The following is a 144,179-nucleotide window of genomic DNA, read 5'->3' on the forward strand; positions in this document are numbered from 1 at the left end:
TTTTGAGTCCAACATCTAAATTAGGCTACCATGTAGGGAAAGTGAAATCTTACCAATTTGTTTTATATTCTTACTGGAGCTAATAAAAAGTGAAATAAGTCAAAACACATTTTGGATTGATCTGATTTAGTAGTCATAAACACATATGTTATTGGTCTCTGAGTTAACACATGACGGCCTTTAGCTAATCCCTGTTTGGACAGCACCACACCACACATTATGAGCCAACTGGCTTTCGGAGGGCTGCCAAATCAAACGCTTGCTCCTCACACACACACACACGTTTTACCATCCTTATGGGGACCATTAATTGATTCCCATTCAAAATCCTATTTTCCTTAACCCCTTACCCCAAAATAGCTTTCTTCCTTTTCCCCACTTGTCAGAGTGTTCCTTGTTTTACCAGAAGGTCCTCCTCACAAGGATAGTAAAACCAAACACAAACTAGGGAAAGGCATTTGAAATGATTTCACGACTTGAATATCATATTTTTTCAGATATCCGGATAATCAAAATACATGTGTTTTAAAGAAAATAATATGTATTTTTAAACTTCAATGGAGACTTGCTCACACGACTTGAGAGAAAGACACTGCTTGTTTCAACAGAGGGGTGGGGGAGGGGCAAGAGTGGAGCAGGCGCCAGTGTGTGTGACAGTCTATGTGATCCACAGAGAAAGAGAGAGAACATAGCCAAACCGACTCGCGCTAATTAGACAAACTTGTTACTGTCACAGTTTATCGTTCATACCATCTGGTAGTGCCGGTCTTGACTGCAATCGTTTTAAAGAAGCTAGCTAGCTACAGTAGCCAGCTACGTCTACAACAACAACTCCATTCATATGAAACAACAGCCTACAAGACAAGAATGTCCTCCCTCCCCCTCCTGTTTGCATTGGTAATTGAACCGACTGCAAAGACTTAGACAGGACCCAAACATGTCTAAGCTACCGGTGCGTCTTTCTTTAAATAGTATTTTTTATAAAACATTCAGTCTGGCTGAATGTATTTTTTTTTATTCTCAAAAATGAATACTCTCCCAAGAAATCGAATACTAACGTCTGTTAAGATGTTTGAATGACCGTGTCTATCCCCAACACAAACCTCCTAAACCCTCATTCTTCTGGAGGCAGAGCAGAGATATGAGAAAAGGAAGGTCTCTCTCTCGAAGTCCTGTCTTGAAGACATTTAAATACATTGGTGTTCATCCATATTTCTGTAGCTACAAGTCTCTCACCATTGCCTCTTGTTACAGACTCCCCTCAGCCCCCAGCTGTGCCTTGGACACCATATATACTGGGATATGCTTAACACCCCGGCCGTCCTACAATCTAAGCTAGATGCCCTCAATCTCACACAAATTATCAAGGAACCCATCAGGTACAACAATAAATGCGTAACCATGGGCACCCTCATAGATATAATCCTGACCAACTGGCCCTATAAATACACCTCTGCTGTCTTCAAATCAGGATCTCAGCGATCACTGCCTGCGTCTGTAATGGGTCTGCGGTCAAACGATCACCCCTCATTACTGTCAAACGCTCCCTAAAACACTTCAGCGAGCAGGCCTTTCTAATCGACCTGGCCCGGGTATCCTGGAAGGATATTGACCTCATCCCGTTAGTAGAGGATGCCTGGTTATTCTTCAAAAGTGCTTTCCTCACCATCTTAAATAAGCATGACACATTCAAAAACTGTGGAACTAAGAACAGATATAGCCCTTGGTTAGCCACAGACTTGACTGCCCTTGACCAGCACAAAACATCCTGTGGCGTACTGCACTAGCATCGAATAGTCCCCGCGATATGCAGCTTTTCAGGGAAGTCAGGAACCAATATGCACAGTCAGTTAGGAGAGCTAAGGCTAGCTTTTTCAAACAGAAACTTGCTTCCTGTAGGACAAATTCCACAAAGTTTTGGGACACTGAAAAGTCCATGGAGAATAAGACCACCTCCCCCCAGCTGCCCACTGCATTGAGGCTAGGAAACACTGTCACCATCGATAAGTCTCCGATAATCAATAATTTCAATAAGCTTTTTTCTACGGCTGGCCATGCTTTCCACTTGGCTACCCCGGCCAACAGCTCTGCAACCCCTGCAGCAACTTGCCCAAGCCCCCCCCCACACCGCTTCTCCTTCACCCAAATCCAGACAGCTGATGTTCTGAAAGAGCTGCAAGATCTGGATCCCTATAAATCAACTGGGCTAGACAATCTAGACCCTCTCTTTCTAAAATTAACCCATCAAAATTGTTTCAACCCCTACTACTAGCCTGTTCAACCTTTCTTTCGTATCGTCTGAGATCCCCAAAGGGGGAGACACTCTAGACCCAAACTGTTATAGACCTATATCCATCCTGCCCTTCCTCTCTAAAATCTTAGAAAGCCAGGTCAAAAAACACATCACAGACCGTTTTGAATCCCACCGTACCTTCTCTGCTATGCAATCTGGTTTCCGAGCTGATCATGGGTGCACCTCAGCCATGCTCAAGGTCCTAAACTAAATCATAACCGCCATTGATAAAAGACAGTACTGTGCAGCCGTCTTCATCGACCTGGCCAAGGCTTTCGACTCTGTCAATCACAGCATTCTTATCGGCAGACTCAATAGCCTTGGTTTTTCAAATGGACTGCCTCGCCTGATTCACCAACTACTTCTCAGATAGAGTTCAGTGTGTCAAATCGAAGGGCCTGTTGTCTGGACCTCTGGCAGTCTGTATGGGGGTGCCACAGGGTCCAATTCTCGGGCTGACTCTTTTCTATGTATATATCAATGATGTCGCTCTTGCTGCTGGTGATTCTCTGAACCACATCTATGCAGGCAACACCATTCTGTATACATCTGGCCCATCGTGTTAAACAACCCTCCAAACGAGCTTCAATGCCATACAACACTCCTTCCGTGGTCTCCAACTGCTTTTAAATGCTCGTAAAACTAAATGCATGCTCTTCAACCGATTGCTGCCAGCACCCGCCCGCCCAACTAGCATCACTACTCTGGATGGTTCTGGCTTAGAATATGTGGACAACTACCTAGGTGTCTGGTTAGACTGTAAACTCTTCTTCCAGACACACATTAAGCATCTCCAATTCAAAATTAAATCTAGAATCGGCTTCTTATTTCGCAACAAAGCATCCTTCACTCATGCTGTCAAACATACCCTCGTAAAACTGACTATCCTAACGATCCTTGACTTCGGCGATGTCATTTACAAAATAGCCTCCAACACTCTACTCAGCTATTTGGATGTAGTCTATCACAGTGCCATCCGTTTTGTCACCAAAGCCCCATATACTACCCAACACTGCGACCTGTATGCTCTCGTTGGCTGGCCCTCGATACATATTCGTCGCCAAATCCACTGGCTCCAGGTCATCTATAAGTCTTTGCTAGGTAAAGCCCCGCCTTATCTCAGCTCACTGGTCACCATAGCAACACCCACCGCGGAGCATGCGCTCCGGAAGGTATATTTCACTGGTCATCCCCAAAGCCAACACCTCATTTGTCCACCTTTCCTTGCAGTTCTCTGCTGCCAATGACTGGGATGAATTGCAAAAATCACTGAAGCTGGAGAGTTATATCTCCCTCACTAACTTTAAGCATCAGTTGTCAGAGCAGCTTACTGATCACTGTACATAGCCAATCTGTAAATAGCCCACCCAACTACCTCATCCCCATATGGTTACTTATCCTCTTGCTCTTTTGCACCCCATTATCTCTACTTGCACATCATCATCTGCACATCTATCGCTCCAGTGTTAATGCTAAATGGTCATTATTTAGCCTCTATGGCCTATTTATTGCTTCACCTCTTTAATCTTCTACATTTGCACACGCTGTATTTAGATTGTTTTTATAGTGTTATTGACTGTACATTTGTTTAATTCATGTGTAACTCTGTGTTGTTGTTTTGTCGCACTGCTTTTGTTTTATCTTGGCCAGGGCGCAGTTGTAAATGACAACTTGTTCTCAACTGGCCTACCTGGTTAAATAAATAAATAATACATAACAATTCTGTGGCTATATATATTTAACAGAATGACTGTATTCTCTATGGTACATTGTAGAGCGTCCTCATTCTCTCACACACACACACACACACACACACACACACACACACACACACACACACACACACACACACACACACACACACACACACACGGCCTGCATTCCGTATTATTTATGGAATGATTCCTAAAATTAAAATCTGTGTCCAATTTCGTTGCCGATTTCCTATTGACATGAGTGATTTCAAATAAAAGTCAGAGTTAGACGCAGACATATCCGTCCGTTGACAACAGCACCAGCCTAGTTGACAACTGCACCAGCCTAGTTGACAACTGCACCAGCCTAGTTGACAACAGCACCAGCCTAGTTGACAACAGCACCAGCCTAGTTGACAACAGCACCAGCCTAGTTGACAACTGCACCAGCCTAGTTGACAACTGCACCAGCCTAGTTGACAACAGCACCAGCCTAGTTGACAACAGCACCAGCCTAGTTGACAACAGCACCAGCCTAGTTGACAACAGCACCAGCCTAGTTGACAACAGCACCAGCCTAGTTGACAACAGCACCAGCCTAGTTGACAACAGCACCAGCCTAGTTGACAACAGCACCAGCCTAGTTGACAACAGCACCAGCCTAGTTGACAACAGCACCAGCCTAGTTGACAACAGCACCAGCCTAATTGACATTGAATAAGGCCCAACCAACGTTTTGTTGAACTAAAGGATGAAACAAGCACACACCCAAAATGCTCTCTATTTCTAATGACGTGATGACAATGGTGTGTTGATATTTAAATTCCTCCAGAAGTGATCATAGGCAGTGATTTTTAGTCTTCAAGTTTAGATAGAATAAGGCTCAGCTGGCTTTTGAAATACACATGCCCGCACGCACGCACACACATACACACAAGATACCCTCTACACGTAATGACACGTGCTTGAGAAAGGTGGGTTTATATTTACATTCTTACACATTACCTTGGCAGTCTTAACATAGATTTAACCATAGAACCATTTGCTCATTCATAGTGCTGTGGGGTGGCGTCATGTGATTAGGGCTGTTACGGTGACAGTATTACCGCCACACCGACGGTCACGAGTCATGGCCACAGTCAAATTCCACGTGACCATTTAGTTACGGTAATTAGGCTTCTCCAAGCTCTGATGCTGCTGATGGTCATTAGTAGCCTACCAAACTTGCTAACTGCCTGGTACTCAGCACTCTATTGTCCATCTAATCACTCTGACAACAATGCAAATGTAATCGAAAATCTAATCAAATACTTCATGATAGCCCATGAGCTCATGTTGTGCAACATTTCTATAGGCTATGCAATGCTTTAGAACAGAGTGATGGCTTCTATTAAAAAGAGGAGGTTCTCATAAGATTTCTATAGGCTAACAAATATCAACTTTCTTAATATTAATTTTGATTTTTTATTTATTTTTAATTTTACCTTTATTTAACCAGGCAAGTCAGTTAAGAACATATTCTTATTTTCAATGACGGCCTGGGAACAGTGGGTTAACTGCCTGTTCAGGGGCAGAACGACAGATTTGTACCTTGTCAGCTCGGGGGTTTGAACTCGCAACCTTCCGGTTACTAGTCCAACGCTCTAACCACTAGGCTACGCTGCCGCACATTGTTTGTTTATCTTTGTTTATCTTTACAACAAGAGTATAGTCTACCTGGCTGGCATGAAAATGAACCACGTGAAAAGCATTCTCCATTCGCTATTTAAGTGCATAAATGACATGTATTTTTTTCCACTGCCCCTATTCTGAGAACAGGGAATTAGAATGGACAGATAACAGTCTATTCTAATTCCAAACTAATTTCACACATATATTATTATCATTAACACAACATTTCATGACCGCTACAGCCCTAGTTGAGATGGTGTGTGTGTGTACTATTTACCTGCGAGCCTCGAAGTCAGCCTTGCCAGAAGCCTTCTCCTGGGCCAGCCTCCTCTGACATTCTCTCGTAAGGAAACACACCAGCCATTTATACACTGCCAACAGCACCGAGGTGGGAATATAGAGAAGAACATTTTTTAATCGGTGTTCTTAATGTTTTGTATACTCAGTGTATAGTGTGAATTAATGGAGGAAGTGAATTTGCCCTTTCTGCTTAAAAACAAATATTTCATCAGGGCTCACGAGTGGCACAGTGGGCTAAGGCACTGCGTCTCAGTGCTAGAGGCATCACTACAGACCCTGGTTCGATTCCAGGCTGTATCACAGCTGGTCGTGATTGGGAGTCCCATACGGCGGCGCACAATTGGCCCAGCGTCGTTAGGGTTTGGGGGGCCATCATTGTAAATAAGAATTTGTTCTTAACTGGCTTGCTTAGTTAAATAAAGGTTAAATATATACACTGCTCAAAAAAATAAAGGGAACACTTAAACAACATGTAACTCCAAGTCAATCACACTTCTGTGAAATCAAACTGTCCACTTAGGAAGCAACACTGATTGACAATAAATTTCACATGCTGTTGTGCAAATGGAATAGATAACAGGTGGAAATTATAGGCAATTAGCAAGACACCCCCAATAAAGGAGTGGTTTTGCAGGTGGTGACCACAGACCACTTCTCAGTTGCTATGCTTCCTGGCTGATGTTTTGGTCACTTTTGAATGCTGGCGGTGCTTTCACTCTAGTGTGGAGTCTACAACCCACACAAGTGGCTCAGGTAGTGCAGCTCATCCAGGATGGTACATCAATGCGAGCTGTGGCAAGAAGGTTTGCGGTGCCTGTCAGCGTAGTGTCCAGAGCATGGAGGCGCTACCAGGAGACAGGCCAGTACATCAGGAGACGTGGAGGAGGCCGTAGGAGGGCAACAACCCAGCAGCAGGACCGCTACCTCCGCCTTTGTGTAAGGAGGAGCACTGCCAGAGCCCTGCAAAATGACCTCCAGCAGGCCACAAATGTGCATGTGTCTGCTCAAACGGTCAGAAACAGACTCCATGAGGGTGGTAATGAGGGCCCGACGTCCACAGGTGGGGGTTGTGCTTACAGCCCAACACCGTGCACGACGTTTGGCATTTGCCAGAGAACACCAAGATTGGCAAATTCGCCACTGGCGCCCTGTGCTCTTCACAAATGAAAGCAGGTTCACACTGAGCACGTGACAGACGTGACAGACTCTGGAGACGCCGTGGAGAACGTTCTGCTGCCTGCAACATCCTCCAGCATGACGGGTTTGGCGGTGGGTCAGTCATGGTGTGGGGTGGCATTTCATTGGGGGGCCGCACAGCCCTCCATGTGCTCGCCAGAGGTATCCTGACTGCCATTAGGTACCGAGATGAGATCCTCAGACCCCTTGTGAGACCATATGCTGGTGCGGTTGGCCCTGGTTTCCTCCTAATGCAAGACAATGCTAGACCTCATGTGACTGGAGTGTGTCAGCAGTTCCTACAAGAGGAAGGCATTGATGCTATGGACTGGCCCGCCCGTTCCCCAGACTTGAATCCAATTGAGCACATCTGGGACATCATGTCTCGCTCCATCCACCAACTGTCCAGGAGTTGGCGGATGCTTTAGTCCAGGTCTGGGAGGAGATCCCTCAGGAGACCATCCGCCACCTCATTAGGAGCATGCCCAGGCGTTGTAGGGAGGTCATACAGGCACGTGGATGCCACACACACTACTGAGCCTAATTTTTACTTGTTTTAAGGACATTACATCAAAGTTGGATCAGCCTGTAGTGTGGTTTTCCACTTTAATTTTGAGTGTGACTCCAAATCCAGACCTCCATGGGTTGATACATTTGATTTCCATTGATAATTTGTGTGATATTGTTGTCAGCACATTCAACTATGTAAAGAAAAAAGTATTTAATAAGAATATTTCATTCATTCAGATCTAGCATGTGTTATTTTAGTGTTCCCTTTATTTTTTTGAGCAGTGTGTATAATATATATATTTATGTATTTTTACATCATGTTATAATTTACTATATGTACCTATTAAAAGGGGGAAATGAGTTTGGCTTCAGAGATTTCATAATGTTTTAAACTCAGCAAAAAAAGAAACAGCCATTTTTCAGGACCCTGTCTTTCAAAGATAATTCCTAAAAATCAAAATACCTTCACAGATCTTCATTGTAAAAGGGTTTAAACACTGTTTCCTATGCTTGTTCAATGAACCATAAACAATTAATGAACATGCACCTGTGGAACGGTCGTTAAGACACTAACAGCTTACAGACGGTAGGCAATTAAGCTCACAGTTATGGAAACTTAGAACACTAAAGAGGCCTTTCTACTGACTCTGAAAAACACCAAAAGCCAGATGCCCAGGGTCCCTGCACCAGACATCAGCGGCAACAACGTTGCGTATGATCACAAACCCACCGTCGCTGGACCAGACAGGACTTGCAAAAAGTGCTCTTCACTGGCGAGTCATGGTTTTGTCTCACCAGGGGTGATGGCCGGATTCACGTTCATCGTCAAACGAATTAGCGTTACAGCGAGGCCTATACTCTGGAGCGAGATCGATTTGGAGGTGGGGGGGGGTCCATCATGGTCTGGGGCGGTGTGTCACAGCATCATCGGACTGAGCTTGTTGTCATTGCAGGCAATCTCAATGCTGTGCGTAACAGGGAAGACATCCTCCTCCCTCATGTGGTACCCTTCCTGCAGGCTCATCCTGACATGACCCTCCAGCATGACAATGCCACCAGCCATACTGCTCATTCTGTGTGTGATTTCCTGCAAGACAGTAATGTCAGTGTTCTGCCATGGCCAGCGAAGAGCCCGGACCTCAATCCCATTGAGCATGTCTGGGACCTGTTGTATCGGAGGGTGAGGGGTAAGGCCATTACCCCCAGACATGTCTGGGAACTTGCAGGTGCCTTGGTGCAAGAGTAGGGTAACATCTCACAGCAAGAACTGGAAAATCTGGTGCAGTCCATGAGGACTTAATGCAGCTGGTGGCCACACCAGATACTGACTGTTACTTTTGATTTTGACCCCCCTTTGTTCATGGACACATTATACCATTTATTTTAGTCACGTGTCTGTGGAACTTGTTCAGTTTATGTCTCAATTGTTAAAATCTTATGTTCGTACAAATATTTACACATGTTAAGTTTGCTGAAAATAAACGCAGTTGATAGTGAGAGGATGTTTCTTTTTTTGCTGAGTTTATAGACACAATATGTACCTATTAAAAGGGAAATTAATTTAGCTTCAGAGATTTCATCCGGTTATATTTACAGTACAACTTAGGGAAGAGAATCAAGGAACGGTTCCAATGCGTACAGTATCATTAAGACTATTAATCCAGTTCATATTTTAGACACGGAAAAACGATGAGGCTCATTAGCATGCGAGCAGAAACTAATGATAGTAAGCATTGGCTTGTGAAACTACCTTTAACGTCCTTCATACTGGACACAGAGACATAAAAATGGTATCCACAACTTCATCTGACTCTGGGGAAGTATATACATATTGCCAAAATCCTGAAGTATCCCTTTAAAACAACGCTGTGGAAACCATGCTCCAGTTTGCGAGGAACCAAAGGTCACACAACTTCAAGAAAATGTTTAAAACAACATTCTCTTAGAAGCCTCCAATGATAAAGAATAAATTGTAAACTGGGTGGTTCGAGCCCTGAATGCTGATTGGGTGAACCCCCTTAGTGTATTTAAGCAATAAGGCACCTTCCTTTTTGTGATGGTATTTGTAGTATACTTATAGCATGGAAGAGGTCTTGGACAACACAGTCCCAGTCTGTCAAGGTCATACATCATCAAGCTCAAACACTCGGTCTGATAACAGTAAGAGAGAAGCCTTCAGTCAACCTGGAAGCATGTGGAAATCGGTGGTTCTGTGGTGGAAATCCCTGGCCGGGCCAAAGCCTCCTTGCGGGACATCAAACAGACAGGGAGGCTTTCACACAAAAGGAAGCCATAGAATGCACACACACACACACACACACACACACACACACACACACACACACACACACACACACACACACACACACACACACACACACACACACACACACACACACACACACACACACACACACACACACACACACACACACACACACACACACAGAGTATCAAATATTTTCCAGGGTAAATGATTCCCTCTCCAAAAGGGGCACACATATGTTAGAGGTAGTGAATGACTGAATGGATAGTGACTGAATGGATAGTGACTGAATGAATGGATAGTGAGTGAGTGACTGAATGGATAGTGAGTGAGTGACTGAATGGATAGTGAGTGACTGAATGGCATAGTGAGTGACTGAATGGCATAGTGAGTGACTGAATGGCATAGTGAGTGACTGAATGGAATAGTGAGTGACTGAATGGAATAGTGAGTGACTGAATGGAATAGTGAGTGACTGAATGGAATAGTGAGTGACTGAATGGAATAGTGAGTGACTGAATGGATAGTGAGTGACTGAATGGAATAGTGAGTGACTGAATGGAATAGTGAGTGACTGAATGGATAGTGAGTGACTGAATGGAATAGTGAGTGACTGAATGGATAGCTTCATGAGAAGTGGGGGTTGAGCGAGTGCAGGTGTCTGTGTGTGCTCATCTGTGTGTGTGTGCGTGTCTGCGTGTTTGAGTCTGTGTGTGTGTGTGTGTCTGCGTGTTTGAGTCTGTGTGTGTGTGTGTGTGTGCATGCGCGCCCATCTGTGTGCATCTGTTTTCACAGCTTCTAGGGCCAAGACATGCAGAGGAGTGTATAACATGATGATGAGGACAAACATATGATCTGGATCGATTATCAGGAGGATATGGTTGTAGGGTTTAGACACACAAACACCAACCAGAGACCATATGAACTTTGAAGGGTCAGATAGGGAAATATTTATAGCTTTAGAGTAGATTTAGTTTTTTGGACAATGTTAGTTACTAGGAAACCTTACAAACCACTTTAATAAAAATAAAGAGGAAAGAGAAATAACAAAAACAAAATCAAACCATTGCCATCTAAGCATTGAGAATGAGATACTCCTTTAGGGAGCATACCGGGATAATCGGTAATACCGGCACTGAACACAAGAGGAGCTATTTTCAAACCCCACTGAGCCTGTGTAATCCGAAAGGTTAGCAATTCTGTAAAATCCCATAATGAATGCTAGCTAAATGCTAATGAGCACATTGCAAAAATGTTAGTCTCTGACAAACTATTTGCAGGACAGACCTCCATAAAGTTATACAAGTAACTTAAAAATGCTACTTACAGTTTGCTGCACGCACAAAACAAATATTAGACAGCAAGGCTCTTGTTCCAGGAATCTCTGCGGTTACCAAGAGAAGTTTGATTTTGAAAGAAGCTAACCACTTAGCTAGATAACTAGCTTCAAAATTAGAAAACAAAATGCACAACTGCAGAGCATTTAGCACATTTTAGACATATAACTTAATAGTTACAAAATATTTAGCTGGCAAACACTTAATTGTGAATTCCATACTGCAACTAGATCACCTGGCGCATGACTGGGGACTACCGGTAAGCTTCACAATGAAAAACGATGTGCGAGGTGAAATGAAGAACGCAATCTATTTACTACAGGTATTTACTTAAAAAGTTGCTACAAATAGTCAAATGCATTAAAACACTTCCAAAAGGGTTATTTGGCTGTCCCCATAGAATAACCCTTTCTGGCTTCCATGTAAAATGCTCTGTGGAAAGGGTTCTACCTGGAACCAAAAAGGGTTAAATCAAATGGGTTATCCTATGGGGAAAATCGAAGAACTCATTTAGGTTCTAGATACAGTACCATCAAATTGTGCTATTGAAAAAAACATGTCATGGCTATTTCCAAATGCGGAAAGAGCCACTGTGTATACGCTATACTGCCCAAGCCTAACACAAGCACACACACACTTGAATTCTACTCCTCCACCTCCCACTCCCTCTTATGACACAGACACACGTGCTTGGCCTTTACTGTGACAACATAAACATTACAATGGTGACAGGCTGTGACCGATCCGGTACACAAAATGGGAGCCTTTATTTTTACCTTTTCTCATTCCAATCGAGCCAATTAGATGCCAGAGCTGACCTGTGTTGCTAGGTGACCCGCAGGCTGAGTCACCCTCTGTGGTATGATGTCAATAAACCGCCCAGATGTTTTGCAGATGGGGGAGAAAGGACTTGTGTGTGTGTGTGTGTGTGTGTGTGTGTGTGTGTGTGTGTGTGTGTGTGTGTGTAGCATATGAGGAAAGAGAGGCTCTAGCCAAGGTTCACATCATCTGTTCCCTCTCTGAGACATGGTGTCTGGATGGCTTTACCTCGGAAGGGCATTCATTCACTCACACAGCTGCATGCAGAACATAGCAGGAAAACACAGCCTGGAGCCGGTGTGTGTGTGCACGTTTTCGATTCAACACATTCTATTTGCATTTGTTTAGTTGCTTTTTAATTGACATCATTTTGTTCCAGCCCTCTACAATTGAACAGAGGTCTGGGGCCTAGCCAGTGTCTGGGGTCATTCGGCGGGTTGGCGTGGCTTTGCTTACCCTCTACCAGGTGTGGCAGCTGGAGTGTGGCTGTTACATCTGGCATCATGACAATAGCTTTCCAGTAAAGAGCTTTCCACCAGAACCAGAACAGTGGGCGGCTTATAGAACTGACTGCTCATAGGCACAGAGCTAAGGGTGTCACGTACAGGTTGGTGACACCTTAATGGGGGAGGACAGGCTCGTGTTAATGACTGGAGCGTAATCAGTGGAACGATATCAAATACATGAAACGCATGGTTTCCAGGTGTTCAATGCTATTCCATATGCTCCGTTACGGCTATTATTGTCGTGTGTGTGTGTGTGTGTGTGTGCGTACCTGTGGAGTCCATGCACTGCTCTGTGGATGTGGCAGTGAACCTAGTCTCCAAGAAGGAGGTCAAAGTCTTCCAGGGAGTTGACAGACTCCAGTGGAGACTCAAACCTCACTACATGGACAATGATCAGATACAGTTAAAGTCGGAAGTTTACATACACTTAGGTTGGAGTCATTAATAAACACTCGTTTTCCTACCACTCCAGAAATGTCTTGTTAACAAACTATAGTTTTGGCAAGTCAGTTAGGACATTAACTTTAAGCATGACACAAGTCCTTTTTCCAACAATTGTTTACAGACAGATTATTTCACTTATGATTCACTGTATCACAATTCCAGTGGATCAGAAGTTTACATAAACTAAGTTGACTGTGGCTTTAAACAGCTTGGAAAATTCCAGAAAATTATGTCATGGCTTTAGAAGCTTCTGATAAGCTAATTGACATCATTTGGAGGTGACGTCAATTGGAGGTGTACCTGTGGATGTATTTCGAGGCCTACTCTCAAACACAGTGCCTGTTTGCTTTACATCATGGGAAAATCAAAAGAAATCAGCCAAGACCTCAGAAAAATAATTCTGGTCCTCCACAAGTCTGGTTCATCCTTGGGAGCAATTTCCAAACGTCTGAAGGTACCACGTTCATCTGTACAAACAATAGTACGCAAGTATAAACATCATGGGACCACGCAGCCGTCATACCGCTTTGGAAGGAGACGTTCTCGTTCTCCTAGAGATGAACGTACTTTGGTGCGAAAAGTGCATATCAAAAAAGTGCATAACAGCAAAGGACCTTGTGAAGATGCTGGAGGAAACAGATACAAAGTATCTATATTCACAGTAAAACGAGTCCTATAGTGACATAACCTGAAAGGCCGCTCAGCAAGGAAGAAGCCACTGCTCCAAAACCGCCATGAAAAAGCCAGACTACAGTTTAAAACTGCACATGGGGAGAAAGATTGTACTTTTTGGAGAAATGTCCTCTGGGGGAGGCTTGCAAGTCGAAGAACACCATCCCAAAAGTGAAGCACGAGGGTGGCAGCATCATGTTGTGGGGCTGCTTTGCTGCAGAAGGGACTGGTGCACTTCACAAAATAGATGGCATTATGAGGGAGGAAAATTACGTGGATATATTGAAGCAACATCTCAAGACATCAGTCAGGAAGTTAAAGCTTGGTCACAAATGGGTCTTCCAAATGGACAATGACCCCAAGCATACTTCCAAAGTTGTGGCAAAATGGCTTAAGGACAACAAAGTCAAGTTATTGGAGTGGCCATCACAAAGCACTAACCTCAATCCTATAGAAAATTTGTGGGCAGAACTGAAAAGGGTGTGCGAGCAAGGAGGCCTACAAACCTGACTCAATTACACCAGCTCTGTCAGGAGGAACAGGCCAAAATTCACCCAACTTATTGTGGGAAACTTGTGGAAGGCTATCCGAAACATTTGACCCAAGTTAAACAATTTAAAGGAAATGCTAACAAATACTAATTGAGTGTATGTAAACTTCTGACCCACTGGGAATTTGATGATGAAATAAAAGCTCAAATAAATAATTCTCTACTATTTTGACATTTTACATTCTTAAAATAAAGTGGTGATCCCAACTATATATACTGCACACACACATCTACACCTCAAATGCATGCTCCTCACGTCCTCTCCTCTTCCCCTTCTGAAAACCCATTGGACAAGAAAGCCAGAGGTCTCGCCCCTCTGACCTTCTCCGCCAATGGGTTGAGGAGGAGGGGAGGAGAGAGGACCCATTTGTGTCTCTCTCTCCATCTCTCTTTCTCTCCCAAGTATTGGGATCACTGTCTAACCCTCTTTCCCTTCCTCAACTACCGTTCCTTTACTTTCTTCCTTGTCAGTTGGTCTGTCCTTCATCATCATACCGATCTGGAACTCCAAAAGGCCATGAAGATGGATTTACAGTGTCATAAGGTGAATGCACCAATTTGTAAGTCGCTCTGGATAAGAGCGTCTGCTAAATGACTTAAATGTAAATGTGCATTGCAAAGTAATTGGGGGCAAAAGAAATGTCTCTGGGAAAATATTAAATTGATTTGCATTGCTGGCTTTCCGAACCCTGCTATAACAACTAGTTTGTTATATATTGTTTATCATGTATTCTGATCCCTATTAGCTGACCCATTAGAGACCACTAGTCCTTCTCGGCTTCACAGAGGATTTATGTAACCTTCAGTGAAATGATAAAGGATTTATATCCCAAGGAATGTCTCCGGAAAAACTCCTGGCACTAGTTATGTCCACCAACAGTAACCAACTGGGATTTCTTGGTCGTCTTTGGGACCAACCTGACGACGGGTGGCCGAGAAGTGAATAGCTACCATCATGGCAAGCTTCAGGTTTATAACATCCATTCTGGAGATGGAGACTCAGCCCCTGGACAGGGCACCCAGGAAAACGCTTGTTAGGGGGTCATACAGAGAATGGCGGGAGAGAGGGTGAACGGACGGGAGGGAGAGAGAGTGGACGGGAGGGAGAGTGGACGGGAGGGAGGGAGAGTGGACGGGGGGAGGGAAAGAGGGTGGACGGGAGGGAGTGGACAGGAGGGAAGGAGAGAGGGTGGACAGACAGAGGGGAGAGTGGACAGGAAGGAGGGTGGATGGACGGATGGGAGGGAGGGTGGACGGACAGACGGGAGGGAGGGTGGACGGACGGATGGGAGGGAGGACGGACAGACGGGAGGGAGGGTGGACGGACAGACGGGAGGGAGGGTGGACGGACAGACGGGAGGGAGGGTGGACGGGAGGGTGGATGGGAGGTAGGGAGGGTGGACGGACGGATGGGAGGGAAGGTGGACGGACGTGAGGGAGGGTGGACGGACAGATGGGAGGGAGGGTGGACGGGAGGGTGGACGGGAGGGAGGGTGGACGGGAGGGAGGGAGGACGGACCAGTTTTCATATCTTTCAGAATTTATTTGTGGAGCCCTTGAATAAACCTTAAATAATGCAAGAGGGTAAAACTCTTCTCAAGAGTATCAGCATTCACTTGTTTTAAAAAAAAAACTAACTGATTGAAGAAGGAAATCCCACTTAATTACTATTAACTGATTAAGACAGTCCAGTTCTCAAAGTTTATGTACAAGTTTAACATCAACGTGAATCATTTTCTGTTGACTTTCACCAACATTTTCAGGTTTCAGGTTGTTTAGAGTAGTCATGTTAAGACTGACTCCTTTACATGTCTCAGGGGTACAGAGGAATTTTCCAAACATTTCTTCCTACTCTCCTCACCCCCTTTTTCCTCTAGGCTCCTTGTTACCCATTAAACTAGCAGTAAAAAAGTGCCAATTTTGACCGGGGTCGTATTCATTAGGCACCAAACAGAAGAACACGGGCTGAAACAAGTAGGGGACACACTGAACTTGTCCAATAAAACAAAACACTCATTTTCATTTTCCGTTGCAAAAGTTTTTACTGCATTTTGTTACGGTTTGCTGTAACGAATACAGGCATTTCTGGGGATCCAATCCTAACCGCAGAGCGATTAAGGGCTCCCTCCTCCCCTTGTCATTAGGTGTTTTCTCAGAAGCCTCTTAAGGCCAAGTTCCCATCATTCAGGACAACCCAGAGAGGCCCGCTTTTTTTCTTTTTACGTGTTTGAGCACATGCAGTGTCATCTCAGTGTGTGTCTGTCTGTGTGTTTGTGTGTGTGTGAGAGTGCATATCTGTGTGTGTGTGTGCAAACACAGACAGACATTTTTCTTTTCACGGGTCAAACCCATCCATGTTTGTTTGGAACAAAAACAGAGGAAAGATTCCTCCTGTGAGATCAGGCGTGGACGCCTGAAGACTTCAAACCAGATTGTTTGTTTATATGTTTTCATTTGACATCCCACCACGGATAAGTAGAGCCCAGCCAAGTCCTACAGAAGGTTGGTGTTGGAATCCTGGCTAAAACTTTACAATGACAAACTATTAGGTTCTGAGACACAATAGTAGATATTTGATCATAGTCGCGGACACGCAGTTAGTTGTAAAAAAATGTACTTCTACTTCCTCATCCTTTCCTTTTTCCAGAGAGGAAAAGTATTTGTGAAAGGAGTCTGTGTGTGTGAGTGTGAGTGTGAGTGTGTGTATGCATGCAGGTGGGTTTCCTCACCTTAAAAATGAATGACGGAGTATCCCTCAGGGTGACATCAGTGATCATATTGAGCATATTTCCAGAGGGACTTGGCCATTGTGAAACACTGCAAACCTGACCGGTGAAACTAAGAATATCTTAGGTAGTTGCCAATAACCATTGAGCCCATTTTAGGAATACTGTTTCTGTGACATAGTGACCAGGTCAATCAAGGTGAAAACTATGATCCCTTATTGATGTCACTTGTTAAATACACTTCAAATCAGCGTAGATGAAGGGGAGGAGACAGGTTAAAGAAGGATTTTTAAGCCTCGAGACAATTGAGACATGGATTTTGTATGTGATTATTGTGTAATAAGATTTAAGAGCCTTTGAACTGGGTGTGGTAGTAGGTGTCAAGAACTGCAACTTGCTGGGTTTTTCAAGCTCAACAGTTTCCAGTGTGTATCACCTAAAGGACATTCAACCAAATTGATACAACTGTGGGAAGCATTGGAATCCACATGGGCCAGTATCCCTGTGGAACACGTTCGACACCTCGTAGAGTCCATGCCCCGACAACAAGAGGCTGTTCTGAGAGTAAGGGGGGTATGCACACCCTGGGAGAGAATGTTATGCACACTCTGGGAGAGAATGTTATGCACACTCTGGGAGAGGACATTCTTATGGTTGAAAGTTCTGTTCAAAATAACATTGTGGACATTCTAAGTAATATAAAGTAGGATTCTACTGCCCTCTGGTGGTCTTGAATTGTCTAGAAGAAAAAGAAACACACACCTATTTAGGCGAGGTGCTGGCTAGCGGAGTAAATAAAAGAGAGCCGCACACTCTAGGAGCTCAGATGCAAAAATGTAATTACCAACGTTTCGACAGCCAAGCTGTCTTCATCAGGGTATAATCGCAAACTTGTTCATGTAGTGTCAAAAGACACAGGTGTCTGTAATCATGGCCAAGAGTGTCCTAATATCATTGGTTAATTATCAAATATTAAAATGTCATACAAAGAACAGCATACAAACAACAAATGGTTAGCATACGATCATAGATTAATTTGACTACACAAGTTTACAAACAATTACAATGGCAAAGTCACAATAATCACAAGAATGGCTTCAAATCAAAGTCTAAGTTGAGATGAAGGGCGCAAGGGTCTTTAAGTTAAAGATCCAGGCAGCCTCTCGTTTTAACAATAAAATATCAAGGTCACCCCCTCTCCTAGGGAGGGTGACATGTTCGATGCCAATATAACGCAGACGAAATCGAGTTGCCTGCCTCCAAGAAGTGGGCCGCAACTGGATAAGTAAAATGTTTACACCTAATGGTGCTACGATGCTCTGAGATACGTACTTTTAATTCACGCTTTGTTTTACCTACATATTTTTTTACCACAAGGACAAGTTATAAGATAAATAACTGCCTTGGTGGAGCAGGTAATAACACCTTTGATTGGGACCGATTTCCCTATTTGTGGGTGTTTGAAGGATCTACATTTATAAGTGCCATTGTATTGAGCACATCCATTACATTTGTAATTTCCATCCAGTAGGGGCGCAAATAGACGTTCACAATGAATGAGTGTTTAGTAATATAATAACACAAATGTTTCTCATTTAGACTGAATGCCAAAGAATAGGATGGTGTGATGAAAGGCATCATTTTATTTTCTATAAAAACAAATGGTATTGAACCTGTTCATTGTCCAGTCCGTTCTCACCCAGTTTTCCCCCCGTATCTCCTACCATCACTCCTGGCATCACCAGCAGTCTTGGGGTCTCTGACCTGTCAAAGACATAAGTCACAATCAATATAGGTTGGATAGATTTGATAAATAACATCACAAGCTAACACTGAAAGAGAGTGCCCCACATTCTTTTCAATGTTTCCATTGTAATTTTCAAAGATGTAGATGTTCATTACAAATAATTAAATGTGTTCTTTCCATATAGAGCAAAACGAGACATACAATACCTAAATAAAATAAATAAATACGTAAATAATATAGTTAGTAAGAGAACGGTAGTTGCAAAGGGGGGGGGGGGGCTATGACCTCCTTCCAAAACAGTACTAATAGTCACAGGATCAGTACCACACAAATGTACACTTTCACCTCCCCCCAAGAGGCCCCAGAAGAAGACAAAAAGGATCCAGCAAACAAACCTGGCGTGTCATCACAGTGGTCCCTTACCCGCAGTTCCAAAGGTCAGGTGGAACAGACCCAAACTGGCACCGTTTTCAAAGCCAAACCGAATGCCACCAAGAAAACAGAAAGGTGCCACAATGCACCTTTTTCCCCCCAGAAACATCTCTTCTGAATTCAAAAGTAATCGGAGAAGCAATCGTCTAGTTTTTTAAGTGTATCTGCAATCTGATCACAATAGCCCTGCTGGTCACGCAACCAATCACATCCACAATCCTTTTTTAATCAGAGTGCAGACCGTGACAGGATAGCTACTAGTGAATCCTCATTGACACTCAAGTCGTTTAACTCTATGAATCATGGCTGAGTTGCTGAAGAAAACCAAAAATGGTGCAAGGTTTAGTTTCCAATATATTTATGTTTTTATACAAGTCAGTGTATTTATTTTGATTACAAATACAAAATAACCAGTGTGTGTGTCCCATCCACCTGTGTCCTAGGATCGTACTTGGCTGTGGTCCTCATAGCTCTGGTATTGGAGGGAGACAACAACAGGTGCAGTTTACAGGACTTCGGACACCAGAAGTTGTATTGAACTGGCGTGTCATTGTATTTCAACAGTTTTGTGTCCCTGGATATATGTTTATTGAAGTAGAGAAATACATAGCCTGTAGTCATATTGTCTCCATACCTGTTTATCTATGGGCGATGTGCAATCTGTTTCTCTACTGTCAACCTTTTAGTTTTTTTTTTCTCTTTTTGTTTTTATGGAGAACATTTGTGTCAATGCCTAGTTGGTAGAGCATGGTGCTTGCAACTCCAGGGTTGTGGGTTCGATTACCACCGGGGACCAGTTTAGAAAAATGATGAAAAATGTATGCACTCCCTACTGTAAGTCACTCTGGATAAGTGTGTCTGCTTAAATTTAAAAGTGTGTGGTAACAACTAGAAGTTGTCTTTTAGGTACAGCATTCTAGCATAGTTAGCCACATCCAGGGCAAAGTGCATACATGCATAACACACTGAACAACAATAACCTGCCACTATGAAATCACTGTTTAGACGTGTTTACATGGCTTCCAATACATTTCAAAGGGAGAAGGTAGATATGAATGAATGTGTATGCTGATCGTTTGTCTACTGTCATGTCCTCCGTATCCTGCACATACTTGGCTATGTCTCTGGGATCCGGAGTTGGCCACTGTCCCACCAAACATCTGAAACAGAACAAAGCCATGCTTACACTGTAATAATCTCTTATATCATGTCTCCTGAGAAGATAAAGACATGCATTACTCCATATGATGCTTCTTCAAAATGATGTTATCATAGACTGTTCTCTCTGCTACCGCACAGCAAGCGGTACCAAGTCTAAACAGCTTCTATCCCCAAGCCATTAGATTCCTGAACATCTAATAAAATGTCTTCCCAGACTATTTGCATTGCCCCCCCCCCCCTCAACCTATTTTACACCGCTGCTACTCTCTGTTATTAATTATTCATAGTCACTTTAATAACTCTACCTATATGTACAGATCACCTCAATTACCTGGACTAACCAGTGCCCCCACACATTGACTCTGTACCGGTACCACATGTATATAGCCTCGCTATTGTTATTTTACTGCTGCTCTTTATTACTTGTTCCTTTGTCATCTTATTCTGTTTTTTTAAACTGCATTGTTGGTTAGGGGCTTGTAAGTAAGCATTTCACTGTAAGGTCTATTCGGCGCATGTGACTTAATACAATTTGATTTGATGATGTCTAACCAGTCTTTGAGACACTACTGTAACACGTTAAATGTTTTGACTGGTCCCTGCAGATCACATAAAGAAAACAAAATCCATCCATCCATTCTCCTCCCATCTGTCCAAACTCACCCATTTGTTGGTCCAGGAACTTTTCCCCCAGTGACCAGCTGTACATGCCCTGACAATTTTTCTATCCCCATCTCTCTCTCTCTTTCTCTCCTCTTAGCCCATCGATCCATCTAAACTCACCCATTTGTTAAGGATTCAAATACTTGGCACCCAGGGGCCAGTTATACATGACCAGACAGTCATTCAGCACCACTGTCCTCCACGACTGCCCCATGATATCATTGTGTGTCAGGAAGTCGTACTGGAACAGCTGTTTACAGCGTCTGAACGTGACCTCACACATCTACTCCGTGGACAGGTCTTAGCCGGGCTGCCAAGCATTGATGTGCTCCGGACGTTAAAGAACGAGCGTGTGTTGTTCTGGAATTGTGGGCAAAAATATTGTCACATGATTTGTGGTAGATACCTGAGACGGAAGAGCAAGCAAGATATTTTTCTGGTTTATACACAGTCAATGAACTAACTAGACCAGACTCAGCTGCTATTGCATTGGTGCGTATTGGAGAGCCACTCCTTAAGTAGACTGGAACTGTGACCTACCTTTTTTAATGGTAAACAGCCTTTATGGGATATCTTCATTTATCCACCATGGTAGATACTCCTCTAAGAATAAGTCTAACAGTCAGTCACCATTGTCAGTGTTTCTTTACATAACCTATTTACACATAAAAGGCTCTGATATAGGTTAGCCTAGTGGTTAGAGCGTTAGACTAGTAACAGGAAGGTTGCAAGTTCAAACCCCCGAGCTGACAAGGTACAAATCTGTCGTTCTGCCCCTGAACAGGCAGTTAACCCACTGTTCCTGGGCTGTCACTGAAAATAAGAATTTGTTCTTAACTGACTTGCCTAGTTAAATAAAGGTTAAATAAATACAAATACTGCTAAATTCTTATTGCATACCGTACTTTCAATGCTAGCAGTCCTCTCCCTCAAGGAACATGACCATGTCTTTCCAGTTGAAGGACGTTTTCCTCCTGTGTACATCCAGAGGAACTGCTTTTGTCCATCTTGCTCATACTTTCCTGTGTAGTTGGTGACACTGATTCTGTCTAAGGCACTTTATGCTTCCCTAGAAGAAAGAGTGGAAATAACAGGGGATGAGTGGAGAGTTGTATTGATGCCACCCAATCTCTTGATGTAGCCTACTCGAAAAGATTTTAGATAACATTCTTGAGAATGTGCAGAGTTGTGGCAGCCAGGGTGTGTAGTTCAAACGTATTTTTCAGAAAATCATCTATAGAGCAAGGGTCACATTTCAATATCTGAGAAAACCATGCATAACATCTATCAATTTGCTCTATCAACAAATAACAATTACCATCTTAACATGGATTATCACAAACCTAGACTAGATAAACGTGTCATTTTGTTGAAACTGACAGGCAAATAAACAAACACTTTCATAACACAGTACACTTCCAAAGCGCTCACAGCTGAATATAATTACACTACGTATAATTATTTTATGTTATGTCGCGCATTTACAGATTATATAAATTCAGAACCACAAATTCCTTCCCAAATTGATAAAAAGCTAAATTGTCGAGACGACAAAAAACATCTGATGTTCTTACCTGTACACTGCCCTGCTCTGCTCTGCTCGGATGTCACGTCAAGGCGCTAGGTCAAAAATGACGCATGTGCAGCGCGACCGATTTTGTGTTGTTAATCGGCAGGGTTGTTATTATAAAATCGTCTTGCTAAACTGCTACTGCTTTTTAACCCATTTTAAAACGTCCCAAATGTAATTTAAGTTATGTCCCTTATTATGCATAGTGCCGTATAACAGCAAGTCATCTGTTCTAAAAGTGATGTTTTTTCTTGAAACCGGAAGTCCTGAAAGGGATCAAAGTAACGGGGGTGACTGACGATTGCTTCAACTACACCTGTCTGCTTCATTGAATGAGGTTTACTAGAACATTTGTGTCCGTTTTGATCCCAAATATAGTTTAAAACACTGCGCAAACGCTTCATTGTATATAAGTCATATATTTGCACAAAACTGCAGTTTAACGGTGAGTACGGGTTAGCGTTATCTCTAACACATACGTTAGGCCGACCGGCTGTATTTTTTTTATTTTTATGTTGGCTAGTTAGCTTGCGTTAGCAGCGACATAACTAGCTAGTCTTGCTAACAGCACCGTTTTACACCTAATTTGTTATGTAGCTAACTTGCTATATCACGAATGTATTTGCTTCTACATTGTGTATGTAACCCAGTAAGGTGTAACATATACATATTTTGATGGTTAACGTAAAATTAGCTTAAGTAGGTCATGTCGAAACAACCTAAACATGTATCCATCTTTTCATTAGCTAGCTAACGTTAGCTAGTTAGCTTAGCAGCTAATGGCTAACAAACTAGCTGCATACGCCAGCAGTAGCCACCTTGCCAGCTGATGTTTTACTACCTAATGAGCAGTCCTGTAATGCAAATTTGTAAAGTATGTATTCTTTTGCGTCTTCAATAGGAGTGTAAACCACCACTGCCTAGCTAGCGCAATAATTACACATTCTGTTTCCTGTTCACAGCAATAATGATTAGTTACAGTAACGTCACGTATTGCTTTTTCACGGCCAAGGATGTAAATTAGTCGATGCAAATGTAACTTATATTATTGAGCTGTTGACAACTACCTATGTGACATGGACAGCTTATCTAGCTAACACACACATTTGGCCAAATAATGGCAGAAATAAAAAATATGGTTGCAGATTAAGCGTGCACATATGCGATGCACTTAATTTTTTATATATTTGCTTATTAGTACCAGAATACCTTTACCTACTGCAAAAAAAAAAAAAAAACACTAACCAGTCATGTGCCATTCTTCCGTTGTCTCTCCCCTCACTCGTTCCACAGGCGACGAGCTGGCGCAGGTCGTGGGTTGCCCGTGGACCATGAGGGACAGTGGTAGCAGCCTAGCACAGAACCGCTGGCAGGGAGAGCTGGGCCTAGCTGTGGGCCAGGAAGACAGTGGAGGTGGTGGTGTAGGGATCTCTGGAGGTCACCTGGGGATGGACCCCACCTCCACCCACCAGATGCCTAGCCCCATGCACCTGAAACTGGACCAGAAAGAAAGGGAGGCCTGGGATGCTGAGTACATGGAGGAGTTGGAGCGGGAGGAGATGGAGGAGGATGGGGATGAGGAAGAAGATGAGGAAGAAGTGGATTTTGAAGAAGGTGAAGGCTGGGATGAGGAGGAGCAGGAAGAAGAGGAGGAAGATGGAGAGGAGGCTGAGGTTGAATGGGAGGTCCCACACATGGTTCCCACCACATCCCTACAAGAGCAGAATCATCATCACCAGCTGCAAGCACCACTGGAGGATGATGACGACGACAATGACAACAACCAGGCCGAAAATAAAGCCAGGGACTTTCCCAGCAACCCTATCCAGTCCAGGCTCAATGTGCTCCGGCAGCGCAGGCTAAGGCGCTGGCGGAAGCTCCGCTCCCATTCCGGCCTTCGGTCCCGCCTTACTCAGCATTGGAAGACCTGGCGTCAGCGGGCCCTGTGGGTCGGCACCCTGGGGCACAGGAGGGCGAGGAAGTGGCCCCAGTACAGTCAGTACGCCAACCGGCACAGGAGGGGAGCAGACCCGGGCCTCAGCCCGCTGTCAGACGACGAGAGGCTCAGTGGGTCTGAACGAGGTGAGCTCCCTAGATGGGGAAGTTGTTTTTGAGAAACTGAAGGGTTGACATTTTCATTGATAAACAACACACTTAGATGTAGCAATACATAAAACATTCCATCTATTTTATACACATTAACAGGTACCATTAACTTAGTAGAGGAAAACAAGTGTATTGCTTAAAGCGTCTGACAATGAGTGCCTTGATTTTTACCAATCTTAAACGGTGTAATCTCCACGATAATTGCCGTAATGTTTTAACTATTCCTAAACTCATACTAACCAGGATGTAAGATGACAATCATCATAATGTTAGCAATTCTCTCTGTGTTGTTGGGAAGGGCCCGTAACTAAGCATTTCACTGTTCATCTACACCCGTTGTTTACCAAGCATATGATGAATAACATTTGATTTGAATTGACTAAAGTTGTCATCCCTGCAGACGACCGGTTGAATGGTTACTCAGGAGATTACCAGTCCAACCAGATGGGAGTTCTGGGGGAACCGGAGGCTTCCTACTCTATCGTCCGAGAGAAACCTGTGGAGGTTGCCCTCACTGAAGAACACATGAGCTGCGTGCATGGTAAACAAAAACATATATAATTGTTCTTCTGGAAAATTACCTTTTCTAGTTAAATTGATTATGTTATTAAATTACTGAAACACTCTTACAAACATGTTATGCAGACATTTCTGGCAAATATACTGTACATCAATTCATGTCATATTTTGTTAGAGTTGGAGAAATTAAGCTTGTTGGATGACATGGGCTGCTGTCCAAACACTTAAAATACACACCCTATCCACTCAGCCCTCAAATTAAGTGGACACTTGATGACGTCTGACAATTATACACTTGCAGGGCAAGGAAGGAATGATTTCTAAATGGACCACCCTAGGCTGGAAATTCACCATTCGTGCATCCCGCGATGATTTTGTGTTTTCAGCCACCGGTAGCTTGTGGGTGCTTTATATACGCTACAGTCAATTATGAGTGCATGTCAATTATATTAATTGTATAATCATTCATGTACGCCTACTGTATGATAGCTAGTAAATTAATTAGCTAACTAACGTTAGCCTGCCTAGCTGGAACTTATGAAGGACATTTTTTTTATTTCTAAAATTTCCAAATGATAACCAAACAAAAACGTATACTTTTTACAAGACATGTTTGTGCCGTCGTGTGCATTAGTAGCACAATTTCAAACTTATTTGTATTTGTTTTTACTTTTACACTTTTATGTTGACTAATCCATTGATGTTGTTTTTAAGTTTTCGCTGACTTTTCTTAGCGGATGTACAATCGTCGCAAATTAAATTATGGGGAGTTTCAGGCCCCGAGTGAACATTATTGCACACTCGCAAAGCCGACTAAAAACGAGGGCTGAGGGGCTTACGTCGCAAACTTCCCTTGCTTGGCTAATAATTTGGACCGCCCTCCAAGATGGCGACGGGGATTCCCGCAAGGGCACAAAGCGAGGTTAAGTGGACGAGGGTGTGTCTAAGTGTTTGGACCGCAGCCATGGTTTTACATACCAAACCCATGATGAAAATGTAAAAGGAAGGTCCAAGCTTTATTAGTCGTATGTACAGTATACACCGTCCAATGACAAGTTTACTTGAAGGTACCTTCTCCACAATGCATCAACAGTAAGAAATAATAAAAGATAAGAATATGAACATAAAGGTAACGGTTCAGTAGTATAGAATAAACATGTTAGCTGAAGGATAATACAGTAAGGCTCAATTTATAGTCCAATATTTACACTTGCTTTGGGGAAGGGGGAATTGGGGGGCGAGTGTATTTAGGTAGGGAGAGTCAGTGCAGGTGGTCAGTTCATTTCAAGGAAGTGTTGCATCAACTCCGGTGAAATCTACATCAGGTGTCAATTGATGCTCAGTTAAAGAGACATTAAGGTTCTTCTTTCCTATTGGTATAGTTTCTTTGCACACCTGCTACCAACAGGATATGATTATAGGACTGAGCTTGGCTGCTGAAGGTCATGTAGAATCCTCTACTGTCTGTGTGATTTCCCCCCCCCCCCCATAGTAGAATCCTCTACTGTCTGAGTTTCCCCCATAGTAGAATCCTCTACTGTCTGTTTGGTTTTTATAAAATCCCATCCCAGAGTAGAATCCTTTACTGTCTGTGTGATTTCTCCCCCATAGTAGAATCCTCTACTGTCTGTGTTTGGTTTTTAAAACAATCCCATCCCAGAGTAGAATCCTCTACTGTCTGTGATTTCTCCCCCCCCAATAGTAGAATCCTCTACTGTCTGTGTTTGTTTTTTAAAATCCCATCCCAGAGTAGAATCCTCTACTGTCTGTGTTTTTTTTTAAAAATCCCATCCCAGAGTAGAATCCTCTGTCTGTGTGTCTATTACTCTCCCAACATTCTGTTTTCCCATTCTCTCAGGGATCCTGGACGAGTCTCTCCAGAAGTATGGCAGTCTGATCCCCATCCACGCTGACGACGTGGTGGAGAAACTACAGGACATCTTCAATGACAACTTCTCACAGCCTCACAGGTCCGTCTGACCCACACACATGCAAACACACACAGATATGCAAAGCAATACACGCACACCTGCGCATGGTTCACACACGGTACACGTGTACAAACCCCAATGAAACATAATTTCCTGTACTGTGCAGGGACACATACACAGAGAGCGACACCAACCCAAAAAAGAAACACAATGTAGCCTAATATTTATCCTAACTGATGTCGACTTGGGATCGGTAAGGAGCCTTTTAAATGTTGGCCTTAAAAAGCCTGGTTCTGTTGGCCGAGGCCTGGTGGAATGTAAATAAATCTGTCCTTACAGAGAGTAGTCACGCATTCCTTCTACGCAGCACACATAGAATCTAATTCTATGATTTGACTCCAAAATATGGTATTTTTACCTCTTCTTATCTGTTAAGCTATTTGAACCAAAGGGAAAGGAAACCACCAACATGTTACCAGCATCACCCAAGTTCTCAGTATGTTGATGCAAGTTAGTCTTTTTGTTATGACAAGGCATTAATCTTATAAACTGAAGATGGTGACTTAAGCCATCTGTAATGCAACAGGTATTATAATTCTTTGTTGAGTGTTTAGTACAGGGTCCCGCCCACTTGGTCATTGAGCCAGTTCTATCCATTCATCATCACCAGGGTTTATGCACCAAACAGAAGAAAACGGAATGAAACTGAGGGAATATTTGTAGAAAAACGTCTTGCTACAGTGTGCACTATTGAATATGACCCAGCTGTTACCAAGTGTAAACTTTTAATATATACACACACAGTAGAATTCAGAAGTTTACCTACGCTTAGGTTGGAGTCATTAACTCGTTTTTCAACCACTCCACAAATTTCTTGTAAAACAAACTGTAGTTTTGGCAAGTCGGTTACGACATCTACTTTGTGCATGACACAAGTCATTTTTCCAATAATTGTTTAACCTTACACTGAATTTTATGTGAAATAATCTATCACAATTCCAGTGGTTCAGAACACTTAAGTTAACTGTGCCTTTAAACAGCTTGGAGAAAAAAAATGATGTCAAGGCTTTGGAAGCTTCAGATAGGCTAATTGACACAATTAGAGACAATTGGAAGTGGACTTGTGGATGTATTTCAAGGCCTACTTTCAAACTCACTGCTTCTTTGCTTGACATCATGTGAAAATCAAAAGAAATCAGCCAAGACTTCAGAAAAAAAGTTGTAGTCCTCCACAAGTTTGGTTCATCCTTGGGAACCATTTCCAAATGCCTGAAGGTACCACGTTCATCTGTACAAACAATAGTACGCAAGTATAAACACAATGGGACCACGCAGCCATCATACCGCTCAGGAAGGAGACCAGTTCTGTATCCTAAAGATGCAAACAGCAAAGGACCTTGTGAAGATGCTGGAGGAAACAGGTACAAAAGTATCTATATTCACAGTAAAACGAGTCCTATAGTGACAACTTGAAAGGCCGCTCAGCAAGGAAGAAGCCACTGCTCCAAAACCACCATGAAAATGCCAGGCTACAGTTTAAAACTGCAAATGGGCACAAAGATGGTAGTTTTTGGAGAAATGTCCTCTGGTCTGAATAAACAAAAATATAACTGTTTGGCCATAATGACCATTGTTATGTTTGGAGGGAAAAGGGGGAGGCTTGTAAGCCGAAGAACACCATCCCAAAAGTGATGCACGGGGGTGGCAGCACCATGTTGTGGGGGTGCTTTGCTGCAGGAGGGACTGGTGCACTTCACAAAATAGATGGCATCATGAGGGAGGAAAATTATGTGGATATATAATTTCAAGGTATTAGAGTGGCCATCACAAAGCCCTGACCTCAATCCTATAGAAATTTGTGGGCACAACTGAAAAAGCTTGTGCGAGCAAGGAGGCCTAGAAACCTGACTCAGTTACACCAGCTCTGTCAGGAGGAATGGTCCATAATTCAACCTATTGTGGGAAGCTTGTGGAAGGCTACCCAAAACGTTTGACCCAAGTTTAAAGGCATCTGACCAACTGGGAATGTGATGAAAGAAATACAAGCTGAAATAAATCATTCTCTCTACTATTATTCTGAGATGACACATTCTTAAAATAAAGTGACCTGAGACGGGGAATTTTTACTGGGATTAAATGTCAGGAATTGTGAAAAACTGAGTTTAAATGTATTTGGCTAAGATGTATGTAAACTTCTGACTTCATGTATGTGTGTAAAAAATGGTTCAAGTTGTTATCCTTTACTAATGTCATATTTCCAAAAAATACAAGAAGGCGGCCAGTATAATACAGAAAAGGTTTTGAACGTTTTATATTCCTCGTCTGTTTCCATGTCCAACAGGAAAGCGGTGGTGCAACACCTAATCCAGTCCTACCAGAGGTCGTCCGGCACGGCCATGGTGCGAGGGTTCCGCGTCAACTACAAGCGTCACGTCCTCACCATGGATGATCTCAGCACGCTGTACGGACAGAACTGGCTCAATGACCAGGTGGGTGGGACCCTGTACTAAACACTCTATAAAGCATTATCAGGCCTGTTGCATATATATAAGTCATAAAACAACTATATGCCCTAAGGTGGGACCCCCGACCAAATACAACAGACTGGATTCTAAACTTCACATTTGCACTTGAATTTTTGCATACATTTTGCGTACTTTGCAATGATGTCTTTGCATGACTTAAGCAAAATTTGTATTTGTTTGCATGTCAAGTTAGTATTGTGCCTTATTTGCAATAAGCTGTTATTTTTCAAGGTCCAATGCAACCATTTTTTATCTCGGTATCAAATCAGTTCTAGGTAACAATTTTAAGTACCTCGAATTGTATTTATCACATGCACCGAATACAACAGCTGTAGACCTTACAGTGAAATGCTTACTTACAAGCCCTTTACCAACAATGCAGTTTTAAGAAAAAAAATGTGGGAAAAAAAAATAATAATAATTAAAGAGCAGCAGTAAAATAGCAAAAGCGAGGCTATATACAGGGTACCGGTACAATGTGCAGGGGCAAAGGTTAGTCGAGGTAATTGAGGTAATATGTGCATGCATGTAGGTTAAAGTGACGGCATAGATTAATTGAGTGTTGCAGCAAATGTGGGGGTTGGGGGGCAGGCAATGCAAATAGTCTGGGTAGCCATTTGATTAGCTGTTTGGGAGTCTTATCGCTTTGGGGTAGAAGCTGTTTAGAAGCCTTGTGGACCAAGACTTGGCGCTCCGGTAGCAGAGAGCACACTCTATGAATCAAATTGTATTTGTCACATACAAATGGTTAGGAGATGTTAATGCGAGTGTAGCGAAATGCTTGCGCTTCTAGTTCCGACCATGCAGTAATATCTAACAAGTAAACTAACGATTTCACAACATCTACCTTATACACAAGTGTAAAGGAATTAATAAGAATATGTGCATAAAAATATATGGATGAGCGAAGGCCTACTGCTTCTTGCCTATGCTGTTCGATGGTATAGAGTACAATCTATACATATATTTACACACATACATTTTCCGCCAAGATAGAACTGCCAAAGGGGGCGGTGATAGCCTGCAGAGTTCTGTCAATTCGAGCTTCTACTTCTAAAAATTCACCTTTCCAGAAACAAGTCTCTCACCGTTGCCTCTTGCTATAGACCACCCTCTTTCCCCCAGCTGTGCCCTGGACACCATATGTGAATTGATTGCCCTCCATCTATCTTCTGAGTTTGTGCTGCTGGGTGACCTAAACTGGGACATGCTTAACACCCTGGCCATCCTACAATCTAAGCTTGATGCCCTCAATCACACACAAATTATCAATGAACCTACCGGACCTACCGAACCTACCCAAATCTGTAAACACGGGCACCCTCATAGATATCATCCTAACTAACTCGCCCTCCAAGTATGCCTCTGCTGTTTTCAACCAGTATCTCAGCGACCACTGCCTCATTGCCTGCATCTGTAATGGGTCTGCGGTCAAACAACCACCCCTCATCACTGTCAAACGCTCCCTAAAACGCTAACAGGCCTTTCTAATCGACCTGGCCGGGGTATCCTGGAATGACATTGGCCTCATCCCGTCAGTAGAGGATGCCTGGTTATTCTTTAAAAGTGCTTTCCTCACCATCTTAAATAAGCATGCTCCATTCAAAATATTTAGAACTAGGAATGGATATAGCCCTTGGTTCACTCCAGACCAGTCTGCCTTTGACCAGCACAAAAACGTCATGTGGCATTCTTCATTAGCATTGAATAGTCCCCGTGATATGGTGTGTGGAGAATAAGAGCACCTCCTCCCAGCTGCCCACTGCACTGAGGCTAGGAAACACTGTCACTACCGATAAATCCACAATAATTGAGAATATCAATAAGCGTTTTTCTACGGCTGGCTATGCCTTCCACCTGGCTACCCGGTCAACAGCCCTGTGCTCCCCACAGCAACTTGCCCAAACCTCCTCCACTTCTCTTTCACCCAAATCCAGATATCTGATGTTCTGAAAGAGCTACAGAATCTGGACCCCTACAAATCAGTCGGGCTAGACAATCTGGACCCTCTCTTTCTAAAATTATCTGCTGAAATTATTGCAACCCCTATTACTAGCCTGTTCAACCTCTCTTTCATATCGTCTGAGATTCCCATAGATTAGAAAGCTGCTACCTAGGTGTCTGGTTAGACTGTAAACTCTCCTTCCAGGCTTTCATTAAACATCTCCAATACAACATTTTATCTAGAATTGGCTTCCTATTTCACAACAAAGCCTCCTTCACTCATGCTGTCAAACATACCCTATTAAAACTGACTATCCTACCGATCCTCGACTTCGGCCATGTCATTTACAAAATAGCCTCCAACACTCTACTCAGCAAACTGGATGTAGTCTATCACAGTGCCATCTGTTTTGTCACCAAAGCCCCATATAATACCCACCACTGCGACCTGTATGCTCTCGTTGGCTGGCCCTCGATACATATTCGTCGCCAAACCCACTGGCTCCAGGTCATCGAAAAGTCTTTACTAGGTAAAGCCCCGCCTTATCTCAGCTCACTGGTCACCATAGCAACACCCACCTACCTCATTTATCCTACCTCATTTGCACATGCTGTATATAGATTTTTCTACTGTATTATTGATTGTATGTTTATTCCATGTGTAACTGTTGTTGTATGTGTCGACCTGCTTTGCTTTATCTTGGCCAGGTCGCAGTTGCAAATGAGAACTTATTCTCAACTAGCCCACCTGGTTAAATAAAGGTGTAATATATTATATAACATGGAATAGTTTAAAGTGGCTAGTGATACATTTATTACATCCAATTTTGTATTATTTTAGTGTCTAGAGATGAGTCAGTATGTTGGCAGCAGCCACTCAATGTTAGTGATGGCTGTTTAACAGTCTGATGGCCTTGAGATTGAAAAACGGCTTTTGTCTCTCGGTCCCAGCTTTGATGCACCTGTACTGACCTCGCCTTCTGGATGATAGCGGGGTGAACAGGCAGTGGCTCGGGTGGTTGTTGTCCTTGATGATCTTTTTGGCCTTCCTGTGACATCGGGTGGTGTAGGTGTCCTGGAGGGCAGGTAGTTTGCTCTCGGTGATGCGTTGTGCAGACTTCACTCCCCTCTGGAGAGACTTACGGTTGTCGGCGGACCAGTTGCCGTACCAGGCTGTGATACAGCCCGACAGGATGCGCTCAATTGTGCGTCCGTAAAAGTTTGAGTGTTTTTGGTGACGAGCCAAATTTCTTCAGCCTCCTGATGTTGAAGAAGCACTGCTGCGCCTTCTTCACCATGCTGTCTGTGTGGGTGGACCATTTTAGTGTGTCCGTGATGTGTACGCCGAGGAACGTAAAACTTTCCACCTTCTCCACTACTGTCCCATCTTTGTGGATATGGGGCTGCTCCCTCTGCTGTTTACTGAAGTCCACGATCATCTCCTTTGTTTTGTTGACATTGAGTGTGAGAATATTTTCCTGACACCACACACCGAGGGCCCTCACCTCCTCCCTGTAGGCCGTCTCGTCGTTGTTGGTAATCAAGCCTACCACTGTTGTGTCGTCTGCAAACTTGATGATTCTGTTGGTGTGCATGGCCGTGCAGTCGTGGGTGAACGGGGGAGTACAGGAGATGGCTGAGAACGCACCCTTGTGGGGCCCCAGTGTTGAGGATCAGCGGGGTGGAGATGTTGTTTCCTACCCTCACCACCTGAGTGGAAGTCCAGGACCCAGTTGTGCAGGGCGGGGTCGAGTCCCAGGGTCTCGAGCTTGATGACGAGTTTGGAGGGTTCTATGGTGTTAAATGCTGAGCTGTAGTCAATGAACAGCATTCGTGCATAGGTATTCCTCTTGTCCAGATGGGTTAGGGCAGTGTGATTGTAATTGCGTCGTCTGTGGACCTATTGGGGAGGTAAGCAGATTGGAGTGGGTCTAGGGTGTCAGGTACGGTGGAGGTGATGTGGTCCTTGACTAGTTTCTCAAAGCACTTCATGATGACGGAAGTGAGTGCTACGGGGCGGTAGTCATTTAGCTCAGTTACCTTAGCTTTCTTGGGAACAGGAACAATGCTGGCCCTCTTGAAGCATGTGGGAACAGCAGACTGGGATAAGGATTGATTGAATAGGTCTGTAAACACACCAGCCAGCTGGTCTGCACATGCTCTGAGGACTCGGCTAGTGATACCGTCTGGGCCGGAAGCCTTGCGAGAGTTAAAACGTTTAAATGTTTTAGTAACGTTGGCTGCAGTGAAAGAGAGCCTGCAGGTTTTGGTAGCGGGATGTGTTGGTGGCACTGTATTGTCCTCAAAGCGAGCAAAGAAGTTGTTTAGTTTGTCTGGGAGCAGGACATCGTGGTCAGCGACAGGGCTGGTTTTTCTTTTGTAGTCCATGATTGACTGTAGACTCTGCCACATACCTCTCGTGTCTGAGCTGTTGAATTGCGACTCGACTTTGTCTCTATACTGACACTTAGCTTAGTGGTACATCACCACCGATGCGCTTGCTAATGAACTCGCTCACCGAATCAGCGTATTCATCAATGTTATTGTGCGACGCTATGCGGAACATATCCCAGTCCACGTGATCGAAGCAATCTCGAAGCATGGAATCCGATTGGTCAGACCAGCGTTGAACAGACCTGAGCACGGGCATTTCCTGTTTTTAGTTTTAGTATGACTAGGGTGCCTGGAGTCTTTGACCGTATTTAGGGCCTTCCTCTGACACCGCCTGGTATTGAGGTCCTGGATGGCAGAAGCTTGGCCCCAGTGATGTACTGGTCTGTACGCACTACCCTCTGTAGTGCTTTGCGGTCGGAGGCCGAGCAGTTGAAATACCAGGCACTGATGCAACCAGCTCTCGGTGGTGCAGTTGTAGAACTTTTTGAGTATCTGTGGACCCATGCCAAATCTTTCCTGTCTCCTGAGGGGGAATAGGCTTTGTCGTGCCCTCTTCACGACTGTCTTGGTGTGTTTGGACCCTAAGGGGCTCCTGTGTTGAGGATCAGCGTCGCGGCTGTGTTGTTACCTACCCTCACCACCTGGGGGCGGCCCGTCAGGAAGTCCAGGATCCAGTTACAGAGGGAGGTGCTTCGTCCCAGGGTCCTTAGCTTAGTGATAAGCCTTGAGGGCACTATGGTGTTGAACGCTGGGCTGTTGTCATTGAATAGCATTCTCACATAGGTGTTCCTTTTGTCCAGGTGGGAGAGGGTGGTGTGGAGTGCAATAGAGAGAGCATTGTCTGTGGATCTGTTGGGGCGATATGCAAATTAGAGTGGGTCTTGGGTTTCTGGGATAATGGTGTTGTGAGCCATGACCCAGCCTTTCAAAGCACTTCATGGCTACAGATGTGAGTGCTACGGGTCGGTAGTCATGAGCACAGGGACTATGGTGGTCTGCTTGAAACATGTCGGTATTACAAGCTCTGTCAGAGATGGGTTGAAAATGTCACTGAAGACACTTGCCAGTTGGCCAGAGCATGCTTGGAGTACACATCCTGGTAATCCATCTGGCCTTGTGAATGTTGAACTGTTTAAAGGTCTTACATCGGTGTTATCACGCAGTCGTACAGTGCAGCTGATTCTCTCATGCATGTTTGTGTTGCTTGCCTCAAAGCGAGCATAGAAGTAATTTAGTTTGTCTGGTATTCTCGTGTCACTGGGCAGCTCGCGGCTGTGCTTCCCTTTGTAGTCTAATAATTTGCAAGCCATGCCACATCTGACGAGCGTTGGAGCCGGTGTAATGCGATTCAATCTTAGTCCGGTATTGCCTGTTTGACGGTTTGTTGGGTAATGTTGCTTCCGAGTTAGTCCCGCTCCTTGAAACGGGCAGCTCAACCCTTTAGCCCCATGCGGTTGTTGCCTATAATCCATGGCTTCTTGTTGGTGTATGTATTTACTGGTTAGGTTTCCATCCAATTGGCGTCATATTTTTATGCAGATTTGAGTATTCACATTAAGAAAATATGCAAATTTTCTTACAAGTGGTTCGTTTCCACCAAATTGACTTTTTATCCCCCCCAAAAATTGTAACGAATAATAATCTAAAGTTCGATGTGTTTCCATTGTATTTTCAAATCTACCTTAGTGTTAAATGGCAAATGTGCCTATTTTGGTCATGGCACATGCACTCTTACTAACAGCTCAGAATGCTGTGTGGGTAGACTTGTCTTCCCAAACTCGGTCCCTGGCATCCCCCTGGGTGCACATTTTTGTTTTTGCCCAAACACTACACAAAATAACCAACACATCAAGCTTTGATTATTTTAATCAGCTGTGTAGTGCTAGGTCAAATCCAAAACGTGCACCCAGGTGGGGCCCCAGGACCCAGTTTGGGAAAGCCCTGGTCTACATGAGATTATTATGGATAAGGGCAAGAATATTCTTTGGTCAAATGGCAGCCAAGCATTGATCCTTTTATTTTTTTGAAGAGCATCATGCTCACCACCCTGTGAAGTTCTTAATTTATTTAATCTGTATCTTAACAAAATGCATGGTTTTTCTAGTCGTAGTGCGAGGAAGGTCAGTGCTATTCGGAATTCTTGGGACATCCTGACTCTAAACCCTAACCTTCATCTCCACCCTAACCTTATCCCTTACCTTAAAGGGGTAGTTCAGGATTTTGGTAATGAGGCCCTTTTTCTACTTCCCCAGAGTCGGGTGAACTCGTGGATACCATTTTTGTATTTATGCTAACTAGGTCAATTGCTAAGTAATGTTAGCGCAATGACTGGTAGTCTAGGTTAACGCTAGTTATCATTGGTTCATGAAACTACCTCTCACTTCCTTCATACTGGACACCAAGACGAGTTCATCTGACTTTGGGGAAGTAGATAAAGGGCCTCAATGCCCAAATCCAAAAGTGTCCCTTTTACATTTTTTTATTTTTATTTCAACTTCAATGGGATAGGGACGTCCCAAGGATCCCAGATAACATGGACAGTGGGAGGACCACACACACCATATCATTGTGTGACTCCAAGTTTACTTCTATATGAAGGTTATTATAATCTATATTTGCCCATAAAGGCATTTACACTGGAATTTCTCGCATAATTAATTTTACTTCACAAAAGGATCCCACCACGTTGAACTAACAAATTATGTCTGCGTTTATAAAATTGTACTGAAACTACTTTTTATTTATACAGTATAACTTTACTTGCATAAAAACTGTGGATGGAATCTTGGTTACTGTGATTGTTTTTCGATTAAAATAGTCAAAAATAAACAAATAGCAGTGTCTCAAGCAAGAGTTTTTCTATGGGAGTGGTCTGAGTGGGGAGGGGAAAACGGAACACTAGATGTTGGCAGAGAGGTTTGGAACTCATTGATCTATTAATGAATTTACTGCCTGGTGATGTCACCAGGTAAGTGTCAACTCCATCCCACAAATGTTTTTGTTTTTTTCAAAACCGCTTTTACAACTAAAAGGGTAGTAACATTTTCACAATTTTACAGTATTATTCCAAACTGTAAGTGTGTGTGTGCAGATAGAGCACAGGAACATCATGTTTGACAGCACTGGGCCTTTAAACAGTTTAAAAGCAAGGCATTTGTACATTGTGGTGATAAAATGTTTCTTCAGGTCATGAACATGTATGGTGACCTTGTGATGGACTCGGTGCCCGAGAAGGTAGGAAAACATTTACAACATACTTCCACAAAATCCATGATGTTTTTCCCCTCCACAGAAAAACCATATACAGTGCCTCAAGTAAGTATTCATACCCCCTGACTTATTCAAATGTTCTTTTTACCCATCTACACACAATACTGCATAATGATAGTGAAAACATGTTTTTTGATAGTTCTATACTGCATTTTCAATATATTACCACATTTGCATGTATTAAGTAGAGGTTGACCGATTATGATTTTTCAACGCTGTTTAATCGGACGATTCCATTATTATTTTTTTATAAAATGTATTTATAATAATGACAATTACAACAATACTGAATGAACACCTATTTTAACTTAATATAATACATCAATAAAATCAATTAACCTCAAATAAATAATGAAACATGTTCAATTTGGTTTAAATAATGCAAAAACAAAGTGTTGGAGAAGAAAGTAAAAGTGCAATATGTGCCATGTAAAAAAAGCTAACGTTTAAGTTCCCTGCTCAGAACATGAGAACATATGAAAGCTGGTGGTTCCTTTTAACAGGAGTCTTCAATATTCCCAGGTAAGAAGTTTTAGGTTGTAGTTATTATAGGAATTATAGGACTATTTCTCTCTATACGATTTGTATTTCATATACCTTTTGACTATTGGATGTTCTTATAGGCACTGTAGTATTGCCAGTGTAACAGTATAGCTTCCGTCCCTCTCCTCGAACCAGGAGCACATAGACAACAGCCACCCTTAAAGCAGTGTTACCCATGCAAAGCAAGGGGAACAACCACTCCAAGTCTCAGAGCGAGTGATGTTTGAAACGCTATTAGCACGCACCCTGCTTACTAGCTAGCCATTTCACATCGGTTACACCAGCCTAATCTCGGGAGTTGATGGGCTTGAAGTCATAAACAGCTCAATGCTTGAAGAGCAGCTGGAAAAACGCACAAAAGTGCTTTTTGAATGAATGCGTACGAGCCTGCTAGTGCCTACCACCGCTCAGACTGCTCTATCAAATAGACTTAATTATAACATAATAACACACAGAAATATGAGCCTTAGGTCATATGGTTGAATCTATCATCTCGAAAACAAGATGTTTATTATTTCAGTGAAATACGGAACCGTTCCGTATTGTATCTAACGGGTGGCATCCCTAACTCTAAATATTCCTGTTACATTGCACAACCTTCAATGTTATGTCATAATTACGTAAAATTCTGGCAAATTAGACGGCCCAAACTGTTGCATATACACGGACTCTTCGTGCAATGAACGCAAGTGAAGGGACACAATTTCACCTGGTTAATATTGCCTGCTAACCTGGATTTCTTTTAGCTAAATATGCAGGTTTAAATATATATACTTTAGTGTATTGATTTTAAGAAAGGCATTGGTGTTTATGGATAGGTACACATTGGAGCAACGATACGCACCGCATCAATTATTTACAACGCAGGACACGCTAGATAAACTAGTAATATCATCAACCATGTGTAGTTAACTAGTGATTATGATTGATTGCTTGTTTTTAAAAGATTAGTTTAATGCTAGCTAGCAATTTACCTTTGCTCCTTACTGCAGTCTCCTCGTGGAGTGCAATGTAATCAGGTGGCTAGAGCGTTGGACTAGTTAACTGTACAGTTGCAAGATTGAATCCCCAAGCTGACAAGGTAAAAATCTGTCATTCTGCCCCTGAACAAGGCAGTTAACCTACAGCTAGGCCGTCATTGAAAATAGGTGTTCTTAACTGACTTGCCTAGTTAAATAAAGGATAAATAAAGGTGTTTTAAAAAATCGGCCTAATCTGTGTATAGAAATACCTAAATAATCGGCCATTCCGATTAATCGGTTGACCTCTAGGATTAACTTAGTAGAAGCTCCTTTGGCGGCGTTTACAACTGAGTCGTGTTGGATGTCTATCAGCTTTGCACATCTGGATTTGGGGATTTTTCTCCCATTCTTCCTTGCAGATTTTCTCAAGCTTTAAGTTAGATGGGGAGCGGCGGTGAATAACAATCTTCAACAGAGATTCAAGTCTGGGCCATTCAAGGACTTTCACATTCTTGTTCTGAAGCCATTCCAGTGTTGCTTTGGGTCAATGTCCTGTTGGAGTGTCAATCTTCGCCCCAGTCTGTCATTTGCACTCTGAAGCAGGTTCTCATGAAGGATTTGCCTGTATTTGACTCCATTCATTGTTCCCTCTATCCTTACCAGTCTCCCAGTCCCTGCAGCTCAAAAGCTACCCCATTGCATGATGCTGCCACCAATGTTCCCTCAATTTTATTCCAGCACTGAGCAAATTTCAGGTCTGCTGAGTGCAAAACTTCTGTGCAACTTCCAGCGTGTTTACTGTGAACAAAGGCTTTATCCGCTTTAAGTTACAGTTTCAGACAGTAGTCAAGTAGGCTACAATGGCTATTTGATCATAATGTAGGCCTACCAGAGTGGCCGACCATCATAAACAATGGCGAAAATGCATCCCATAAAATTTTTACATGGAAATGGCTGGTCTATCATAAACACATTGGCTGCTACTGTAGGCTAGTGTTCAATGTAGACCTACATTCCATGAGACTTTTGAAAAAGTCATGCAGTGCTTGACATTAACCTGCTCATCCACTTGTCCTTCAGACAAGGTGACTGAAAATTGTAGTTGATGCAAGAAACCACTTTACAAAATAAAATACATTATTATTCCCATACTGTTATTACTGGGAATCAGGCAAATTATGCTACCCTCTGCCCATAGGCTACTTATCTTATTCAAGCATGTCTCAAAATACAACACTGCCCCTTTAAGATTTAAAAAAAAAAGCTCTTCACCTGACTAGCTTTTCAAAGATGTCTAGAAATGTTGCTGACTACAAATGGTCTGACTGGGCTAATAACTCACTAACTAGCCAAGGATATGAACGGTGCACACACGGCTAAATGCAGCTTTCGCTTTGATCTCAAAACAAGCGCGTCTACTCACACCGCTCATGCTGTAAACACAGTCCAGTTCAAATAAATGGCACAGATCTATATATGGCAATGGTCTATTTCCATATAGGCATACCGCAGCTCTGAACGGTTATTCCGGAGCGGTCTGTGTAAAGTAGGTGCTGAGTCAATGCAATGGAATCCTACTTCGATGCATTCTGCCTATAACAAAATGTCTTGCATACTAAGTCTGATATTTCTTCTGTGTGGCAGCTTAGAGGGAACATTGGTCACCACCATGCTTCATGGGAGGGATGGTGTTAGATGGGTGATGAGTTGTGACTGGTTTTGCTCTGCATTTAGGCCAAAGAGTTCCACTTTTTTGTCTCCAGACCAGACTCTTTTGTCTTTCACATGCCTTTATGCAAACTCCAGGCTTGCTGTCATGTGGCTTTTTCTTAGGAGTGGCTTCAGTCTTGCCAGTCTCCCATAAATGCCAGATTGGTGAAGTGCTGTAGAGATGGTTTTCCTACTGGAAGGTTCTACCATCTGAGCCAAGGAACTCTAAAACTGTAGATCTAAAATCAGTGGTAATTTAGTTCTTGGTCACCAAGGTCATTCTTGCACGTTTGGTCGGATGGCCATCTTTAGTCTGGCTAGATCCATATTATTATGTTTTTTCTTTCCCAGTGATGGAGACCACTAATCTTGGAAACTTACAACACTCTAGAAATTGTTTTATACCCTTCCCCAATTGTATCCCGAAGATCTATGAACAGTTTGTTGAACTTCATGGTATAGTTTCTGCTCTGACATGCACTGTCAACTGTGGGACCTTACATAGACGGGTGTGTTTCTTTCTAAATAATGTCCAAAAAATTTGAATTGGCCACAGGTAGACTCTCAAGTTGTAGTGACATTGCGAGGATGATCAAAGGGAATTGGATGCCCCTGAGCTCAATTTGTAGTGTCATAGCAAAGGGGTGTGAATACTTACTGTACCAGTCAAAAGTTTGGTCACACCTACTCGTTCCAAGATTGTTCTTTATTTTTTACAATTTTCTACGTTGTAAAGACATCACAACCAAAAAAAAGTGTTAAACATATTTTTTTAAATTCAGGTTCTTCAAAGTAGCCACCCTTTGCCTTGATGACAGTTTTTCACACTTGCACTCAACCAGCTTCATGAGGTAGTCACCTGGAATGTATTTCAATTAACAGGTGTGCCTTGTGGAATTTCTTTCCTTCTTAATGCATTTGAGCTCATCGGTTGTGTTGTGACAAAGTAGGGGTGGTATACAGAAGAGAGCCATATTTGGTAAAAGACCAAGTCCATATTATGGCAAGAACAGCTCAAATAAGCAAAGAGAAACGACAGTCCATTACTTTAAGACATGATGGTCGGTCAATCCAGACATTTAAGAACTTTGAAAGTTTCTTCAAGTGCAGTCACAAAAACCATCAAGTGCTATGTTGAAACTGGCTCTCTTGAGGCCCGCCACAGGAAAGGAAGACCCAGAGTTAACTGTGCTGCAGAGGATGAGTTCATTAGAATTAACTGCACCTCGGATTGCAGCCCAAATAAATGCTTCACGGATTTCAAGTAACACACATCTCAACATCAACTGTTCAGAGGAGACTGCGTGAATCAGTCCTTCATGGTTGAATTGTTGCAAAGAAACCATTACTAAAGGACACCAATAAGAAGAGACTTGCTTGGGCCTAGAAACACAAGCAGTTGACATTAGACCAGTGAAAATCTGTCCTTTTGGTTTGAGTCCAAATTTGAGGTTTTTGGTTCCAATTAAGATGATTTGGGATGAGTTGGACCGCAGAGCAAAGGAAAGGCAGCCACCAAGTGCTCAGCATATGTGGGAACTCCTTCAAGACTGTTAAAAGCATTCCAGGTGAAGCTGGTTGAGAGAATGCCAAATGTGCAAAGTTGTCAAGGCAAAGGGTGGCTACTTTGAAGGATCTCAATTATAAAATATATTTTGATTTAACACTTTGGTTACTACATGATTCCATGTGTTATTTCCTAGTTTTGAGGGCTTCACTATTCTACAATGTAGAAAATAGTAACAATAAAGAAATCCTTGAATGAGTAGGGGTGTTCAAACTTTTGACTTGTACTTGTACTGTATGTAAATGAGCTCTGTGTTTAATTCTCAATACATTTGTGAAATTTTCAAAAACACTTTCACTTTGTCATTATGGAGTATTGTGTTAGATGGGTGAGAAAATAAATACAATGTTGATTTAAGTCAAGGGGTATTAATACTTTCTGAAGGCACTATATTCAGTGAATGAGAATACCTGTACCATCCGTCTTGCTCCCTCTCTCAGGTTCACTTCTTCAACAGTTTCTTTTACGACAAGTTGAGGACGAAAGGCTACGATGGAGTCAAACGATGGACAAAGAACGTAAGAAACCCTATTCATCCCATAAGTGTTTTCTTTTCCCCCTTACGCTGGCTTTTCATGATCCTTTGTCAATCCATTTTCCATTGAAATTGTAGCATACCTCATTGAACAAAAATGATAAATGCAACATTTTAAAGTGTTGGTCCCATGTTTCATGAGCTGAAATAAAAGATCCCATATGTTCAAAACACACAAAGCTTATTTCTCTTATTTTGTGCACAAATGTGTTTACATCCCTGTTAGTGTTTCTCCTTTGCCAAGATAATCATCCACCTGACAGGTGTGGCATATTAAGAAGCTGATTAAACCGCATGATCATTACACATGTGCACCTTGTGCTGGGGACATTAAAAGGCCACTCCTAAAATGTGTACTTCTGTCACAATGCGACAGATGTCTCCCAAGTTTTGAGGGAGCGTGCAATTGGCTTGCTGACTGTTGGAATGTCCACCAGAGCTGTTAATGTTAAGTTCTCTACCATAAGCCGCCTCCAATGTCGTTTTGGTGAATTTGGCAGTACGTCCAACCGGCCTCACAACTGAAGATCATGTGTATGTGTGGGTGAGCAGTTTGCAGATGTCAACATAATGAACAGAGTGCCCCATAGTGGGGTTATGGTATGGGCGGGCATAAGCTACGGAGAACACAGTTGACATTTTATCGAAGGCAATTTGAATGCATAGATATACTGTGAGGAGACCCTGAGGCCCATTGTTGTGCCATTCATCCGCAGCCATCCTCATGTTTCAGCATGATAATACACAACCCCATGTCGTAAGGATGTGTACACAAGTCCTGGAAGCTGAAAATGTCCCATTTCTTCCATGGCCTGCATACTCACCAGGCATGGCACCCATTAAGCATGTGTGGGATGCCCTGGATTGACGTGTACGACTGCGTGTTCCAGTTCCTGCCAATATCCAGCAACTTCACATAGTAATGGAAAAGTGGACAACATTCCACAGACCACAATCAACAGCCTGATCAACTCTAAGCGAAGGAGATGTTACGCTGCATGAGGGAAATGGTGGTCATTGGTTTTCTGATCCACACCCCTAAATTACCTTTTTAAGTATCTGTGACCAACTGATGCATATCTGTATTCCCAGTCATGTGAAATCCATAGATTAGTGCTGAATGAATTGATTTCAATTGACTGATTTCCTTATGAACTGTAACTTGCATACATTTCAAAGATTTTAGTATCTTGCGATTTATATACTTTTTCAGTGTACTTACCTGGCAGGTTTACCCAGGCGAAGCGATTGCATTCAGCTTTTGACGTCATTTTAGCTAACTCTAATGGTGCCTTTAGATGGTACAAGCTAGACAGCAAAACGGATTTCATTGTTTTCTATTAGAGCATGACGGTAAATGCCGTCAGCCGCCACGGTAGACGGGACTTGTCGTCAGAGTTAAAATAGTTCAACTTTTGCCGTCTGCTGTAGCGTTGTTTCCTACCGCACATTGGTTGTACTAGTGTGTAGTCATCTTTACAAATGTATTTCGTTAAAGTGCCGAACAGAAACCCAAGTCTTAACCCCCCCCCCCCTTCCCCAAGAGCAAACCAGGACAGACAACACTTTCACTTCAACCCTTTCTCTCTTTCCCCTCTCGGATGAAAATAGCACATGTTACGTGTTGTTATTCATCATAATGCTCTCTCTACTCTATCAGGTGGACATATTCCAGAAGGACCTGCTGTTGATCCCCATCCACCTGGAGGTCCACTGGTCCCTGGTCAGTGTGGACATCCCCCGTAGGGCCATCACCTACTTCGATTCCCAACGCACACTTAACCGACGCTGCCCAAAGGTGAGTGCCTGACTGCCACTCGTGACTGTCAGATTAGAACTAGTCCTAAAAATCACCTATATTGATTTAGTCTGTGTTTTGAAGTGAGATTGAAATAGTTGACAGTACTCATTTTGGGCATTAGGTATTTTATATTTAGGAGCCCGTATTAAAGCAGTTAAATGTGAAGTTGCGGACAGCATCAGCCCTCTTCAAGAACTGGTCTCTATAAATGATCTGCTCTTTTCCACCACCTCAGCATATTGCAAAGTACCTGCAGGCGGAGGCTGTCAAGAAAGACCAGAGAGATTTCCTCACAGGGTGGAAAGGCTATTTCAAAATGGTATGTCAAGATTTCTCAGGAATTAACAACCAGGTGATTGTTTGACTGTGTCGGGGAATATGTTTTTTTACCAAAACATTTCGATGCGTTTCAGAATGTTGGTCGCCAGAACAATGACAGTGACTGCGGAGCATTCGTTCTTCAGGTGGGTCCTAATTATAATCCTAGATGTTCATACTTGGATCTTGAGCCATGGTTCATAGTTGTCCATGTACGTCACACTCTTGTGCTGAATTCCAAATCAAGCCCAAAGACCTAGACACTCCTTTAAATCAGGATTGTATTAGGATCGCCATTAGCTTTTGCAAATGCAGCAGCCAGTCTTCCCGGGGTCCACATGAAACATGACATAATACAGAACACTAATAGACAAGAACAGCTTAAGGACAGAACTACATTTTTAAAAATAAGAATATAGAAATAACAAAGATCCAAAACACTAGGATTTAATATGTTTGATATGATAACTGCTTAACCTTGCCCTCTGATGGCTAGCTGGAACCATTTGGTGCCAGAAGGCCTGGACACTGCTTTTTGGGGGCCCTTTGTTCACGACACTAGGGCAGGGTTTCTCCAACTCTGTCCTCAAGACACCCCTGGGTGTACTTTTTTTTTTTTTTTTTTTTTTTAACTCTACAAGCTTTGATTATTTGAATCAGCTGTGTAGTGCTAGGGCCAAAACCTGCACCCAGGCTGGGCCTGGGACAGAGTTTGGGAAACACTGCACTATGTCTAACCTCTCTCTCTGTGTTCCTTCCAGTACTGCAAGACTCTGGCCCTGGGGCAGCCGTTCAGCTTCGGCCAGCAGGATATGCCCAAACTGAGAAGACTCATGTACAAAGAACTGTGTCACTGCAAGCTCTCGCTGTGACGCCACGCCCTCTGAGGATTCTTAGTGAAGAAGCGGCAGATTCTAACGAGGAAGTGAGGGATGGTTCTAACAAGCTATGGTTAAGCTAGTGACTGAAAGAAAGGAAAAAAGTGTTACATTTCAAAGGAACATTTTTCTCTTCACAACGACATCCAGAGACTTTACTACTTACTTTAAGTCAGGAGGGCATTTTATATTTTCTCCCCACTTGTTTTCTGCCCTCTGCCCCCCTAGTTTTTAATTTTCATGTCCATGGTTGTTTCCTTGTGGTTGACAGAGGCCAAGTCTAAGAGTGTGTCCTAAATGGCTCAATGTTCCTTATGTAGTGTACTACTTTTGGCCCTAGCCTTGATGGGACTTGATCAGATGCAGTACAAGCTATAGGTAATAGGGTTCCTTTTGGGACGTAAACCATGTCTGCTATTCTCTGACGGTGAAACTGTATTTTAAACATTTTTAAAACCATTTTATTTGGACTTGGGAGACTCTCTCTTTCTCTCAACAGATTTATCACCTTATCGACGCAGGAGCCCCCCAAACAGACAAGATTGGAGTGGAAACAAGTGGTTATTCTAGCTTCTTTACTTAAGTTCTTGTTTTTTGTTCCTCCCTCTCGTCAGTAAAAAAAAATAAACATGTTGCTAATGCTTATTGTTCATGGTGTTTTGAGGGCAGTGATGATTTATGTTTCTTATTTTGATTCAAATAAAAACTATCTGACTAGTTCATGTTGACGTCATATGGTTTGGACCATGTCGGCTACAAACAACTTTGGATCCCAAATGGCAGCCTATGCCCCTTTTTAATAGTGCATCACTTTTGATCAGGGAAGCACATGTTCTTCACAGTGCTATTACATCATATTTCCCTCTTTCTTTTAGTAACTGAAAACACATTGTTGATCGGTATGTGTTAAGTTTTTTTGTGTGTGTTTTGAGCAGAAGTCAGATGGAACATAAGTCAATTATCTTTTAAAAAGCATTTATTTAATTTATTAGACAATTAAAATAAAATAAAATGCATACATAAAGGTGCTCCAGCCGGTGACGCCTCCACTTAAAATTTAAGAAAATCATCAAGGATAACACAAGTGGTAATTCAACAAGATTAGGCGGCAATAGTGGCAACCGACAATGATAGACAAAGTTGATAAGAATAAACAAACAGGGAAGAGATGAATGGAAGTTGAATATTTCTGTCATGTATTAAGCGAATACATTTAAAAGGAGGAATAGGATGGTTTTTCATGAAGATACAAAATTTGGCAATGGAGTAAAAGTAACGATACCTTAACTCAAGTGAAAGTCACCCAGTAAAATACTACTTAAGTACATTTAAAAACAAATACAGAGTTTTACTTAAGTATCAAAAGTAAATGTAATTGCTAAAATATACTTAATCAAAAGTATACATTTCAAATTCCCTATATTAAGCAAACCAGACCGCATGATTTGTCTTGATTTAAAAAAAATAAAAAATAATTACGGATAGCCAGTGGCACACTTCAACACTCCGACATCATTTATAAACTAAGCATTTGTGTTTAGTGAGTCTGCCAGATCAGAGGCAGTAGGGATGACTGGGTAGTTTCTCTTGATAAGGGTGTGAATTATACATCTGCGTGAAGGTGCCTTTGGCATGCTGCAAGGAGGCATGAGGACTGCAGATGTGGCCAGGGCAATTAATTGCAATGTTTGTACTGTGAGATGCCTAAGACAGCGCTACTGGGAGACAGCACGGACAGCTGATCGTCCTCGCAGTGACAAACCACGTGTAACAACACCTGCACAGGATCGGTACATTCCAACATCACACCTGCGGGACAGGTACAGGATTGCAACAACTGCCCGAGTTACACCAGGAACGCACAATCCCTCCATCAGTGCTCAGACTGTTATCAATAGGCTGAGGCTGGAGTGAGGGCTTGTAGGCCTGTTGTAAGGCATGTCCTCACCAGACATCACCGGCAACAATGTTGCCTATGGGCACAAACCCACCGTCGCTGGACCAGACAGGACTGGCAAAAATTGCTCTTCACTGACAGGTCGCGGTTTTATATCACCAGGGGTGATGGTCGGATTCTCGTTTATCGTTCAAAGGAATGAGCGTTACACCGAGGCCTCAGGATCGATTTGGAGTTGGAAGGTCCATCATGGTCTGGGGCGGTGTGTCACAGCATCATCGGACTGAGCTTGTTGTCATTGCAGGCAATCTCAATGCTGTGTGTTACAGGGAAGAAATCCTCATGTGGTACCCTTCCTGCAGGCTCATCCTGACATGACCCTCCAGCATGATAATGCCACCAGCCATACTGCTGGTTCTGTGCGTGATTTCCTGCAAGACAGGAATGTCAGTGTTCTGCCATGGCCAGCGAAGAGCCCGGATCTCAATCCCATTGAGCACGTCTGGGACCTGTTGGATCGGAGGGTGAGGGCTAGGGCCATTCCCCACAGAAATGTCTGGGAACAGGTGCCTTGGGGTAAGAGTGGGGTAACATCTCACATCAAGAACTGGCAAATCTGGTGCAGTCCATGAGGAGGAGATGCACTGCAGTACTTAATGCAGCTGGTGGCCACACCAGATACTGACTGTTACTTTTGATTTTTACCCCCCTTTTTAGGGACACATTATTCCATTTCTGTTAGTCACATGTCTGTGGAACTTGTTCAGTTTATGTCTCAGTTGTTGGAACTTGTTACACCACTGTATTTGGGGAAAACAAAGCCATTAATGCATACCATATTTATTCAGAAATGTTGCTGTAACAATGTCGGATGCCAAGCAGTTTCCGTACCAGGCGGTAATGCAATCAGCCAGGATGCTCTCTGGTGCAGCTGTAGAACTTTGAGGATCTAAGGACCCATGTCAAATCTTTTCAGTCTCCTGAGGGGGAATAGGCTTTGTCGTGCCCTCTTCACGACTGTCTTGGTGTGTTTGGACCATGATAGTTTGTTGGTGATGTGGATACCAAGGAACTTGAAGCTCTCAACCTGCTCCACTACTGCCCCGTCGATGAGAATGGGGCCGTGCTCGGTCCTACTTTTCCTGTAGTCCACAATCATCTCCTTTGTCTTGATCACGTTGAGGGAGAGGTTGTCTTGTCACCACACGGCCAGGTCTCTGACCTCCCTATAGGCTGTCTCATCATTGTCGGTGATCAGGCCTACCACTGTTGTGTCATCTGCAAACTGAATGATGGTGTTGAAGTCGTGCTTGGCCATGTAGTCATGAGTTAACAGTGTTGAGGATCAGCATGGCAGATGTGTTGTCACCTACCCTTACCATCTGGGGGCGGCCAGTCAGGAAGTCATGGATCCAGTTGCAGAGGGAGGTGTTTAGTCCCAGGGTCCTTAGCTTACATTAAAAAATAAAATAATAGTTTTAAATATATATGAAAGACAACAAAAATACTATTTACACACTTTAATATTATTATATGCGCTGTGATACAATATGTTTTTTTTTTTTGTCTGAGTAACCTCTGGTGGCAGAGCGTTCCACAGTGACATGGCTCAATACATAACTGAGCGACTCATTAATTCTGTTTTTGGTTTGGGTACCGTGAAGAAACCCATAGTGGCGTGTCTGGGTTATGTACAGTATGTCTGTTTGTAGTTTATGCAAATAGATTATACAAGTGGTTAGGCATTTTCAACACCCAAATGTTTCTTAAAAAGTTTAGAAGAGAAGTAGTCAATTTCTCCTCAACTGTGAAAGACTATCATGCATGTTGATATTAGTTCTGTGTGTGCAGTTCAGACGTGTTGCTTTGCTAGGTCTTCCTTTGCAAAAATGGACTATATTACCGGACAGTCATGAAGATGGGACAATATCTATTCAATTCAATTCAATTCAAGGACTTTATTGGCATGGGAAACATATGTTAACATTGCCAAAGCAAGTGAAGTAGATAATAAACAAAAGTGAAATAAACAATAGAAATTAACGGTTAACACTTCCAAAAGAATAAAGACATTTCAAATGTCATATTATGTATATACACAGTGTTGTAACGATGTGCAAACAGTGAAAGTACAAAAGGGAAAATAAAAATAAAATCTGGGTTGTATTTACAATGATGTTTGTTGTTCACTGGTTGCCCTTTTCTTGTGGCAACAGGTCACAAATCTTGCTGCTGTTATGGCACGCTGTGGAATTTCACCCAGTAGATATGGGAGTTTATCAAAATTGGGGTTGTTTTTCGAATTCTTTGTGGATCTATGTAATCTGAGGGAAATATGTCTCTCTAATATGGTCATACATTTGGCAGGAGGTTAGGAAGTGCAGCTCAGTTTCTACCTCATGTTGTGGGCAGTGAGCACATAGCCTGTCTTCTCTTGAGAGCCAGGTCTGCCTAAGGCGGCCTTTCTCAACAGCAAGGCTATGCTCACAGAGTCTGTACATAGTCACAATATCACAGGCTGAACAACTAGTCAGTTGATCTTTGTGTCAAAAACGTGTAACGTGTTTTTATAACAGACCTACCTCTCCCCATCTTCAACGGAATTTTGTCAATATGACTTGACCGTGATGATAACTGAACATCCAATGTTAGTTCTCAAAAGTGTGCTATTTGAACCCAGGGCTGGAGCTGAGGTTGCCCATCACATCTCTCAGTTGTTGTTTTATGGTGAACATTACCAAAGCAAACGACATTAGTCATCATTAGATTCGTTTTGTCCCCATGACTAAAAACAGAGGGTAGTCTAGGTAAGTGATGATGCTTAAATTAATCATGTTATCCCACACATAAACTGAAGCAGTATACGTTGCGAAAATAGGAGACGTCTTCTAATGCCGCTTTCAAATGTTAGTCGGTACTTGAAGAACATTTTTGGCTTGTTGATTCGGTGAACGCGGCACGTGTATAACCCAGTTATCAAGTCGAACATTTCCAAATGTCCTAGTTCTGACTAGCACTTGAACGCGGCATAATTATTACTTAAATTTGTGAAATTAAGATATAGTGACGTGCAGACCTGTGCAGGGCTCTGGTCATATGGTTTGTTTCACATGAACTAGCCCTGGATCGGTTTTTAGAATTCTTATTCTTGAATGAGATTTTCAAACAGGACCAAAAACGCTGTTCTAAGATCAGTGTCTGAGCGCGCTCAATGTTGCAAAGGGGATACCCAATGAAAACCGACATTAAGACTGCTTTTGCCCAATAGCTACATGCAATGGGAGGGTTATGCACTCTATCCCGCCTGCTTGTGTGCAAATCAACGCGATTATGCTGTCAATCACTTACTTAACGACGTATAAATTAGCCAATGATATGTCATAGTGGGGGGAGTCACAATTGATTGACATGGAGCTGCTGCAATGAAATCGATAGTTCGGTCATCACGTTGACGTATATATAAGGTTCCTACCACATTCTCATCCTTTGTGATAATGTCGGCTGAGTATGAAGATAGGTAAGGAATGAACGCATATAGTTGGCACTGTATTGCGTAATATTGTTTAAGTTGTCATTTTAAATAGGACATTTCGTAACGCATGTGTAATGAAAATGTATGCAATGTTTGAAGCAAAGTTGTTTGTTTACAGTCGCTAGCATATTGCGGGCTAGCCAGTTAATGATGATTTTGTGAACGTTAGCTCGTTTAAAGGTCCATCGACCCGGCTTTTTGAGAACTTTTTGACTTATCTGTAACGTCGAAAGACAGCGTTTTATCGTCAGTGGTATAAAAACAGGTGAATTGGGAAACATTGGGTAGGCTTGCTTTGAAAACCCCTGCCATATCGTTAGCCCAACTTGCTACTTTTCAGTGCGAGATGCGACGGTGCCGGTTTCTCCGCATACACTTGAGTGACGCTTTTCAAGCCTGGTCAAGGCCTTCCCGGAATACCGCCTGAATTGTTAATCTAGTATTGATGAACCCTACTTTTGAAAATACAACTACCTATTTATCTTCAGGGCAACATCGTAACAAATTACAGGTCAGCTGGATGGCGAGTGCAGGGGGAGATTTCACGCACATGGTCGTCGTAGTTAACGGTACTTTCTAGACAATGGCAGGCCTTATGATCAAGATGGAATGATTTACGATTGCTACTTTTTTTCTGACCTACTTAGCACACCGGACACGACTGGTGTATTTAAGAAATGGTCGAGATGTGATATAGATTAAGCTGACAAATGAATCGAAAAAGGGCTCTACTTTGGGCCTAGTTGGCTGGCTAGCAAGCTAATCCTAGTTTGACACGTATATGTAAACCTGGTACCCACTAGTCGTTTTCATGGGGCTTCATTTCAGTAGGAAAATGCGTTTCTCGGGTGTTCAAAAAGACTAAATTGCCCCCCGAGTTTTTAAAAAACAAATGTTATATATTCAGTCGTTTACGCTTGCTGTTATCCCGCTTGCTATCACCAGCATTCAGGCCGTGAAAAACGATCATCTTGAAATGGCGGCTTTGTAGACCATGGGGCTTTTTTCCTCGGAAAATGCCGCGCCCCCCTCGGTGTTCTACAGAGCGAACTCCAGTGTGCAATTCTGCTGTTCGGCAATAGTATTATCGCGTATGAAAAGTTTAGCTGACTTATTCTAAAGCTATTCTGGTAGATAAACTGCTTTTGGCGATGACACTACTATTACTGGGACTTACCTGCTTGTCTAGTGTAGCCTAACGATATACGTTTTTTAAAACTACAATATGCGAGCTTTTGTAAATAATAGGATTTCCCTAGTGTCATTAATGCTTTGTATTTGTTAATGACCATCTACTGTTAAATTTCAGACCTCCCAGAGACAATGGCCCAGAGGGCATGGAGCCAGATGGGATCATTGAGGTGTGTGTTGCTTCTGTGTGACAACTTCTACATTGGATGTGAAGGACTAGCTAGTTGCGCTATAACTCCAGTTATAACTAGATAATGTGTGAAATCTACCTAATTAAATGCGGACACTGTACATACTCAGGTGGTCAAGAGACTGTGTAATGAGGCCTACCTTGCTAATTTGATTCCAAAAGCTCCAATGTATGAAGTTAGATATGTTGTTGAGTTAAAGGATGGATTGTTTTTACCTAGTTTGAATGCACTGTCAGCTTACACTGGATATGATTGTCTGTAAACTTACTAAAATGTCATTTTGATGTCTATATTCTGCCCTCAACCTACAGAGCAACTGGAATGAGATCGTGGACAGTTTTGATGAGATGAACCTGGGCGAGAAGCTGCTCAGGGGAATCTATGCCTATGGTTTTGAGAAACCCTCCGCTATCCAGCAGAGGGCTATCCTCCCTTGTATCAAGGGTGAGTACTCAACCACACCCAATTTTCAGATGCTTAGGCATAATGGTAAAATAGTAAATTTAAGCCTTATGGGATCATTCAAAACATTTGAATGGTGATCTTGCCATGTCAATACAGCATGGTCACGACAGTGACTGAAATCTAAATTTTTCTTAGCTCGTCAGCTTGAAAAGACTAACCGTCACTTTAACTGAAGGTACTAAAAGTGCTGAAGTCTTTCCTTCTGCATGTTGCGTTCATGCCCCCTGTCAACTGGGCAAGGCGGTGTCCTCTAATGGCACTGTGTCTTATATCTGACAGGGGAAGAGAAACAGTCCATGTTCATCCCAGCCAGCTCTGTTCAGTGAGGAATAGGCTGGTTCATGCTATGGGCACAGATGACACAAACGAGTCAAATCTGGTTCATTTTGGGCTTAGTAGCTTATATTTACTGCCTTATTGAAACAACTCGGAAAGCGAACTGGTGTTGGTTGGAGGAGCTTTCTGGTTTAGTTTGCGTTTTAACTTAACATTATAGTAAAAAGTGTTGGTTAACACCCAGTGAGTAATGAAACTTTACACTAAATCAGGCTGAGTGTATGAACTTTATTTATATGCTGAGCTTGGCATTCTTGTCTTGTCTCCAGGTTATGATGTAATTGCACAGGCTCAGTCTGGTACTGGAAAGACTGCGACCTTTGCCATCTCCATCCTGCAGCAGATTGACATGGAGCTGAAGGGCACACAGGCCCTGGTCTTGGCCCCCACCAGAGAGTTGGCTCAGCAGGTGTGTTGACAAGGGAGGAGAGGGAATGAGCTGGACAATTAAAGGAATTAAAAACAAATGGGTAATGTTCACATCTCTAGCATGAAACAGTTGCATTTCTTGTCCTATAGCCAAGAATTGCATTTGAAGTGACTTTTTATTAGGTTTCGTTTCTGGCTTATCAGTGACCGCTTTTAAGACGTGCCACAAAGCTTACTTTGGTTTGGCCTGGGTTTAACAAGCTGCCACTGAAACCAGCAGTGCTAGCCAGAGGTGTCTGTAGCTTTGAAATGTAAACAGCTGACATTATGCTAACCCTGAAATGTCACACAATTCTAAACTCTGGACTTTTTGTGTTTTGACCTTATTAACCCCCCTGTCAACTGGGCAAGGCAGTGTCCTCCAATGGCACTGAATCTTATATCTGTCAGGGGAAGACAATCATTCCATGTTCATCCCAGCCAGCTCTGTTCAGTGAGGAATAGGCTGGTTCATGCTATGGGTACAGATGTATATCTGGTGTCCTTCACCATATACCGTTGAGGTTTTGATGTGGAAAATAGGTGACAGTCTTAGACTACAGTGTTTACTTTAGTAAAGAGAACCACCCTGCTATAGTCTGAAACAATCTGTTTCTCCCCTAATTGTATTTTGAAGATAATTATGTCTCCTCCTCCCCTCAATAGATCCAGAAGGTAATCTTGGCCCTGGGTGACTACATGGGAGCCTCCTGCCATGCCTGTATCGGAGGGACCAACGTCCGTAACGAGGTCACCAAGCTGCAGGCTGAGGCCCCTCACATAGTGGTGGGGACCCCTGGTCGTGTGTTTGATATGTTGAACCGCAAATACCTAGGTAGGTAGGGGTTAAACGATTGTTTACTTGACCATCAATGGCTGAATTTCTGCTTGGAGTGAGGCTTTTTAAAAAAGTACTTGAATACGCCTTATCCAATTCAACACGTGTAGTAGTTGACCAATTAACAGTGTAGTGGTAACATCAATGGTTTGTTGCACATTTTGTTTGCAGTGCATAAGACCTTCTTTTGACAGGGTAGGATTCTAGAGCTGTATAATGATGAAATCCATGCGTGTCAACTGACTCTGGAACCCCCTGAGTGTTCTAGTTCTACCACTCAGCGTTCTGTTGGCTGGTATGTTCTGGACCTCAGGGCTCTGGGACTTATGATCAGATTCCACACTGGCTGAATACAGTATTTTTCAATTACTCAGAACTTGGTTTGCACTTGGGTAAAGGCATTGAATCAGATGGTTCACTGGGCATTTACCCTCATTTTATCCCATCTGCCATGAATGTAGTAGTGATAATACCAGTGAAGACAGAATAGGTGACTACTTGTAGATGTATGTTTAATGGTGCATCACTCCACCGTGCCTCCATGCAGCCTCCAAGAACATCAAGATGTTTGTGCTGGATGAGGCTGATGAGATGTTGAGTCGTGGTTTCAAAGACCAGATCTACGAGATCTTCCAGAAGCTCCCCACCAGCACGCAGGTATGTCATTCTGACTAGTACTAACCCCAACCCACCAGCACTATTACACCCATCTGTAGTAACACTCGCTAGAATCTGATTAGAATTAACTTTATTTGCCAATATCTGTTTCCTCTAGCTTGAACTGTCTTAAGTCACTTATTATACCTTTGATCTAACTGATCTGTAGGATAGGCTTTAATAATTATCCTCTTAGAACTACCCATCCCGGATCAGGAGAATATTCATCAACTACACTAATTAGCATAGCGCAACTGTCAAAAAATATTACTAGAAAATATTCATATTTGTGAAATATAGTGAAACCCAGCCATTTCAGGTTTTGAATGATGCTTTTTTATCGATAGCATAACATTATGTCCAGCTAGCAGCAGGATGCTTGGTCACACATTAGAAAAGGAGTCAAATTACCCGTTTACCTTTGATCTTCAGATGTTTTCACTGACAAGACTCTCAGTTAGACAGCAAATGTTCCTTTTGTTCCATGAAGATTATTTTTATACCCAAAATACCTCATTTTGTGGCCACTGGAAATGGCAGTCATGACAACGCTGAATTCCAAATTATGTCCATAATATCGACAAACATGGCAAACGTTTTTTATAATCAATCAAGGTGCTTTTCAAATATCTATTTGATAATATATCAATTGGGGCAATTGGCTAGGAGCGAGAGGAAATGTGACTACCTCTGTCTTTTACGCAAGAATCTCTGAGCACTCAGCTGGCCACTGACGCAATGTAGTCGTTTATGCTCATCCTTCAAAATAAAGGACTGAAACTACATCTAAAGGCTGTAGACACCTTAGGGAAGCCACAGAAAAAGACAGGGGTATCAAAATAAGAGTCACTTCCTGATTGGATTTTTCTCCTGATTTCGCCTGCAATATCATCTCTGTTATACTCGTATACCATATTTTTACAGTTTTGGAAACTTTAGTTTTCTATCCTAAGCTGTCAATTGCTGTGTACTTTGCTTTTAGTAATGAACTTGATTCATTTTAACTGCTCTCCAGTGACTGGCCTCGGTCCCAACCCATAACTTATTGGCAGTTTACAACTTAGTCACCTGTTGCCCAACTTTCAGTTTACCACTGTTCAGCACACCAGTCACTCCTGTGGATGTGGTTGGCATTGCCTCTTTTCTGAGGTTGAACAGTTGACTTCAAGGGGCTATTCATTTTGTATTTTTCTCGTGTGAAAGTCCATTCTCCGCCCTTGCTGCTCCGAGACCCAGAAACTGGTAGTGTCTATGTTATTAGGTGAATGGAAGAGTTCTCCCCACCAAGATAAGCATGACATGATTCGGAATAGTTTTGATCTGCCGTACCCCCTTGAAACAACTTGTCGGTAGGAAACCATGCACCTGTAAAATTAGATTGTTTTAATCTAATAGTACTCAATTGATTTGTTTGAAATACTTTTGGTCTCCACCCTCTTGACTAAGGCGCCTAGTGAATTGACTCTCCTGCTCCTCGATTACTTTTGACCTTTTTCAAAGGGAGGCGCGAAGACTCCGGCTTTAAGCAAACACAATTGACAAGTCAATTGACTTCAACACATCTAACAACTCTTTATCGCTCCTGTTAATTCAAATGGTTAAACATGCCCTTTAACCTCTGACACCCCTCTAGGTGGTGCTGTTGTCTGCTACCATGCCCCAGGATGTCCTGGAGGTCACCAAGAAGTTCATGCGTGAGCCAATCCGCATCCTGGTCAAGAAGGAGGAGCTTACCCTGGAGGGTATCCGACAGTTCTACATAAATGTGGAGAAAGAGGTGTGTGTTGCCATTAGGCATCGATCTAAGATGGGTTTGCATTTGGGAGGGGGGGGTGTTCTTGATGAAATTCATGCATGTCAACTGATCCAGAATTCCCCCCCCCCCCGGGCCTCTCAGTGGCCAGTTGGCATTCTGTCAGCTGCTTGTTAGAATGGCCTCCGGGCTCACTGGGCGTGATCTGACTGTAAAGCTGCGTGTGGTACACCTTCATGATTTACTGTCCTGCCAAAGACTTTCCTCTTGTGAGATTTTTGCTCGTAGTCAAGTTGGACTAGGGTAGAGAAGTATGAGTGAAAAATATTGGGTGGTTAATCATCTGTTTTGATGCGTTCTATACTTCTATTTCGCCATTTGTACCTAAACTTGCAAGGCCAAACTAAATGATAAGAAAGCTACTTCTGATCAGACCATATCGATATTGTGGAAGGTTATCCTTGTTAGTGACTAAACTCACATCCTTGACTGCCTAGTCATCTAACCCATTGTCAATGTCTCCCCTCTACCAGGAGTGGAAGCTTGACACCCTGTGTGATCTCTATGAGACCCTGACAATCACCCAGGCTGTGATCTTCATCAATACTAGGAGGAAGGTGGACTGGCTCACTGAGAAGATGCATGCCAGGGATTTTACTGTGTCTGCTCTGGTAAGACTAATACCTTTTTGACTAACCATTAGGGTGGATAGAGGGCACCACCATGCATCGCTGCTGTAATGTTGTGCGTGCCCGCTTAACTTCTATAGACTGACCTGCCTACTCTAGCTGTTGCTATGAGGTCTCTGGCAAGAGTAAGGAACCCCATTTGAGCTTTAGCCATAGCATGAATATAACTTGGACCTTATGCTACAGACTAAATGCTGGAGAATTGAAACTTTTTTAAGTTTAATTTATGGTCATTTTAGATCAAGGCACTGCGTGGTCAATTTAACATCTGCATTTACGGTGATGCATCCTCTGCAGAAGTCAGGGCATCCCTGCTTCAGCTTCACGGTGCTGTTGTCAGGGGAGCTTGTTTATACAGGACCTCTTGCCCCCACCTACAATGTCAGTGCGGAACTATATGGAGTCCTCAGCCTTACAATATTTGGGAGGCGTGTTAGTGTTAAGTTTATTCTGTGTGCCTCCGGAGGCTCCACAATTGCCTCACACCTCCATACGGAGTCTCCAATACCTTTTCAGATCAAGCTCAAATTGGCTCTTAGATTTGTGACCCAGGCACAAGGCAATCATGGTCATGTCCATAAGTGTTGTCTGATTTCCTTAATGTAACTGTCGATGTGGGGTTGTCCCATACAATTATTGTGTGCGTCAAGTCAATGGGGTCAATTCTATTTATATGATCTGCCCCCCCCCTGTCAACTGGGCAAGGCGGTGTCCTCTAATGGCACTGAGTCTTATATCTGGCAGGGGAAGAGAAACTGTCCATGTTCATCCCAGCCAGCTCTGTTCAGTGGGGAATAGGCTGGTTCATGCTATGGGCACAGATGAGGCAAACGTATTATTTTTACACTGTATAGCATTTTGACAACCCAGTCTAAAGGCCACACCAATGATAGTCTACAATAGCCAAAGGAATCTCATACTGTTGTCTTATGCATTCATATGACTTGTAGCTCATGTCTGATCTCTTCTAGCACGGAGACATGGACCAGAAGGAGAGGGACTTGATCATGAGGGAGTTCCGTTCAGGCTCCAGCAGGGTTCTCATCACCACTGACCTGCTGGTAAGTCCCTTCCTGTTAATGGTCGCCCCCACCCACTCCCTGTTAATTTAAGCCCAGAACTCGGCTACCAGCTTGGTCTTTGGTAGTGGATCTAGTCTGCTCTCCAGTGACTGGGCTCAATGTCTCTACTCATGTAATTCTCTAATGTAATGTCTGTTTACTTGTTGACTGACTATGTGAAACATGTGCATCCTCTTACGCTTTGTCACCAGTAGAAGTACAGCGCTAATGAGTGATTATTCCCTCGGTCTCTGTCCCGCTCCAGGCCAGAGGTATTGATGTCCAGCAGGTGTCCCTGGTCATCAACTATGATCTGCCCACCAATAGAGAGAACTACATCCACAGGTGACTAAGTGCAATTCCCAGAAGGCAGCGGTAAAATGTTGAACATTTGTTCAATGTTGAACATGCAGAGTGATATTTTGACACCAGGGTGGTACATGTTTGACATGCGCCAACATACGTTTTGACTTTGTAGGTGGCAACTCTTGTTGCTTCATACCATTATGAACGAGCTCAAGCGACAGTGTGGGCCCTAATGTTCTGACACTCAGTCATTCTGGAGAGGCCAGCGACTAGTCTGAATTACACTGCTATTGCTAATGTTGTCAAATATTACTTATGAAACAATGCCTGCATTGTCATCAGTTGTACTTTAGACTGATATCAATGTTGCGCACTAGCAAATTGTCAAATGGCTATCTAATGGTGTGCTCCACTCAAATATTATACACTAAAATTATTACAGTTTTTCGTAACTACTTTCTAATGTCATTGTATTTCCAAGCCATTGAAATGCACTTGATAATCATCAGCGCTCATTGATTAGCATGTTCAGTTGTGCATCTGCAACCATTGATAGTAAGCATAGGTTTCTAAAGCTGTATAATGATGAAATCCATGCGTGTCAACTGACTCTGGAACCCCCTGAGTGTTCTAGTTCTACCACTCAGCGTTCTGTTGGCTGGTATGTTCTGGACCTCAGGGCTCTGGGACTCATGATCAGATTCCACACTGGCTGAATACAGCGTATTTGATTGAAGTTGAGGTTCCTTTCCAGGTTCTCTTACAATGCATTTAATGGAGTACACTGGGTAGAATTACAGAATTGGGGAGAACGAGTGGCTAAATGTGAACTCTGCCAATTGTTCCAGATAATGGGTTGAACTGATCTATTGTCCAGTAGCACCAAGCAGCTCCTCTACATGCAGCCGTCCCATATCAACATGTTAACCAAAAGAGATTAAACTAAATATCCAACCTAAACCCTCCATTCTCTCCGGTCAGGATTGGTCGAGGGGGTCGTTTTGGCCGCAAGGGAGTTGCCATCAACATGGTGACTGAGGAGGACAAGCGCACGCTGAGGGACATCGAGACGTTCTACAACACCACTGTTGAGGAGATGCCCATGAACGTGGCTGACCTAATCTAGATTCTGGAAGATTTCCTTCTGCCCTGTCCCAAACCTTCTGTCCCCTCTCTCAATCCCATTGGCTTCAACAACAAAAAAAACTCCAATCAGTTAAAACGACGATCACTCAGATCCTGGAGCCCTCCCCCTCTTGACCCTATTTCACCTTTGATTCCTATTCTTGTGATTGCATACCGACTGGTATTCAAACTCATTACAAATGATTTTACTCTTACACTGGGGGTTTTGTCTTGTCTTCATAGCCCTTTACGGTATTCTGGTCAGGTAAGTATAGAATAGCTTCAGTTCTACCACACACACACCGCTTTCCAAAGTCAAAAATGCATTGTCGAAGGGGCTGTTCCTCTTTGGTTTTTAAACCCCTGACACCCTGAGATGGTTCTAAATGATTGGGTGCCCAAGCACTAAAGACTGAAGTTTAGAACTGATACTGGGTGATAAGTTTTAACTCCCCGGAGTTTGATAGAGGGCACACATGCATCTTTGCCGTAGTGGCTTTTGTGCATTTTAGTTATTTAGCCGATGCTCTTATCCAGAGCGTCTTACAGGAGCAATTTCTGTTAAGTGCCTTGCTCAAGGGCATATTTTTCAGTTGTCTTGGGGTTTCGGGCCAGTAATCTAACGGTTGCTGGTAACGCTCTTAACCACTTGGCTACCTGCCATCTGTGCCCTCTATTTAACTTCATGGACCGACCTGACCACCTTAGTTTTGGTCTACTCTTTACCCCCAATTGATTCAACTTAATGGCATTTGTGTATAATGTTGGGAAGTGACTAGCTTTTAGTTAGGGTGACTCTGGCTGCATCTGACACTGCACCCTATTCCCTATATACTGCACTATGTAGGCTACAGGGTGCAATTTTGGACGTGACCTCTACTATTGTGACGTGCTTCATTGATCTTCAGTCAGTGGGTGTTAATAGTTAAGTGTGATAACATTACTATTGCCCTTTTGGGGGGGGGGATCTTGGAGAAGTAATAACTACCAGAATAGTACTTCAGAAAAGACTACAATGTATCCAACTGATATTGGTATCCAACTCGTCTTGGGAGGTGTGTTTTAAAGGGGTTCAAGGAGCAGCATCAACAAATAAAAAATAAAATGTAGAGAAGTGATCATGAATGAGTATGAAATGTTTCCTTGATCCTGATCTCTGCTGTGTGATTCTCTTGTTTATACTTTCTTTATCCTTTTGTATAGTCCGACGTTTAGCATTATTTTAGTTTGAAGCCTGCCGTGTATTGGTGGGGTGACAGGACGACTGCTGCTCAAGGAAATTTGACATTCCAATTTTTCCCAAAAATTCCCAGGTTTTCCACCAATCGCGGTGGAAGGGTTCTGCAGCCCTACAGAGATCCAGCTATGCCTTGTTTCCAATTGTCACAAACCCGGTTGTGAGGATTATACATTTCACAGGCTATTTCCTTCAGTTTATAATTTTCTTTCCAGAAAGATTCGATTTGAAAGGATAACACTTTTGTAACCTACCTCACCAAACTGTTGGAGAGGTCTTTATACGAAGGACCAACCTATAAATGAGGGCGACTGTCTTTTATTTTTCCGTTTTATAAAATTGCCTGTCACTGGGTGGGCGGAGAAAGGAATGTGCAGAGTTATTGCTTGGTCAGTGCTATTTTTTAACTGAATTTATTAAAGGAAATGTGATTGTTAACATTTTTTGAGACGGAAGCCGTGTACCAAATTTTCTACATTGGGTTCTGTATAGTATTTATTTTAATGGTCTTAAATAAAATAAAGGTATTTCTCCTTTTTACAAGAACTATGGTTGACGTTGCATTCGTGTCCATTTTCACACATTAGGTTGTCAATAGTATTTGAATAATTTTCCTGGTGTTTGTAGTTGGTTTATGTTCATATCTGCTTTCACATATTTAGGGTATGCCATAGACATTGGCTCTGTCCTGTTGTCCTACAGTGCCACTGAGTTGGTGAACTGAAAGGGTGCCTACTGCTAGTTTTTGTACAGGTGTAAAGCCACGGTTGGCGACTGACTGCAACCTGCAGTTATGGGCTGTTTAACGAATATAAATCATTGGCTGATCCTAATGACCTTGATGGAGTTGTGATCCCTCCTAATCCATAGGAAGTCCCACCCAGTTTAACTTGCAACAGTGAAATAATTCAGTGGTGCTGCCTACGAAACAGGCTTTTGGGCACAAGTCATGAGGTAAGTCTCGTATTTCATTTACATCTTTAGATGTCCGAGAGTGGTGGGTTAACTGGTCCTGTTCAAAATCATGGTTCAAGTTGCATTCATATGTACTAAAAAAAAACTTGTCACGTGCTTAGACTGATAAGCTATCCATACGGGTCCTTTTCCAACAATGCAGTTATCAATTTACTAATCTATCACACATTTAAACATCTCAAATTGGCCTAAGAAAACATCCTACCATTGATCTTGATAAATCTCAATTGATAGAGGTGGTAGGTTAAAAAAAACTTTAAATCGCCACTGGGCAAATAAACTCAGGCTGCCCAACTTTGAAACCGTACTGGAATGAGGTTGTGACGAGGAGTACAGCAATAGGTGGAAGTGACTTTTCGTAGCAGGTTAGGAAAGCATTTTATCTAACTCTTCCTAACCGTAAGTTCTCCTAACCTGCTACGTTAATTATCCAATCCTGCTGCGTTAGTTCTGACCTGATGTGTAATTTCTCCTAACCTGCTCTCTGCTAACTATTCGGAACCCCTGAAATTATGTTCCTGGTGTCTTGTGAATTGACCACTGCCATCACCCCCAAGACCTGTGTTTAGACAAGCCGCCCAATTCTTGATTTTCCACTAATTGGTCTTTTGATCAATCACATGAGATACTTTTCAGAGCTGATCTGATTGGTCAAAATAGCAATTTGTAGAAAACAATGTCAGAATTGGGCTGCGTGGCTAAACGCAGTTTAAAGTACACTTGGTCTGTTTCAAGTTGCTCGAGTTCAGGGGTGTTAAAATCTTACGCTACAATGTCCGGACTACTGCTGGTTTTCTGCTCTACCTGATGAAGTGTCCCGTGTTAGAGGGGTATAATGACCATTCATTCTCACTGCCCTCTCTCAGGGAGTCATGGTTGCCAGGGGTCTTGTCACACTTCTAACTATGCAAGTCATTTAAGAACAAATTCTTATTTACAATGACGGCCTACATCGGGCCTTACCCGGACGACGCTGGACCAAATGTGTGTCACCCCATGGGATTCCCAATCACGGCCAGTTGTGATACAGTTGTGATGTAGTGACGCCTCTTGCACTGAGATGCAGTGCCTTAGACCGCTGCGCCACACAGTGTCGTTAGCCAATCAGTCAGTCATCTTGGGTCCCAGATCCCCAATTCCTGCCTCCCTTCTGTCTCCTTCAACCAGCCACGGAAAGAGCAGCAAGCTCATCTCTGTCCTGCACAACAACAGCTGGACTCATATCTCTGGACGTGCACTACCTTTTCCATGTGTGTTTCATCCGTGTGTGTCACGGATCGTTGAGGCTAACACTGAGGTTGCCTTATTCCCCTCTAACCAGGGGAGGTGCTAGTGGGTCACACATCAGCGCCAACGGAGAGTCGCTCTCTTTCAATTAGACTTCATAACACATACACGGCATAAAAAGTGTCAACTTTACTACTAGCTAGTAGCTGCATTTCCCTGGCGCCTGCGTGTCACTGGAAAGTTGCCATGATTCCTTGGTAAAACTAAAGCTATTATCTAGAAGCAACTGTATCTGTTTCAAGTGTGGCTTGTGGTGACATGTCTTTGTAACATCTTATCAGGCATCTGATACCTACACGACACAGTTGGGTTGATTTGTTGACAGTGTGGCCTGTGACAATACACAGTAACAGACATCTTATTAAGCACTAACTTTGTCTAGGCTACTATAGTTGCTTGATAACCACCAGTAGTGGAACAAATTCTCATACATACTCAATTCTCATACTTGAGTAAAAGTAAAAAATACCTTAATAGAAAATGACTCAAGTGAAAGTTACCCAGTTAAATTACAACTTGTATCAAAAGTAAATGTAGTTTCTAAAATATACTTAAGTATCAAAAGTAAAAGTACACATAATTAAAAAATATATATATGTATTTTTTTCTGATAGCCAGGGACACACTCCAACACTCATTTACAAACAAATCATTTGTGTTTAGTGAGTCAGCCAGGTAAGAGGCAGTAGGGATGACCAGGAATGTTCTCTTGATTAGTGTGAATTGGACCATTTTCCTGTTCTGCTAAGCATTGAAAATGTACCTTCGGTGTCAGGGAAATGTATGGAGTAAAAAGTTACCCCAAAAACGACTTAGGTAGTAGTACTTTAAAGTATTTTTACTTCAGTACATTAGACCACCGATAAGTACATGTCACAGCTGGTTTGAGCAGGGTGGGAAACAAGTGCAGTATTATAAAATGGTATCAGAAATCAAAACAAAGACAAGTTTTTTTTAAATGAGCAGATTAAACTACGAACCATCTATTTGTCTTGAAACAGGCCTCGTCTCTTGTAACAGCCAATCAAATAGCTGAGATAAAATGATGATTGGAAATTCTGCAGATTTTATCACCTATCTTTGCTATGATACATTTCTTATGAAACAAAAGGAGACAGAAGATTATATTCATACATACCGTCACTGTAGTTGTTAGATGGTAGACATGATCAAGAAAACAGTAGTCATTTGATCAGATAGTGAGTGATACATTTTCAACCAAATTTCAGAGCTATTTCAATACTATATTGGAAATTATAATCCTGGAAAACTATTTTATGAAGTCTGAGGATTTTAGAAGTGTAGTTTTGCCTAATAACCACCAGATGTCGTTTCAGGAAAAGTTCATCCACTTTAACTATCCTGGTTTGCCCCAATAAGCCATATGAATTACTGCTGTTTCTGTTTGTGTTTCTATGTTAGAGGGAAAGACCTGGATACATTCAGAGGCATTTTGTTACCAACCATTTTTCTTTTAATTCCCTCCTTGCCATTTTGATTATTGCTACACTACACGACTACAAGTCTGTGGACACCTGCACATCGAATATCTCATTCCAAGATCATGGGCATTAATATGACGCCTGTCCCCCCTTTGCTCCACTTTTCTGGGAAGGCTTTTAACTAGATATTGGAACATTGCTGCTGGGATTTGCTTCCATTCAGCCACAATAGCATTACAGAGGTTGGGCACTGATGTTGGGCAATTAGGCCTGGCTCGCAGTCGTCATTCCAATTCATCCCAAAGGTGTTCGATAGGGTTGAGGTCAGGGCTCTGTCTGGGCCAGTCATGTTCTTCAACACCGATCTCCGCAAACCATTTCTGTATGGACTTCGCTATTGTGCACGGGGGCATTGTCATGCTGAAACAGGAAAGGGCCTTCCCCAAGCTGTTGCCACAAAGTTGGATGCACAGAATCATCTAGAATGTCATTGTATTTTGTAGCATAAAGATTTCCCTTCACTGGAACTAAGGGGCTTAGCCCGGACCATGAAATAAGCCCCAGACCATTATTCCTCCTCCACCAAACTTTACAGTTGGCACTATGCATTGGGGCAGGTAGCATTCTCCTGGCATCCGCCAAACCCAGATTCCTCAGTCGGACCGCCAGATGGTTGAGCGTGATTCAACACCCCAGAGAACAAGTTTCCACTGCTCCAGAGTCCAATCGTGGCAAACTTTACACCACTCCAGTTGACGCTTGGCATTGTTCATGGTGATCTTAGGCTTGTGTGTAGTTGCCCGGCCATGGAAACCCATTTAATGACGCTCGCAACGAACAGTTATTTTGCTGATGTTTGTTCTAGAAGCAGTGTTACAACCGAGGACAGACCATTTTTACACTCTACAGCACTTCAGCACTCTGCGGTCCTGTTCTGTGAGCTTGTGTGACCTACCACTTTGCAGCTGAGCCGCTGTTGCTCCTAGACGTTTCCACTTCACAATAACAGCACTTACAGTTGACCGGGGCAGCTCTAGCAGGGCAGACATTTGGCGAACTAACTTGTTGGAACGGTGGCATCCTGTGACGCGAGTCACTGAGCTCTTCAGTAAGGCCATACTTCTGCCAATGATTGTCTATGGAGATTGCATGGCTGTGCGCTCAATTTTATACACCTGTCAGCAATGGGTGTGGCTGAACTAGTCCACATATGTATAGTGTGTTTTGTTTAGAGTAAGCCTGTTGGTCGGGTAATCTACCAGCATCTCTCTCACCGTATATAACCTCAATTATAGTAGCAGCTATTCAAGCCCAAAGGCATCTTTATTCAATATTCCTCAACACACATGCACCCATACCCACCCATGCAACACACAAACCATTTTCCTCCATCTGTCCCTCATACACTGTCCGCCAACTTCCCAGCACTCCCCTCACTCACTCCACCATAGACCGTACCTCTCTGTTTGTCCCCTTCCCAAACAAACAGGTCTAACCCCTAGCCCATTCCAAACCCCCTGTGGCTGACACCTCATCACAACAAGTTATGTTTCTGTGTGTTATTATACGTGTTCACTCAGTCACAGTGTAGGTGGCCCACTGTCCAACCCCAACCACTTTCACTACCCTGGGTCTGTGCTGGCTATAACCCCAACCTCCACCCCCCCCCCCCACCACCCGCTGGCTGCTCGATTGTGGGGCAGAGGATTATGCGAGGGGGAGGCTCGTAAAGGGCCTGCCAAGGTCTTTCTGGGCTGTGACGGATGGATGGGAGACTGAAGGCACCATTAGCATGAGAAGAGAGAAGGGAGAGAGGAGGGAGAGCGAGAATAGAGGTGCATTCAATGGGCCTGTCAGAGAACACTGAGGAACAACCCCGCCCTCCTTTCCATTCCTCCACCTCCTTCGCCACCAAAACCCACCACCCTTCTCTTCTTTTCTTTAGCCAGACTTCTCTCTCTCCTCAAACTTTTCTATCTCCTTTCTTCCATCTTCTTCAACTTATTCCCTCCTTTCTGCCTATCTTTCTTTCATTCTTTCTCTGCCCCTCTAATCTATCTGTCTTTCTCTGCCCCTCTCTAATCTATCTGTCTTTCTCTGCCCCTCTCTAATCTATCTGTCTTTCTCTGCCCCTCTCTAATCTATCTGTCTTTCCTTTTTTAACCCCCGTTTCTTAGTTGATTTCGTCTCACTTAATTTCTGTTCATTCTCATTTCCTTTCCATCAAGCTCAAAGTTATCGAGGTGATTACCATAGCATTTGAATCCTCATTATTTGGTCTGGTGCAAATGACTGTGACAATAAACTCTAAAATAGGGTTTAGATACACACTGCCCTGAGTGGGACTCAGTGGCCATGATGTCATGCTAGGCTTCTCAAATGCACATTAAGTGACTGACACCATATTCGGTAAAGGGTGTCAGGGTGTCAGCTTAATATGAATTAATCATTAACCTTTTTTCCAAGATGGCGCAGCAGTCGGATGTGTGTTTGTCTTTGTTTTATCCTGTGTAAATGGTTGGGTTTTTTCATATATTTTAATCTCACTTTCTATCTACAAAATAAATATACTTTCCTGCAACCCGCCTCACCCAATGTGGTACGGATCTGCTATTTTTATACTTCATAACTGGAACCTCCATCAGGAGCTAGCCAGCTAACTAGCTACTAGCTATCAGTCTTTGTTAGCCACGGCTAGCTGTCTTCACCTTTAGCTCGGACACCAGCCAGCTTTAGCTCGGACAATACCTGCCAGTCTGCACAGCGCGATATCAACCCAGAGCATATCGGACTGCTTCTCTCTACCACATCACTGGATTCCTGCCGCAAGCTCTGAACCTCTACACCGGATCATCGCAGCTAGCTAGCTGCAATCAAGTGGCTACTGTTAGCTAACGCCCCTGTCCTGAAGCCAGCACCAGTTAGCCTTGAACTAGGCCCATATACCAGCTAACTTCTTGGACTACAATACCTCTTTTGCCAATTGGCCTAGACCCTTTATTGGCGACACGGGGCCCCACCCAATCCATCACGACTGGTCTGCCGACGTAATCGTCCAATGTGGTTTCAACAGACTTTTCCATTGCGATGTCGCCGAATACCCATCCGCTAGCCCCTGCCCGCTAGCTTTCTGAATGCCGTTGTCTCCCGCTCGCCTAGCGTAATAGCGACTACCGAACGGCTCCCTGACTCACCTATTGCTGCTCATTGGACCCTATGATCACTCGGCTACACAACTGATGCCTGCTGGACTATTTACTAAAGCGGTACCTCTTTGTTTATCTGTCAGCCCCAGTCTCGAACTCAGGTCCTGTGCGTACCTAACTTATCCTCTCTGCCCATTCATCCCCATTTACCCGTTGTTGTCTTAGCTCTCCCGATCAACACCCACACCCGTGATTGCTTTATGCCTCACTCTAATGTCAATATGTCTTGTTTACTGCTGTCTCGGTTAGAACTGATTGTTTTATTTCGCTGTAGAGCCCCCAGTCCCGCCAAACATGCCTTAGATAGCTCTTTTGTCCCATCCCCCACACATGCGGAGACCTCACCTGGCTTAACTGGTGCCTCCAGAGATGCAATCTCTCTCATCATCACTCAACACCTAGGTTTACCTCCACTGTACACACATCCTACCATACTTTTGTCTGTACATTATGCCCTGAATCTATTCCACAACGCCCAGGAATCTGCTCCTTTTATTCTCTGTTCCCAGCTCACTAGATGACCAGTTATTATAGCATTTAACCGTACCCTTATCCTGCTCCTCCTCTGTTGATGTAGACGTTAACCCAGGCCCTGTAGCCGCCAGTATCACACCTATTCACTTGTCGCTCTCGTTTGTTGACTTCTGTAACTGTAAAAGCCTTGGTTTCATGCATGTTAACATCAGAAGTCTCCTCCCTAAGTTTGTTTTATTCACTGCTTTAGCACACTACCCTAACGCTGATGTCCTAGCCGTGTCTGAATCCTGGTTTAGGAAGGCCACCAAAAATTCTGAAATTTCCATCCCCAACTAGAACATTTTCCGTCAAGATAGAACTGCCAAAGGGGGCGGAGTTGCAATCTACTGCAGAGATATTCATACTATCCAGGTCTGTGATCAAACAGTTCGAGCTTCTATTTATAAAAATCCAACTTTCCAGAAATAAGTGTCTCTCTTGTCTCAATTTTCTAACATCTGTGGCATTGGCTCACAGGAAAACGGGCAAGGAAATAAAACAAATTTCGCTAGAACCTGTTTCTTGAATTCTAAATATCAGACATTTGAAAGCTCTAGTTTTGACCTTCATTATACCTATGTTGGCAGTACCTTTACAAGCACTAATTATGGTCAATTTAGACTGAGAATAGTATCTAGTTATGGTAAAGGGTAAAATAAGTATAGCCAGTTATAATTGTAACGGTTCAGCTGATTATAAAAAAAATAAGATCAGTCTATACATGGCTAAAATAAATGGAATATAACATACTGTTTACAGGAAACTCACTCTCCATCCTTAGATGAAGATGCATGGAAAAGGGAATGGGGTGGTGAAATATTTTTTTGTCATGGACAAAGGAACTCAATGGGTGTGATGATATTAATTAACAAAAATTTCGATCTGAATGTGCAAATAGTCAGGAATGATTCGCAAGGAAGGTGGATCCTTTTGAATATGAAAGTGGACAAAAAAATAGATTTGTCTCATTAATCTATATGGTCCAAATCAGGATGATCCACACTTCTTGAAAAACATTTATACCAATTTATTGAACTTACAGGCAACAAATGATCTAATCATTATGGTAGGAGACTATAACACAGTGTTAAGAACCTCAATGGACTGTAAAGGTAATTACTCTACAAACTATCATCACCGTGCCCTTAAGGAAATTACAAATATTATGGACACATTAGAAATAGTGGATATTTGGAGACTAAAAAACCCAGACCTAGTGAGATATACATGGAGGAGACTTAATCAAGCTAGTCGTCTTGACTACTTTGTCTTTTTCTCTCTTGTACCAAAGGTTAAAAAAGTTTTAATAGGAGACAGAATGCGATCAGATCATCATCTACTTGGCATTCACATCTCTTATAGATTTTCCACATGGATGGGGATATTGGAAATGTAATCAAAGTTTACTGGAGGTTAACTTATTTTATAACAAAGACAAAATGTATAACTGAATTTTCCAGTATAATATAGGATCAACAAATCCCCTTATTGTTTGGGACACCTTTAAATGTATCTTCAGGGGTCATTCAATTCAATATTCATCAATAATAAAAAAGCACTTTCTGGCTAAAGAGACAAGACTAACAAGGGAAATCCATTAACTAATAGTACAGGTAGACAGCAATAAAAATGATACTACAGAGATACCTAATAAGTTAGAGAAAAAACAAAAAGAACTTGACGAACTTATTCAAGAACGATCTAATGTAATCTATTTAAAAAATACAGCAAACTGGATGGAATATGGAGAAAAATGCACCCAGGGCTTGATGGGATACCAATAGAGGTATATCAAGTATTTTTTTATATACTAAAAGCTCCATTGTTAGATTGTTTTAACTACTCCTATAGAAATTGTAGTTTGTCAGGTACTCAGCAGGAAGGTTTGATTTCTCTATTATTAAAACAAGACCCAGATGGCAAATATAAAGACCCCGTCTATCTAAAAAACTGGAGGCCCCCTACACTTCAATGGTGTGATGCAAAAATACTAGCAAAATGCATAGCACTCAGAATTAAAAGGGTTTTACCAGGTATTGTTCATCCTGATCAGACAGGTTTTTTACATGGACGATACAACTACTAGAAATAATAGAATATCATGAAACATATAAGAAGCCAGGAATGGTATTTACAGTGGATTTTGATAATGTAAGACTGGATTTTATTTATAAATGCCTGGATTTTTTAAAATTTCGGTAATTCTCTTATAAAATGGGTAAAAATAATGTATATCAACCCCAGGTGTAAAATAGTAAATAACGGCTACTTGTCAGAGAGTTTTGAATTGTCAAGAGGAGTTAAACAAGGGTGTCCGCTGGCACCATATCTATTCGTTATGGCCATCGAAATGCTAGCTATTAAAATCAGATCCAATAACATTAGAGGATTAAAAATCCAAGGCTTAAAAACAAAGGTGTCCATGTATGCCGATGACTCATGTTTTATATTAAGTCTGCAAGCTGCAATGTCTCATTGAAGATCTAGATAACTTTTCTGGACTAAAATCTAATTAGGATAAGTGTACAATATTACATATTGGATCCTTAAGAAATACAACTTTTACATTACCCTGCAGTTTACCTATAAAATGGCCTATGGTGAAGTAGACATACTCTGTATTCATATCACAAAATATATATATATAAATATATAATATATAAATAAGCTCTCCACAATGAATTTCAATAGAAAAGTTGTAAAAATAGACAAGATCCTGCAACTATGGAAAGGTAAATAACTGTCTATTTATGGAAAAATTGCCCTGATTAACTCCTTTGTTATCTTTGTTTACTCACTTATGGCGCTGGCTACTCCTGATGATTCGGTTTTTTCAAATCATATGAGGAAAAAATATTTAGTTTTATCTGGGACGCTAAAACCAGACATTAAAACTATCTATATAATAAATATGAATTGGGTGGGTTGAGATTCTTAAATATAGAAGTACTAAACCTCTTTCTAAAAGCTTCATGTAACGGCTCTCCTCTTCGTCTGATGATGAGGAATAGGAATCATCGGACCAACATGCAGCGTGGTAAGTGTTCATAGTAAATGTAATTAAATAAACTGAATGACAAAAAACAACAAAGAGCGTGAATGACACGAAACAGTCCTGTAAGGTGAAAAAAAACACAAAACAAGGAAACAACTACCCACAAAAATAGGTGGGAACAGGCTACCTAAGTATGGTTCTCAATCAGAGACAACGATTGACAGCTGCCTCTGATTGGGAACCATACCAGGCCAAACACACAGAACAAAACATAGAATGAAAAACATAGAATGCCGACCCCAACTCACACCCTGACCAAACCAAAATAGAGACATAAAAAAGGAACTAAGGTCAGGACGTGACACTTCACTCATTCAAAAGTTTTATTTCACCCCGAAATGGTTCTCAAGTAGATTACTAAGAAAAGCTCATCCATTGTTTAAAAATTGCCCCTTTGCCTTTGTACAGATTGCCATACTTTTTTCAATTTCATTCCTCTGAAAAGATGGAACAAATATTATGGCTGAACTCAAATGTGCTGGTTGATAAAATACCTGTATTTATGGGAAAGATGTATAAAAAGGGTATTTTGTTCTTAAATGGTATTGTAAATTGGAATGGTAGTTACAGTGCCTTGCGAAAGTATTCGGCCCCCTTGAACTTTGCGACCTTTTGCCACATTACAGGCTTCAAACATAAAGATATAAAACTGTATTTTTTTGTGAAGAATCAACAACAAGTGGGACACAATCATGAAGTGGAACGACATTTATTGGATATTTCAAACTTTTTTAACAAATCAAAAACGGAATAATTGGGCGTGCAAAATTATTCAGCCCCTTTACTTTCAGTGCAGCAAACTCTCTCCAGAAGTTCAGTGAGGATCTCTGAATGATCCAATGTTGACCTAAATGACTAATGATGATAAATACATTCCACCTGTGTGTAATCAAGTCTCCGTATAAATGCACCTGCACTGTGATAGTCTCAGAGGTCCGTTAAAAGCGCAGAGAGCATCATGAAGAACAAGGAACACACCAGGCAGGTCCGAGATACTGTTGTGAAGAAGTTTAAAGCCGGATTTGGATACAAAAAGATTTCCCAAGCTTTAAACATCCCAAGGAGCACTGTGCAAGCGATAATATTGAAATGGAAGGAGTTTCAGACCACTGCAAATCTACCAAGACCTGGCCGTCCCTCTAAACTTTCAGCTCATACAAGGAGAAGACTGATCAGAGATGCAGCCAAGAGGCCCATGATCACTCTGGATGAACTGCAGAGATCTACAGCTGAGGTGGGAGACTCTGTCCATAGGACAACAATCAGTCGTATATTGCACAAATCTGGCCTTTACGGAAGAGTGGCAAGAAGAAAGCCATTTCTTAAAGATATCCATAAAAAGTGTCGTTTAAAGTTTGCCACAAGCCACATGGGAGACACACCAAACATGTGGAAGAAGGTGCTCTGGTCAGATGAAACCAAAATGGAACTTTTTGGCAACAATGCAAAATGTTATGTTTGGCGTAAAAGCAACACAGCTCATCACCCTGAACACCCCATCCCCACTGTCAAACATGGTGGTGGCAGCATCATGGTTTGGGCCTGCTTTTCTTCAGCAGGGACAGGGAAGATGGTTAAAATTGATGGGAAGATGGATGGAGCCAAATACAGGACCATTCTGGAAGAAAACCTGATGGAGTCTGCAAAAGACCTGAGACTGAGACGGAGATTTGTCTTCCAACAAGACAATGATCCAAAACATAAAGCAAAATCTACAATGGAATGGTTCAAAAATAAACATATCCAGGTGTTAGAATGGCCAAGTCGGGGATCACGTGACCCTTGAACGAGATGGCCGCATGAACTAAGAGCTCCTCACAAGTAGTTTCCAATTCCTAATCTTACCTCCACTCCAAGTTCACACTCATTTAGCTTTAGCAAGAAAAAGTCATGGCGGCTACAAAAGGCGACACTACAGGTGACATTTTTACCCGGACTCGGAGTATTAGCGACGGAAAAAGCCTCCTCGAAGAAGCTAGCTTCAGAAAAAACTAGCGCCATTAGCCAGGAGCAAGAGAACCCGCTCCCCCACGAGGCACAACGAATGCCATCCTCGCACTCTGTCGAAGACATCCTTTCTGAGTTGAGATCCCAACGTACAGAACTAAACACCAAATTAGATGCCATTAACTCTCAGCTCAGTGCGATAGGGGGCAATGTGACAATCCAGGAAAACGCTTTGCCTGACATCAACAACAAGATAATCATAAACGCAGGGCGCCTGGACGAGGCAGAGGGGCGAATCCTATCCATGGAAAATTATTGACAGATGCCATGGAAACAATAGCATATGCTAAAAAGAAAATCGAGCATCTGGAAGAGAAAACAGAGGACCTGGAAAACAGGGGGCGAAGGAATAATTGTGTTCTATTCAATCTGGGCGAAAAAGAAGAGGAAACATGCCACTGATCCGCTACCTGCAAGACAAACTTCCCGAGTGGCTCCACCTGCCCACCGACAGGCCCATAGAACTCGAGAGAGCTCACCGAGCACTGAGGCCCCCACCAGCAGCCAGACAACCACCGCGCCCAATCACCATACGTTTCCTGAGATTCACCGACAAGGAACGAGTCCTACAGGCGGCGAAAAACAACACCATCACAGTGGGAAACGCCAAACTCGCTTTACACCAGGACCTGTCAGCTGGAATACGAGAAAGCGCCAAGAATTTGAAGTGAAGAAATACTCCATTGACCGAGGCATCTTCAGGGGATTCAAATACCCAAACGAGCTCAGGATTCTTCACCAAGGAGCCTTGCGACACTTCAAAACTCCCGAAGAGGCAAAACGTTTTTTGAAAGACAATCCTGGCCAATGAGAAACAGACCAATGACTAAATGCGATTAATGCCATTACTAAAGGAGGTAAGACGACATATAGCCGATATCCAGAGACCCACCCCCTAAATGTCATTATATCCGTCCAATTTATATTTATTTTCCTTTAACTGAGAGGGATGGGCTGTATAGCCTAACCTAGGCTATAACCTAGGCCTACTAATGTTTCAGCCTACTTTTATTTCCCTGTTTTTTTTGTTGTTGCTATTATTACCTGGGGTTCTCTATGTCCCTTGGGGGAGGTATATGTAGGCTGGGCTATTGATTTTATTTTTCTCCCCTCTTTTACTGTGGTCTGGACAAGGGCAACTGTGCTATTTACTCAATGCGGGGTGGAGAGGATGAGGCATTTCTCTGGTGGGGAGAGGGAGACGTTGTGCGTTGCTAACTCTTCCCGGTTTTTGTTTTATTCGGAACACAGAATTGAGACTGAGCGGGGGGGGGTAATAGATCCAACGGGATGTGTTGAGTTGTTTGGGAACTCGGCTGGGGTGTTCAGAGATTATTATTTTATGTACACCATTTATTTTTTTTCAAATGTGAACGCAGCTGTAATTACTATCCACTTTTACCCAGCGATGACTTGCACTAAAGTTTGATTACTGCTCGATGACGATGACTAGTACCTTAAATCTATTGACATGGATCTGCCATGGTCTAGAAAAACAATAAAACTAAAAAAGATACTATGTGCCCTAAAAAAGGAAAAAGCAGACATTGCGCTATTACAAGAGACACACCTCTGTGATGCTGAACATGCCAAACTCCGCAGAGCTTGGGTGGGACAGGTGTATTGCTCATCTTTCAAATCAAACAGTAGAGGCACAGCCATACTTATCCATAAAAATGTTCCATTCATAATTGACAAAAACATATCTGATCCGGAGGGGAGATTTATTTTGATAACTGGATGGTCAACCAATTACTATATTAAACATATACGCCCCTAACACAGATACTCCTGCCTTCATGTCAAAAATTATAACCCTGTTCAATGAGCATTGTGTCTCCTTTGGCGTGGTGGCCGGAGATTTTAATTGTACCCTTAACCCAACCCTAGACAAATCATCTCAAGTCCCCACCACAAATCCTAGATCTGCAAAGATGTTAAACTCTCTTACTAAAGAGATGGGACTGATAGATATCTGGAGAGAGAATAATATCTCATCTATGGACTATACATACTACTCTAATGTCCATAACACCTACTTATAGATTACATTTTTATCCCAAAGAGTTTCATAAATTCAGCCACTTGTACAATCGGACCCATAGCACTTTCAGATCACGCCTTTGTCCACCTCCGCTTTGACCTCTGCAAAAACATCCCGAGGTCAAAGAGCTGGAAATTCAACACCTCCATGCTATCAAATGACGAGTTCCATACATTGGTAACTACATGGATAGACAACTACACACAAGACAATAAAGATTCCCCTGTTTCTCCGGCCACAATGTGGGACGCTGCTAAAGCCACACTAAGAGGTCATCTAATTGCATATGCTTCCTCTAAGAAAAAAGCAATGGAAGCACACAGGCTAGATCTTGAGAGGGAGCTGGAATGCTGTGAAAAAATACATAAACAATCCCTAGACAGCACCTCCTGGAGTCATCTTAAAGCAGCCAAAGCCAAACTGAATTTGGACTACACTCGGGAGATAAAAAAAAATAAGTTTTCTTTACTAAACAGAAATACCATGAGTATAGCAATAGGCCCAGTAGATTGCTTGCTTACCAACTAAAAAAGGAGCAGTCAGAGCGTACAATCATGGCTATCTGAACAGCAGAGGACGAGGTCACATATGACCCAAAAAAGATCAATTGAACTTTTCATGATTTTTACTGCAAACTATATACCTCTGAGAGAAAACACACAGAGGCAGAACTCCACTCTTTCCTAGAGGGAATCTCGCTACCTAAACTATCGGAGACCGACCAGGAAGATCTCAACTCCCCCTTCACTCCTGAGGAGATCCTGGAGGCAATTACCTCCATGCCACCTAATATGTCCCCAGGCCCAGATGGATTCCCCAGAGAGTTCTACAAAGCTTTTTGGCCCCAGCTCAGCCCTATCTTCATGCCAATGCTGGAGGATTTTTGCAAAAACGGAGTTCTCCCAGACTCAATGCACACAGCTCGCATTACAGTGTTGCTAAAAAAGGACAAGGACCCCTATCCTGCTCGTCCTTCCGGCCCATAAGCTTGTTGGATTTCGACTATAAAATAATTACCAAATTGCTCGCCAAAAGACTAAACACTCTTCTTCCCAAAATAATAAAAGCGGACCAAACTGGATTTATTAGAGACAGATACTCTTCTGATAACATTCGCCGTCTTTTTGATATTATTGATCAAGGCACAAAGACCCCTGTCCTGCTGGCTTCACTGGATGCTGAGAAGGCGTTTGACAGGATAGAGTGGAGCTTTCTGTTTTCAGTCTTAGAAAAGTTCAATATGGGCCCAAATTTTATTAAATGGATCAAATCACTATACTCTCATCCAAATGCCATGGTGACTACTAATGGACTGCACTCTGACAGATTCCCTCTGGAACGGGGCACAAGACAAGGGTGCTCGCTGTCCCTGCTGCTCTACTTGTTGGGGGCGGAGCCTCTGGCAGAGCTGATAAGGAGCAATCAAGTATTATGGGTGTTTCTGCAGGTGGCCTGCAGCACAAGATTTCGCTTTACGCGGATGATGTCTTGTCTACATATCCAACCCTGAGAAATCCCACCCTCTCATTTTAGACACAATTGCTCAGTATGGCAAGTTTTCAGGTTATAAGATCAATTTGAACAAATCCACTGTCTGCCCTCTCAATATTACACTCACCAGCTCTATGAAGACACTTTGTCCTTTCCAATGGAAAACACAGGGGTTTCAATACCTCGGCATCTTCATAACACCAGATCTGAATAGCCTTTTTAAGGAAAATTATCTTCCACTCCTGGATCAAGAACGATCTCCAAACCTGGATCTCCCTCCCAATTAGCTTAGTAGGAAGAATTAATGTAATCCGTATGAACGTCCTCCCTAGACTGAACTACTTATTTCAGATGCTCCCATGCTATCTCCCAGTTTCCTTCTTCAAAACAACTAACCAAAGCATCACCAAATTTATATGGGGCAATAAAAAACCTAGGATCAAGTTTTCCACTTTATCAAAACCTTAATCTAAAGGTGGCCTTGCTCTTCCCTCCCTTCAATTGTACTACTGGTCTGCCCAAATCCGCAACATGCTAACATGGATCACAAACAGACAAGAGTCAACGTGGATTCAGATAGAAGCCCAATCCTGTGGTTCATTGCCCTTAAGCTCAATTATATTCATTAATAACTTTAGTGAAGTGGGCAACATAGCCAAAACCTTTGGATTTACAGCACCCTACTAGCGTGGAGGACTGTAAGAAATACCTGGGCATTTCTCCCAAATATGTTCTCACTGCCTATAGTAGGTAACCCAGACTTGCCAAAAGCCCTGAGGATGCCAACTTTAATCTTTGGCATACTCTATGAATCTGACCTTTTCAGACCTATCTCATCAGAAAACCACTACACTGAAATCCTTTCAAGAGCTCTGCAGTGAATTCGATGTGCCAAGATCCCATTTTTTTTAAATATCTTCAAATTAGACATGTAATTTCTCATTTACCTCCAAGAGGAGGTTTAGAACTCAGTTGAATGAAGTTGAAACCCTTCTTGTCACAGCACAATCCATTAAAGGCAAAATATCTTACATCTATAGACTCCTTTCTGAGAAAGGAAGCTCCTCCTTACTCCTTTGAAAATAATCTGGGAAAAGGACCTTGGTCTGACTATCAGTGATGAGTTATGGGTGGAGGTTTGCGACAGGGTATACTGCTCCTCTACCAGTGTAAAAATGAAACAATCTAATTACACATTTTTGTACAAATTTTATTCTACTCCTTTGAGACTCCATAGAATGAAAACAGATATGTCTCCTAACTGTAAAAGATGTACCTCTGAAAGTGGAACCTATATGCATGTATATTGGAGCTGTAGGGAGATTGCCAGATTCTGGCAATCTGTACATACTGCTGCACAGAAAATACTAGAGGTACAGTTTGATATGACCCCGTGTATCTATCTTCTTAATGCCCAGCAGGACTTTGTTCTTGATCCTGACAGAGAAAATTTGCTTATGACTATTACATACTTTGCTAATAAATGTATTCTTCTATTGTGGGCCTCTAATACCCCCCCCTACATTTAAAATGTGGATTGACCAGATTGTTGACTTTCTTCCTCTTGAAAAACTCACTTATGACCTCCACAAGAGACAGCCCAAGTTTGATAGACTCTGGTCTCCACTATTCAACTATATTTCAAACTGGACAGAGTGAACGGGTTGACTAGGGAAATGCGCAGATACATGTTGTGTAAGGTACTGTAAAACCTAAAAACAAATTATTGGCCCGTCGTCTCAGCGAATGCTTGAAATACCTGATAAGAACCTTGATAGTGCTGCTGCAAGTGTTATATGTTTTTTGTGTGTTTTTATTTTAATTTCGTTTTTGAGTACGTGTGCGTATGTGTGTGTGTGTATGTATATGTGTGTATGTATGTATGTATGTATATGTATATGTACCAAGGAAAATATATAGATTAAGAAAAATAAATGCTTTTATTTGACTTTATCATTCATTTTAATTGTATTTGAATTTTTTCAAATGTATTATTATTTTTTTACTTTTTATTTTTTTTAAAGCCTGTCACATCTGTGAATGTGGAATGTGTTTTGTTGGTTGATTGAAAAACAAGAAAACTTAATACAATTTTAAATTGAAAAAAAAGAATGGCCAAGTCAAAGTCCAGACCTGAATCCAATCGAGAATCTGTGTTCACAAATGCTCTCCATCCAACCTCACTGAGCTCGAGCTGTTTTGCAAGGAGGAATGGGAAAAAATGTCAGTCTCTCGATGTGCAAAACTGATAGAGACATATCAAGCGACTTACAGCTGTAATCGCAGCAAAGGTGGCGCTACAAAGTATTAACTTAAGGGGGCTGAATAATTTTGCACGCCCAATTTTTCAGTTTTTAATTTGTTAAAAAGTTTGAAATATCCAATAAATGTCATTCCACTTCATGATTGTGTCCCACTTGTTGATTCTTCACAAAAAAAAAAAAAAATAGTTTTATATCTATGTTTGAAGCCTGAAATGTGGCAAAAGGTCAATATAAAGGCAAAGTTCAAGGGGGCCGAATACTTAAAGGATCAAAATGGAGGAGGCAGGTGGCAGGAGGAGGTAGGGAACTGGTCTGTCAGGCACTGTATGTCCTTCATGGAGTTATCAGAATTGCATGGAAAGGTCTGCTCAAACCAAGAGTACAACCAATTGATTACAGCATTGCCCCAAAAAAGGAGGCGGCAGGTGGCAGCGGGAGGAGGTAGGGAACTGGTCTGTCTGCCCAATATAAAGGATCAAAACTGGAGGAGGCAGGTGGCAGTGGGAGGAGGTAGGGAACTGGTCTGTCTGCCCAATATAAAGGATCAAAACTGGTGGAGGCAGGTGGCAGCGGGAGGAGGTAGGGAACTGGTCTGTCTGCCCAATATAAAGGATCAAAACTGGAGGAGGCAGGTGGCAGTGGGAGGAGGTAGGGAACTGGTCTGTCTGCCCAATATAAAGGATCAAAACTGGAGGAGGCAGGTGGCAGTGGGAGGAGGTAGGGAACTGGTCTGTCTGCCCAATATAAAGGATCAAAACTGGAGGAGGCAGGTGGCAGCGGGAGGAGGTAGGGAACTGGTCTGTCTGCCCAATATAAAGGATCAAAACTGGAGGAGGCAGGTGGCAGCGGGAGGAGGTAGGGAACTGGTCTGTCTGCCCAATATAAAGGATCAAAACTGGAGGAGGCAGGTGGCAGCGGGAGGAGGTAGGGAACTGGTCTGTCTGCCCAATATAAAGGATCAAAACTGGAGGAGGCAGGTGGCAGCGGGAGGAGGCAGGGAACTGGTCTGTCTGCCCAATATAAAGGATCAAAACTACTGGAGGCAGGTGGCAGCGGGAGGAGGTAGGGAACTGGTCTGTCTGCCCAATATAAAGGATCAAAACTGGAGGAGGCAGGTGGCAGTGGGAGGAGGTAGGGAACTGGTCTGTCTGCCCAATATAAAGGATCAAAACTGGAGGAGGCAGGTGGCAGCGGGAGGAGGTAGGGAACTGGTCTGTCTGCCCAATATAAAGGATCAAAACTGGAGGAGGCAGGTGGCAGCGGGAGGAGGTAGGGAACTGGTCTGTCTGTCCAATATAAAGGATCAAAACTGGAGGAGGCAGGTGGCAGCGGGAGGAGGTAGGGAACTGGTCTGTCTGTCCAATATAAAGGATCAAAACTGGAGGAGGCAGGTGGCAGCGGGAGGAGGTAGGGAACTGGTCTGTCTGTCCAATATAAAGGATCAAAATGGAGGAGGCAGGTGGCAGCGGGAGGAGGTAGGGAACTGGTCTGTCTGCCCAATATAAAGGATCAAAACTGGAGGAGGCAGGTGGCAGCGGGAGGAGGCAGGTGGCAGCGGGAGGAGGTAGGGAACTGGTCTGTCTGCCCAATATAAAGGATCAAAACTGGAGGAGGCAGGTGGCAGTGGGAGGAGGTAGGGAACTGGTCTGTCTGCCCAATATAAAGGATCAAAACTGGTGGAGGCAGGTGGCAGCGGGAGGAGGTAGGGAACTGGTCTGTCTGCCCAATATAAAGGATCAAAAATAGCATAAATAGGAAAGTATACCACTTATTTGAGGACCAGGATGTTGACAACTGTGCCATACAGATTGCAAAATGGTTGGGAAGTGATTTTTGATGTACCGATTCCATGGTACATGAGTTGATATATAAAAATGCAAGGTTCAAGGCTTCGTGCTTTTCAGCTGTAATTATAGAGAATTCTTGCCAACAAAATGTTGAATATTTGGGGCATAAAATCATCGAAGCTCTGCAGATTTTGTTGTGAGGATACAGAATCAATAGACCATTTATTTTTGGTATTGCCCTCAGGCAGCCGGTTTCTGGTCTCAGGTTCAGGAATGGCTGAAATGCATTGCATTGATCTAAAATTGACCCTAGAAATAGTACTGTTAGGAGATCTGGAGAGACCAGGTCAGTCAATTACTAATACTCTTAGTAAAAGTATTTATCTTCAACACGCAATCTGTGGATTCTAATCGATTAGATAGAAATTGTACGTTAAACATCACAGCATAGTTGAAAGATATGTGTTGCGTAGAAACCCAAAGTGGGTAGCCAGCAGAGATAGATGGGATGGGCTGAGGGAAGCTGAGGGTTGGTATGTGGAATTGGAGACAAGTGGGAGTGGAGTTGCTGTGTGTGAGATAGCATGATGGTCAAAGATAAGTAAAAAACAGTTTTTTTTAAAGTCAAAATTTAACATAATAAAAAGTACATTTGAATGACACTAAGAGGCAGTGTTTTTACAACTAATGCCGGTTGGCCTGAGGCTGATGCCTTGCAGGTGTTCGTACACATGCATAGTGGGGAGATACAAGTATTTGATAACCTGCAAAATCCGCAGTGTTTCCTACTTACAAAGCATGTAGAGGTCTGTCATTATTATCATCATAGGTACACTTCAACTGTGAAAGACGGAATTAAAACAAAAATCCAGAAAATCACATTGTATGATTTAAGTAATTAGTTTGCATTTTATTGCATGACATAAGTATTTGATACATCAGAAAAGCAGAACTTAATGTTTGGTACAGAAACCTATTTGCAATTACAGAGATCATACGTTTCCTGTAGTTCTTGACCAGGTTTGCACACACTGCAGCAGGGATTTTGGCCCACTCCTCCATACAGACCTTCTCCAGATCCTTCAGGTTTCGGGGCTGTCGCTGGGCAATATGGACTTTCAGCTCCCTCCAAAGATTTTCTATTGGGTTCAGGTCTGGAGACTGGCTAGGCCACTCCAGGACCTTGAGATGCTTCTTACGGAGCCACTCCTTAGTTGCCCTGGCTGTGTGTTTTGGATCGTTGTCACGCTGGAAGACCCAGCCACGACCCATCTTCAATGCTCTTACTGCGGGAAGGAGGTTGTTGGCCAAGATCTCGCAATACATGGCCCCATCCATCCTCCCCTTAATACAGTGCAGTCGTCCTGTCCCCTTTGCAGAAAAGCATCCCCAAAGAATGATGTTTCAACCTCCATGCTTCACGGTTGGTATGGTGTTCTTGGGGTTGTACTCATCCTTTAGACCAAAAAGCTCTATTTTTGTCTCATCAGACCAAATGACCTTCTCCCATTCCTCCTCTGGATCGTCCAGATGGTCATTGGCAAACTTCAGATGGGCCTGGACATGCGCTGGCTTGAGCAGGGGGGGGGGGACCTTGCGTGCGCTGCAGGATATAAATCCATGACGGCATAGTGTGTTACTAATTGATCTTTGAGACTGTGGTCCCAGCTCTCTTCAGGTCATTGACCAGGTCCTGTCGTGTAGTTCTGGGCTGATCCCTCACCTTCCTCATGACCATTGATGCCCCACAAAGTGAGATCTTGCATGGAGCCCCAGAGCGAGGGTGATTGACCGCCATCTTAAACTGATTCCATTTTCTAATAATTGCGCCAACAGTTGTTGCCCTCTCACCAAGCTGCTTGCCTATTGTCCTGTAGCCCATCCCAGCCTTGTGCAGGTCTACAATTTTATCCCTGATGTCCTTACACAGCTCTCTGGTCTTGGCCATTGTGGAGAGGTTGGAGTCTGTTAGATTGAGTGTGTGGACAGGTGTCTTTTATACAGGTAACGAGTTCAAACAGGTGCAGTTAATACAGGTAATGAGTGGAGAACAGGAGGTCTTCTTAAAGAAAAACTAACAGGTCTGTGAGAGCTGGAATTCTTACTGGTTGGTAGGTGATCAAATACTTATGTCATGCAATGAAATGCAAATGAATTACTCAATGTGATTTTCTGGATATTTTTTATAGATTCCGTCTCTCACAGTTGAAGTGTACCTATGCTAAAAATGACTGACATCTACATGCTTTGTAAGTAGGAAAACCTGCAAAATCGGCAGTGTATCAAATTCTTGTTCTCCCCACTGTATACACACACTCTCATTCAAATAAACACATACAAGAACACACACATACATGTAATAGTGCCAGACATGCACACAAACATATACAGTTGGCATTGCTGTTATGATTTCAGTTGTTCTTGATGCCCTTTGTTTTACATTTTGTATTTAAATGTTTGTTTTTGTTTGCTGTTTTCTTCTGTCTTTTCCTTATTTCTCTTTAGTTCATTCTCTTGGTTGTTGATGCATTGGGGGGTTCTTGGGGGTGGGGAATGGAATTAATTGTATTTTTTATTTTTCTTCCTGGGGGGGACTGTGGGAGGGGCCTCGAATGGTTGAGGGACAGCTATTGGGGAACTGTGGGGGGATCTTGGAGGGTTCGGGTTCACGTTTTTTGGCCTGGTGGTAGATCGGGCATTGACCCTGGATGCTTCTGTGTGTCGCTCTGAATCTGTTGGATGACTGGTATGATGTAGTTGTTGAGCGGCTTCACTGCAAATATATTGTATATTTTGAATATTCAATAAATAAAAAATAATAGGAAGTCTCTCACTGTTGCCGCTTGTTATAGACACCCTCAGCCCCCAGCTGTGCCCTGGACACCATATATGAATTGCTTGCCCCCAATTTATCTTCAGAGTTCGTACCGTTAGGTGACCTAAACTGGGATATGCTTAACACCCCGGACTTCCTACAATCTAAGCTAGATGCCCTCAATCTCACACAAGTGATCAAGGAACCTACCAGGTACAACCCTAAATCTGTAAACAAGGGCACCCTCAAAGATATCATCCTGACCAACATGCCCTCTAAATACACCTCTGCTGTCTTCAACCAGGATCTCAGCGATCATTGCCTAATTGCCTGCGTCCGTAATGGGTCCGTGGTCAAACGACCACCCCTCATCACTGTCAAATGCTCTATAAAACCTTTCTAATCAACCTGGCCCAGGTATCCTGGAAGGATATTGACCTCAACCCGTCAGTAGAGGATGCCTGGATATTCTTTAAAAGTGCTTTCCTCAAAATCTTAAATAAGCATGCCCCATTAAAAAAATGTATAACTAAGAACAGATATAGCCCTTGGTTCACTCCAGACTTGACTGCCATTGACCAGCACAAAATCATCCTGTGGCACGCTGCATTAGCATCAAATAGCCCCTGCGATATGCAACTTCTCAGGGAAGTTAGGAACCAAAATATACAGGTAAGGAAAGAAAAGGCTAGCTTTTTCAAGCAGAAATTTGCATTCTGTAGCACAAATTCCACAAAGTTTTGGGACACTCTGAAGTCCATGGAGAATAAGACCACCTCCTCCCAGCTGCCCACTGCACTGCTAGGAAACACTGTCACCACCGAGAATTTCAATAAGCATTTTTCTACGACTGGCCATGCCTTCCACCTGGCTACCACTACCCCGGCCAACAGCTCTGCACCCCCCGCAGCAACTTGCCCAAGCCCCCCCACTTCTCCTTCACCCAAATCCAGATAGCTGATGTTCTGAAAGAGCTGCAAAATCTGGAACCCTACAAATCAGCTGGGCTAGACAATCTGGACCCTCTCTTTCTAAAATTATCTGCCACAATTGTTGCAAGCCCTATTACTAGCCTGTTCAATCTCTCTTTCGTATCGTCTGAGAACGCTAAAGATTGGAAAGCTGCCGCGGTCATCCCCATCTTCAAAGGGGGAGGCACTCTAGACCCAAACTGTTACAGACCCATATCTATCCTGCCCTGCCTTTATAAAGTCTTTGAAAGCCAAGTTATCAAACAGATCACCGACCATTTTGAATCCCACCGTACCTTCTCCGCTATGCAATCTGGTTTCCGACCTGGTCATGGGTGCACCTCAGCCACGCTCAAGGTCCTAAACGATATCATATCCGCCATCAATAAAAGACAGTATTGTGCAGCCGTCTTCATCGACCTGGCTAAGGCTTTCGACTCTGTCAATCACTGCATTCTTATCGACAGACTCAATAGCCTTGGTTTCTCAAATGACTGCCTCGACTGGTTCACCAGCTACTTCTCAGATAGAGTTCAGTGTGTCAAATCGCAGGGCCTGTTGTCCGGACCTCTGGCAGTCTCTATGGGGGTGCCACAGGGTTCAATTCTCGAGGGACTCTTTTCTCTGTAAATATCAATGATGTTGCTCTTGCTGCTGGTGATTCTCTGATCCACATCTATGCAGGCAACACCATTCTGTATACTTCTGGCCCTTCTTTGGACACTGTGTTAACAAACCTCCAAACGAGCTTCAATGCCATACAACACTACTTTCGTGGCCTCCAACTGCTCTTAAATGCTAGTAAAACTAAATGCATGCTCTTCAACCGATCGCTGCCCGCAACCGCCCGACTAGCATCACTGCTCTGGACGGGTTCTGACTTAGAATATGTGGACAACTACAAATACCTAGGTGTCTGGTTAGACTGTAAATTCTCCTTCCAGACTCACATTAAGCTAAACATACCCTCGTAAAACTGACTATCCTACCAATCATTGACTTCGGCGATGTAATTTACAAAATAGCCTCCAACATTCTACTCAGCAAATTGGATGTAGTCTATCACAGTGCCATCTGTTTTGTCACCAAAGCCCCATATACTACCCAACACTGCGACCTGTATGCTCTCGTTGGCTGGCCCTCGCTACATATTCGTCGCCAAACCCACTGGCTCCGGGTCATCTATAAGTCTTTGCTAGGTAAAGCCCCGCCTTATCTCAGCTCACTGGTCACCATAGCAACACCCACCCATAGCACGTGCTCCACCAGGTACAGTATATTTCACTGGTCACCCCCAAAGCCAACACCTGCTTTGGCTGCCTTTCCTTCCCGTTCTCTGCTGCCAATGACTGGAATGAATTGCAAAAATCACTGAAGCTGGAGACTTATATCTCCCTCTCTAACAGCTTACCGATCACTGCACCTGTATACAGCCCATCTGTAAATAGCCCACCCAACTACCTCATCCCCATATTGTTATTTATTTTTGCTCTTTTGCATCCCAGTATCCCTTCTTGCACATCATCATCTGCACATCTATCACTCCAGTGTTAATGCTAAATTGTAAATATTTCTTCACTTATGGCCTATTTATTATTTTATTTTACTTTTATTTAACTAGGCAAGTCATGCTGACAACATGAGTGTAGTTTAAAACATGTTTTAACCAAGACATTATTTCATTTTTTCCTATAAACTCCAAAAGAAGTGATGGCTGTTAAAACCTGATTATCAGGCACTTATAGCAGTGTGGTAATTCCCGTATTTATTTTATTCCCCAACAATTCAGCGAATTTCTCCTGATAGCCCTCTCATTATCCGAGGTGAAAACACTTCTCACCATCCCTTCCTCAGGGTTGACATATTAGTAATGACGTACCAGATTCGAAACTCCACACTGGTTAAACGTGCTCTTTATTTTATTCACCGTTAAAAATCATGTAGCGAGGCGCATTGTCATGTATAAGGCTGCTGCGAATTTGTTTCCAATGCAAATGCACCCAATGCGGCAACCAGTATTCGGGCTGCACAGCGGCTACTGCTACCGTCGTCATCCACACACAGTAGGCAACAGCCGCCATTATTGGCAGGTATCGCCCATCAACACCTGCCTTGGGGTGGCAGATGCGTCTCTTAACGTCCGGGGAGACATTTGAGTGTAATGTTTACTGTTTATTTTTTATTGTTTATTTCATTTTGATTTATTATCTATTTCACTTGCTTTGGCAATGTAAACATATGTTTCCCATGTCAATAAAGTCCTTCGAAATGAATTGAGCGAGAGAGAGAGAGAAGCGGTGTGAAGATAATTATAGGTAATGACCCCGAAACTGTTACATGGAGGAAAAAAAGAAGGAAGGCTTGATATTATAACACCAAACTAATCCTCTACATTTGTCTATTGACATAACTAATACTATACATCCGCTTTGGTCTTGTCATTTTTTATTGTGTGTTGTTTTTGAATGTTCCTGAATGAAACTTCCTGAATGTAGGCTATTGCAGGTATCGACTTGAGTTTCAAGTGTGTTTAAAAGAATTAAAGGAGAGGTTACTTTAGCCTTATATAAGCCTATATTGTCGCCCAAGTAACATCATAGGCTACAAACTAGAGGTCTTCACGGCTCCACCCGAACCCAAATACCGAGACCCGGACCAAGACCAAAATTCAAACTTTTCCCTCTGGTCAGGGTTGGTTAGATTCTTTAGGTTCTCGGTCTATTTAACTCCAGCTGGTAGACCCAAATGGACCCGACCAAGGCTCTGCATAGCCCATAGCAGATATATACAGCACCAGTCAACAGTTTGGAAACTACTCATTCAACAGTTTTTCTTTATTTTTACTACTTTCTACATTGTAGAATAATAGTGAAGACATCAAAACTATAAAATAACACATATGGAATAATTTAGTAACCAAAAAAAGTGGTAAACAAAGTAGCCACCCTTTGCCTTGATGACAGCTTTGCACACTCTTGGCATTCTCTCAACCAGCTTCATGAAGTAGTCACCTGGAATGCATTTCAATTGACAGGTGTGCCTTGTTAAATGTTCATTTGTGAAATGTCTTTCCTTTTTAATGTGTTTGAGCCAATCAGTTGTGTTGTGACTTCAAGGTAGGTGTGCTATACAGAAGATAGCCCTATTTGGTTAAAGACCAAGTCCATATTATGGCAAGAACAGCTCAAATAAGGAAAGAGAAACGACAGCCCATCATTACTTTAAGACATGAAGGTCAGTCAATGCAGAACATTTCAAGAACTTTGAACATTTGTTCAAGTGCAGTCGCAAAAACCATCAAGCGCTATGTTGAAACTGGCTCTCATGAGGACCACCACAGGAAAGGAAGCCCCAAAGTTACCTCTGCCGCAGAGGATAAGTTCATTAGCGTTAACTGCACCTCAGATCCCAGCACAAATAAATGCTTCACAGATTTCAAGAAACAGACACATCTCAAAATCAACTGTTCAGAGGAGACTGCGTGAATCAGGCCTTCATGGTTGAATTGCTACAATGACAAACCAATTTTTGCAATTCGTTCCAGTCATTGGCAGCAGAGAACTGGAAGAAAAGGTGGCCAAATGAGGAGTTGGCTTTGGGGATGACCAGTGAAATATACCTACTGGAGTACGTGCTACGGGTGGGTGTTGTTATGGTGACCAGTGAGCTGAGATAAGGCGGGGCTTTACATAGCAAAGCCTTATAGATGACCTGGAGCCAGTGGGTTTGGCGACGAATATGAAGAGAGGGCAAGCCAACAAGGGTCCTTCTGTAGCTCAGTTGGTAGAGCATGGCGCTTGTAACGCCAGGGCAGTGGGTTCAATCCCCGGGACCACCCATACGTAGAATGTATGCACACATGACTGTAAGTCGCTTTGGATAAAAGCGTCTGCTAAATGGCATATATTATTATTATATTATAACAAGAGCATACTGGTCGCAGTGGTGGGTACTATATGGTGATTTGGTGACAAACCGGTGGGCACTGTGATAGACTACATCCAATTTGCTGAGTAGTGTTTGAAGCTATTTTGTAAATTACATCGCCGAAGTCAAGGATAGGTAGGATAGCCAGTTTTACGAGGGTATATTTAGCAGCATAAGTGAAGGTGGCTTTGTTGTGAAATAGGAAGCTGATTCTAGATTTAATTTTGTATTGGAGATGCTTAATGTGAGTCTGGAAGGAGAGTTTACAGTCTAACCAGACACCTAGGTATTTGTAGTTGTCCACATATTCTAAGTCAGAACCATCCAGAGTAGTGATGCTAGATGGGCGTGCGGGTGTGGGCAGCGATCGGTTGAAGATCATGCATTTCGTTTGACTTGCATTTAAGAGCAGTTGGAGGCCACTGAAGGAGTGTTCTATGGCATTGAAGCTCGTCTGGAAGTTTGTTAGCATAGTGTCCAAAGAAGGGCCACAAGTATACAGAATGGTGTCGTCTGCGTAGAGGTGGATCAGAGAATCACCAGCAGCAAGAGCGACATCATTGATTTTTACAGAGAAAAGAGTCTGCCCAATAATTTAACTTTGTGGCACCCCCATAGAGACTGCCAGAGGTCCGCACAACAGGTCCTGCGATTTGACACACTGATCTCTATCTGAGAAGTAGTTGGTGAACCAGGTGAGGCAGTCATTTGAGAAACCAAGGCTATTGAGTCTGCCTATAAGAATGCTGTGATTGACAGAGTCAAAAGCCTTAGCCAGGTCGATGAAGATGGCTGCACAGTACTGTCTTTTATCAATGGCAGTTATGATATATTTTAGGACCTTGAGAGTGGCTGAGGTGCACCCATGACCAGCTCGGATAGATAGATATGGGTCTGTAACAGTTTGGGTCTAGAGTGTCTCCCCCTTTGACGAGGGGGATGACCGCAGCAGCTTTCCAATCTTTAGCGATCTCAGACGATACGAAAGAGAGGTTGAACAGGCTAGTAATAGGGGTTGCAACAATTGAGGCGGATAATTTTAGATAGAGAGGGTCCAAATTGTCTAGCCCAGCTGATTTGTAGTGGTTCAGATTTTGCAGCTCTTTCAGAACATCAGCTATCTGGATTTGGGTGAAGGAGAAGTGGGGAGGCTTGGGCAAATTGCTGTGTGCAGAGCTGTTGGCCAGGGTAGTAGTAGCCAGGTGGAAAGCATGGCCAGCCGTAGATAAATGCTTATTGAAATTCTCGATTATCGTAGATTTATCAGTTGTGACAGTGTTTCCTAGCCTCAGTGCAGTGGGCAGCTGGGAGGTGGCGCTCTTATTCTCCATGGACTTTACAGTGTCCCATAACTTGTGAGTAAGACCTTTAGACAGGTCAACATTCACAAGGCCGCAGGGCCAGATGGATTACCAGGACGTGTACTGTGAGCATGCACGGACCAACTAGCAGGTGTCTTCGCTGACATTTTCAACCTCTCCCTGGCCGAGTCTGTAATACCAACATGTTTTAAGCAGTCCACCATAGTCCCTGTGCCCAAGAACACTAAGGTAACCTGCCTAAATGACTACCACTCACGTCTGTAGCCATGAAGTGCTTTGAAAGGCTGGTCATGGCTCACATCAACACCATCATCTCAGAAACCCTATCTACCATACCGCCCCAACAGATCCAAAGATGACGCAATCTCAATCACACTCCACACTGCCCTTTCCCACGTGGACAAAAGGAACACCTATGTAAAAATGCTGTTCATTGACTACAGCTCAGAGTTCAACGCCATAGTGCCAACGAAGCTCATCACTAAGCTAAGGACCCTGGGACTAAACACCTCCCTCTGCAACTGGATCCTGGACTTCCTGACGGGCCGCCCCCAGGTGGTAATGGTAGGCAACAACTCGTCTGCCACGCTGATCCTCAACACTGGGGCCCCTCAGGGGTGTGTACTTAGTCCCCTCCTGTACTCCCGGTTTACCCACGATTGCATGGCCAAACACGACTCGAACACCATCATTAAGTTTGCTGGCGACACAACAGTGGTAGGTCTGATCACCGACAGTGATGAGACAGCCTCTAGGGAGGAGTTTAGAGAACATTGTGGTGCCAGGGCAACAACTTCTCCCTCAATGTGAGCAAGACAAAAGAGCTAATCGTGGACTACAGGAAAAGGCTGGCTGAACAGGCCCCCATTAACATTAACGGGCTGTAGTGGAGCAGGTCGAGAGATTCAACTTCCTTCGTGTCCACATCACCAACGAACTATCATGGTCCAAACACACCAAGACAGTCGTGAAGAGGGCACGACAAAACCTTTTCCCCCTTAGGAGATTTGGCATGGGTCCCCAGATTCTCAAAAAGTTCTACAGCTGCTCCATCGAGAGCATTCTGACCAGTTGCATCACCGCCTTGTATGGCAACTGCTCGGCATCTGACCGTAAGGCGCTACAGAGGGTAGTGCGTGCGGCCCAGTACATCACTGGGGCCAAGCTTCCTGCAATCCAGGACCTATATAATAGGCGTGTCAGAGGAAAGCCCATAAAATTGTCAGAGGCTCTAGTCACACAACTCATAGACTGTATTCTCTATTACTGTATGGCAAGCGCAACCGGAGTGCCAAGTCTAAGACCAAAACTCCTTAACAGCTTCTACCCCCAAGCCATAAGACTGCTGACCCCCCCCCATTTGTTTTGTACACTGCTGCTACTCACGGTTTATTATCTATTCATAGTCACTCCACCCCTACCTACATGTACAAATTACCTCAACTAACCTGTACCCCCGCACACTGACTCGGTAGCGGTACCCACTGTATATAGCCTCATTATTGTTATGTTATTGTGTTACTATTTTTTATTTTAGTGTATTTGGTAAATATTTTCTTATCTCTTCTTGAACTGCACTGTTGGTTAAGGGCTTGTAAGTAAGCATTTCAGGGTAAGGTCTACACTTGTTGTATTCAGTGCATGTGACAAATAAAGTTTGATTTGAATTGATCACCCGACCTCAACCCAATTGAGATGGTTTGGGATTGAGTTGGACCGCAGAGTGAAGGAAAAGCAGCCAAGAAGTGCTCACCATATGTGGGAACAATTTCAAGACTGTTGAAAAAGCATTCCAGGTGAAGCTGGTTGAGAGAATGCCAAGCGTGTGCAAAGCTGTTATCGAGGCAAAGGGTGGCTACTTTGAAGAAACTAAAATATAAAATATGTTTTGATTTGTTTAACACTTTTTTTGGTTACTACATGATTCCATATGAATTATTTAATAACTTTGATGTCTTCACTATTTTTCTACAATGTAAAAAATAGTAAAAATAAAGAAAAAGCCTTGAATGAGTAGGTGTGTCCAAACTTTTTACTGGTACTGTATACATATTGATTTTACGCTAAAGGGGGATTTTGATTTACTTATAGAAAGCCCAGCCAACATATAAGGGCCAATTTGTGAACCAGAAGAGCAACTTGGGTCCAATCGGGTCTGGCCTAGACACGGACTCATTAGGGTACGAGTGGGGTCTAGGTCTGGTTGTTGCCGAGTCTATTCTGGTTTGGGTCTGATTATTCTCAGGTCCGTTCGGTTCCGGGTCCAACTTTTTGGATTCAAGAAGACCTCTACTACAAACCACTAAAATCATGACAGAAATCACTCAGAAATGTGATCCTATTTATTTCAGATTCGTCTTTGATTTCCCAACAACAACGGTCACAGACAGAATATAGGCCGTGTAGTCTATACTCATATCCCAAGGCACGTGTAGAAATGTGAACGAACCCCACATTTAAGTGATTAGTAAGCTCTAATAGTAAACAGACAGTACAATAGCACAGGTGCTGCCGCATCAGTCCATTAGTATTTAAGGAAAGCCCCGGACAATGGTGTGAGTGGCTGGGCTTTTGTCAAGCAGTAGGAATGGAAAACCTTGTTGCAACTTGCTGCTGCAGATTTAAACTTTCAGGGACTTGGAAACAGGATTTTAACATTGACAAAGAGTGGCAAAGTGGTGTGTGTGGTGTGTGTGTGTGTGTGTGTGTGTGTGTGTGTGTGTGTGTGTGTGTGTGTGTGTGTGTGTGTGTGTGTGTGTGTGTGTGTGTGTGTGTGTGTGTGTGTGAGAGAGAGACTGGGGCAGAGGTCCTGAGTAAGAGAGTTGTTTTTGTAGAAGAAAAAGGGAAAAAACAAGAAAAAAAATAGACTGCAAAACTGAATGTAAAATAAGAGAGAGAGAGAGTGAAGGGAGGAGAGAGGAGAAAGGGAGGGAGTGTTGGAAAAGATTCCAAAGGGGGTTGTCTTGGAAACGGAAACGGCAGAGTGGAGCCCCACAATCCCTGGTTTGATTGGTGTCTGGGCGTTACTGTCAGTCACCAACCGAGACCAACACCTGGCCTCACCAGAAGACACACACACGCTCACACACATACATACACACACATGCACACACTCTCTAAGGCTTTTCTCCCCCACTCAGCACACCTGCACTCTAGGAGCCTAAACAGAACATACACAAACACCACACTCTTACATGACGAACACCTGCATCTAACACCTGCATCTAACACACTTTCTCCCTCTCACACACTTACACACACCTGCGACGCAAAACACCCTTCAATGCACCTGCCCCTCAAGCACACAGAGACCCAAACACAGCGAGACAGAGAGAGAGGGGTAGAGAGAGAGATTTGAAATGTGTTTATTATTTTGGAACTTCTGTGAGTGTAATGTTTACTGTTCACTTTTGTTTATTATTTACTTCACTTGCTTTGGCAATGTTCACATATGTTTCCCATGCCAATAAAGTCCTTAAATTGAAATTGAATTGAGAGACACAAGGGCAACCAGTGAAGACCAAACACAATTGTAAATACAACCCATGTTTAAGTTGATTTATTTTCCCTTTTCATCTATTTGTAGATAATGGACATTTGTAATGTCTTTATTCTTTTGGAACTTTTGTGAGTGTAATGTTTATTGTTAACTTTTGTTTATTATCTAGTTCACTTGCTTTGGCAATGTTAACATATGTTTCCCATGCCAATTAAGCCCTTAAATTGAATTGACAGAGAGATTTATAATGTGTGTCAATCAGGTGTCAACCAGGTCACTTTCACAGAATCTGTTTTATCTTGTCAGTCAGATGTCTCACTAAGAAACTGTCCCACTCAGCACACCTGCACTCTATATCCCTATACAGAACACACACACACACACACACACACACACACACACACACACACACACACACACACACACACACACACACACACACACACACACACACACACACACACACACACACACACACACACACACACACACACACACACACACACACACTCTTATGTGACAAAGACCTGCATCTAACACACTTTCTCCCTCTCACACACTTACACACACCTGCTACCCAAAACACCCTTTAACACACCTGCCCCTTAAGCACACACTGAGACCCAAACACAGCGAGACAGAGCGAGAGAGGGAGAGAGAGAGAGATTTATAATGTCTGTCAGTCAGGTGTCAAACAGGTCACTCTCACAGAAACTGGCTCACCTATTGGGAAGGTGGGGGGCTCATTTCTAACCTGAGAGCTGGCCTGGAAACTTCCCATGGGCCAAAGCTAGTGTCACACACACACACATATGCGTGTCACCTGCATGCTAGACACCTCAGAGAGCAACTAAAGACGTTACCGTGACCTGACCACACCATTACCTGTTTCAAAGTAGCCAAATGAAAACCACTTTAAAAGTGCCTTGAACATATTAATAAAATGAACGAATCAATTTATTATGTACACATTGTCTGTATATATTATACAAAGATTTCCATTTGTATGATATCAAGTGATTCCAACCAGCTGGGCACACACTGTTTGAATTAACTTTGTTTCCATGTTGAAATGAAGTTGAACTAACTTGGAATATATGTTGAATTGACTTCTGTGCCCTGTGGGAAATTATTTGTCCTTATCTGACCTTTGATGGAGCTTGAAGAGGAGCAAAGCCCTATCTATCTGCTAGACATCACTTGAATGATGACTGGTCTTTTTCCTTTCAAAAAGAATAGTATGAAAGGAAGAATGAAGTTAGGTACTGGGTTGATAGAGAGCCAGAATGTCCCTGGTTGGTTTGGGAAACATTGACCTACCAGTATTCTATTGGATCTCCAGCATTAGAAAAGCGTCTATTTGGCTGAACCAACAGACCTCATTCTCATGGAACCCCACGGGAATTCTTTGCACCATTGTAATCGTATCAATACCATGTAAAGAAGCCGCAAACGTCTTTATAGGCTAACAATCGTTTGAACGAGGTCAGACGTCTAGAAAATCAGCAGACACACTGACACAACACCCTGTGTCGATTCGTTTGGTAAAATTATTTTGCTGTTGTTGTGGACTTTGTTGTTGTGGTTACAAGTGCAACTGAAGTAGCCTTCTTTTCAATAGCCTTAACATTGTCTTGACATTATCATGAAAGAAATACATCGATTAAATGTGTTAAAATATATTAATGTTTTATCATACGTTTACATGTTATGTGTTTTAATCTTAATCATGGAAGCACAGCAAGTAGGCCGATTTTCTACACACCGATTCATGCGCACGCTGTGTGCCAAACTACCAATGCCATAGAATGATTTTTAAACGTTTCATTATAATAATTGGAGCTACAAACACACTTTTAAATGGGTGATTCCCTCTTCTCATTGAAAAGCACACGGTCTCTCTCACACGCTTTCTTTTGCTCATCAACAAGTGCCCGCTCTTCCAGCACATGCAGCTCGCGCCGGACCCACCTATGGTGATGCAAATGAGCGCGCGCACGGCGGAAGCCCATCGCGCCCAGGGATTGGTCCCGACTCTTGGAATACAATTATCTCGAAAAAACTCGACGAGTGAAAGGGAAGAACTTCTTGTCATCACGCAGGTCTCTTCAGTTTGAGAGAATCGAAGCGCTACAAGTGGTTGTCTGCAACTGCACGGAGAACCTGCTGACTGAAGGACTGTTTGTTTTTAAAACAGCGCAAACATTTCGAGTTTACTTTTCTCTCCCATGATTGAGGTAATGACCACTTTACACACCAACTCGTAATTTAATCCCTGTGGTTCGAAGCGGGTGTGTCTTCTGTGTTCTTATTAGTTAATTAGGAACATTTGCTGCGTTCTGCTTCGCCTTTAACAGGCGACAGAGGCTGTGACTGTTTAGTTTAGTTATCAATTTTTTTTATTTGATTTTTTTTTTTAAACTGCGACACTTTCAAAGTTCCAAACAATGTATAGCATGATGGAACACGAGCTGAAGCCTTCTGGGCAACAACAACAGCAGCAGCAGCAGCACCACCACCAAACGGCCCAGGGCATGTCCCCCGTTACTGGAAACATTGGCAACTCTCACCTGGGGTCCAAATCCGTGTGCCCTCCGGGCGGGGACCCAATGGACAAGGTCAAAAGGCCCATGAATGCCTTCATGGTGTGGTCCAGGGGCCAGCGCCGCAAGATGGCCCAGGAGAACCCCAAGATGCACAATTCTGAGATCAGCAAGCGGCTTGGCGCGGAGTGGAAGCTGCTGACCGACGCCGAGAAGCGGCCGTTCATCGACGAAGCCAAGCGCCTCAGGGCAGTGCACATGAAGGATTATCCCGACTACAAGTACAAGCCACGGCGCAAGACCAAGCCCCTGCTCAAGAAGGACAACCAGATGGCGAAGTACCCTCTCTCCGCCGGGAACCTGCTGGCCGCAGCGGCCGCGCAGGGCCAAGGTGGGAGCGCCAGAATGGAGAGCTACGGGTGGGGCCCGGCGGGAGGTTACGCTGGGATGCAGAACGAGGCCCTCGGTTACACTCAGCAGCTGCACCGCTATGACCTGTCCGCGCTCCAGTATCCCCAGGCCATGACTGCAGCACAGACGTATATGAATGGAGCCAACACCTACAGGTAGGCTATGTTCTGTTCCATTCTTCCACATGTTCTTGTAAATGACTCGAGGGACATGTAGCGTTACATGCGCCTAGACTACACGTAATTCCTGTTTGGGTAATTGTTTAAAAGCTTTTAAATTAAAAGGTTGATGCGTGTACTTGTTTTTCCATTATGCCCGTCAGCTCCACTAAATTGAGCATTTTTCATTAGATTATTTGGTCTATTCAGTATTGTAAACTTGAAGAGATCACCCTCGTAAACCTTGGTCTACTTCAACACTTGCTTGAAAGTTTGTATCCTGCTTTAAATGGCCTCTATATAAAGTATCATCTGAATGGAAGATTTGATATCAATAATGATAACGAGTGCATGGTTATCTGTAATGATAACCAGGCACTCACTTTCTCGAAGTCAAACAGTGGAAGGCTATTGAAGATGAAGAATCGATGTCCTAATCATCAACCAATTGTTTAATCCAATTAAATGGCATCAGTATAGGCTACCTTAGGCCTAATTACAACAACACAATAATACGTTGTGGCTGATATTCTGAAAGCCAAGATCAATTATTAAACCCTTTAACATTTCCTTTTTACTGCTTTGTCAATTGCACTAGGCATATTTCAATATTTGTAGTCTTTACCTATCCTATTTCGTTATGGTTTTAAAATATCTATTCGAGAATTAGAATAATGGTCTTTAATTGTTTATCCCATCTAATTAGTTGAGTTACAATAGTCAATATTTCCATGGGTGAACACTTCAATACACTCCCACAAGTGGATCTGATCATCTGTTAGTTGCCAAACTGGATCTGCTAGCCTGTCAGAAAGGAAGATTCATTATTGCCAGTGTCATGACTCTCGACAACTGTCACCCACTCAGCACAGAGCCAAAACTTTTTTCTTTTTGCAAATTATATATTTTCAGAAGATGGCTTGTTTTTTTTTGTTTCAGAAATAATAAATCTACTGCACATATTTTATGATATTATAATTTAGATTATTTTGCCAAAGAACCTGTGTAGGCCTAAAACTCGTAAGTTAGAACTGTAATTGTAATAATTTGTTAACATATGCTACCTTTTGTCTTAAGAACTTTAATTAATATTTAAAAGGTTATTCGTATGAGTTTAATATAGGTTGTTTACTTGTTTTCAGGCTGTTGGAATGAGCATGTGAAGAGGCCCACTATGTGAACACTTTGTTTGTGGGCCTTCACCCTCAATCCTCTAGTCCGCTTCAATGCCGCCTTCCAGGCCTCTTCTAGAGAGAATATAACACAAAAGTATATTTTAAAATGTTCTCGCCTGTTCAGTTGGTTTATGGTGAATTGTGATTAGCTGTAGTGAACCTAAAGGAGAATATCTGTTGTTCACTTTACAGTGCGGTAGTCATGTTGGTGGCCTAACCAGTCTGGGCCTGCCCTAGCTGTCCCCAGCCCCACGCCCAAGCCCCATGCCTTTTGTAAACATGGTGAATTCCATCACGTGTATTGGGCTCTCCCTTCGGGTGACTGGCAGTTCTTTCATGTCTGTTATGCATCATAATCATATTTATTCAGATGGGTTGGTCTTTCAATCAATATGCCCTTTTCTTACAAAATAACTATTTAAAATGAAACTCGCTGAACTGCAAATTACACTGTATTGAGTTTGAGGCTATTTCAAAAGGGTGCAATGTTACAGAACCTTCCAGCCGATGAATGGTTTCTGAATAGTTTTTGTTGTTGCTTGAAAGCGCTTTGAGATTCTTTTCTGTAATGAATAGTGCTACTGAAGTTGATATCATTAGAACATTTCAGATGCATAGAATAGTGTAATGGGTTGTTCAATATATGCTACAATTCTACCTGAATTGTGACTTCGGTTGCATGGCCCAAAAATGTCACACCATAGCATTTTACACTGTATCATGTCACATTTTGACATTGCATGGCATAACATTGATATTGTCGCTAACTGTACCCATCTCGCCTCCCCAGCCCCATGTCCTACAGCAGCAGCACCCAGCAGCCCAGCCCGGTCATGTCCATGGTGAAGCCAGAGCCAGTATCACACTCTCCGACTGGTGGACCTAACCACCACCGCGGGCCTCTCCAAGGGGACCTGAGAGATATGATCAGTATGTACATCCCTGGGGGGGACGCCAGTGACCCGGCCGCCCAGAGAGGAGGCTACAGTGTCCAGCAACACTATCTCAGTGGGACCGTTCCCCTCAGTCATATCTAGGGGGTAGTGACTGGGACTGATGTTGGGTGTGCCCGGACACAAGTTAAAACGCACCCCCGGAACTGAACACCACAGCCTTAGACACACTCATTATGGTTCTGTGTTGCATTAAAAACAGCAGTGACTTTATAGGAAAGGTTATTTTTCTACCTCTGCAATTTTAAATAGAATCCCTTCGTCCATCCTGTCCCAAGACTGGGTGGTTTGTTCAGTCTCCCATCCACAGTTTGGATGGAGACCTGTCCCTTCTCTTTGAACTATGAAGGACTGCTGTATTGTACATACGATCTTTACTTCTCTCCATGATGACAACGTTTGTTTGTGTACATATTATATATTTTTTCTCTTTGACAAAACTGACCTTGACATCCACAATCTTGGTTCAGAAACTCCCAGGCTCTATGTATGTTTCAAGACTCCATAATGTTCACAACATTCCATTGTATTCTCCTACCGGCATGGTAGCGTCGGCCCCTTGGGTTGATGGGTAATCATCACGACCTAAACCAACCGGGATGGAGACACGACTTCTGTCAAATGGCACCCTATTACCCATCATGCACAAATTAGGATCCGAGCACTATGGGCCCTGGTCAGAAGTAGTGCACTATAAAGGGAATAGGATGCCACTTGGGACGCAAGCACAAAACCCACAATGGAGGGGCCCCACCACAGGAACACATCACACTGGGAACTGGGTTAGCCAATCAAGGTCCTCCAAAGGCCAGTGACATACAAATCACATGACCTGCCACAAGGCTTGAAAATATTCTGATTCCAGAACTGGGGGTGTGTGTGGCCCAATGGGGCCTCTCTCCAAACAGATCATCTCAAATCAACTAGATGCCTACTAGTGAAGTGAACTAGATGGAGACATGCACATAACTTGAATGAAGTGACTTATAAAAAAATATGTATGTATGGCCTCTTTGTCATGTGCTCTTGTTTTTAAAGCCAATCTGATCCCATAGGATGACATGGTATATAGTCTGTTGTCCAATCTCATGAGTTCACTGAATACAATGGAAAACAGTACATGAAATGATTTTAACTCCTGTTTAGTAGCCGCAACTGTCCAAAACACATGCCAATGCATTTGAGTTTAGTTTGAGTATAAAGTGTTTAACATAACAGCATGGTTTAAAGTTAACATTACGCCTTGTTCCTGCAATGAGTTAATGCACCATATTGTTTGTTAGTCAACTATTTTGACCCTTTTTGTTTTGTAAATGTTTGGAGTTACGCTGCTGGCAAAGTCCCAAGTTGCTATACTGCTTACTGTTCAAATACCCTCTGTGTTCTGCAGGTTTTAACTTTGTTCATAGAACACTCTTAACTGTTATACAAATTCTGCATTCCATTTAATTGTTTACTTCAGCTCAAAGTTTTCGCTAGATATTTTTTTACCAAATACATGTTAATGGTCTCTAGTTTGGCAACTGTATGGATTTCTACTCTTTAGACTTGTTCAACCAAGCACTGTTATGACACACTGCCTGGGCAACTAACAGTGGAGAATACAGTTTTATTTTACAATAAACTTCTGTTATCCAACTTCTCATGTTTTTGTATTTGAGCTGTCAGATGTCTGCTTGAGGTATTTTCAGATACTGTGTAACATGTTCCTATTAATTATTCTACAAAAGGAGTTTATCTCAAGTTGCTTGAACAAGACTTAGGGGCTGATGGTTAATGTTCCTTCAGTTGACTCTGCTAACCCACATTTCTGATAATTTAGTCGACCAGTGCTGCTTAAAGTTTTATATATAGTAAAAAATGTATTTGATAGAACTTGTTTTGACAGTCTCCTAGTATTGTGCAATACAAGCATGAACTTGGTTGCATTGAAATTAGTACCTAAACTTTTTATAAGTCAAGTTAGGGTTAATTTAAATAAATTAAACACTGTTTACATTGCAATCCAAGTGTGTTAAACTGAACTTTATTCTGTTTTGTTTTTTTATTTAGGTCAATCCTGGTGTGTGTATATAGTGAGGAAAAAGGCTTGCAACTTGATGTGTATAGTGTATACATTTTTAAGGCCCGGATACTAAGGTTTTACATTTTTAAACTCATGTTCACACGTGGCAAGGATGACAAGTATTAATAAAAATTACAACTCTGGTCTACAAATACATTTCTTGTTGCAGGCTTTCAGCAGTTTCTTGGAACATTCAGCCATTACTTATTTTCTAAGATATATTACATTGTTTACTGCACTCTTGTAGGCCTATTCCGTTTTTTTTTTCAATTGAGTCTTTTCACAACGATAACGCACCATAGGCTATTCTATTTGGGAAATGTCTGACACAGAATAGACTTAAATTGTGCCAGTTGGCATAATACAGATTAAATACGTCAGATTGAGAGGTCGATTCAAAGAAGGTTTTGATATGGGAATCTTTAGGAGCCGGATTTATATTTCGATTGAGATGGCCTATTTTGTCGGAAAGTTCAGAAATAAATAGCATAATACAGGCTTAAATTCAAGTGCGGGATACTAGCTTAATCCAGTAGTTAAAGCAAGCCAATGGACCTACGTTTTTATGCTTTTGTTATAAAGATGACTGCTAATGTTTTACAACACATTTTTCATTTGCTCCTATTCAGCTATGGCAGCTCAGCTGTTTGAGTTATACCTCATCTGTCCGCGGAAATCATTACACAAAATAACAATCGCAGGCCTGACATCACGCGCTCAATCAAAACGAGCTGGGTTTACGTTTAAACAGTGACACCACAGGTGGACACAGTTATGCTTGGGGATGCTTAAAATACAACTTTCGAGGGAGTCAGACAAAAAGTTTTGGGAGATGGTAGAAGAACAGAGGCGTCCGGGGTGCAGGAGAGGCGCGAGGAGAAGGGGGAGTGGTGTAGAGTGATTTAGGGTCGATCATTTACTTCTTCTGTTAAACCCCCCTTCCTCCCCTCTCCTGAGATAAAGCGGGTGGCTGGCCCGCTCGTAATTGTCCGTTTCGGAGGCACATTGTCAGTAGCTTTTGAGCTCGCAGGTGCACATAGTAAAGCCGCGGAGTCTTCGCAGACTCCCCCAGAGAGCTTTGTTCCCTTTCTCTCGCTCCCCCGCGGAGCAGAAAATTAGCGTTGCATTCGGGGGGCTTCGTCGCCCCCTTTTCTCCGGCTCAGGCTTAACCCTTTCACCGCCTGTCGCAATTCTCATGGAAATTGAAGAGCCTGCGCAGGCTAATCGCAGAGTAGAGGGGAGGGGAGGATGGGAGAGAAGCTAGGGTTAGAGATGAGTGGAGTGCGTTGAAGGGGGGAGAGTAAGCCCTACACCCTCTTTCGCTCTGTCTCTCTCTCAATTCAATTTAAGGGGCTATATTGGCACGAGAAACATTTGTTTACATTGCCAAAGCAACTGAAATAGATCAAATTTACAGTAAACATTACACTCACAAAAGTTTCAAAATAATAGGCATTTCAAATGTCATATGTCTAGATACAGTGTTGTAATGATGTGCAAATAGTTAAAGTACAAAAGGTAAAATAAATAACACATAAATACAGGCTGTATTTACTATGGTGTTTGTTCTTAACTGGTTGCCCTTTTCTGGTGGCAACAGATCACAAATATTGCAGCTGTGATTGCACACTGTGGTATTTCACCCAATGGATATGAGAGTTTATAAAAAAAATTGATTTGTTTTCGAATTCTTTGTGGTTCTGTGTAATCTGAGGGAAATATGTGTCTCTAATATGGTCATACATTTGGCAGGAGGTTAGGAAGCGCAGCTCAGTTTCCGCCTAATTTTGTGGGTAGTGAGCACATAGCCTGTCTTCTCTTCAGAGCCAGGTCTGCCTTAGGTGGGCTTTCTCAATAGCAAAAATATGCTCATTGAGTCTGTACATAGTCAAAGATTTCCTTAATTTTGGGTCAGTCACAGTGGTCAAGTATTCTGCTTCTGTTTATTCTCTGTTTTGGGCTAAATAGCATTCTAGTTTGCTCTGTTTTTTTGTAAATTATTTCCTATATGTCAAGTAATTATCTTTCTGTTTTCTCATGATTTGATTGGGTCTAATTGTGTTGCTGTCCTGGGGCTCTGTGGGGTTTGTTTGTGTTTGTGAACAGAGCCCCAGTACCAGCTTGTTTAGGGGGCTCTTCTCCAGGTTAATTTCTCTGTAGGTGATGGCTTTGTTATGGAAGGTTTGGGAATCGTTTCCTTTTAGTTGGTTGCAGAATTTAAGGGCTCTTTTCTGGATTTGGATAATTAGCGAGTTTTCATTATTTGGGGTTTTACATCTCTCTCTCTCTCTCTCTCTCTCTCTCTCTCTCTCTATGACAATCTGAAATTCAGGAACCAGCTCTACTAACATGGCCTGTTGTTTCCCTGGCAATTTAGGGCTGTGAAACTGGACATGAAGCACGTAAATTGGCCGCCACTACACCAGCCCTGGCCCATAACCACATGCACACCTCGGAATATTAATTTGCTCCAAGCATTTGGATAGTTGAAAAACATGGTTTATTCCAAAATTAGAAAGATAAAGAGAAACGTTAATAAATTGTGTGTGGAAAGAACATTTTGTTGCTCCAATTCTTTGACATGAGTGGTGGAACTGTATAGCTTAGGACTTTTTAAATGGTCAAATATGGGCCTATATGTTTGACAACATTACTTTAGTGATCTATAGCCTGTAATTGGACAACGTCCTTATAAAGGGCCCCTGTATGGGCCCCTGTATGGCAGAAGTTAGATAAGGGCCAGCTTGTGCACCCTGTGCATTCAGTTGGTTCTGGTGAGGTTGTTGTAAGGGTCGTGTAGGGGTGGTATGTATTTAGGAAGGAGGATTTCTGGCAGAATCCATCCAATCTCTTAGCAAAGGGCAGTGAGGCTTCAACAAGTGGTTGCCATGGATTTGGTGAGCAGGGGCTAAACAAGTGCGTGGGAGATGCTGGTGGTGTGACTTTTAAAGAGTTACGAGAAGTTGTAGTCATCAGAAGCAAACAACAGTCTCCTCTATGACTCAGGTGGTCGGTACAAATACCCTCAGTTATTTTTTTATCTGCAAGTTGACATTTTCCTTAAGCAAGTTGTTGTCTGACACATTTCCTTCTCATATAATAATTTAGACCCAAATAGATGGTTTGTAAGATGTTTAGTATTATGTAAGATGTTCAGTATATGTTCATGTTCAGTAACTGTCAACAACATTTCAACTAACTGTCCTCTTATCCTGGGATCCTTACCCTAAACGCTTGCTGTTAGGTCATTTATCCTTTTAGTTATCCTAATGAACGCGCAGCAACTGGCCTCATTGAGTCCCTCTAGATGTGTCAATGAGCAGCACTCAAAGTAGGAGATTGAGGGGTTATCTAAAGAGAAAGAGAAACCCTATTTATATTTCGTAAGCACTGCTATAGGAAACCTCACCACATCAAAAGTTGTCATGGAAACTTCTCGTGCGTATTATTTACCTGCATTCCTTGGGGAGCCAAGAAACCACTCCTCTCTCGCACGCAGAGCAGACCAGAGCGCACCCTTTCTGCAACCGCGCCCGCTCCGCGCGCACACACATAGTTTACCTTGGACTAGGCAAGGATTTGAGCGTCACAGAAAGGTACATTAAAATTACCACATCCAATTGTAATAGCACAATTTCTTACGTCTTGTTTTATGTGTATTTTTATGTGGCCTTTAACTGACCAGAACCACTATTTGAGGTTTATGCAGAAGCTTATTTGGAAAATAAAAATGTCTATATGTTGGGCAACAGTATCCCAACTAGACACAACCCTTCACACATATTATGAACATAAAATGTGCCCATTTTAAATAAGATATATATTTTTAATAGATATGGGCATAACAACTGTGGTATAGAGGCCTATCAATGGTCATGGAGAGGTTAACGACAGAAATACAGGTTTAAAAACCCTTAAGCCCACAGCCCATCAACGTCTGACTGTTTGACTACTAACCAACCACTCCCTTCTCCACAGGTCGTTGAAAGACCTGCTCGTTGCGTTGTTTGCTCGCAGGTGAGCAAGTGGGTGGGTGTCTGCTTCTGGCGCAGCGGCTGACACGAAGGAGAGCGCGAACTGCTGCAATGTCAGTGAACGCCGGATCCGCCGCATTTTTCACCCACCCTCACACGCTCGCAGCTGAACACCCGGAGTCACAGAGTAGCTCGGGGAGGGAGAGAGGAGGGAGGCTACCGGGAAACCCTGATCAGTGATTAACTCGTAATAATATGCAGTTTTGTGACGTACATCCGTATAACTTCTACGGGTTCTTGTCTGCCCTGTCAGGTCTATAATTAGTGGAGGAGATTTTGTAGCAATGAGGACTGACTGAGTGACGTGATATCCAATAGATTTGACCATATAAATGGGTGACATATTCCTCCAAAAGTCTTGTTTTGTCAGTGCATGGGGGTCATGTGCTCAAACAAAAAAAGGGCACACACATTTAGTTTCTTCCGCAACCCTTAAGCAATTACTACATGAGGGGAAATCAGCATAATCTGATGAGTAAAGTATTTTGCTAAACTATTTTGAACTGGAATAAATGCTGCACTTGTTAACAACGACCAGCACAATTCCAGTCATAATAGAAGATTGTAAGAAATACTGTAGCCAATATCCAACCCAACTCCATTTGTTGCAACTATCATGTATCCCGGTGGTTGTCAAACCGTTTGACCTGGAAACCCCAAAAAGAAACCGTAGGCCTATAAAACTTGCGACCACCCGTGCACACACATGCGCACACTCGAACGTGCGCTCACAATTGCTGCATTTAGTCTGACATTACAGCCATAAAAGGTGACGCATTTTCAAAACGCAAGATAGGCTACAGAAATAAACTGCGTTCTACACCTGCATTTAGAGCTGAACGTAATTCATGTTAGCATCTGACGTCAACTAGGGATATATGATGTCATTACTCTGGAGTCCAGAGCCAGCACGATCATTCTATCTACTTGTTGTAGTGGGGTTACAGGATCGGATGGAAACCCATGTTCAGTCTGCACCACGCCATCACTTTGTAGGGCAGGCCTACTCGCAGAGTGCTACTTGCCAGCTAGGTAGCCCTGTTCTTCCTCACAAATATCGTAATACATTCGCCAGAATATGTTACATCTCCATCCCATAATATTGAAGGCAGGGCGATGTTACAGCAGTGTATCTTTAGACATCGCTAGTAGCCACCCAAACGAGGCCTATCTGAAATATGAACATTATCAATCAAATCGCCAGGTAGCCATATTGTTCTGGCGAAGATGAGTCAGTAGTAGATTTCTAAACGGTATTTTATATGGATAATACATTTAGGCCTACTCTGATTTTGCCTGGCAAAACTGGAAGAAATTAAACAAGTTATTTCTGGTTACTAATCTGGATATGACGAGTCAATCAAGACGAGCCAGTCTTTGCTTCTTTGCAGGCAGTGGGTTGAGACCAAGTAAAAAACAACACTCTAGGGGGAAATGATATCACCACCAAAAAGGGCACTTTGGAGACTGTAAGGGCAAAGGGGCACGTGCTCTGCACAGGTAGAGCCCCATCGGTGCACGTGCATGTCCAGGGGTTTGGGTAGAGCTATTCAGAGTCGGCAAGAAGATTAAGTGGAATTTCAGTCAAAGTTACACAGGTATCTTCACGTTTCTATGGTTACACAATACACAATACACACCATCTTGCAAAATGGAGTGTAAACAAAGGTCAGCCAATCACCAGTCATCATCATCATCAGTGGTTGTGAAAGTGAAATACTGGTCTGGATGAACCAGACCAACAAGTTAATATGTTAACACAGTGACAGTTTTCTCTGTGGTAGGGAGGTATGTTTGTGTGTTCCCTTCCTCCCACATCTCTCAACAGTTGCTGTCAAAGACTCCACCCTTCCCTGCCAGCCAAAATCTCTGCTGATTTGTCATGTGTGCATGTGTGTGTGTGGAGGAGGCCTACATGCCGGGCTAGCGTAGTAGTATTTAGTGCTGCTTGGTTTGCTGCATCTAGTTAATTCAATAACTCAGAAACGATAAGATAACACTGTCTGTGAGTCTGGCTCCAGTCTGCAGTCAAACATTACATGTCATCATCCCTCCTTGTCTCAGGTGTTTCAAACAGCTTCACACTCACAGCGAAGATGAATGAGATAGGTGATTTCTCGCCTACACATTTTTTTTGTTTCCCAGAACAACGTTAACTTCGTTAACTTCGTTAACAACGTTAACTTCTTTACGGTAGGGGGCAGTATTGGGAATTTTGGATGAAAAACGTGCCCAAATTAAGCTGTCTGCTTCTCATCCATGAAAGCTAGAATATGCATATTATTAGTATATTTGGATAGAAAACACTCTGAAGTTTCTAAAACTGTTTGAATGATGTATGTTAGTATAACAGATCTCATATGGCATTCAAAAACCTGAGAAAAAAATCCAACCATGAAGTGGGAAATCTGAGGTTTGTAGTTTTTGAACTCAGCCCCTATCGAATACACAGTGGGATATTGGTCATTTTGCACTTCCTACAGCTCCCACTAGATGTCAACAGTCTTTAGAAACTTGTTTGATGCGTCTACTCTAAAGGAGGGGCTCATAAGTGCTCTTTGAGTGAGTGGTCTGGCAGAGTGCCACAGTCTCAGTCTTGCGCGCTCACATGAAAGGTAGCTACGTTCCACTTAATTTCTGAAGACAAAGGAATTGTCAGATTGGAACATTATTGAAGATTTATGTTAAAAACATCCCAAAGATTGATTCTATACATCGTTTGACGTGATTCTACTAACTGTAACAGAGCTTTTTTGACTTTTCGTCTGAAACTAGTGAACGTGCTTTGTGAATGTGGATTACTGGACTGAACGCACTAACAAAAGGAGCTATTTTGACATAAATTATGGACATTATCAAACAAAACAAACATTTATTGTGGAACTGGGATTCCTGGGCGTGCATTCTGATGAAGATCATCAAAGGTAAGTGAATATTTATAATGCAATCCTGACGAATGTTGACTACACCACATGGCGGATATATGTATGAGCGCTCTACTCAGATTATACCATGGTGTGCTTTTTCTGTAAAGTTTTTTAAAAATCTGACACAGAGGTTGCATTAAGGAGAAGTGGATCTAAAATTCCATGCATAACACTTGTATATTTTATCAATGTTTATTCTGAGTATCTCTGTAAAATTGATGTAGCTCTCTGCAAAATCACCGGATGTTTTGGAACTACTGAACATAACGTGTCAATGTAAACTCGGATTTTTGGATATAAATATGAACTTTACCGAACAAAACATCCATTTATTGTGTAACATGAAGTCCTATGAGTGTCATCTGATGAAGATCATCAAAGGTTAGTGATTAATTTTTTTTTTGTGACTCCGCTCTTTGGTTGGAAAATGGCTGAATGCTTTCTGTGACTAGTTGCTGACCTAACATAATGATATGTTGTGCTTTCGCCAAAAAGCGTTTTTGAAATCGGACTCTGTGGTTGGATTAAAGAGAAGTTTATCTATAAAATGGTGTAAAATACTTCTATGTTTGAGAAATTTTAATTATGGGATTTCCGATGTTTTGAATTTGGCGCCCTGCAGTTTCACTGGCTGTTGAGAGGTGGGACGCTCATTTCCCGAGCGGTCCCAGAGAGGTTAAAGGTCATGAACCTTTCTACATTGATAAGTTTGCTCATAAAGTTACTGGTCTCCCCCATGTCAAACACTTGGTATCAGGTCTCCTCCATGTCAAACACTTGGTATCAGGAGGCAGAATTATTAAGGGGACATCACCCTAACTCTCAAATTACTATTATTTATTATTATTTTACCAACTTTTTCTCCCCAATTTTGATCTTGTCTCCCAGTCTCTGATGCTGAAAAACATCCCCACAGCATGATGCTGCCACCACTGTGCTTCACCGTAGGGATGGGGCCAGGTTTCCTCCTGATGTGACTCTTGTCATTCAAGCCAAAGAATTCAATCTAGTTTTTTTCAGACCAGAGATTCTTGTTTCTCATGGCCTGAAAGTCCTTTAGGTGCCTTTTGGCAAACTCCAAGCGGGCTGTCATGTGCTTTTTATGGAGGAGTGGCTTCCATCTGGCCACTCTACCATAAAGGCCTGATTGGTGGAGTGCTGCATAGATGGTTGTCCTTCTGGAAGGTTCTCCCATCTCCACAGAGGAACTCTGGAGCTCTGTCAGAGTGACCATCAGGTTCTTGGTCACCTCCCTGACCAAGGCCCTTCTTCCCCAAAAGCCAGCTAGGAAGAGTCTTGGTGGTTCCAAACTTCTTTCATTTAAGAATGATGGAGGCCACTGGGTGGTTGGGGACCTTCAATGGTGCTGAATTTGTTTGGTACCCTTCCCCAGATCTGTGCCTTGACACAATCCTGTCTCGGAGCTCTACAGACAATTCCTTCAACCTCATGGCTTGGTTTTTGCTCTGACATGCACTGTCAACTCCAACAGTTGACAGTGCATGTCAGAGCAAAAACCAAGTGATTGAACCTCACTCAATCAATTGAATTTGCCACATGTGGAATCCAATCAAGTTGTAGAAACATCTCAAAGATGATCAATGGAAACAGGACGCATCTGAGTTTAATTTCGAGTCTCATAGCAAAGGGTCTGAATACGTAAATAAGGTATTTCTGGGTTTTTCTCTTATTTAAAAAAAATAAATTTGCAAAAAAAATGTTTTTTGAAAACCTGTTTTTGCTTTGTCATTATGGGGTATTGTGTGTAGATTGGGGAGGGAAATTTTTATTTAATACATTTTTGAATAAGACTAACGTAACAAAATATGGAAAGAGTCAAGGGGTCTGAATACTTTCCGAATGCACTGTATATTTGATGGGATGTATAGACTTTATGGACAGTATGTAGATATACTACATATTCTGTAAAATACGTGGATAGAATAGCATGTGTACAGCAATAGTTGAATAGCATGAACTTGAGTAGAATACAGTATATACACATGAAATGGCTAAAACATTATGCAAACATATTAAAGTGACCAGTGTTCCATTATTAAAGTGACCAGTGTTCCATTATTAAAGAGACCAGTGGTCCATTATTAAAGTGACCAGGGTTCTATTATTAAAGTGACCAGTGTTCCATTATTAAAGTGACCAGTGGTCCATTATTAAAGAGACCAGTGGTCCATTATTAAAGTGACCAGGGTTCTATTATTAAAGTCACCAGTGTTCCATTATTAAAGTGACCAGTGGTCCATTATTATTAAAGTGACCAGTGTTCCATTATTAAAGAGACCAGTGGTCCATTATTAAAGTGACCAGGGTTCTATTATTAAAGTGACCAGTGTTCCATTATTAAAGTGACCAGTGGTCCATTATTAAAGTGACCAGTGTTCCATTATTAAAGTGACCAGTGTTCCATTATTAAAGTGACCAGTGTTCTATTATTAAAGTGACGAGGTTTCCATGCTGATGACACTGTCATGTACTCTATCGCTTCAACGGCTGACCAAGCATTATCACCATTGGAGACAGATTTAAAGATATTTCAAGGGTCTTTTATACATCTGAAACTTGTTTTAAATGCAAAGAAAACACATTTTATGATTTATAATAGGTTCAAAAAGTTGGTTGAAAATACACTTGAACTCACGAGCTTAGATGGTTCTCGAATGAATCAGGTCTCTGCATATAAATACTTAGGGATATGGTTGGATGATGAACTGTCTTTTAAAATGTATATTGATGAACTTTGTAAACGGCTAAAAATCAAGCTAGGCTTCCTCCATAGAAACAGGACATGTTTGTCCTCTCCAAATAGAAGACAAATTATGCAAGCTAGTGTATGTCTGTTATAGATTATGGGGATATGTATATACATGCATTCTACAGCATCTGAATTGATCTTTGCGCACTTAGGTTTGCTACGGGTGCAAACACCACTGTGTTTATGTCAAAATGTGGGTTGGACTTCGCTGTCCGTGAGACGAGAACAACATGCTCTGTTTGTCTATAAAGCACTTCTGAATAAACTACCTTCTTACTATTATTTAACTAGGCAAGTCAGTTAAGAACAAATTCTTATTTTCAATGACAGCCTAGGAACAATTAACTGAATTGTTCAGTGGCAGAACGACAGATTTGTACCTTGTCAGCTTGGGGATTCGAACTTGCAACCTCTCGGTTACTACGCTCTAACCACTAGGCTATGCTGCCGCCCCATATTAGAATTAGAATTCCTAAAACCAGGTCTCAAGCATGGATTACACTTGAAGCCCATGTGATTTCCACAGAGTTGGGCATGGCTGCCTTTTCCTGTTATACTCCTTGCTTATGGAATAGCCTGCAGACTAAACTTAAACTTGAGACTCTTGTCCCCCTGTTGCTCATTTTAAATATTTATTGGAGGATTTTTATTTTTGTATTGCTTGTATCATTGGGTTTACTTGATAGCTACCTACACAAATAGCTAGCTAGAACAACGTGTTAATAAGATAAATTCATTTAAAAAGATTAAAAGCAATACAAATAAGTTCTCTAATGCAAGTTCTTGTACTGTTAGGGGAATAACCTGTGTTTAGATGTAATCTGCTGCTGTATTTTTTTGTGTTATCTGTGATTGTTTTGTTTGTCTTGTGTAGTTTCTTAACCTGTTTGGGACAGGGGGGCAGCATGTTCACGTTTGGATGAAAAGCGTGCCCAGAGTAAACTGCCTGCTACTCAGTCCCAGTTGCTAATATATGCATATTATTAGTAGATTTGGATAGAAAACAATTAGAAGTTTCTAAAACTGTTTGAATGATGTCTGTGAGTATAAATAAAGGTATAATAATAATAATTCAAAGTGACCAGTCAGACGCAGTGGTGAAGTCAACACATCAGTCAGTGCTGCTGTGAACCGCATCACAACAGACATGCCAAACGGAAGATGGATAAAACATTTTTGATACAATTTCAAGTTTGCTTGATATGGTTTTACTGCGACACTGCATCCAAGTTTGACATAGGTGTTTCAAAGAGCTGTCAGTCAAGGCGAGCTCATGAATATACCCTCCCCGCCCACTCAGCCAGCCTTTCAATCTTTTTCTCCAATTTTAAGCATTTCTATCCAAAACAAATATTATGGGTGATATTTTAGTCACTCAAAAGGCTATTTTTTTTTTCAATTTAAAGTTTTATTAAGTTTTCTTGTTTTTCAATCAACCAACAAAACACATTCCACATTCACAGATGTGACAGGCTTAAAATAAAATAAAATAATAATAATACATTTGAAAAAATTAAAATAAAATTAAAATGAAATATAAAGTCAAATAAAAACCTGTATTTTTAAAAGGCTATTTTACATAGAAATCAGATTGACGGTTCATGACCTATATGGATGGATATGTCGAAATATATAATCGTATGAATGTGATGAAATTTAATAGCCAACCACTATGAAAAAAATCACTTGTTGAGTGTGTGGTTTGAGATATTTGCTGACTAAAATACTATATTGACTACTGGTATACCATCTGTGATTTAACAAGCGTCACTAGTGTTGTTTATTATTTTATAATAACCAACCAAACACCACAAGTTGGCAAACATCCTGATGTTGTGTTCTATTTTCAACTCTCTGTTAAGACCATGGGTGGTATGTACACACTGACAGACCGGTCAAAAAAAGTTTTGCTGAAGTTTCCCAGGTAGTGTAGGTCTGAGTCACACACACACACACACACACACACACACACACACACACACACACACACACACACACACACACACACACACACACACACACACACACACACACACACACACACACACACACACACACACACACACACACACAACAATGACAGATGGGACACATTAGACAGGGGTATAATGCTGCTAATAGAGGAAATGTTTGTCAAGGGAGTGACAGGTAACCTTAAAGAGCTAGTAGAGACAAGCCCTAAGGTAGACAGGTCTGAGAGACAGGTAACCTTAAAGAGCTAGTAGAGACAAGCCCTGAGGTAGACCGATCTGAGAGAGATAACCTTAAAGAGCTAGTAAATCAAATCAAACCAAATATTAGAGACAAGCCCTGAGGTAGACAGATCTGCAAGAGAGGTAACCTTAAAGAGCTAGTAAATCAAATCAAACCAAATATTAGAGACAAGCCCTGAGGTAGACAGGTCTGAGAGAGAGCTAGAGAAAGAGGGAGAAACATAGAGAGATAGTTAACCTTAATGAGGTAGTAGAGACATGCTGGTCCTGTTCTAAAGTGGTTTAGGACCTATTTAACCGGTCGAGAGATTGTTGTCACTCTTGGTGAGCATAACTCAGAGAAAATACATATCACATGTGGTGTTCCACAGGGATACATTTTGGGTCTGGTACTGTTCAGTTTATATATGTTACCTGTTGGCAGTGTTATCAGAAAGCACAGCATTGATTTTCACTGCTATGCAGACGATACACAACTTTACATTTCTGTGTCACCAGAGGATTTTAGCTCAACTGGTACATTATTAGACAGTATTAGTGATTCCTCCAGCTAAATCAAGACAAGACCGAGGTACTCTTTGTTGGAGCCAAAGCACAGAGAGAGAATCTAGCAGCACTTTTTAATTCATGGGCAATAAATATTAAACACCAGATTTAAAAAACCTAGGTGTTATTTTAGATTCAGAACTACATTTTCAATCACACATTAGGAATGTGACCAAAATAGCTTTTTACCACCTGAACATTGCCAAGGTGCGTCTGTTTCTCTCTCAGGCTGATACAGAGAGACTCATCCATACTTTTATTACAAGCAGGCTTGACTAATGTAATGCTCTCCTGTCTGGTATACCCAGAAAAGCCATTGGTCAACTGAATAACATAACATACCAGACAGAGAGCACACATTACACTGGTTTTAAGGTCTCTGCACTGGCTGCCTGAGAGTTTTAAAATTAATTTAAAGATTATTCTATTGGTTTTTAAATCAATCCACGATTGTTCACCCCAAGACATGTCAGACATGCTTTTAAGTTATGTACCCAGTAGGTCCCTCAGGTCCTCTGGCACTGACCTTTTAACTATCCCAAAGCCTAGGACCAAGAGGCATGGAGAGGCAGCCTTTAGTTATTATGCCCCCAGCCTCTGGAATAGCCTGCCAGAGAATCTGAGGGGGGGGTGGGGGGGAACTGTGGACATATTTAAAAGAGATCTGTGTTGCATTCAATGTCTGAAATGTGCTGCATAAATAAAGCTTGATTTGATGCCCTGAGGTAGACCGGTCTGTGTGAGTGAGTGAGTGTGTGAGTGTGTGAGTGAGTGAGTGAGTGAGTGAGTGAGTGAGTGAGTGAGTGAGTGAGTGAGAGAGAGAGAGAGGAGGGAGAGGTAACATTGATGAGCTAGTGGAGACACGTCCTGAGGTAGACAGGTCAGAGAGAGAAACCTACCAAAAGTAGTTTTGAAACTTACCAAAAAACAATTAACAAATGTATTCACTTTTAAGACAACTTCCTGAACATAATGTTCCACTGTAATAGTGAAGGTGTAAACTTGGCAGTAGAAAACCTAAACAGTATATTTGACCTTTCAGCTTCCCTATCAAATCTAAAAATGTCAAACAGAAAACCAAAGAAAATGAACAACAATGACAAAAGGTTTGATGAAGAATGTAAAAACCTAAGAAAGAAATTGAGAAACCTATCTAATCAAAAACATTGAGCCCCAGAAAACCTGAGCCTACACCTTCACTATGGTGAATCACTAAAACAATACAGAAATACATTACGGAAAAAGAAGGAACAGAACGTCAGAAGTCAAATCAATGTAATTGAAAAATTCATAGAATCTAACCACATCTGGGAAAATTGGAAAACTCTAAACAAACAACAACACGAAGAGTTATCTATCCAAAACAGAGATGTATGGGTAAACCACTTCTCCAATCATTTTGGCCCTATAACAAATAACAAACAGCAAAAACATATACATGATCAAATACAAACCTTAGAATAAACTATTAAAGACTACTAGAACCCACTGGATTCTCCAATTACATTGAATGAACTACAGGACAAAAAACAAAGCCTCCAACCCAGAAAGGCCTGTGGTGTTGATGGTATCCTCAATGAAATGATCAGATATACAGACCACAAATTCCAATTGCCTATACTTAAACTCTTTAACATCATCATTCTAGACCTCACAACCATAAAGAGCAATGGGTTCTATAACTGATTCATGTATTTTTTTCCAGATCCTAATTGGTATGTCGAATTTTATGTTCCTTTTGATGGCATGCCTTGTCTCTCAGCTCGATCACAGCTTTGTGGAAGTTACCTGTGGTGCTGATGTTTAAGCAAAGGCATCTATAGTTGTTTGTGTGCTCCAGGGCAATGGTGTCTAGACAGAATTTGTATTTGTGGTCCTGGCAACTGGACCATTTTTGGAACACCATTATTTTTGTCTTACTGAGATTTACTGTCAAGGCCCAGGTCTGACAGAATCTGTGCAGAAGATCTAGGTGCTGCTATACGCCCTCCTTGGTTGGGGACAGAAGCACCAGATCATCAGCAAACAGTAGACATTTGACTCTAGATTCTAGTAGGGTGAGACAAGGTGCTGCAGACTGTTCTAGTGCCCTCGCCAATTTGTTGATATATATGTTGAAGAGGGTGGGGCTTAAGCTGCATCCCTGTCTCACCCCACGACCCTGAGGAAGAATTTGACCCCAATAACTACCGTGGGATATGCGTCGACAGCAACCTTGGGGAAATCCTCTGCATTATCATTAATAGCAGACTCATACGTTTCCTCAGTGAAAACAATGTACTGAGCAAATGTCAAATTGTCTTTTTACCAAATTATCGTACGAGATACCACGTATTCGCCCTGCACACCCTAATTGACAAACAAACAAACAAACCAAAACAAAGGCAAAGTCTTCTCATGCTTTGTTGATGTGAAAAAAGCTTGACTCAATTTGGCCTGAGGGTCTGCTATACAAATTTATATAAAGTGGTGTCGGTTGAAAAACATCTGACATTATATAATCCATGTACACAAACAAGTGTGCGGTTAAAAATGGAACAAACACCAAATTGACTCTGCATGCAGAATTCTGCAAAAATATATTCTGTGTTGTCAGGTCTACTCCCGCTCCTCTCTGGCACTCGTTGTGGCCAGTTTACGCATCATTACACACACCTGCCACCATTGTTACGCGCGCCTGCGCTTCATGAGACCCACCTGGACTCCATCACCTTCCTGATTTCCTCCTCTATATCTGTAACTCCCTTGGGTTCTTTCCCCAGGCGTTATTGATTCTGTTCCTGTGTTATATGTCTGTACTCTACTCGTGTTGCTTGTTTTGTTCCATTTATTATTAAATTCACTCCCTGTACTTGCTTCCCGACTTCTAGCGTGCTTGTTACAGAATAATAGGGAAGCAACAGGGATTTTTTTATTGCTTTATTACTGGTGATGTCGGGTCCAAGGGTGTCTGCCGAACCAACCCGAGGTTGCTTCAGCTGGCTCGACAGGTTCTCAAGCCTTGGTTGGCTCGTCAAGCCTTCATTCCCGAAGCTACCGGGGATGCCTCAGCTAGCTCGTCAGGCTTTCATTCCCGAAGCTACCGGGGATGCCTCAGCTAGCTCGTCAGGCTCCCCTGCCTCAGATGGCTCGAGAAGTTCTTGACAGGTTCTCAAGCCTTGGTTGGCTCGTCGATATCCCATACCTCGGCCGGCTCGTCGGGATCCCATACCTAAGCCGGCTCGTCGGGATCCCATACCTCAGCCGGCTCGTCGGGATCCCATACCTCAGCCGGCTCGTCGGGATCCCATACCTCAGCCGGCTCGTCGGGATCCCATACCTCAGCCAGCTTGCCAGGCTCTCATGCCTCAGCTGGTTCGACTAGCTCCCACGCCTCAGCTGGTTTCTACAGGTTCCCGCAGCTCAGCTGGCTCTACAGGTTCCTTCGCCTTAGCAGAAGCGATTGGTCTGGTCGGCGCCCTGCAGCTGTCACGTCTACTCCCACTACTCCTCTCTGGCGACCGTCATACCGGCCACCATTGTTACGCGCACCTGCGCTTCGGGAGACTCACCTGGACTCCATCACCTTTACTGTTGTTTTTACCTACCTATTGTTCACCTCATACCTTTTTTGCACTATTGGTTAGAGCCTGTAAGTAAGCATTTCACTTTAAGGTCAACACCTGTTGTATTCGGCGCACGTGACAAATACATTTTTGATTTGATCACCTTCCTGATTTCCTCCCCTATAGCTGTCACTCTCTTTGGTTCTTTTAGATCTTCTGTGAGTGTAATGTTTACTGTTAACTTTTGTTTCACGTTTGTTTATCTACTTCACTTGCTTTGGCACTTTTAATATATGTTTCCCATGCCAAGAAAGCCCTTTAATTGAATTAAGTGGGGGGAGAGAGAGGGGAATGGTTCGTGGAGATAAGCAATTTTTTTTGTTTTAGTGTGTTCATACTGAAACACGGATGGTGCAAACCTAAATTTTTATGATTATAGGATAAACAAGGGAGAGGAAAATTTTGCTACACTTGATCTTAATCCTGTGACTGAACAGACTAAACCATTGGAAGAGATGAATGGGCTTGACTCTTATCAGCTAGCTAAGGCATTCACCAAAACTCCCCCACTGAGGTGGGGCAATGGTGTGTTCTGCCAGAGATAGTGTCATCCACAGATGGCCAGATAGGGGTAGATGGGAAATGCAGGCCTAGCGATCAGCAGGTAGATAAAGATAGGCTGACACAGTGTGTGTATGTGAACCATAGACATGTGTCAAGCACAGTGGAATGAAACTGTCCTCTTCTGAAGCTGTCAGACCCCTCAAGAGGAATCCATCTAACAGTTGGTACGGCCTAACGAAGTTGAAGCTCGGCATCTCCGCCATTCAGCTGCACAATCACAATCAGATATGCCTGCTGTGGCTCTCTCTTTCAATGAAAAGTTCCTTTTATTTTCTAATTTTCTCCAAACTCTTGTTCTTCAATGCCTCTGTCGATCTCCCTCTGCTACTCTGCTACTCTTTGGCATGCTAAAACCAGCGTTTCTCTCTCTTTCCAAGACACCCATTTCTCTACTCTATTTCCCCTCATGTGGCTTGGCTCCTCCTTTCTCTCTCTCTCTCTTTCATTCTGTAATAGAAAGACAGGAATAAAGCAGGTAAGTGAGTGATACACAAAGCATGAGGGAAACTGATGAGAAAAGGGATGAAGAGAGAAAGAAGTACTTTGCTGAGAGCACGAGGGAGATAAGGAGAGAGAGGGAGGGTGTGTAAACATATGTTTCCCATGCCAATAAAGTGCTTTGAATTGAGAGATTCAGTATAAGTAATCACAACTGTTTTGGTGTGGAGTAGCTTACTGTAGAAATAGTGTATTTCACAGATAATCCTCCGTAACAACCACTCTCAAGTTGAATTCACGGTTGGAAAACGTCCATCTCAAAAAAGTGAGTTTTGTGTTGGTTTTTAAGAAACCTATGTTGTCTTAAATTTGATCAGAATTGTGGGACTTTTTGGTTGCCGGGGTTCTTGATGATGTCAGTGTGATGGAGGACAGAGAGTCACGGGGCTGTTGGAACCACACACAGACACAGGGGGTCAGTTGGAGGGTGGGTAATTTGCTGTCAGGGACTGGAAAAAAAGAGAGGGAGGAAGAGAGAGAAGGGGGAGGTCAATTCAATGGGAGGGTAAAGTGAAAAGAAGGCGATTGATGGACAGACAGATTAAAATGTTATGGTAAAGAGGGCGTGAGAAAAAGAGGATGGATGACATCACAAGAGAAATGGAGAAACGTAATAATAAAGTTTGTGGGAAAAAAATTGTGAGAGTATAAGTAGAGACAAATTCATCTATATAACATATTTATTACTCACCGATTAAAAGCTAAAAAGTAGTGAGTCCAGGCATCAACAGAGAACAAGATCTTCATGCCTCTACTTTGAGAGAACTAAGATTATGTATGTAATAATGGGTGGAAGTTTGTCTCCATCTACTGGTGACACTAGATCCTTTTTAAAGATGTTTAACCTTTAACAAGGCAAGTCAGTTAAGAACAAATTATTATTTACAATGACGGCCCACCCCTGCCAAACCCGGACGACGATGGGTCAATTGTGTGCCGCCTTATGGGACTCCCAATCATGACCGGATGTGATCCAGCCTGGATTTGAGATAAATATCCTTCTAGATAAAAGACCCACAACGACAGACACGCTGGAGCAGTCCCAACAAAAACAAAACATATTTGATTAAATGTTCACATTTAAAATCAACTTTCTTACCATCATCAGAACCGTAACCCGCAAGAGGCACCATAACACGATTAGAAGTTCAATCTCAACAGGTAAACTGAAACTATACAGAGAAGTTGGACTTCAACATCACACTACAAAGCGCCCACATTTCTGCTCCCAGTTTTATTCTGAATCAAATTTGAATGATTTAACTACTGATCCTACGGACGAAGAAACAAACAGAAAAAAGGTAAAAGGTGCGACTGCATCTTAGACTAACAACCGTTTGGTTCAGTACAGTTCTTCTGATTGCCTGCTGATGTCCCCCCCCCCCCGAAGGAACTGGCCTAAGATGAGCGTCCAGGGACAACTTCAGCCAAGACCTCTTTGCTCGCACTCAAGCCACAATGCGCAAACTACCTAACCTTTCTAAAGAATATCTAACCTTTCTCTCAAACATACTGACAGAATTTCACAGTGTACCTCTCTATTGCTTGACCCCTTGATTACAGCTATTAACCAACTTCCTGGTTGTGTTCTAGAATGTTCTCATTCTAGAGTCTGTTCCGAGAACAACCCATGTAATATAACTGGAACAATGGAATACATTGTTGAGGAGGTATAAAGAAACAGATTGCATTGAGTGTGTCGGCACCTCCAACTAGTAGAATCAGTATTTCAGATGGATTAACAAGAGGGTCAAGCCTTCCTTCCCTGAGCTAAAACACTGATACAAAACCTAGGAGATTTCTCTGTGAACTATTCTAACTGGGAAAAAGCTTGGTTTGGGTAGTGGGAATAGAAGTTGATTTGGTCCACGGCTAGGCTATAGTAGGGGCCTGCAGAGTCTTTGCATTGGGTAAATGTCACCCCATATATAGTTCACTAGTAGAGTCCAAAGTAGTGCACTATATTGGGAATGGGGTGTTACTTTCGACAAGAGCCAATAGTCCTGTCAAAAGCAGTGAACTACATAGTTATAGGGTGCCATATTAGATCCATACACACTTGTATATAATATCTCGGTCATTGTCTGCATCTTGAATGGCACCCTAGTCTTTATATAGTGCGCTACTTCAAAACTAAGTTCCCATTATAGACTGCCTTAGTGTCCTGTCTACTCAGTCTTCTTCTTCAGTGTGGAGCTCCTGTTCCAGTAGTACAGGAGCTGGGCAGCGATGAGGCCGTTACAGGAAGAGGATATGACATAGGTCAGGGCCATCAGGGAGTCACCCGTTTCCAGAGAGAAACCAGGAAGAAGAGTTTAAGTTGGATTAGGACAGGATCACAAAGACGGAGTCCCAAACAGCACCCTTTTCCCTTTAGAGTGCACTCCTCTTGACCATGCCCCATATACATATTTGGGACGCATATACACACTCTGACATACAGTGGACACATTTTATAGAGGTTGTTTTACTTGGCCCCTCACCTTGATAGAACCCAGATTGGAAATAACCCAGGTCATTTGACCATCAATGTAAAGCCTACGGCCAGAAACATTGGTGTCTTCTTTGACCCTGACCTAAACCTCGAGCTGAGTGTAAAGAAGATGACTTTTCCCTTTAGTGCACACTGATTTTGACCAGGAACAATAGAGCTGTGGTCAAAAGGAGTGCACTATAGGGAACAGGGTTTCATTTAGGACGCATTAACACTCTCACACACACACAGTAAGCCGCTCAGGATAAGTGCATCTTCGGAATGACTCAAATGTAAACGTAATGTAAAGCCTATTCACAAATACCTGTATTGAGGTGAATATACGAGCCAGGGAGCCAGCGAACAGCATAAACACAGTGATGACAGGAATGTTGGCTGAACAGACTGGTACCCAGGCTAGAGGAATGTTGGCTGAACAGACTGGTACCCAGGTTAGAGGAATGTTAGCGGAACAGACTGGTACCCAGGCTAGAGGAATGTTGGCTGAACAGACTGGTACCCAGGCTAGAGGAATGTTAGCTAAAGACTGGTACCCAGGCTAGAGGAATGTTAGCTAAAGACTGGTACCCAGGCTAGAGGAATGTTAGCTAAAGACTGGTACCCAGGCTAGAGGAATGTTAGCTCAAGACTGGTACCCAGGCTAGAGGAATGTTGGCTGAACACACTGGTACCCAGGCTAGAGGAATGTTGGCTGAACACACTGGTACCCAGGCTAGAGGAATGTTGGCTGAACACACTGGTACCCAGGCTAGAGGAATGTTGGCTGAACAGACTGGTACCCAGGCTAGAGGAATGTTGGCTGAACAGACTGGTACCCAGGCTAGAGGAATGTTGGCTGAACAGACTGGTACCCAGGCTAGAGGAATGTTGGCTGAACAGACTGGTACCCAGGCTAGAGGAATGTTGGCTGAACAGACTGGTACCCAGGCTAGAGGAATGTTGGCTGAACAGACTGGTACCCAGGCTAGAGGAATGTTGGCTGAACAGACTGGTACCCAGGCTAGAGGAATGTTGGCTGAACAGACTGGTACCCAGGCTAGAGGAATGTTGGCTGAACAGACTGGTACCCAGGCTAGAGGAATGTTGGCTGAACAGACTGGTACCCAGGCTAGAGGAATGTTGGCTGAACAGACTGGTACCCAGGCTAGAGGAATGTTGGCTGAACAGACTGGTACCCAGGCTAGAGGAATGTTGGCTGAACAGACTGGTACCCAGGCTAGAGGAATGTTGGCTGAACAGACTGGTACCCAGGCTAGAGGAATGTTGGCTGAACAGACTGGTACCCAGGCTAGAGGAATGTTGGCTGAACAGACTGGTACCCAGGCTAGAGGAATGTTAGCTGAACAGACTGGTACCCAGGCTAGAGGAATGTTAGCTGAACAGACTGGTACCCAGGCTAAAGGAATGTTAGCGGAACAGACTGGTACCCAGGCTAGAGGAATGTTAGCGGAGCAGACTGGTACCCAGGCTAGAGGAATGTTAGCGGAACAGACTGGTACCCAGGGTATTTAGAGAACACAGAGAACACATGAAAATGTTAAATACAAGTATTATCCAACGTGGTCCTTAAACAGTGTTATAACGATGTTATTGTGTTTTAACGATGTTATTATGTTATTACACATAAATGAGCTAAATATGTTATAAAGCCTAATACACCCCACCTCCTCAGGCCCTATTGCTTACTTAACACTCCACGTACCCTGCCGATGATGATAGCTGGCATGTTGGAGGCCTGCATGGCCATGACCACAGACATTGGGGTGAAGGGGGAGAGCAGCAGAGCCACCAGGCCAAAATACACCCCCAGGAACAGGACACCTAGGGGTGAGGACAATAACAACAGCCACTGATTATGATGCCAGATAGTCTTATGCCAACTTCACATCCTGCACCGTAAATCTCAAGAAGCAGTGTTACTAGTGAGCGTCAGTCCTCACGTTGGGGAGGTGTGTGTCTTACCTTTGACTGTGTTGCCTCCATAGTGCATGATGAGGAACCCGATGGCTACAGTCTGTAACATGAGGAACAGGGCCTCACCCCAGGCACTGAAGAAGAAAACACTAAATATGTTAACTGGTGGGTCTCTGCATGTCTGTCTGGCCGTATGTGCACGTGTCTGTCTATGCATGTCTATGTCCATGTCTCTTGTCTGTACAACTACCACAGTACCTGAAGGGGAAGCTGTTAGCGATGCTGTAGGTCAAAGTTCCTGTGATAGCCAGCAGCTCTAGCAGGACAGGGTTGAAGCTCAGACCCTCGGTACTCTTAGCCCCCATCAGCTTCAGGATCTGGGGCAGCTTCACTGTAAGGGGGGTTACATGTATTATCTATATCTGTCCTTAATGACTTTATTGTGAATATCTCTCCATCTATATGAGAGAGAGGCAGAGGGAGTTATGCTTTGTACGTGCAAAGAGAGAGAGAGACTGACAGACAGCGAGAATGATAGTGGGAGTGAGAGAGAGAAAAGGATAGCGAGAGACACACAGAGAGACAGAATCTTAGTCTTACCCATCACAGACCCCAGGATGATTCCGATGCCCAGACCTTTGCTCAGCACAATCTTCAGACATGGTACTACAGACAGAAAACAACAATCATTAAACTGGTATTACAAGAGAGATACGACACTCTCATATCTGTCGTTATTGAGAAACTGAGATGGATTGGGACAGTGGCGATAACCAGCCATGTGATGCCCTGTGGATAGATAGCCCCACCACTGAACGCTGTCACAACAAAACGAAATACCCACTAACTAGCCCCTGTTCTATCTTTAACTATTTTAGCGGGTTCGATAGCTCCTTATGTACATTCCATCCAATATCATTTCTTGATATCCAGTACATCTCATCGTAAAAGACACTAGTAACACATTGTGAAATGTCGAGAAAAAATAAATGTGTTTGCAAGTTAGGTAGTTAGCGTTAGCTCATTCATTGTACGTTGAAGCCCTTGCTAGAAAACGGTGCAAAACTGCTACTTACCATCCAGAAAGTAAAAATTTATGAAAAACTCGTCGTAACACGATTCTGGCATGAAATAGGTCAGCAGGAGACCCTTCAGTGGGTCAAACACAGAGATCTTGGGAAGTTCCATCATAGGCGTCGCCATTATGGAAATATGACGTGACGTAGCTGTGTGCGCATAATAAATGTTCCCCCCACGCTAGACGGAAACATTAACAGAGAATACGGTTCCGGATCTTTGATCATGATGGTATCTAAAATGAACAAACAAACAGTCTGTCATAGTTTTCTGTTTATTGTGTTCCAATTGTAATATCATTACAAAAAGGTGAAATGAAAAAGGAAAATGCTTGGTGTAATTCAATATAATCTCTCTCACGAGAGAAACAGTGATTTTCCACAACAAAACAAGCCTGACATATTCTGGCTGGTGATGTAAAATTGCATAGCAAATCAATCTTAAACACATTGCAGCTTTATCTAACACCAGACGCCGATGCAGATGGCATCTTTGGCCATGGCACAATCCTGATCTTCGTTTCGCCGTCGAGACAGCCGAACACAGGAACCACCTTCTCCTTAAACGTATCAGTGAACGTATAGATATGGGACCTATTCTCTATATCATAGAAGGAAACCTGTCCCTCCTCAAAGTCCAGGTAGACCCCTACTAGGTGTGGCAGGGCTGAGACAGGTAGCTTGGTCAGGGGGTCATCACAACAGGCCCACAGGTTGTTCTGGGCGCTCCTCCACAGGGTCCAGTAGCCCTTTGCTGGGGTCATGGGGAACCGACCTTTCCGGGGTGCAGTTACCGATGTCAATCCCAGTCTCCAGCTGCCTGTGGGGGATACCTCTACTCCCCAGTAGTGCCTTCCTGTGTTGATGGCCTTGTAGTAGAGGAGAGTAGTTCAATACAAGTTTTTCACAATGGATGAGTTGATAGTTGCTAGGGCTGATCAAATGATTTATCAACCCCAAAAATATTACTAATAAATCTGAGTGTTGTCTACGAAATAAAGTATGATGTATACTACACAAGAAAAAACACACATATATGGAATCAAAACAGAATCTTCTTTAATTCAACTCACTTCTCTGTCCAGCGACGAAAAATGTCCCTTAACTTGGTTGTTTTTGATTTCTGATTCGCTAATTGAATTGATTAATCAAACTCATCCCCCTACCTGGCATCCCAGAACGCAGGGCCAGGAGTCGAAGCGGAGGGGATAGTTTATGGTGTCACGCCTCTGGGGGGCCTCCCACACTTCAAGGTTGTCATCTGAGAAGGCCAGCCAGGGGTGGCTGGTGAGGGGTTCCAGACGCACTTGGGCTGCAGAGGTGGAGAAAGGTGGAGGTAAAGGGAAAGAGAAATGGAGGTGGAGGTGGAGAGAGATGGAGAGAGAAAGGGAGGTGGAGGTGGAGAGAGAGATGGAGAGAGGGAAGGAGAGAGGTAGAGAGGGGGATGGAGAGGTGGAGAGAAAGATGGAGAGAGTTGGAGAGAGGTGGATAGAGGGAAGGAGAGAGGTAGAGAGAGGGATGGAGAGGGGGAGAGAGGGATGGAGAGAGTTGGAGAGGGATGGAGAGAGGTGGATAGAGGGAAGGAGAGAGGTGGATAGAGGGAAGGAGAGGGGGAGAGAGGGATGGAGAGAGTTGGAGAGAGGTGGATAGAGGGAAGGAGAGAGGTAGAGAGAGGGATGGAGAGGGGGAGAGAGGGATGGAGAGAGTTGGAGAGGGATGGAGAGAGGTGGATAGAGGGAAGGAGAGAGGTAGAGAGAGGGATGGAGAGGGGGAGAGAGGGATGGAGAGAGTTGGAGAGGGATGGAGAGAGGTGGATAGAGGGAAGGAGAGAGGTAGAGAGAGGGATGGAGAGGGGGAGAGAGGGATGGAGAGAGTTGGAGAGGGATGGAGAGAGGTGGAGAGAGAGATGGAGAGAGGTGAAGAGAGGGATGGAGAGAGGTGGAGAGAGATGGAGAGAGGTGGAGAGAGAGGTGGAGATCAAGGAAAGCATGAGAGGTTTTCAGTGACAGCCTTGATTGTTTCCTCTCAAAATCCTTCAACATGATACTCAATGTTTCATTAATTAAGTGATTCTTAATTTATTGAAAAATGAAAATATTTATGTCAGCATGACTTCAATGTAATTTCATGTGTTACTGTGATAAATGTTAGTTATTATTTCTTCCTACTTGAAGCACTGTGAATCCATTGCCATACAGAATTAGGGATGTACTTTTGGCTTCCTATTTGCAATGAGAAGAAGAGATTAGTGCAATAATAACTGGGTGAGGAAGAGAGAGGGGGGGGTGGTGAGAGAGTGAGAGAAAGAGGGGGAGGGAGAGCGAGAGAAAACAGGATGGGGAATTCAACAGTGAGCTCTCACCAGTTCTCCATGCTCTCTGTTTGGTTGTCAACCACAGCTTTGATACGTCCTCCTGACACGACAAACAGGGAGATGAATTGCCGGAGTGTTTATATTGCATGGCTACAGCAACCTAGAAAGTCTACTAGGGTAGAATTAGTCAAAACATACCTTTCTCTCTCTCTCACACACACACACACACACACACACACACACACACACACACACACACACACACACACACACACACACACACACACACACACACACACACACACACACACACACACACACACACACACACACACACACACACACACACACACACACTTTTCTCTCACCTCAGTGTCATTTGACAGTACAGACCAGGCAATGAATTCCAGCAATGGCAGAACGCCAGTTAGCCTAGACTCCTTGACCCCCCGCGTTCCCAACAGACGCTTCAGGTCCTCGTCTGATAGCCCACACACCTGGGAACACATTTGGGTTGCATTTACACACTCTCACATACAGTGACGCTTTATACACAGCAGCACAGTTCTCGCTCAGCTTCTCTCAAACACACACACACACACACACACACACACACACACACACACACACACACACACACACACACACACACACACACACACACACACACACACACACACACACACACACACACACACACACACACACACACACACACACACACACACACACACACACACACACACACACACACACCTCTGATACATTCTTCAGTTCTGTTGCCCATTCCAATATTCTCTGATTCTCTTTCTCCAAACTTTTGTCTTTCTCTCCTCCGCCTGGATTCCTCTTTCCTCTCATCATTTGAACCTCTGTTGTTGGTGTGGATGTCTTCTGGAGCTGAGAGAACAAAGGAACAATTGTATAGTTTAAATAAGAAGGTGATTTTATCGTAAATTACCCTGAGAATGGAGCCAACATTTGTGTTCATATGACATATGTGAGGTCAGGAAATGTAATGACAACCAAACACACTAAATCTATCACGGAAATTGATCACAGAAAACACACACAGTGCATTATGAAAGTATTCAACCCCTTGACTTTTTCCAAATTTTGTTACTTTACAGCTTTATTCTGAAAATGATTTAAATGTTTTTTCCCCTCATTAATCAACACAAAATACCACATAATGACAAAGCAAATGAAATTTGTTCAAATGTATATAAAAAACTAACAGAAATATCAAATTTTGGGGTATTGTGTGTAGATTGATGAGAAAAAAAAATAATTTAATCAATTTTAGAATTAGGCTGAAACATAACAGAATGTGGAAAAAGGGAAGGGGTCTGAATACTTTCCAAATGCACTGTGTGACACTACTTCTATTGTATTTTGTTAGCCAGGTCACCGTGTTACCTGGTCAAGCTCCTTGGCCCACAATAGAATGAGACTCCGGCTGCTCTCCAAGCTAGGTGATGCTGTGGAACCTTCTCCTCCCGTCACCCCTCTTCTCCTGGCAAGCTGCAAGCAAGGAAGTGATGTTATATTCATGGAAGTGATGTAGATGTGAGGTCACATATTGATCACTGTATTGACATTTTAGGTTTGACAAACTGTGCGAGTGAATGCAAACTTTTCCATAGAGCTATGTGTTTATGTCACTGTGAGATTGTGAAAGTTAGAGTTACGTGCACAGATAATTTAATTTAACTTAATTTGATCCCTCGTATAGAGGAGAACTTTCCTGCAATGCAGGACATTTTAAAGTTGTACTGTATTTGAGGTTTAAAAAGGCTTCTGAAGTTTGTATATTCCACTGCGAAGCGTAATACTTGATTCGTCCTTACAAAAAATACATCAACCCCTCAAAGATCTCCATTAATAATAATTCACACAATAATTCACATTTTCGGTTGCTGCAGGATTATTTTCCTGCTGTAGAAAACTGGCTGAAATTAAGATCCTACATCTGTACAGGTGGAGATTGTCGTACCTTACTGATGTCCTTCACCTCCTTGCTTAGCTCCTCGATGAGCTGTAGACACTCCTGGAACGTGTGCATATGTTCTAGGCCAGGCTGTGAGCAAAACAACCCAGGTAGGTTCATATAACGCACCACCAGGTAGGTTCATATAACACACCAGGTAGGTTCATATAACACACCACCCAGGTAGGTTCATATAACACACCACCCAGGTAGGTTCATATAACACACCAGGTAGGTTCATATAACACACCACCCAGGTAGGTTCATATAACACACCAAGTAGGTTCATATAACACACCAGGTAGGTTCATATAACACACCACCCAGGTAGGTTCATATAACACACCAGGTAGGTTCATATAACACACCACCCAGGTAGGTTCATATAACACACCACCCAGGTAGGTTCATATAACACACCAGGTAGGTTCATATAACACACCACCCAGGTAGGTTCATATAACACACCAGGTAGGTTCATATAACACACCACCCAGGTAGGTTAATATAACACACCACCCAGGTAGGTTAATATAACACACCAGGTAGGTTAATATAACACACCAGGTAGGTTCATATAACACACCAGGTAGGTTAATATAACACACCAGGTAGGTTCATATAACACACCACCCAGGTAGGTTAATATAACACACCACCCAGGTAGGTTAATATAACACACCAGGTAGGTTAATATAACACACCACCCAGGTAGGTTAATATAACACACCAGGTAGGTTCATATAACACACCAGGTAGGTTCATATAACACACCACCCAGGTAGGTTAATATAACACACCAGGTAGGTTAATATAACACACCAGGTAGGTTAATATAACACACCAGGTAGGTTCATATAACACACCAGGTAGGTTCATATAACACACCACCCAGGTAGGTTAATATAACACACCAGGTAGGTTAACACACCAGGTATATACACCACACCAGGTAGGTTCATATAACACACCACCCAGGTAGGTTAATATAACACACCAGGTAGGTTAATATAACACACCAGGTAGGTTAATATAACACACCAGGTAGGTTCATATAACACACCAGGTAGGTTCATATAACACACCACCCAGGTAGGTTAATATAACACACCAGGTAGGTTCATATAACACACCAGGTAGGTTAATATAACACACCAGGTAGGTTAATATAACACACCACCCAGGTAGGTTAATATAACACACCACCCAGGTAGGTTCATATAACACACCAGGTAGGTTCATATAACACACCAGGTAGGTTAATAATACATACCAGGTAGGTTCATATAACACACCACCCAGGTAGGTTCATATAACACACCACCCAGGTAGGTTCATATAACACACCACCCAGGTAGGTTCATATAACACACCACCCAGGTAGGTTCATATAACACACCACCCAGGTAGGTTCATATAACACACCAGGTAGGTTCATATAACACACCAGGTAGGTTCATATAACACACCACCCAGGTAGGTTAATATAACACACCAGCTAGGTTAATATAACACACCAGGTAGGTTCATATAACACACCAGGTAGGTTAATATAACACACCAGGTAGGTTCATATAACACACCACCCAGGTAGGTTAATATAACACACCAGGTAGGTTAATATAACACACCACCCAGGTAGGTTAATATAACACACCAGGTAGGTTCATATAACACACCACCCAGGTAGGTTAATATAACACACCAGCTAGGTTAATATAACACACCAGGTAGGTTAATATAACACACCACCCAGGTAGGTTAATATAACACACCAGGTAGGTTCATATAACACACCAGGTAGGTTCATATAACACACCACCCAGGTAGGTTAATATAACACACCACCCAGGTAGGTTAATATAACACACCAGGTAGGTTCATATAACACACCAGGTAGGTTAATATAACACACCACCCAGGTAGGTTAGTAACACACAACACACAATATCATCCTCTCCCTGATATGTTTTTTTGTCAATAGAACCCACTTTGGTGTTGTTGAGACGAGGCTTGTTCCATGGTTCTGAATGGTGTGCATCCCATTTCTCAAAGTCCCTCCCCTGTAGAAGTGGTACAGGCAAGACCCAAATTACAGATGGATCCAAAATAGCGGAAAGTACCAAAAATAACATTTATGGGTGTGCCCAGCCCAGTCATAATCTATTTAATATGATGTGCCCTCATTTGCTATAGGATTGCCCAACATCCCAGATTCTAAACCTATATGTAAAAAAGATGGTATGGCTAGTTGTTTACTGGTTGGAAATCGAACCCACCTTGCTGTTGAGGAGTTGTGGTTTATTCCAGGGTGCTGAGTGGGTAGCCTCCACAGTCTCCAGGCTCTTGTCCTGTATCACCATCAGTGGGAGTACAAACAGGGTTAGAAAAGACAGAATACATCCACATACTAGTAGGCTGATTATACTGTCAAATCCTAGTGTTTACTACAAAGCCGGTCTTGTCAGAGTGGGCTCTAGTCAAAAGTAGTGCACTATATAGGGAATAGTGTGTCATGAGAGACAGCAATAGATGACATCATCATCATCAGGTGAGGGTCCTTTTCTTCACCTTAGGAGACCGGCTGCTGTGGTTATTAGGCTGCTGCATTACGGTCTATGGAGAGGAGGGAGGGAGAGAGAAAGAGAGAAATAGAGACCGAGAGAGAGAAAGAGAGAGAGAAATGAGGAAGTAAGGGTGAGAGAGGGATAAAGACAAAGAGAGGGAGAGGGAGAGAGAGAGAGATGTACTATTTCACAAGAACAATAACAATTGAGCCATGCAGTAAAGTTGTCTGCCAGTGTTTATAGGATCAAGGGTCAGTTCCACAGACTGCCTTACAGTGATTACACGTTACTGGAATTCTACGATTGTTTCCTTATAACTCAGAAGAAATGTATTGAACCAACATCAGCCTCATGCAATGTGATCAATCATTTCACAGAACTCTTAGATTCAAAACCTTTTCAGGTATAATACTGTAACTGTAGGTGCACTTGCTTTGTTTTGATTGAGGTGGGTTTTAATGTCATAGTTTTCAGTCATTTTGATTCAATGTCTCAAAAGTATGAAATAGTACATAAACAAAGTATATTCTGGAAGTTTGTGACAGTTATTTATAAGACAATTAACTATTATCATTGAGTAGCTACAAGTTTTGGTTTGAGATTTGACACTTTTGTCAGCTTTCTTGTTGTACTGTTTAAGACATCTATATTAGCATCTCATAATATACAGCATCTATAATTATGAAATATCTGAAAATAGCCAGAATTTACCTCCTAAACACAAAAAAGTGACTTACCTGTTTATCTCTCGCCCGCCTCTGTTGTGTTCATGGTACTACTGTTGGTCATACACACAGTAGATACATTTGGTCTTGGATGTGGACTTTGACCGAATAAATCATATAATCATATAATAATGTCTATACACACCATCATATACAGTACCAGTCAAAAGGACACACCTACTCATCCAGGGTTTTTTAAAATTTGTACTATTTTCTACATCGTAGAATAATAAAGAAGACATCAAAACTAGGAAATAACACATATGGAATCACGTAGTAACCAAAAAAGTGATAAACCTGTTACGGCTAGGGGTTCCGCTAGCGGAATGTTTTGACAACATCCGGTGAAATTGCAGAGTGCGAAATTCAAATTGAATTATTAGAAATATTTTACTTTCATAAAATCACAAGTGCAATACACCAAATTAAAGATGAACTTCTTGTTATTCCAGCCACTGTGTAAGATTTCTAAAAGGCTTTACGGTGAAAGCAAACCATACGATTATCTGAGGACAGCACCCCATCAAACAAACACATGAAAATCATATTTCAACCCGCCAGGCACGACACAAAACTCAGAAATAACTATATAATTCAGGCCTTACCTTTGAAGATCTTCTTCTGTTGGCACTCCAAAATGTCCCATAAACATCACAAAGTGTCCTTTTGTTTGATAAATTCCATCGTTATATCCCCAAAATGTCAATTTATTTGGCGCGTTTGATTCAGAAAAACACCGGTTCCAACTCGCCCAACATGACTACAAATTATGTAAAAAAGGTTATCTGTAAACGTGGTCCAAACATTTCAAACAACTTTCCTAATCCAACTTTAGGTATTTTAAAATGTAAATAATCGATACAATTTAAGACGGAATATACTGTGTTCAATAGCGGATAAAATGAATGTGGAGCGAGCTCCAGGGCGCAAACAAAACAGTCCACATGGCTCGACTCCCAGAAAGGAAAGGGCTACTTCTTCATTACTCAAAAGAAAAACATCAACCAATTTCTAAAGACTGTTGACATCTAGTGGAAGCCAGAGGAACTGCAACAAGATGCCTCAGAAATCTAGATTCCCCTAGAAACCCAATTGAAAATACAGTCACCTCAAAAACCTGGATGGTTTGTCCCTGGGGTTTCGCCTGACAAATAAGTTATGTGATACTCACAGACATCATTTTAACAGTTTTAGAAACTTTAGAATGTTTTCTATCCAAATCTATCACTACATGCATATCCTAGCTTCTGGGCCTAAGTAGCAGGCAATTTACTTAGGGCACGCTTTTCATCCGGACGTGAAAATATCGCCCCCTATCCCAAACAGGTTTTAAACAAATCAAAATATATTTTAGATTTCAGATTCTTCAACGTAGCTATCCTTTGCCTTGATGACAGCTTTGCACACCCGTGTCATTCTCTCAACCAGCTTCATTAGGTAGTCACCTGGAATGCATTTCAATTAACAGGTGTGCCTTGTTAAAAGTTAATTTGTGGAATTTCTTTCCTTCTTAATGCGTTTGAGCCAATCAGTTGTGTTGTGACAATGTAGGGGGGTATACAGATGATTGCTCTTTTTGGTAAAAGACCAAGTCCATATCATGGCAAGAACAGCTCAAATGAGCAAAGAGAAACGACAGTCTATCATTACTTTAAGACATAAAGGTCAGTTAATTGGGACAATTTCAAGAACTTTGAACGTTTTTTCAAGTGCAGTCTCAAAAACAATCAAGCACTTTGATGAAACTGGCTCTCATGAGGACCGCCGCAGGAAAGGAAGACACAGAGTTACCTCTGCGGAAGAGGATGAGTTCATTAGAGTTACGAGTCTCAGAAATTGCAGCCCAAATAAATGCTTCACAGAGTTCAAGTAACAGACACATCTCAACATCAACTTTTCAGAGGAGACTGTGTGAATCAGGCCTTCCTGGTCGAATTGCTGCAAAGAAACCACTACTAAAGGACACCAATAACAAGAAGAGACTTGCTTGGGCCAAAAAAACACGAGCAATGGACATTAGACAGCTGGAAATCTGTCCTTCGGTCTGATGAGTCTAAATGTACGATTTTTGGTTCCAACCGCCATGTCTTTGTGAGATGCAGAGTAGGATGATCTCCGCATGTGTGGTTCCCACCGTGAAGCATGGAAGAGGAGGTGTGATGGTGTGGGGGTGCTTTGCTTGGGACACTGTCTGTGATTTATTTAGAATTCAAGGCACACTAACCAGCATGGCTACCACAGCATTCTGCGGAAATACGCCATCCCATCTGGTTACTCTTAGTGGACTATCATTTTCTTCCCAACAGGACAATGACCCAACACACTCCAGACTGTGTAAAAGCTATTTTCCCAGAAAGAGAGTGATGGAGGGGTGCACCAGATGACCTGGTCTCCATAATCACCTAACCTCAACCGGATTGAGATGGTTTGGGCTGAGTTGGACTGCATAGTGAAGGAAAAGCAACCAACTAGTGCTCAGCATATGTGAGAACTCCTTCAAAAGCTTTGGTTGAGAGGATGCCAAGAGTGTGCAAAGATGTCATCAAGTGTGGCAACTTTGAAGAATCTCAAATATAAAATATATTTAGATTTGTTTAACACTTTCTTGGTTACTACATGATTCCATATGTTTTATTTCATAGTTTGTCTTCACTATTATTCTACAATGTTCAAGGACTGGAGACATTACAAAAATACTGGTAGACTTTTTTCTCGTTATTTTATTAACGAAAGCATAAAGATGTTGATGAAGAAACACTGTACTGCTGTTTTAGTTAGAAATGTAAAATATATATAAATATATATATGAAATATATGCCATTTAGCTGACGCTTTTATCCAAAGCGACTTACAGTCATGTGTGCATACATTCTACGTATGGGTGGTCCCGGGAAATGTAACATCAAATACATTGTAAATTGAGGGATTTTCATACCTACAGTAGCCAGGCTATAAAGAGTATGTTGTCCTGCTAATAGTTCTACACCTGCTACTGTACTACAGTACACTTGTGAAAAACAAGTTTTTGAAAACCTGTTTTCAAAATGCCTCCAGCTGTCCATCACTACTGTAAATAAAAACACAGCATCTTGTTTACATCTTGTTTACATTCTTCATTGTAACCACAATGTCACAAATAATTTGTATCTACCTTCCAATTACTTTTAGAGTTTGGGATTTACAAATGTGTGCTTTTCATGTCATTTTTCGGATTTAAGTTGAACTTTTGAGTGTCGCCTTTAGTGAGAGGTCTAATGCTTAAATATGTAATAATATCTGCCCTCCGACTTCATATCTAAGGGGCATTTTTCGCGGCATTATTAGTTACATTGTTTTAGGTTGAACGTGCAGACAGGCACTAAGAACATCGGGAGCGTTTCCCTAGTCAGCGCCATTATCAGTGCAATGTCCCTTCAAGTGTTTCCTTGTACTACCCAGTGGGGTGAGGTGGGGGTCCCCGCGCCCATCGCTATCTCAGTGGATAACGCTGGAGAACTGCAAGGCAATCCCATTGTGCGCCACTCGGAAGCCATAACCAATATGACCAATATATATTGTCCTGCTAATAGCCCATCCTCGAAACTTTGTTTGCAGAATTCACAGCCTGCTACGCTTGTGAAAAACAGGGTTAATAATATTTCTGTGAGAATATATTTTTTTTATATAGTTCTAAATTAATAATTAATAATTGTAATAATAATTGCTTTAAAATATATATATATATATATTTTGGAGATTATTTAGTTTTCAACTAACCTAAAGTAAGTGAGAAAAAGGCCATTCTTGAACATGGGGTGAGACATTCTTACTCATTTGTAAATAAAGCCAGTTTGTCATTTAGCATTCTTTATTTATGTTTTTAGAGGGAGAGAAACCAAAAGCCCACCATCACCTCACGGGTCTTCCCGTCGCGGCTGGCACAGGTATTGAATTAGCATCTGCAGTGTCTTAGACCGCCACTCGGAAAGCCCCATACACAACGTTTTTTAATGCTGATCAATTGCCTTGCACAAAGTATCAAAATACAGAGAGGTGTTGGCAAGAGTCTATTGCTACTTATTTATTTGGATTCAAAGCCATGAATGAGTGAGTCACTCAGCTTTATGGAGGTGTCGAGGCTATATGGCTGAGTCACTCAGCTTTATGGAGGTGTCGAGGCTATATCAACTCAAATCAAATCAAATGTTATTTGTCACATACACATGGTTAGCAGATGTTAATGCGAGTGTAGCGAAATGCTTGTGCTTCTAGTTCCGACAATGCAGTGATAACCAACAAGTAATCTAACTAACAATTCCAAAACTACTGTCTTATACACAGTGTAAGGGGATAAAGAATATGTACATAAGGATATATGAATGAGTGATGGTACAGAGCAGCATACAGTAGATGGTATCGAGTACAGTATATACATATGAGATGAGTATGTAGACAAAGTAAACAAAGTGGCATAGTTAAAGTGGCTAGTGATACATGTATTACATAAGGATGCAGTCGATGATGTAGAGTACAGTATATACATATGCATATGAGATGAATAATGTAGGGTAAGTAACATTATATAAGGTAGCATTGTTTAAAGTGGCTAGTGATATATTTACATCATTTCCCATCAATTCCCATTATTAAAGTGGCTGGAGTTGGGTCAGTGTCAATGACAGTGTGTTGGCAGCAGCCACTCAATGTTAGTGGTGGCTGTTTAACAGTCTGATGGCCTTGAGATAGAAGCTGTTTTTCAGTCTCTCGGTCCCAGCTTTGATGCACCTGTACTGACCTCGCCTTCTGGATGATAGTGGGGTGAACAGGCAGTGGTTCGGGTGGTTGATGTCCTTGATGATCTTTATGGCCTTCCTGTAACATCGGGTGGTGTAGGTGTCCTGGAGGGCAGGTAGTTTGCCCCGGTGATGCGTTGTGCAGACCTCACTACCCTCTGGAGAGCCTTACGGTTGAGGGCGGAGCAGTTGCCGTACCAGGCGGTGATACAGCCCGCCAGGATGCTCTCGATTGTGCATCTGTAGAAGTTTGTGAGTGCTTTTGGTGACAAGCCGAATTTCTTCAGCCTCCTGAGGTTGAAGAGGCGCTGCTGCGCCTTCTTCACGACGCTGTCAGTGTGAGTGGACCAATTCAGTTTGTCTGTGATGTGTATGCCGAGGAACTTAAAACTTGCTACCCTCTCCACTACTGTTCCATCGATGTGGATAGGGGGTGTTCCCTCTGCTGTTTCCTGAAGTCCACAATCATCTCCTTAGTTTTGTTGACGTTGAGTGTGAGGTTATTTTCCTGACACCACACTCCGAGGGCCCTCACCTCCTCCCTGTAGGCCGTCTCGTCGTTGTTGGTAATCAAGCCTACCACTGTTGTGTCGTCCGCAAACTTGATGATTGAGTTGGAGGCGTGCGTGGCCACGCAGTCGTGGGTGAACAGGGAGTACAGGAGAGGGCTCAGAACGCACCCTTGTGGGGCTCCCGTGTTGAGGATCAGCGGGGAGGAGATGTTGTTGCCTACCCTCACCACCTGGGGGCTGCCCGTCAGGAAGTCCAGTACCCAGTTGCACAGGGCGGGGTCGAGACCCAGGGTCTCGAGCTTGATGACGAGCTTGGAGGGTACTATGGTGTTGAATGCCGAGCTGTAGTCGATGAACAGCATTCTCACATAGGTATTCCTCTTGTCCAGGTGGGTTAGGGCAGTGTGCAGTGTGGTTGAGATTGCATCGTCTGTGGACCTATTTGGGCGGTAAGCAAATTGGAGTGGGTCTAGGGTGTCAGGTAGGGTGGAGGTGATATGGTCCTTGACTAGTCTCTCAAAGCACTTCATGATGACGGAAGTGAGTGCTACGGGGCGGTAGTCGTTTAGCTCAGTCACCTTAGCTTTCTTGGGAACAGGAACAATGGTGGCCCTCTTGAAGCATGTGGGAACACCAGACTGGTATAGGGATTGATTGAATATGTCCGTAAACACACCGGCCAGCTGGTCTGCGCATGCTCTGAGGGCGCGGCTGGGGATGCCGTCTGGGCCTGCAGCCTTGCGAGGGTTAACACGTTTAAATGTCTTACTCACCTCGGCTGCAGTGAAGGAGAGACCGCATGTTTTCGTGTCAGTGGCACTGTATTGTCCTCAAAGCGGGCAAAAAAGTTATTTAGTCTGCCTGGGAGCAAGACATCCTGGTCCGTGACTGGGCTGGGTTTCTTCTTGTAGTCCGTGATTGACTGTAGACCCTGCCACATGCCTCTTGTGTCTGAGCCATTGAATTGAGATTCCACTTTGTCTCTGTACTGACGCTTAGCTTGTTTAATAGCCTTGCGGAGGGAATAGCTGCATTGTTTATATTCGGACATGTTACCAGACACCTTGCCCTGATTAAAAGCAGTGGTTCGCGCTTTCAGTTTCACGCGAATGCTGCCATCAATCCACGGTTTCTGGTTAGGGAATGTTTTTATCGTTGCTATGGGAACGACATCTTCGACGCACGTTCTAATGACTGAGTCACTCATCTTTATGGAGGTGTCGAGGCTATATGACTGAGTCACTCAGCTTTATGGAGGTGTCGAGGCTATGTGACTGAGTCACTCAGCTTTATGGAGGTGTCGAGGCTATATGACTGAGTCACTCAGCTTTATGGAGGTGTCGAGGCTATATGACTGAGTCACTCAGCTTTATGGAGGTGTCGAGGCTATATGACTGAGTCACTCAGCTTTATGGAGGTGTCGAGGCTATATGACTGAGTCACTCAGCTTTATGGAGGTGTGGAGGCTATATGACTGAGTCACTCAGCTTTATGGAGGTGTGGAGGCTATATGACTGAGTCACTCAGCTTTATGGAGGTGTCGAGGCTATATGACTGAGTCACTCAGCTTTATGGAGGTGTCGAGGCTATATGACTGAGTCACTCAGCTTTATGGAGGTGTCGAGGCTTTATGACTGAGTCACTCAGCTTTATGGAGGTGTCGAGGCGATATGACTGAGTCACTCAGCTTTATGGAGGTGTCGAGGCTATATGACTGAGTCACTCAGCTTTATGGAGGTGTCGAGGCTATATGACTGAGTCACTCAGCTTTATGGAGGTGTCGAGGCTATATGACTGAGTCACTCAGCTTTATGGAGGTGTCGAGGCTATATGACTGAGTCACTCAGCTTTATGGAGGTGTCGAGGCTATGTGACTGAGTCACTCAGCTTTATGGAGGTGTCGAGGCTATGTGACTGAGTCACTCAGCTTTATGGAGGTGTCGAGGCTATGTGACTGAGTCACTCAGCTTTATGGAGGTGTCGAGGCTATATGACTGAGTCACTCAGCTTTATGGAGGTGTCGAGGCTATGTGACTGAGTCACTCAGCTTTATGGAGGTGTCGAGGCTATGTGACTGAGTCACTCAGCTTTATGGAGGTGTCGAGGCTATGTGACTGAGTCACTCAGCTTTATGGAGGTGTCGAGGCTATATGACTGAGTCACTCAGCTTTATGGAGTGGTCGAGGCTATATGACTGAGTCACTCAGCTTTATGGAGGTGTCGAGGCTATATGACTGCGTCACTCAGTTTTATGGAGGTGTCGAGGCTATATGACTGAGTCACTCAGCTTTATGGAGGTGTCGAGGATATATGACTGAGTCACTCAGCTTTATGGAGGTGTCGAGGCTATATGACTGAGTCACTCAGCTTTATGGAGGTGTCGAGGCTATATGACTGAGTCACTCAGCTTTATGGAGGTGTGGAGGCTATATGACTGAGTCACTCAGCTTTATGGAGGTGTCGAGGCTATATGACTGAGTCACTCAGCTTTATGGAGGTGTCGAGGCTATATGACTCAGTCACTCAGCTTTATGGAGGTGTTGAGGCTATATGACTGAGTCACTCAGCTTTATGGAGGTGTCGAGGCTATATGACTGAGTCACTCAGCTTTATGGAGGTGTCGAGGCTATATGACTGAGTCACTCAGCTTTATGGAGGTGTCGAGGCTATATGACTCAGTCACTCAGCTTTATGGAGGTGTTGAGGCTATATGACTGAGTCACTCAGCTTTATGGAGGTGTCGAGGCTATATGACTGAGTCACTCAGCTTTATGGAGGTGTCGAGGCTATATGACTGAGTCACTCAGCTTTATGGAGGTGTCGAGGCTATATGACTGAGTCACTCAGCTTTATGGAAGTGTCGAGGCTATATGACTGAGTCACTCAGCTTTATGGAGGTGTCGAGGCTATATGACTGAGTCACTCAGCTTTATGGAGGTGTCGAGGCTATGTGACTGAGTCACTCAGCTTTATGGAGGTGTCGAGGCTATATGACTGAGTCACTCAGCTTTATGGAGGTGTCGAGGCTATATGACTGAGTCACTCAGCTTTATGGAGGTGTCGACGCTATATGACTGAGTCACTCAGCTTTATGGAGGTGTCGAGGCTATATGACTGAGTCACTCAGCTTTATGGAGGTGTCGAGGCTATGTGACTGAGTCACTCAGCTTTATGGAGGTGTCGAGGCTATATGACTGAGTCACTCAGCTTTATGGAGGTGTCGAGGCGATATGACTGAGTCACTCAGCTTTATGGAGGTGTCGAGGCTATATGACTGAGTCACTCAGCTTTATGGAGGTGTCGAGGCTATATGACTGAGTCACTCAGCTTTATGGAGGTGTCGAGGCTATGTGACTGAGTCACTCAGCTTTATGGAGGTGTCGAGGCTATATGACTGAGTCACTCAGCTTTATGGAGGTGTCAAGGCTATATGACTGAGTCACTCAGCTTTATGGAGGTGTTGAGGCTATATGACTGAGTCACTCAGCTTTATGGAGGTGTCGAGGCTATATGACTGAGTCACTCAGCTTTATGGAGGTGTCGAGGCTATATGACTGAGTCACTCAGCTTTATGGAGGTGTCGAGGCTATATGACTGAGTCACTCAGCTTTATGGAAGTGTCGAGGCTATATGACTGAGTCACTCAGCTTTATGGAGGTGTCGAGGCTATATGACTGAGTCACTCAGCTTTATGGAGGTGTCGAGGCTATGTGACTGAGTCACTCAGCTTTATGGAGGTGTCGAGGCTATATGACTGAGTCACTCAGCTTTATGGAGGTGTCGAGGCTATATGACTGAGTCACTCAGCTTTATGGAGGTGTCGAGGCTATATGACTGAGTCACTCAGCTTTATGGAGGTGTCGAGGCTATGTGACTGAGTCACTCAGCTTTATGGAGGTGTCGAGGCTATATGACTGAGTCACTCAGCTTTATGGAGGTGTCGAGGCGATATGACTGAGTCACTCAGCTTTATGGAGGTGTCGAGGCTATATGACTGAGTCACTCAGCTTTATGGAGGTGTCGAGGCTATATGACTGAGTCACTCAGCTTTATGGAGGTGTCGAGGCTATGTGACTGAGTCACTCAGCTTTATGGAGGTGTCGAGGCTATATGACTGAGTCACTCAGCTTTATGGAGGTGTCAAGGCTATATGACTGAGTCACTCAGCTTTATGGAGGTGTCGAGGCTATATGACTGAGTCACTCAGCTTTATGGAGGTGTCGAGGCTATATGACTGAGTCACTCAGCTTTATGGAGGTGTCGAGGCTATGTGACTGAGTCACTCAGCTTTATGGAGGTGTCGAGGCTATATGACTGAGTCACTCAGCTTTATGGAGGTGTCGAGGCTATATGACTGAGTCACTCAGCTTTATGGAGGTGTCGAGGCTATGTGACTGAGTCACTCAGCTTTATGGAGGTGTCGAGGCTATGTGACTGAGTCACTCAGCTTTATGGAGGTGTCGAGGCTATGTGACTGAGTCACTCAGCTTTATGGAGGTGTCGAGGCTATGTGACTGAGTCACTCAGCTTTATGGAGGTGTCGAGGCTATATGACTGAGTCACTCAGCTTTATGGAGGTGTCGAGGCTATGTGACTGAGTCACTCAGCTTTATGGAGGTGTTGAGGCTATATGACTGAGTCACTCAGCTTAATGGAGGTGTCGAGGCTATATGACTGAGTCACTCAACTTTATGGAGGTGTCGAGGCTATATGACTGAGTGACTCAGCTTTATGGAGGTGTTGAGGCTATATGACTGAGTCACTCAGCTTTATGGAGGTGTCGAGGCTATATGACTGAGTCACTCAGCTTTATGGAGGTGTTGAGGCTATATGACTGAGTCACTCAGCTTTATGGAGGTGTCGAGGCTATATGACTGAGTCACTCAGCTTTATGGAGGTGTCGAGGCTATGTGACTGAGTCACTCAGCTTTATGGAGGTGTCGAGGCTATGTGACTGAGTCACTCAGCTTTATGGAGGTGTCGAGGCTATATGACTGAGTCACTCAGCTTTATGGAAGTGTCGAGGCTATGTGACTGAGTCACTCATTTACATTACATTTACATTTAAGTCATTTAGCAGACGCTCTTATCCAGAGCGACTTACAAATTGGTGCATACACCTTATGACAACCAGTGGAACAGCCACTTGCATCTAAATCTTGTTGGGGGAGAAGGGGGGTGAGAAGGATTACTTACCCTTACTTACCCTATCCTAGGTATTCCTTGAAGAGGTGGGGTTTCAGGTGTCTCCGGAAGGTGGTGATTGATTCCGCTGTCCTGGCGTCGTGAGGGAGTTTGTTCCACCATTGGGGGCCAGAGCAGCGAACAGTTTTGACTGGGCTGAGCGGGAACTGTACTTCCTCAGTGGTAGGGAGGCGAGCAGGCCAGAGGTGGATGAACGCAGTGCCCTTGTTTGGGTGTAGGGCCTGATCAGAGCCTGGAGGTACTGAGGTGCCGTTCCCCTCACAGCTCCGTAGGCGAGCACCATGGTCTTGTAGCGGATGCGAGCCAACTGGAAGCCAGTGGAGAGAGCGGAGGAGCGGGGTGACGTGAGAGAACTTGGGAAGGTTGAACACCAGACGGGCTGCGGCGTTCTGGATGAGTTGTAGGGTTTAATGGCACAGGCAGGGAGCCCAGCCAACAGCGAGTTGCAGTAATCAAGACGGGAGATGACAAGTGCCTGGATTAGGACCTGCGCCGCTTCCTGTGTGAGGCAGGGTCGTACTCTGCGGATGTTGTAGAGCATGAACCTACAGGAACGGGACACCGCCTTGATGTTAGTTGAGAACGTCAGGGTGTTGTCCAGGATCACGCCAAGGTTCTTAGCGCTCTGGGAGGAGGACACAATGGAGTTGTCAACCGTGATGGCGAGATCATGGAACGGGCAGTCCTTCCCCGGGAGGAAGAGGAGCTCCGTCTTGCTGAGGTTCAGCTTGAGGTGGTGATCCGTCATCCACACTGATATGGTGTCAGCTTTATGGAGGTGTCAAGGCTGTATGACTGAGTCACTCAGTTTTATGGAGGTGTCGAGGCTATGTGACTGAGTCACTCAGTTTTATGGAGGTGTCGAGGCTATGTGACTGAGTCACTCAGTTTTATGGAGGTGTCGAGGCTATATGACTGTGCCATCAACTTGATTATTTAGCAGACATCACTTGCTTATATTCAGTAAACACATATATATTAATAATATCATGGAATATAATTGAACATTTTTGTTTCTCTTAGAATAAAAACCTTAGTGTAACAACAGTTTTTAGTAAGTAATACTGATGAGTAGAAATAAAAAAATATGTGTATTTTTCAGGGTGTGCGCGAGCAGGACAAATGAATAGCAATTCTTACACTATGTTCTAAATTCAATCACCTTCTCCATCCCCATCATTCAGTTAATTGAAATTCAATTTTGAAGTCGTGCACAATTATCAGTTTCTATTTAGGTTTATGTCGCCCATTCACTGTCAGTTAGACACATTAGCAGCTTTGGCGTAATCAGTGATCTAACTCCCCCTTGTGCTGGTCTGGAGCAATGAAGCAGTGACGCAGGGTACCGTACTAAACCACAAATGACCTCTAAGTCCCGCAGCATAATTGAGCAACCACTGTAGTCAACTGGGTGGGACTTCCGACTTAATTGGCGATACCTTCTGTTGACCCTGTTGGAGTCATGTTCAAACGTGTAGAAGAAAATTGACTACTTCAAAATGGAGATTGCCTCAAAATGGGGCTGCCCGTGTGCTCACAGACGCTTTAATGGGAACTATATAGAGATGCTTTCCTTATTATGCCATAAACATGGGCTACATAAATCCACAAGGTCAGGAGTAGCTTACAAAAAAAACAGAGGGAACAAATAAAAAATCTGAGGGAATGAATTAAAAAATTGGAAGAAAGGATAAAAACAGAGGGAACTAATACATTTTTGGGGGGGAATTAATACAAAAACAAAAGGAACGGATTAGCCTGGCTGTTTTTTTCCTTCCACCATGACCCCAAAGGGGCTCTGTAATTTGTTTTGTTTTAGGTCACTCCTTGTATGCACTTGCTGAATGAAGAAAGGCAATTGAAGGGATTGGGCTTGTATACATGCCGTTCGTGTGTGTATTTGTGTGTGTGTGTGTGTGTGTGTGTGTGTGTGTGTGTGTGTGTGTGTGTGTGTGTGTGTGTGTGTGTGTGTGTGTGTGTGTGTGTGTGTGTGTGTGTGTAAAAAAAGAAGAATATTTTATGCTTGCAGCAACATCATTTAATTAAATCAATAACATCTTAGGCGCTTTAGGCATTTAATAATTTCACTTTTCCTTGGATCTTTTCGGACATCTCATATTTCACACATGATCAAATTACAACAACAAAAGCATGAATACGTTAATAAAAGCAGGTAATATAATGACAATATTCACAAATTCTACAAATAATATCGGGACAAATATTTAACATTGATGTTACGGACTGTTATGAATTTGTGTGGATTTTAAAATGCATTTTAAAGTAAACTTGTCAGCATTTTACTGGATTTACA

At 42.8% G+C, this 144,179-nt stretch overlaps 6 protein-coding genes, 2 long non-coding RNA genes and 3 other non-coding genes across 21 annotated transcripts in view; 6 read left to right on the forward strand and 5 right to left on the reverse strand.

Annotated features, from left to right (window-relative positions):
• Nucleotides 1-17,786: 17,786 nt before the first annotated feature.
• Nucleotides 17,787-22,627, reverse strand: LOC118368975 (uncharacterized). Of its 4 annotated transcripts, none has more exons than XR_008093661.1 (4): nt 22,542-22,627; nt 21,873-22,036; nt 20,256-20,303; nt 17,787-18,728 (listed from the first exon to the last, which is right to left on the reverse strand). It is a non-coding gene; the product is annotated as an uncharacterized LOC118368975 (long non-coding RNA). The 4 variants fall into 4 exon arrangements; XR_008093663.1 differs by having other exon boundaries at nt 21,868-22,036; XR_004822480.2 differs by having other exon boundaries at nt 17,787-20,303.
• A 191-nt stretch (nt 22,628-22,818) lies between these two features.
• On the forward strand, nt 22,819-46,262 carry senp3b (SUMO specific peptidase 3b). Of its 2 annotated transcripts, XR_004822479.2 has the most exons (12): nt 22,819-22,982; nt 23,831-24,619; nt 25,044-25,184; nt 27,021-27,132; nt 29,435-29,582; nt 37,143-37,190; nt 42,449-42,526; nt 44,204-44,341; nt 44,580-44,663; nt 44,758-44,808; nt 45,424-45,587; nt 46,040-46,262. XR_004822479.2 is itself a non-coding variant. In XM_035753487.2 (11 exons), the coding sequence occupies exons 2-11, from the start codon at nt 23,869-23,871 to the stop codon at nt 45,532-45,534; spliced, it is 1,662 nt and encodes a 553-aa protein (XP_035609380.1). In that variant the 5' UTR covers nt 22,819-22,982; nt 23,831-23,868; the 3' UTR covers nt 45,535-46,262. The 2 variants fall into 2 exon arrangements, 1 of the variants encoding a protein (XP_035609380.1); XM_035753487.2 differs by having other exon boundaries at nt 45,424-46,262.
• A 4,583-nt stretch (nt 46,263-50,845) lies between these two features.
• LOC118368976 (eukaryotic initiation factor 4A-I) lies at nt 50,846-61,772 on the forward strand. The gene is made up of 11 exons (XM_035753488.2): nt 50,846-50,954; nt 52,279-52,330; nt 52,663-52,795; nt 53,422-53,561; nt 54,227-54,395; nt 54,946-55,055; nt 56,689-56,832; nt 57,342-57,479; nt 58,469-58,558; nt 58,824-58,903; nt 59,846-61,772. Exons 1-11 carry the CDS (start codon nt 50,932-50,934, stop codon nt 59,988-59,990), a joined length of 1,224 nt encoding a protein of 407 aa, XP_035609381.1. The 5' UTR covers nt 50,846-50,931; the 3' UTR covers nt 59,991-61,772.
• LOC118369355 (small nucleolar RNA SNORD10) lies at nt 54,610-54,752 on the forward strand. The gene has a single exon (XR_004822593.2). It is a non-coding gene; the product is annotated as a small nucleolar RNA SNORD10 (small nucleolar RNA).
• LOC118369357 (small nucleolar RNA SNORD10) lies at nt 56,889-57,027 on the forward strand. The gene has a single exon (XR_004822595.1). It is a non-coding gene; the product is annotated as a small nucleolar RNA SNORD10 (small nucleolar RNA).
• Nucleotides 59,442-59,584, forward strand: LOC118369354 (small nucleolar RNA SNORD10). Its single transcript, XR_004822592.1, has one exon. It is a non-coding gene; the product is annotated as a small nucleolar RNA SNORD10 (small nucleolar RNA).
• A 34,138-nt stretch (nt 61,773-95,910) lies between the features above and the next one.
• sox19b (SRY-box transcription factor 19b) lies at nt 95,911-101,283 on the forward strand. Its single transcript, XM_035753489.2, has 2 exons — nt 95,911-96,943; nt 98,912-101,283. The coding sequence occupies exons 1-2, from the start codon at nt 96,282-96,284 to the stop codon at nt 99,156-99,158; spliced, it is 909 nt and encodes a 302-aa protein (XP_035609382.1). The 5' UTR covers nt 95,911-96,281; the 3' UTR covers nt 99,159-101,283.
• A 10,973-nt stretch (nt 101,284-112,256) lies between these two features.
• LOC118368978 (mannose-P-dolichol utilization defect 1 protein-like) lies at nt 112,257-123,944 on the reverse strand. Of its 6 annotated transcripts, XR_004822482.2 has the most exons (7): nt 123,781-123,944; nt 123,305-123,370; nt 122,963-123,095; nt 122,753-122,838; nt 122,477-122,611; nt 118,475-118,745; nt 112,257-118,245 (listed from the first exon to the last, which is right to left on the reverse strand). XR_004822482.2 is itself a non-coding variant. In XM_035753492.2 (6 exons), exons 1-6 carry the CDS (start codon nt 123,905-123,907, stop codon nt 118,123-118,125), a joined length of 654 nt encoding a protein of 217 aa, XP_035609385.1. In that variant the 5' UTR covers nt 123,908-123,944; the 3' UTR covers nt 112,257-118,122. The 6 variants fall into 6 exon arrangements, 5 of the variants coding, with proteins under 5 accessions (XP_035609385.1, XP_035609386.1, XP_035609384.1 ...); XM_035753492.2 differs by lacking the exon at nt 118,475-118,745 and having other exon boundaries at nt 122,493-122,611; XM_035753493.2 differs by having other exon boundaries at nt 112,257-118,745; nt 122,493-122,611.
• LOC118368979 (uncharacterized) lies at nt 119,514-121,208 on the reverse strand. Its single transcript, XR_004822483.2, has 2 exons — nt 121,095-121,208; nt 119,514-120,515 (listed from the first exon to the last, which is right to left on the reverse strand). It is a non-coding gene; the product is annotated as an uncharacterized LOC118368979 (long non-coding RNA).
• Nucleotides 123,945-124,041: 97 nt separating the features above from the next.
• Nucleotides 124,042-132,038, reverse strand: LOC127916164 (butyrophilin subfamily 3 member A1-like). Of its 2 annotated transcripts, XM_052497562.1 has the most exons (13): nt 131,982-132,038; nt 131,389-131,429; nt 130,656-130,700; nt 130,364-130,435; nt 130,076-130,147; nt 128,091-128,174; nt 127,514-127,618; nt 126,851-126,994; nt 126,463-126,591; nt 126,143-126,194; nt 125,949-126,002; nt 124,947-125,092; nt 124,042-124,649 (listed from the first exon to the last, which is right to left on the reverse strand). In XM_052497562.1, the coding sequence occupies exons 3-13, from the start codon at nt 130,692-130,694 to the stop codon at nt 124,239-124,241; spliced, it is 1,308 nt and encodes a 435-aa protein (XP_052353522.1). In that variant the 5' UTR covers nt 130,695-130,700; nt 131,389-131,429; nt 131,982-132,038; the 3' UTR covers nt 124,042-124,238. The 2 variants fall into 2 exon arrangements, with proteins under 2 accessions (XP_052353522.1, XP_052353521.1); XM_052497561.1 differs by lacking the exon at nt 131,982-132,038 and having other exon boundaries at nt 130,656-130,775; nt 131,389-131,435.
• Nucleotides 132,039-143,880: 11,842 nt separating this feature from the next.
• LOC118367995 (IgGFc-binding protein-like) overlaps nt 143,881-144,179 on the reverse strand; it is a 124,481-nt gene continuing 124,182 nt past the window's right edge. Inside the window, 1 exon segment of the mRNA XM_052497564.1 lies at nt 143,881-144,179. This exon segment is cut by the window's right edge and continues 345 nt beyond it. The gene's annotated coding sequence lies outside the window, so the exon portion shown is untranslated.

The sequence above is a fragment of the Oncorhynchus keta genome, chromosome 35 (genome assembly GCF_023373465.1).
Source record: "Oncorhynchus keta strain PuntledgeMale-10-30-2019 chromosome 35, Oket_V2, whole genome shotgun sequence".
Lineage (NCBI taxonomy): Eukaryota > Metazoa > Chordata > Actinopteri > Salmoniformes > Salmonidae > Oncorhynchus > Oncorhynchus keta.

What these genes read in the sequence shown, in the direction of transcription:
- senp3b (XM_035753487.2), top strand. Translation starts at nt 23,869, where the DNA reads ATGAGGGACAGTGGTAGCAGCCTAGCACAGAACCGCTGGCAGGGAGAG. An exon ending in GCTCAGTGGGTCTGAACGAG is followed by an intron (nt 24,620 to 25,043) that starts GTGAGCTCCCTA and finishes TCATCCCTGCAG; the next exon opens with ACGACCGGTTGAATGGTTAC. An exon ending in ACACATGAGCTGCGTGCATG is followed by an intron (nt 25,185 to 27,020) that starts GTAAACAAAAAC and finishes CCATTCTCTCAG; the next exon opens with GGATCCTGGACGAGTCTCTC.
- LOC118368976 (XM_035753488.2), top strand. Translation starts at nt 50,932, where the DNA reads ATGTCGGCTGAGTATGAAGATAG. An exon ending in ACATAAATGTGGAGAAAGAG is followed by an intron (nt 56,833 to 57,341) that starts GTGTGTGTTGCC and finishes CCCCTCTACCAG; the next exon opens with GAGTGGAAGCTTGACACCCT. An exon ending in ATTTTACTGTGTCTGCTCTG is followed by an intron (nt 57,480 to 58,468) that starts GTAAGACTAATA and finishes GATCTCTTCTAG; the next exon opens with CACGGAGACATGGACCAGAA.
- sox19b (XM_035753489.2), top strand. Translation starts at nt 96,282, where the DNA reads ATGTATAGCATGATGGAACACGAGCTGAAGCCTTCTGGGCAACAACAA. An exon ending in AATGGAGCCAACACCTACAG is followed by an intron (nt 96,944 to 98,911) that starts GTAGGCTATGTT and finishes TCGCCTCCCCAG; the next exon opens with CCCCATGTCCTACAGCAGCA.
- LOC118368978 (XM_035753491.2), bottom strand. Translation starts at nt 123,907, where the DNA reads ATGGCGACGCCTATGATGGAACTTCCCAAGATCTCTGTGTTTGACCCA. An exon ending in CATCCTGGGGTCTGTGATGG is followed by an intron (nt 123,096 to 123,304) that starts GTAAGACTAAGA and finishes CCCCCCTTACAG; the next exon opens with TGAAGCTGCCCCAGATCCTG. An exon ending in TGGAGGCAACACAGTCAAAG is followed by an intron (nt 122,612 to 122,752) that starts GTAAGACACACA and finishes CCTCACCCCTAG; the next exon opens with GTGTCCTGTTCCTGGGGGTG.
- LOC127916164 (XM_052497562.1), bottom strand. Translation starts at nt 130,694, where the DNA reads ATGCAGCAGCCTAATAACCACAGCAGCCGGTCTCCTAAG. An exon ending in CTCGTCTCAACAACACCAAA is followed by an intron (nt 128,175 to 130,075) that starts GTGGGTTCTATT and finishes TTTTGCTCACAG; the next exon opens with CCTGGCCTAGAACATATGCA. An exon ending in AACTGAAGAATGTATCAGAG is followed by an intron (nt 126,592 to 126,850) that starts GTGTGTGTGTGT and finishes ATGTGTTCCCAG; the next exon opens with GTGTGTGGGCTATCAGACGA.